Consider the following 127,759-nt stretch of genomic DNA (forward strand, 5'->3'; position numbering starts at 1 on the left):
CCATCCATCCATCCATCCATCCATCCATCTTCTATACGGCTTATCCTCTCTATACTATTCCTTCTCTCATTATATCCTGTGAAGGAGAGTGTGAAAGAGTGTGGATGTGCTTAATTAATGAAGTCGTTTGTATAGCATGTACAGCATTTCAGTCAAATACTGTATTTGTCGAACAGAGATGATAACATTTGCATGCGTAAAACTGTCCCTGTGAGGGTGCATTTCCAAGTTTTACATAAAAACTCACCTGTTGTTATCAATATATTGTAACATCCATCCATCCATTTTCTGCACCGCCTACACTCAATAGGGTCACGGGCGTGCTGGAGCCTATCCCAGCTATCGTTGGGCGAGAGGCGGGGTACACCCTGGTCGCCGGCCAATCGCAGGGCACAACAACCATTCGCACTCACATTCACACCTACAGGTAATTTAGAGTCTTCAATCAACCTACCACGCATGTTTTTGGGATGTGGGAGGAAACCGGAGTGACCGGAGAAAACCCACGCAGACACGAGGAGAACATGCAACCTCCACATAGACGCGGCCGGGATTTGGACCCCTGTTGAGGCGGATGTGCTAACCAGTCGCCCACCGTGCCGCCTATCATGTAGCACTCAAAATAAATAACATAATTTACTTGGTAAAAGGTTGTCACTGGAGAAACCGGAAAGCATTACATTTTGGTACAGATGCAATTAAAACTGTGGTTCAAGAAATTGATTCTCACTTTTTGCTGTTAAAGTCCACTTGCATCGGCGCCAAGTGATCACTGATCTGATGTGGGGGGGGGGGGGGGGGGGGGGTTAAGCTTCCTCTGTGGTAGTGGTTAGTAAAATTGTTAACCACATTACCAGGACTGGAGTATTTTATAGAAAATATTTTTTGCTGAATAAGTAAGCAGCTCTTTATCCTATGTTTGGTGTTTTGGTATTTTTTTTTTAGTCTGCATTTCTGTATCTTTATTTTCCCCGCTGGCTTGGTGAGTGATGGCCCCCTATTTCTCTCTGCACACACACACTGTCATCAATGTCGCTCCCTGATGACTGCTCCTGAAAAGTGTCCAATGCATACCCCATTAGTCCATCAATAGTAGTAGTACAATCATATTAGTGGGTGTACTTACACACAACTGTAGCCTGTAGATTTCATCTCTGAAAACAGACGCCAAGAAAACGCCTTTGTCCGTCTCTCTCCAACAGTAAAAAAAAAATGCAGCTGGACAACAATTTCTATCCTGCTTGTTTGTGAGATTGCCATAGCAACAGAAAATGGTGTGGATATTGCCTTAAATTGGGATATAATAAATGGAAAGGGTTCAAGGAAATACCGTAACTACAGAAATTTGAGGTAAAGGTACATGGGAGAATATGTTTAATTAGCTCAATAGGATCCTGGTTTAATTTGCTGATGTTAGCCATCCTTCTGCACCCGTGAATTTCCTTGTGAATACAGCTGTCTGTTCCCTAGAGAAAGCACCCACTGTTTATCTGCGTCTCAGAGGAGGAGGCCAGTTACTGTTGGCTTTCTACTAAGCACTGATGCATATAGAGCTCTGAGGAATTAATGCAACACAAGAACCAATTAGTAGAAGGCATAGGTTAATACTGACTCTCGCAAATGATGTAAATGGAAACTAATGTCCATGTCGATCTTTGAGTTAAATCATGCCCTTTAGAAGGGAATGACATAGTATTTAAGGCTAGAAATGGAAACCCCTCGTGGTGGTGTTACTGTGTCAAACCAAGCGCAGTAATAGCAGGCATGAATGATATGATGAAGGAAAGGTGTATTAAACAATGGATTGGTTGATTTTGTTTACAGGTGAGGCTGAGCTTGAACTAAAATCACAAGGCAGATTGCTGTTGTGTTAGGAGTCATGTTGCTGCAACAACTGTTAGGAGGAACAAGAACCTGTGGCTGAAGCTCTTCGTTAGGCATCTCATGTGCGAGTAAATCCTCAGTGATAGCAAGGTTTGATTTGTACGAGCTGACTTGCGGTAGGCTACTGAATATGTAACCAGCTTTGCGGGGAGTATACTGTAGTCACTAGTTTCTGGAAAGAACTTAGACTGGAATCGTTCATGGTAGGCCCGCTGCATACTGAACAATACTGCCAAATCTGACTGAACTGTCACGCAGTGTGCAGGGTTCGGCAACTAGTTTTAATGAGTTGCTAACTGTTGACCACTGGTTTTGCTGCGATTAAAAATTTTAATCATCGGTGAATGGCATCACAACTTCGCAGATGTAACAACAGAAAAATTGCACTTGAGCTTTCAAAACAAGAATCGCCTCGCCTAACCTAAAACACTTCTCTTTTTTTCAATTCTATTTTTTTGTACTCTATTATTATTGTTTGCATTGTAGTATTGTAAGTGGCATACAGAGAGAAAGGGCAAATAAAAATAAATAACAAAAAGATTTTATAAAATTATAATATAAAATAAATAACAAATACAAAAATTTCAATTTAACAGTCACAAAACAGGAGCAATGGTGCAGACTGATGAAAATATAATTTCTGTATCTTCATATACCCAAATCAGTCCACATGGAGAATAACTACAAAACATATCTCGCAACATGTCAAGCTACTAAAGTAGTCTACATAACACTGTAAGATCAGCAAATATCAGACAAAGACAAAATACTGTATCCAGCACAGGTTTAAATTACATTAAAAAGAAAAAATCTGAAAGACAATGAAAAACATTGTAAAAATACACATTCTTCTATTTTAGTTGAAGACTGATGAACTTACCTGCTGCATTTTTGTAGTGCTTAAACCTGATTGTCGTGTCTACAATTAAACAATCATGTGTTCCTGCACCTGATGTCTGTGTTTAACCAATTGGCTCATAGGTACATCCATCCATTTTCTGAGCCGCTTCTCCTCACTAGGGTCGCGGGCATGCTGGAGCCTATCCCAGCTATCATCGGGCAGGAGCTGGGGTACACCCTGAACTGGTTGCCAGCCAATCGCAGGGCACATACAAACAAACAACCATTCGCACTCACACACACACCTACGGGCAATTTTAGAGTTATCAATTAACCTACCACGCATGTTTTTGGGATGTGGGAGGCCCTCGTCCACAGGGCCACAGACAGATAAACGCACACACACAGGTTAAAAATAATAATGTAATGACCTAAGGACCTGAGGCTGGGTACAGAACATCCAGGTCAAGAAACACTAACTCTAGGAGCCATCTGCACCAGGACCAGATCACAGGCCATGGCCACAGGTCACCAGGGTGCGCGTGAAGGAGGACGCTAAAGGCACGCCCCCAGTAGGTATGTAGTATGTGCATTGTCCAAAACAACATCGGTTTGGCTAAGGACCCTCGAAAATGGCACCTACGAAGAGACACGCTTACGAAGCACAGTTTAAACTGCAAGCTATCAGTTACGTGGAGGAACATGGGAATCGAGCAGCCACGAGAGAATTCAAGATCAACGAATCCATGGTTTGCAAGTGGAGGAAGCAGGAAAACAAGCTTCGCTAAGTCAAGAAGGCGAAGCTGAGTTCCCGCGGAAACAAGGCGAGGTGGCCCGAGTTGGAAGACCAACTTGAGCAATGGACAGCCGGGAGAAGCGTCTCTACAGTCACCATTCGACTGAGTGCAATAACTCAGAGCTTGCCATCATTCCGGGAGGCTTGATGAAGGAACTCCAACCGCTGGACATCGGTGTAAAGAGGGCGTTCAAAGTGAAGTTGCGAGCGGCGTGGGAGTGATGGATGACAGATGGCGAACACAGCTTTACTAAGACTAGGAGGCAGCGCCGGGCGCTTTACGCCACAATTTGTGAAAGGCTTGTGGATGCTTGGGCTAGCGTGTCTGCTTGCACTGTTGTTCGAGCTTTCGTAAAAGCCGGCATCATTTCTGAGGAGCCGCACGGCAACGAGACTGACTCAGACAATGACGAGAGGGAACCTGGCGTGTTTGATGGAGAACTTGCCCAGCTGTTCATTTTGGATACAGAACATGAGGACTTTGATGGATTTGTGGATGAGGATTGATCAAAAAATAACGTGAGTACATTGTTAAATACTGCTCGCGCTGCCTTTTTAAAAACATTGTTTTAGCCTGCATGCATGCTACCGTATGTTTTAAGATAGCGTATGTTTTACCATACCTGCGCCCAATAATACAGTGCACCTTGTGTATGTGTTAAATACAGAAATAGACCCCGTAACTGAGACTGCGGCTTTTAATACGATGCGCCTTATGGTCGTGAAAATACGGTAGTTAAAAGCCAAACTAAAAAGGTGGGTCTTGAGTCTGCTCTTAAAAACAATAAAAAATCTCTTTATGTTGAGAAACCTGTTTTAAGAATTTCACTTTTGTTGCTGTGCTTTTATCATTATGTAACACAAGTGCATCAAAGTGCAAAATGCGTCTTAGGGGATGCAATTTGTGTCTAACTAAAGTTGCTTCAAGTTCTACCAACATGGTGACTAAAATTCAATAAACGGGTTCAAGGCACTGAGTGTTTTAGTTCAGGAAATAGTGTTTAGTGGTTTAGCAATTAAAAAAAATAATGTATGATGCACAAATAATTCCATTCTAATTGTACAATTCTCATGGAACAAGCTATCAGCATCCCAGCAAAATAAACTGTGATGCTGATAGCTTGTTCGATGAGAAGTCATCTACAAGACAAATGATGACGCAGGAAAGTTGATGGAGCGGTGATCTTTTGTTTACTGCACCGTGCAACTACACAATGGGCTGTGCTTTTGTGCTTTTCCGCTCCGAGCCGTCTTGGTAGGAGGTGTGTGAATGCTTTATTCTGACAATATCCGGGTATTTTTACCCCCAAGGTAATAGTTTTAGCAGACCATTTATTACATGACTGTGCTGTTAATGTGGGCTGTGGGGATGTTCCTCGGGACACGTCCTCTGATAAGACTTACGAAAGAGTTAGTTAATGATTTGGGTGCGAGTCGGGGCCAGTTCACCCATTGGCCGAGACTAGCACATGCTAAGGGTGGCGTGGCCTCATGGGCCAAAAACATTTGCCTTCAATATAGTTATATTAAAATGAATTATTACTATTAACTCTTAATTTCAAGTCAAAATTGTGTACTATAATGAAAGAAAAATGTGTACATTGAAATTAAAATAAACAATGAAATAAAAGAAGAGGAGTAAGGTGAACAAGTACTTTGAAAACAATGTTCCTGCCCACAGAATAAAAAGCTACATGTATGGAATGCAAACAAACAAAGCTACGAGTACTGAGTGGAACAAAGATGCGTTCTAAAGGTGCTGCAACTGAACACATTGTGCAGGACTGAATAATCTACACCAGTAAGACAATATAATAATAATAATATAAAACACAGGCAGAGCAGCACTTCCACACTGCGTCACCTGCGTTGAAATAACTCTTGAGTCCCTAGGTTAGTTGCAGTATATTTCTAAATGTAAGATGGCGGCAGCAGTTCCACTTTAAATGGTACATGAAAATAAAATTATTCCATGATTGAATATCCATTCATCGATCCATTTTCCGAGCCGCTTATCCTCACAAGGGTTGTGGGAGCGCTGCAGCCTATCCCAGCTATCTCCGGGCGAGAGGCGGGGTACACCCCGAAGTGGTCGCCAACCAATCGCAGGGCAAGTTATAGTCGCCAATCAACCTACCACGCATGTTTTTGGGATGTGGGAGGAAACCGGAGTACCCGGAGAAAACCCACAAAGGCACGGGGAAAACATGCAAACTCCACAGAGGAGGGGCCGGGATTTGAGCCCCGGTCCTCAGAACTGTGAGGCGGATGTGCTAACCAGTTGTCACCGTGCCGCCATGATTGACTAATACATTTTAAATAATGGATTTTTTTATATATATTTCATATGAAAGGGATAATAACATAAATACATTAGTTATTTAACATTAAACTAAAAAGTTAAAATAACAGTGACAGGCTCATTTGTTGTGGAGAAATGTGAAAAATTAGTAAATCTAAGGCTTGATGTTATAGAAATTACAAAAGTCTATATAATGTTTCTCTCATTACATAGTGTACATTTATTTACAACACATTATTTTTTGTAGATTCCTTCCCAAAATCCAAAATCTATTGCTTTGGGTCCATGATAACATGCTCCTATCGCTAGTATTGAAAAAGAGCTGCTGCGCAACAACAGCTTGTAATGAGTGTCTATGGGTAAAGATTTTATTTTGCGCCCAGTCACAAATCAGAAACAGTAATTCAAATAACTTTTCTCATTATTAACTATACTATTTATCCCGTTCATCTAAAAATAGACATTTCGTTGTTGTTTGTTTTTAATTACACTATTCCATGTTTTAACCCCCATTTACCATGAGTAATTATGGCACAAGAGAAAGTCACAAACAATTTGTCTGAGTTACTTCATCTTCAAATTCAATTAGCATAACCCAAAGCCTGTGAGCTTTTTCCCACACTATATTACTGCATTATGCATGACAATTACTGATTTGTGTAAATTAAATGTGAAGGCATTATGCTGTACTCTCAAGGCAAACTTGGTGTGGAAGTGTTTTTTTTTTCTCTTAAAAACAAACTGCAAAAATGAAAATGAAAGAAACAAGGTGAATATTTCAAAGATAATGCATTGTGCAGGGGTCACCAGCTTTTTTTAACCTGAATCTACTTCTTGGGTAGTGATTAATGCAAAGGGCAACAAATTTGATGCACTGTTTTGGTTTTTTTTAACTGCTCAAATTACCTTTGATTATATGTTAGTAGTAGTAATAATTACCGATATTCATCTATGTGAAGACACTGATCATGTTAATGTTTTCTCAAAATAACAGTCAATAAGAACTAGCCCAAAAACTAGCTTGCATCCTGACTACCGCCCAGGTGCCCTTGAGCAAGGAACCGAACCCCCGCCCTCATTTTGAAACCCACCTCAGGAGTACAGCCGCCATTTGTGTGCCTCATCTCTCTGATATCTCTCTTGCAAGACTGCATATATGTGGTCTGCATCTTTGTGTGATGTGCCACAAAAATGTATATATAGCAGAGTTCACATTGAATTTTCCAATGAGGGATCATAATTGCAATACATTGCATGCACTGTAATTATAAAAATATCTATCGATACGCGCAGACACACACACATAAATATACAGTATATATATCAAAAGAATGTTGTGCGATTATCTTTTTTCTTTAAACTGAGTTTACAACCTAAGGATGATATTATTTTCCATGCTCCTACAGCAAAAGATGGACAGTATTCTGTACCCAAAGGCCCTTACTGGTTTGCTGCATGCATGTTAATGCAGGAAACGCGCTAAAACTGCCTCTGGTGCTTTTAGCTGTGCTCCATTTGAACTTAATCAACATTGTTGGCATGTGACTTTTAAAAGACTTCCGAATGAGATGTCCTTGTTACCAAAGAGTGGAACAAGAAATGTAAAGCTGTTGACAGCAGGACCACTGACGGGTGAAAAGGGGGTAAGCTAATGCATCATGAAATAGGAAATTCTTTTTTTAAAAGTTATTTTATCTTTAACATCATTTTGAACAAGTACCATCTGTCTAACCTTTTCGAATTTATTCCTGACATGGATATACACTGACGATGAAGTCTAGAATGGAGGATTGCCAATGATTTGTAGTCAAATTTTTGTTTCATCCGTATTCGTTGGATGGTTTGTTGGCGAGAACCAGAAATCTGGCTCTATCTAGCTATAGTCATTGCTGGGTGTATTATGTTAGTGTTTTGAAATAATTAAGCAGTTAAAACCTGTTGTCGTTTTTTTTTTCCGCTAATGATGAAATAATTTCTTGAGAAAAGAGATTTTGTTTTGTTTTTTGATTTTCTTTATTTCCGGAGCAAAACAAATAAGCTTAACAGCTACAACTGGATCACGCAAGGGTCATCACTGAGTGACTTCGGTTGACAGGTCACAATTTACATAGTCCCAAATGAAGTCAACACACACACTTTTTGATGCTCTTGTGTAACCCTAACCCTCTTCAAAACTCTGGAAAAAAACGAAGAGAACACTGCAAAATTATCACTTTCTCTGATTTTGTTATGTATATGTTTAAGTAAGAATTTATTCTTTATTCTAATGACCATATACTGTATCTCCGAAATTCCGTACACAAATATTGACATTGAGAGCGTTCATTTGCAGAAAATAAAAAATGGTCACAATACCAAAAAAGAACAAGTGTTGTTTTGTTCTTGTTCCAAGTCAGTCACTAATATTGAAAGGGAAATTCAATACAATGAATACAACAATGAAGTAAGATGCTTTAAATACTAATAAAATAATATGGTTTCCTATAAGTGCCCTGCGATTTACTGACAACCAGTCCAGGGTTAACCCCCCACCCACCATCCCACAAAAAAAAAGGGTTATTACGGACATTTTTTTTACAGTGACACATCAGTAGATGAAGGAAATATTTCTTGGTATGTTGAATCATGCATTGATGTCCAATCATTGCATGACCTTTAGGGGTAAAAAAGTTAAACGTTTTCCTTCCAGCCAACCTGGGGAACACCTGCTGATGGACGAGACATGGGATAATTTTTTTCACCTTTGAGCCTCTCTGCATGTTTCCCAGCATGTGACACACCAAATGGCTGTTAAAAGGTTATACACCAAATAGGGTGTATAACATTATGGACTGTGTACCACCATAATGCTAGATATTTAGCTTATGGAAGCTTTCACTTGTGTGCCAATTTTCAACCTCTTCTTTCTCTCAAAAGAGGAACGGACTGAATGGATTATAGTTACCTTCCACTTCCTCCATCTAAATTGACAGCACGTGGTTATCAAACTCTTGAATTTTATGATATGTCTGGTGTATTCCCCGGTAGCCAGATCTGCGTGCATGTGTAATTAGTATCATACACTCCTTCAACACATACCTGTAGGTATTTTCTGTTGTTCACCCCTAGCCTTCCCAAGTGGTGTGCTGAGAATAAATAAAGTGCAGAGAAAAGACAGACTCTCAGGTGTCATGTTTCGATAGAAAACACCACCTCATTACAACCTCAGAGGTTTCATGCAGGGCTGACTCTACCACTTGTAAGTTTTATACACAAAATTCCCAATGTTACCAAACAGTAACCCTCTTGATAAGTGCTTGTAGTCTGTTTCCTAAATCCACCAAGGGTTAGTGTTAGGCGTATCGTATTAAAAATACGAGAACATACCTCAAGCAATCCTTGAATTAACATCTGCTCCTGAGCACTGGTGACGCCCACCACATGTTTTTCCTCATTTTCTTTTTTTCCAGCCACACAATACATTGGCGCGGCGCATTGTTGTTGTTGCCATGGTAACAAGGGTATCCGGTCACGTTGACCAGTGACACGTTTTCTGGTTCCTCTCCGGCAGTATTTGATTTGACAAGATAAAGCCCAGTGATCGTAAAAGAAGGGATGCGGTGGTATTGGAATACATGTCGTGTAGTGTTGCCACTGTCTGACCGAGATACGACAAGATTTTATGCCAGTAGTCTGACATAGTGCAATCGGGAAAGACCAAATTTGTCTTGTAGTCTGATCCAGGCATAAGTTGTTTCAATTTCACACTTCATGGGTGGGGAGGCACTCCAGAGAACCAACTATTTGTACACAAACATTCATCCATCCATCCATCCATTTTCTACACCGCTTATCCTCACTCGGGTCGCGGGCATGCTGGAGCCTATCCTAGCTATAGTCGGGCAAGAGGCAGGGTACACCCTGATCTGGTAAATCGCAGGGCACATATAAACAAACAACCATTCACACTCACATTCACACCTACGGACAATTTAGAATCTTCAATTAACCTACCATGCATGTTATTGGGATGTGGGAGGAAACCAGAATACCCGAAGAAAACCAACGCAGGCAAGGGGGGACCAGGCAAACTCCACACAGGTGATGCCGGATTTGAACCCGGGTCCTCATAACTGTGAGGCGGATGTGCTAACCAGTCGTCCGCTGTGCTGCCTATACAAATATTAAAAAGTGAATTTTCCATAATGTGGTCTCTTTCACACAGAACGCCAAGATGTTTAAAGTCTGCTGCTACATTGATTGAAGGCCACCATCATTTGCAATCTCAACCAGTTGATCTTCTTGGAGGGTTAAATTGATTCACCTGGCTGATTCAAAACCTGGTGGCTATAGATCCATTTATTCTACATCTCAGGGTCTTTGTGATTGGCTAGTAATGGCAATTGCAGTCAAGCTGGTCAAACTCTTTTGAAAGCTGCGACATGTACGAACCAACTGGGAGAATAAAGGCCCGAGCGCAATCTCTTCCATAATCTTTACAACTGTGTGAAAGCTCAGAAATCCATGTTTCTACGCTCTGCCACCATAATCCCAGTTCAGCTTTTAATGCAGAAACATTATCTGACAAGAATCATGCTCCAACACGAACACATTTATTAAAATGGTGGCACTCAATATTGGTTTCTGTTCTTCTTCATACATTTTTATCCTTCAGGAAATTGGACTTGCATGTAGGGTACTTGGTCTCAATGTAGTAAACAAAGTTTAAAGATTTCATGGCTCCATTAGCTAACTGCTCACGGCATAGCAAAGGTTGTGAATAACAAGGTCAAGGTTGAAGAGCATTTTCTTTTCAATGCAGTTTTCTTTTTGCTGCCATCCTGCGGTCCCTTTGGTGTCTCAATGTTTTTTTTCTCCCTTTCCAAAGGAGCTCCTTAACACATTCACTGCCATTGACGGCTTTAGAAGTCAAATGTCCATGTTAACTGGGAAGGTTGGCAGTGAATTAATGATTTATTTATTTTTTTGCTAGGGTTAACGTGTATAACAGATGCATGGAGGGGGAAAAAAAGGCTACTGAATCAGGTGTGTCTAGTGAAGCAAAGGCTGAAGTGTTTTTTGTTTTCTTTTCAAAATAACTGATAAATGGATGACTGTAAAATAAAATAACTGTCATTTTAAATTTTACTCAGTCTTTGTGACCTGTTATCAAGTAAACAATGGCCCAGTACTGGGGGCTTGGGCTCATGAAGTACTGTAAATAATATCTGATTAAATACTTACATCCACAAATCTTTTGACTCTATCTTGCTCACATCTTAATATGAAGAATAACATGCTTGGGCGATAGTAACAAAGAGATTTTTATTCCTGATTTAGGTACCACTGTGCCTCTGTGACTATACCAAGATAATATTGCAAGGTTTTGTCTCGCAGTAGATAGTGGACAGAAATGCTATTAAGCAATGGAGAAGAAAAAACGTGGTGGAATCAGTCTTACGTCACAACCACGTGCTGCTGATAATGGAACCGGCTCACTGGTGTTTACTGATTATGAAAATCATGGGGAAAAAAACACCTGTGCCCTTAGAACACAAACTTGTTTGTGCATAACCCATGTTAACCTTCACTTGCCCAAACTAAATGTTTTGTTACTTACTCCAGCTCTAGAAAAAGCCTTAAAACAGGTATTTTCTCCTACATAATCAATGCCCACTGAATGAGGTGCTAATTGGCATTATACATTATGACTGGTCAAGGTGACAACCGGTAGCAGAATAGAGCTGACTGCAAACTGCTGAAGGGTAAGAGCGAGAGTTTCTTTTTCTGTAATTAACTATGATGTTGTGGTTGAACTATAAAACTAATCAAATGGAAAACAATAGCATTGGTAACCTCCTGCAGCAGCACTGCTTCAACAGCCCCAGCACGTACATCAGGTCGAGCTTGAAGCAACACAAGAAGTTAGAACTTGAGATCTGCCAGAACCAGAGCATGGCAGAGATATATAAAAAGTCAAAAGTACTGTTACGCGGGAGTCCAAACAAGGTTGACCTTGTGCCTTAAAATAGTGGGAACTGAAGGCATGACATTTCGACTAAGTCTTCTATGATACTGCCAATGCCATGTCTAGAAATCGCCTTAGTAGATGCTTATTGTCAGCTACGACATTTTCTTTTGTGGTAGCACTTTTCCCAGATTTGAATTGACATTGGAGATGTGTTTTTATAATCCCAAAATATTGTGTTACTATTTCTTACCTACTGCAATCTAATTTTCCTTTAGTATAGCCACAACTTGAATAAACAATTCTGGATGGACTTCCACATGGAACAAACTAGAGAATTGAACGTACTAGATACATTTTGCGCATTGATTTCTTCATGTAACCCATTTCTACCCTCACATCTGTAACATGATTTCCAGTAGTGGTAATGATCTGGCCAGAATATCAGATTGTGAAATGCCATTAGCTTCTGAATGGGGTGCTGATTGGCTTTATTGCCAGTCAATATGGCTACCTACAGCAGAGTAAATGGGCTGAAACACTCAGGTGTCATTATCAGCCAAATTGATATGATCAGCACTCTTCAGCTGAGGTGACCCTTGGTGCCTTTTGCGTTTTGACAACAGTTTGCAATGAAGTGTCCAGTCTTCTGACCATAAACATTCTGTGACAAGGAGCAGTGATCCTCCCACCAGTTGTGCCATACCATGTACATGTGAAAGGGGCAGTATGTTGACATCATAAAGAGAAGTGCAGACTTTTGCAACTAGCACTAGTTGGTGGATCTGCAAATGGGATTTTTCCTGGGTTACTTTTTTTAAAACTTTAACCCTGCTATCCATAGGGACTCAGTGCTATCAAACAAATTGTGTTTGACAGCAAAGGGTCTTTTCAGCCAAGTGTATCCCCTCAAGTGAAGCTACCACCAGGAAGTGTTGCTACCCCATCATTCCAACTTCCATTTCATCCATCCATCCACCGCTTATCCTGGTTAGGGTCGCAGGGCGCCGGAGCCTATCCCAGTGGACTTCGGGCGAAAGGCAGACTGCACCCTGAACTGGTCGCCAGTCGCAGGGCACATATAGACACGGACAACCATTCGTATTTACATTCACACCATCACTGAGTGGGAACTGAACCCACCCTGCCCGCACCAAAGTCAGGCGAGAGTACCACTACACCATCAGTGACCATTCCAACTTTACAATTGGTTTTGTATAAGCCAGGAATGGGCAACTAGGAGATCACAAGGGCTACAAATGTTTTATCGGAACCCTGCAGGGCCAAAGAGCAAGTAACAGTGGCTGCAGTGATGATGATGATGCGGCTGCTGATGATGTTGATTATGATATGGTTCTATATTTACATTTGTCCAAACGCCAAATATTCAAATACTTATTGAGCCTCTAAAAATTTGGGTACACCACATATAATAAGTATATATAAGTAATTTCGTTTTTCAATCCTAAATTGTAAATGACATTTTTTGTTTAATTTCTTCAATCAGATCTTGGCTGTTTTATTTGAAGAAGAATCACCTTTATTGTCATGAACACACATGCATGCACATGAAATTTGTTCTCTGCATTTTACCCATCACAGTGAACACACACACACTTGTTAGTGGGACACACTGGAGTGGGAGGCAGCTCAAGCACCCAGGGAACAGTTTAGGATATCAGTGTCTTGCTCAAGGACACCACAGCGGTGAGTCCGGGGGATGTTGGCGGATGGTCCGGTTGGGGTCTTGAATATAGGTCCCCCACGGTGGCAGGCGATGATCTTAACCATTGGGCCATGGCCTATTTTGGTCATGTCAAGTCTTTCAAAGCAAGTGTTGGGCCAATTGACTTACAGATATACTCAACTGGTCAAACACAAATGCCTCCACAGACATCATCATTGGAGTGGTGTATAAAGGGAAGATCATTAAAATGTATAGTCCAAAATCCAAACACTTGTGGACCTTATTGTGTTCACCTGCAAGGAAGTGATATATGTTGATACCTTAGTTTTGTTGAAAATGATTGACTTGGCACAGCCCTCAAAATATTTCACCAGCCGCCACTACTAATCACCATTATCATCCCTTTTCACTCTAGGCCAAAGTTTTCAGAAAATAAGTTGTGAAAAGCCCGCTGTTCTCCTCACTATTTGACGCTAATGCCGAATCTTTTCTCCCCCCTTGGGATTTTATTTTTTTTTATTTATTTTTTATGTTTTTAACCTCACATTCAAGGCTCATGGGTTCGAATCTCAGCTCAGACCATTATGCATGCAAAGTCATGAAGAACATGACTTTGCATGTTCTTCCCATGCTTTTGTGAGTTTTCTCTGCACGCCTCATTTTCCTCCCACACTCCAAAAACACAGTCTAGAGTGTCTGCCCACCTATCAAGTGTGTCTTTTTTTTTTTCTTATTTGTTTTTTTTTTAAACAAGAAAATCTTTTGGCATCTGTCTATTTCATTTGGATAATTTGATTTGCATATACAGTCGCCCCTTGGTATATCGCAGTTGACTTTTTGCTGGGTCAGTGCATCGCAGATTTGTAGATAATACCGTGGATTATTCACTATATCGTGGGATTTTGCGGTGATAATTTTTCCATACAGATTGTTACATCAATAAGCGCAAGCCAGGAGGAAAGAGTGGAAAAAGAGAGAGAATGTCCAAAGTTCCATGAAGTTCATTCAAGCTCCAGTTCACAAGTAATAAAAGAAGCTAAATTGCAATCTGCCTGTTAAGAAGTAGAACTGTCTTAAATTACACAACTCTGTCTATAGTAAAGTATACATTGTTAGCTAATTTAATATAGCCTACACTGCTAGTTATTATAAATTGTAACCCATAACAGGTGGTTAGGATAGAGAGGATGGAGACAGCTGGTGGTGCTCTTGAATCTACTTTATTGAACAGACGGAAACAAAATACAATAAACTCAAACACATTCGTAGCCGACTTCCCAATAGCCTCAACTGATGGCATCATGCTACACGCAGTGGCAAAAGCTTTAGCCAGTTAACAGCCAGCCAACTGTACATCGTCATTCGCTCACTTCCACATCACTCAACAGGCCACACACATTCAACGTTACTAGATACAGATATTACATCCATCCATTTTCTGTACTGCTTTATCCTCACAAGGGTCGCAATGGACAAATATTCCTCTCTGTAAGACGTGCTACAGTAAATTCAAATTTATTAGTACTTACTGATCTCTGACCTTGAACAGGAAAAGCAGTGGGAAATGGATAAATGTTTAACAGTACTGAGTTCATGATATCAAAGTGAAGCATCTTGACAGGATTAGATTTGAGTTGTTCACTGAGATGTACTTATGACCTGAAGTAATTAAGCAGTGACTGTTTAACAAAATATTTGCAAGTTAAAAATGTGAAAGAAAAATATGCTGCTAAATAGCTGCATGCGTAGAAGAGAGTTTACCCACTGTAACACATTGTGTGTACACAAAATTATAGTAAATGATTTGTGTCATAAATGATTCCTTTCAATTTATACTCTTAAATAATGATTGTGGTTGCCTTTGTAATGTCAAAGGACACTTGCATTTCAGTGCAGCCTTTGTCACATTTGAGGTGACATTGACTTGATACAGTACATTGGCAGCAATAACTCAACTGTTATGACATTAATATAAGGTACTTTTATAATATTTGATAAATTTTGAGTTGATATGCTACACTGTGTAGACAGAGCACTGGCTCATGTTCACAGTGCATGGTGGTGACATCCCATACACAGAAACATGCTGCAAACAATGACTTTTTTTTAGAGTAAACAGATGACATGACAGATTTTCATGTAAATTTATTATGGGGTATTTTTATAGTATGATAGAATGTGGCTAAAAGGCAGCATATTATGAAAACGTGACCTTTTAAGTGCTTGTATAAAATTAATTATGTGTCTAGAGTACAGTGTTCTGCAGAGTTAATTGTTGTCTACGCGAGATATAATGATTGATAATTGTCTTTAAACAAAATGCACTCGCTTGTTTTCCACACTCTGGATTCTGCTACCCACTGGTTGTCAATCAAACTATAGCCAGGCTCACCATTAGCCCAGACGAATATGGCTGGCCCATGGTAGCACATAGAGGGTGAAATTTGATTGGACAAAAAAACCAAAATACAAAAAAAAAAAAAAACATCTCCACCACTGAAAGTAGTGCAGCAAAGAAACATGCTACAAAATAAAGAGAGCAGACTGTTGGTAATAAATTAATAGATTTTCTAGGAACACATATTGGAATTTAGGTAGCAAAAGTAAGTGCTTCTGATAGTGTTTAGGCAAGTAGAGAAGGCCTTGCTGGCTCTGACTGGCTCCCCACTGACTAAATGTGATATTAGTTCAGAGCGTTAAAGTATTTTTACGAAAGCCCACCCAGTTATTAGGTTTAGGGGGGCATTACTTTTTCACACAGGGCCGGACAACTGAAGAGTCAATAAATAATAATAAAATCACCATGTAAAAATTGCATTTTATGTTTACATAGGTTACCTTTGTCATATATTTACATTTGTTTGATGACTTTAAACATTAACTTGGGGAAACTATGAAAAAATACAAGAATTTGAAAAGGGGCCAACACTTTTTCACAGCACTGTAATTTGATTTAAGAGACATATTAAGTATGCATTTTGGCCACAATTTAAAACTTTCCTAGGTGTCTCACTAACATGTCTGTGACATGCTTTCATAAAAAGTACTCTAAAGCGCTGAACTAATATCACATTTACATGCCAATGCAGGTTGACTCTTTAAGAAGAATCTGAGTCACTTTGTAGATGAGCGTCACGTTGCCCTTAACGTTCATCTGGACATTGTTCCAATCCTGTGCGTCGCATGTAGTAATTGTTCCTCTTTCTGAGTGAGCACAGTTACATAAGTTTTCTTATTTCAGAAGACTAGAAGCCTTTCATATATTGTCATGCAAAGACTCCTATATTAAACCAAACATACTGTAATCAAAGTACTCATATCGAGCCCATGATGTGATGTTATGCTGGATAGCATTTAAAAAAGTAAAATAAAAGTAAGTCCTTAACACGAGGATTTAGTTGATGTTCGACCAAGCTTTGAGTTAACACAGAACTTTGGCAAAGAAATTATTAACTCTGTGGCATTTTTTTTTTTAGCCAAGGAACACAAAGCTGCTCAAAAAGTAATGAAGCCGGAGTGCATTGTCTTGTTGTGTCTGCCTGTTGTTGTGGTAAATCGAAGCTCTCCATCGCTCATTCGGAACAAATCCGATCCCTTGTTTGTTTCTGTCAACCACCATCAAAAACAACACTAACGTGTTGGCAGAATATGCACCCGGATACCTGAAAGCGTCTACAGTACTTCATGTTTGTATTTTGGGAATTTTCTTTCAGATGCAAACCTTTCTCCCTTCTACAACAAGACGGTTACTGCCTTCCAAATATCGTAACCAATTATCACAATCAAGGAAGCAATTTTAAATTAAAGTCAATGTCATTTTTCGGTAGGGGGTGTCGGCTATCCTACATTAAATATAAAAAGAAAAGACAAAATCTTGACAGTGAATTGTATTCCTCATTCGATTACCTTTTCTTTAACACACATCCTAATATTTACTATAATTTAATATGTAGAGAATGGATATATAATGTGCAGAGACTAGATTACAGGAAATGTTCGTGTACTTGTTGTTATTTGGGTTGCGGTTGAACCTGTCTCATCTGATTTTGGGCGGGCGGCGGGGGGGGAACACCCTGCACTGGCCTCCAGTCATTCACGGGACACGTACACATTCACGCTAACACTCTTCAATTAACATGCATGTTTTTGGTATGTGTTTTCCATGTGACTTTTTTCACTCCTGTACATCACTCAGTACCAGGAACAATGGGTAGATTATTTTCTTGACAAATCAGGTAAATTAGATAGTCTGGTATTCTTTTTTCCATTTCGATTTAACATCGGCTGCCAGCATTTCAGTAAGAAATTAGATCATGAGGTTGGCTAAATTTGAAAACTTGGAGGACATTTTCTCATTTTGTTGGGCTGGGATTTTCTGTTCATCGCAGGTCCAGCAATTGTATTGAAGCTTCTTTGCAAGTCATACATTTGTAGATATTCTTTTACGACATTGACCTCACAAGCCATTATTTTTGTCTGACAGTCAAGTCTCACAAAGTTTTTTGCTTTCTATTTTATTCGCCACCTTTCATGTGTCTGCACTATTCATTTATTTTAAATTATTTGTGAAATTAAATCAGTAACCTTGCAGCTTCTTTTGAGAATAACTGTAGAAAAAACAAAACAAATCAATGCACTGTCACATGGTAAGAACCTATTTTGAAAATTACAAGAAAAAGAAATGGATTAATACATTAACAAAATTATTTTCTGCATTTGTGGAGTCTGTTAACACATAGTAGCTCATCTCTCATACCTTCCTTATCTGTCAATCAATTTCTGTATATGGTATTGGTTATAGGCTTGATGAACTTTTTCTGAAATCAACATTTATTAAACTGATTAATCTGTTTGTTTATACATTTGTTCATGCATTTAGTAACTATAGATATGCAGTGAACTGATGTTTAGAGTGTTTTTTTGAATTGTGCATTCTAAGCTGGTGTGAATGATTAATTTGGCCTTTCTCTGTTTGCAAGTATCAGATAAAAATGGTGTTCTTCGCCTCACTTGGTGGTTGTTTAATATTGTCTGCGGAGCCATACAGACATATACTGTACAAGTATGTATGTCTGCAGCGCAATATTGAGACATACAACTACTGTATCTATGGTTTACTGTTTTCTGTACGTTGATGATTACATGCTCCAATACTTGTTACGATGTACACCATCCATCCAATGCAATGTTTAATATGTCAGGTAAAAGCAGGACCACAAATGAGATCACAGTGGTTGTTCAATGAGGAAAACAGAAAAGTCATGTGATGCAGTACATGTTCCTTGCTCAGCTACCCTTCAAACTGCCCAATTAAGTTACTTAATCACGTTTGAAACTGTTCTTCCATTTTTACCTGTTCCAAAAAGATAGAAAGTTTTCACCTTATTGCTAAGTGTCTAAGTTTATGGTCGTTATTTCCAACTGGCAGTTGTTCCTATTTTTCAGATCCAGTTAAGAGACTCCAAGCCAGTTGTGGTGGTCAACAGCGCCGCCTCTTGTGAGGCTGAGACAGGAGTGTGTGCAATCATTTGTTGCATGACTTTTTCAGACAACCTGTTTCTCGAAATGTGGCATGTCTGTCGTCCCTCCTGTACTGTCATCCACCCAATCACAGCAGAAGTGGCATAAACCTCAATGGGTTAACATTTCAACTTTTATTGTATATTGTTTTGTTTAATAACAAAGTAGTATTAAAATAAGTCAAATTTAAATGCATAAGTCTACATCTAAAGTAAAGTATAAATCTAAAAGGAGCTGAAGCCTAGTCCTGTGGATACTGCGGTGGTAGTGAAGCCCAAAGTAGGAGCCCCTTCAGCATGGAGACTTCTGTATGCAGTCAAGTATCTAAAAAGTCACCTAAATAAATTTTTCCAATGTGTTGCAGATATATCGCAGGTCATTTGTTTGTCAAGATTTGCACTTTACGTTACAGCGGAGACCTATCAACTCATCAACCCTTAACCCCAAGGCTGCCTATGCAAAATTTAACCTAAAGCATCTCACCAGACAAATCACTCATGGACTTTGTTTTTGGCAAAGTCCAAGCTGAAAGTATTTTGTCTTGACAAGATCCACCGCGGCGGCACGGTGGCCGACCGGTTAGAGCGTCAGCCTCACAGTTCTGAGGACCGGGGTTCAATCCCCGTCCCCACCTGTGTGGAGTTTGCATGTTCTCCCCGTGCCTGCGTGGGTTTTCTCCGGGCACTCCGGTTTCCTCCCACATCCCAAAAACATGCATTAATTGGAGACTCTAAATTGCCCGTAGGTGTGAATGTGAGTGCGAATGGTTGTTTGTTCGTATGTGCCCTGCGATTGGCTGGCAACCAGTTCAGGGTGTACCCCGCCTCCTGCCCGATGACAGCTGGGATAGGCTCCAGCACGCCCGCGACCCTCGTGAGGAGAAGCGGCTCAGAAAATGGATGGATGGATGGAAGATCCACCGCCACCCACCCCCAATGATGGTGTTAATTGTCATACAGATGAGACCCCATTCCCCAAAGCGCCAACAAATAGCTAACAGTTGTTTCCAACAGACTCTGCTTTTATGGTGACTGGTGACAAATTAAGAATTTACTTTGTCGCAATCACACCATATTGAAGAGGCAACACTATCTCAGAATTCCAACACCTGAATAGCATTCACTGGGGAAGGACCAGTGAGTGTTTCTAACCTAAGAGAAATTTGCCATGTCAGGGGGCAAACTTCAGCAGAGCACTTTGCTGAAACGATCATCTGAGGGATACGGCAAATAGCACTCCCGGAGAGGGTCAGGACATGGAAAGTGTTGTTTTAACAGACTAGGCCAATACGAACAAAGTCAAGCTGGGAAAATGTAGCACAGTCATCTGCCCAGATGCGTGATGGATGGGTGTGTCACCCGATGGACTACTGTATGACCCTCTTGAAAGACCAAAATTCAGCTCCGTTGAAGTTGAATGACTGAAAGTACCAAGTTATTTTGATTGCAAATACCTTGGGGTTGGTAATGACATTTATAAACTGAGGGAAAGCATTCTTTATTATTATTTATAAGTGCAGGGGCTGTTGCTGACTATGGGAATGGAGTGGTGGGATTTATCGATCTGTGCTCATGACACGTTTGTGCACCCCATTCGCAGAGACACTTCAATGTTATGATATGATATATGATAAATATTAAAGCATAAAACAATGATTTCAAGTTAGACAATACTTATTTTAATTGAACCTATGTCACTAATTATGAATTAATGACTTGCCCAGGCTTTAACTTATGGCCCATTTTCATGATTGTCTAATAGACAAGCTACTGCACAGAGTTGATTGATGCTGGCCTGTGAAATCTTGGGCTTCTTCACCCTTTGAATGAGGTGCTCAATATGAACTCTTAGCCTGACAATAGACTGTCTTCCTCATCTCTGGTTCAGTCAGGTGTGCTCTTTTTGGACAGAAAGGTACACAGCAGGAACGTGGATGTTGCAGGCGCACAGTCCTCCGCAAGAAAAGCTTTATGAACCATGATGGCCATTGGTGGTATTAGGAGAGACAGAATGAATGCCTGACTGCTTCAGAATTTCCCTACCACTATTGACACCCTGATAGAGCGATGACACAAATGTTACTACACCGTGAGGGGCCATTGTGGTATCTCTTTTTCCCCTCTCTGTCAATTTACTGTTTTAATCTTTTGGCCTTAATGTGAATGCATGTGCATGCTTTTAAAAAATGAATTTACAAGAATCCTGTATTGCAATATAATCAAGTAAATATCAGCTGAACCTCACCAAACATTAACTCAGGGAAGAGTGATACCATTAAAGAGATACGCAGACATTAAGGAACGTCACAGACATCAAAGAAAGTCTTGACATGACACCAGTAAAAACAAGTGACTCACAAATAGCCTGAAAATTAAGACATAGTTATGACACCATTAAAGACACAAATCTAGACAAGACTACATATATCATCAGCGCTCAAATCAGCCCATCCAGGATTGACCAACCAGAGAAAAGGCATTGTCAACAAGTCCGTGTTTTGCATATTGTGCTTCACTCTATTCTTTGAGCTGCTCAGGAATTTCTTCCTCTGCCTTTATATATATATATATATATGTGTGTGTGTATATATATACACACACACACACACACACAACCAGTTGAGGGTGTACCCCGCCTCCTGCCCGATGACAGCTAGGATAGGCTCCAGCACGCCCACGACCCTAGTGAGGAGAAGCGGCTCAGAAAATGGATGGATGGATGGATGGATATATATATATATATATACACACACACACACACACACACACACCACAAATGTTTGGACTCCCACCATTTTTCCCTGTTGGACTTTAACATTTTTCCAGCTCCAAAGAATTTGAGTCAATTTTGCTGGAACTCAAGAGTCTTAATGAAGGTGTTCGATGCGGAGGACTGAACGAGACCATGACTTCATCTGGCCCTGCCTGGGTCCTTGCCAGACCAATCTCAGCAATTTTCCCGACATCACCATACATGTCAGGCTTTTGAAAGTGCACTATGATTTATGTCAATAGGAGCAGAGGATCGTGAGTCTGACTGTGGAGTCAAGTGCAGTCCTAAATAATTTTGAGTGTCAGGGTAACTTTGGAAAGTATCCGGCAGATGAGCTTTATCTATCTCCTAATCCAACAAAATACCAGCTCCAAGTAAGGTGTAAAATAAGTTAGGCTAAGTGCTTATCAGTCCAGCTTACTGTTGATTGCTGTATCCTTTATCCGTAAGACGGATCTTTTTGTGTGATAAACATGAAAAATTTATATTTAGGCTGTAGATAGACTCTTGTGAAACAAAGTTTTATTTACCACACAAAATTGATGCCACAAAAGGTGTACACCTATTGCTACAAGACGTTAAAGCCTATTTCATCGTATAAAATATTGACAGGCATAATTACAAAAACAAAATGACAAATTGAATTTAAAATCTTGGATGAAGCATTCACAAAACAATTATAATATCATTCCATATCACTTTTGAGTATTAGTTTAGAAATAATGTGGGCTATATTTTCTTTTAATGATTTTTACAGAAGCGTATGGCATTCACAAAACTGTTTTTCTGAGTAATTTTTTGAGGGCTTTGTTTTTTTTAATATTTGTTTCTGTTCTTCTGACTATTTTTCTTATTTTTTCTGTCTAATTCCCCCCCCCCCCCCCCCCCCCCTGTTTTATGACTATGTTTTCCCCTGTTTTGCTGAGTAATTCTTTACCTGTTTTTCTGACAAATTTGTTTCCACCTGTTTTTCTGACAATTTTCTGAGTTATCGGGACACATCGAACTCACGCGAGAACCTGCGAACTACAAGTGACTCTTTGCGGACTCTGTAGTAAGCAACATGACCGGCTTATTTAGTTTGATCAAGTTTTATTTTGATATGGGTTTAAGACACTGGGAGATACTCCTGTCTTTGAATCACCTAGATGGTATTGTTATTAGTCATTAGAAAAACATTAGTCAGAAAAACAGAAAGAAATAGTCATAAAACGGGGGGGGGGGGAATTAGACAGAAAAACTGAGACAAATAATTAGTCAGAAAAACTGAAAAAAATACTCAGAAAAACTGAAAAATACATCCCAAAAAAACATAGCCCTCAAAAAAATTACTCAGAAAAACGGGAGATTTTTTTTTTTTTTTTATCCCAAGTGAATGCAATACGGTTCTCTAGATTTTAGACTGGTGGTGTGATGGATCTCAGATGCAGTCTGTGCTCCCGTCACACATACTGTATGACCCTGCTGCCTCCAAAAGAATGTTATATGGGCATAACTCACAAACCCGACTCATTTTTTGAAAATGTTACGTAAGAAGAGCAATAGGGCCTAGTAGGGGTTGGCGATATATATTGCCTTCGATATAATCGTGACGGCACGATTATATCGAAGGCAATTATATCGAAGGCAATATACTCGCTAACCTTCCTTGACCTCTGCACCTAACAAAAGAAATGCACATCCTGGACAAAAAACAGCCTGGACTTTATAACCCTTTACAGTTGAGTTGAACATACAACATAATGGCACACCCCCATGGCATTAGGAGCCTCCTCAACTTTGAAAAGTAAAAATTTGTGATGCTCTTTCAACCTCAAAAATAACCAATCTATGGAATATACCTATTTCACAACCCAAGCTTATCACACATTTAACGAGTGGGGTTATTTTTTTTATAGTTAGATGGTACCCAGTAGATTAATAACAAACAGTCAGTGGAAATTGTCATACCATGTTTTTTTGTTTTTGTTTTTTTTTATTATCTTTTGTGAATTGTTTTTAGCTTGAAAAGAATCAACCCTCATGTTTATATTCATGTTTTGTTAACACAAATTATGACCCCTTGCATGTGAGACAAAGGGAGAAAACCATCTAAATCTTGCTTATTATCATGATGAAGACTACTATTTCACAATAATGAACGTGATCATGCAGTGAAACCTCCAAATTCGAACGTCCCAGAAGTGAGAAGATTTGGCTCGAGTTCCGCTGCTGATGCTCATCAGCTTTTTGACTACCATCAAGGTGCCCCACCACTGTGACAGCTCTCCTTGCTTGCCCGGTTGTGTGAGGTGTGCAACAAAAAAAATACGGCAATGTGTAAACTGAATATCCTCTTGAGGGATAAAAAATGTATAACATTAATTTGTTTTTAAATTGGTGTGTTTTTATGAAAAACACTTATTTTCCATGAATATAAAATAATTAATGTGTTTTTGTGTGTCTCTGTCACATACACACACCCGACGATTGTTTTTCAGCAGCGTTAGGGTCATCGGTCCCGTTGTGTGCCCTGGGCAGCATCACACCATTGCACACCACTGCATGGCAGGCAAGGATCCGCACGTACATTGACAAATGTAATTGGCGGCTTGGTATTTCATCCACAAGTGAGAACAGCATGATTCTTGTATGTCTCATTAACAGAAATTATACATTTTACAAGAGGAAATGAAATATTTTCAACTGAATATTGAATTATCATGGATGTAAGAACCCTACAGATCGATGGATGTACTCTCGACATGGGAGCTCAGAGTCACGCTTTGTGGGGCTTGAGTCCCATGGCTCCCACATCACCCGCAGTATACAGTAATGTGATTTGAATTTTTGCCTGTCTATTCTCGCAAACTACACATTAATTTTATATACAGTGAGTACGGAAAGTATTCAGACACCCTTACATTTTTCACTCTTTGTTTTATTGCAGCCATTTCCTAAAATCATTTAAGTTCATTTTTTTTCCTCATTAATGTACACACAGCACCCCATCCATCCATTTTCTGAGCCGCTTCTCCTCACTAGGGTCGCGGGCGCTCTGGAGCCTATCCCAGCTGTCATCGGGCAGGAGGCGGGGTACACGCTGAACTGGTTGCCAGCCAATCGCAGGGCACATACAAACAAACAACCATTCGCACTCACATTCTCACCTACCACCGTGCCGCCCACAGCACCCCATATTAACAGGAAAAAAACGGAATTGTTGAAATTTTTGCTAATTTATTAAAAAAGAAAAACTGAAATATCACACCGCCATAAGCATTCAGACCCTTTGCTGTGACACTCATATTTAACTCGAGTGCTGTCCATTTCTTATGATCATCCTTAAGCCACACACCTGTCTATATAAGACCTTATTGCTCACAGTGCATGTCAGAGCAAATGAGAATCATGAGGTCAAAGTAACTGCCTGAAGAGCTCAGAGACAGAATTGTGGCACGGCACAGATCTGGCCAAGGTTACAAAAAAATTACTGCTGCACTTAAAGTAATAAATCTGGAAACATTTCAACAATTGCGTTTTTATTTTCTGTCAATACAGGGTGGTGTGTGTACATTAATGAGGGGGAAAAATGAACTTAAATGATTTTAGTAAATGGCTGCAATATAACAAAGAGTGAAAAATGTAAGGGGGTCTGAATACTTTCCGTACCCACTGTACACATGAAACGAGAATGGATAAGGTCATAGAAAGCATTCACAAAGAAAAAAAGCTTTGCTCCATTGTGGGCTTGTGGCTGAGAGTTGTATTAATGTATTAAGTATTAATGAGTTTCAGAGAATTGTGAAAAGAAATTATTTTGCGAAGATCTGAGGGCTTATTAAGTTTTAATGGGCACATTTGTGCATTAAAATGAAACAAGGAAAACAAGAGACATCATAAGATACAAATTACATATTCACAGTTATGGGGTGTTTGTGATACCATATTTATGCAAATGGGTGTCAGTAATGTCAACCATTAGAAACACTTTTAGATATACCAATATAACCTGAGGTAAGACCAAAGATAAAACAAAAACAATATGTTTTCCCCGATTTTTAAACTCGGTAATAAGGAAACTTTCTTTTACAATTCTATTTCATCTAGTCTGCAGTAAGACCTGTACTTTTTAAAATCACATTGCATGAATACAAAAACAGCGGCCTTATTGGAAAGTAAAAAATATTTTAATGATGTATCTGTCAGCCCTCGGGAATCACAACACCAAACAAAGACTGAACTTACTAAAGAACAAAAAGTAAAAAAGGAGTTGAGGTTTTATTTTAAAAGTTCATTTAGGCAAACATTCCATAATAAAAGAAAAAGGAACTCTTGTTTTAACTTTGCATTTTGCTGTGACAGTGCAAAAACACTGGTTCTTTTTCCAATGGACACACAGATTACAGTTTCCCCACAGCTAGGTTTAGCATGAGTATTACCATACCATGGTTGGGGAGTAAATAATTACAACATTTATGTAATCCATTACATTACTGGGAGAAAATGTGTAATTAAATTACAGTTGCTTTTAGAAATTTCCGTTACATTTGAAAAACAGCAGCAAAAGCTCAATTCTTTTCTCATCTCACCACCTTCTTCTAAAGCAACATTACATTATTCATGTTTTGTAATCAGTTTTTCTAAAGAAAACGTGTGGTTAATTCCAAGATAATTATGTGGTTTTGATCCACTTTTTGAGGAAACATCCAAGGGTCCTGTTGATGCATTCATTCCAAATTAAGAAAAGTAATTAAAATGTAATCAAATGTAATTACTGTAGTCATATCGAGAAAGTAACTGAAATTAGTTACAATACTATTACATTTTCAGCAGGGTCAATTATAATTGTAACCAACTACATTTCCAAAGCAATCTTCCAAACACTGACCATAAACTTGACTTCCGGCTATAATTTTACTAACATTTGTCTCAATCCATCCACAACACAGCTTCTGGAAACAAGGTTTACATTGCATATGGACGTCAACGTATTGTATGAAGTGTGTTACAAAAGTTCCAAGACTGGTGTCACAAAATATATACAGTATTTCAAACCCAAACTACATACTGAGTTTTCCCCCTTTGGTGTAGGCCAGACGATCAACCAGCACGTCTTCAAAGATATCCTGCGGCGTTTGATTTAAAAAGAGGCGATAGATGTGGCAGGACAACCTGTGGCTGCTTACAATGCCCTGAGCATCCAACAGTTTCTGATCGTGAAGAACATCGCTGTCCTAGAGCAACTTCCTTACTCACCCGATCTGGCTCTGTGTGACGGATTCTCTTTCCCAAGTTCCTTGAAGACACCCTTTTCTTCATGGTGATCTGTTTTGAAGAACACGCTGGTTAGCACATCTGCCTCACAGTTCTGAGGATTTGGATTCAAATCCGGCCTCACCTGTGTAGAGTTAGCATGTTCTCCCCTGGCCTGCATGGGTTTCCTCCGTGTACATCCCAAAAACATGCATGGGAGGTTATCTGAAGACTCTAACTTGCCCATAGGTGTGAATGTGAGTGTGAATGGTTGTTTGTTTACATGTGCCTTGCGACTGACTGGTGACCAGTTTAGGGTGTATCCCGCCTCTCGCCCTGAGTCTCCAACACGCCCGCGACCTGAGTGAGGATAAGCAGTTCGGAAAATAGATGGATGGACGTCTCGGTTACTTTTTTCTATTTAACAGCAGAAATCACATGTGAGGGAAAGTTCAGAGCAAATGCTTCTCTTGTATGTTGCTGCCATTCACCACCGTATCCTGTTCAAAGAGAGTGAGGTTAACCTGTGAGTGTGAAGTGTTTTCACCGAGAGCCTGTCTCACCTCTTCCCGAAAAGCCTCACAACACTGTAAAAATGGAGGGGGGGGGTCCTGTCCTTGAAAAGTGTGAGTCCATATATTATTTTATAATTTCACTACAATTACACAAATGTTTATGTCCGGTAATGTTGCGTGGATATACACACTGGAGCCTTCACTCCTGAGTTTCAAAAAGCCAGTAAAATTTGAAGTCTGAGCCACATTTTCAGGAAAAATATACCTTAGATATCATACCAATTTTTGAATTCAATTGTCATAATGCGTGGTATCAGCATAAGGGACAAGACCTCATCATGTCTCAAAGCAAGTCACGGTTTGCTTTATGCATAATGGAGGTAAAAGAGCTCTTTCTGTAGATAAAAAGCGCAATAGTCCAATTCCTTGCTGAAGGCATGGAAGAACTAAGTCATTGTGCTGTTAAATAATTGGTGTGTGACTCAGAGAGCAAAATGTTTCTTTCTAATGAAGGTGCATTAAGGCAAGTTTCTTTTGTGAAGCAAATGCATCGCATTAAAGAGTCTAACATACTAAGATCCCAAATAGTGGGTGATAAATTGTGTGTTCTCCCCTAAACTGATTACACGTGATGTTGGCAACATTACCGCCATATTTTAAAAGAGGGTTTCGCACTTTCAGTCACCAGGGAAAATTTGGGAGAGCACCACAAGCACAAAACGAAGTTTTAAGCAATGGAATTGGAAGTATTAGTGGAAGAAAAACAACATCCAGCCCCAAATAAGTATTTGATATTTAGCATTGAACTGGCCCCCGCAGCCACCATAAATCAAACCGAATCCATACTGTGTCTCAGGTGTTCTCACTAACACCTTCTTCATATAGAAACATAATAAAACGTGATTTGCAAGAGACAGTCAAAATCCCAAAACATTTAGTTTTAGTCCGTTGAATAAATGCTGGTCGGCGCGCGACCTAAAGTGAGGCTCCGAAATTGCATTGCTCAATAGACAATGTCACATTTTTTATTTGTGGCATTTAAAAAATGTTTACACAACCCAAAAAGATTAATTCTCCCTGTTACATCTTATTTTGCCTGCGCCTCCTCGTCATGGTTACGCACAGCAGTGCCATTTGCACTTGCCTTACAGACACACTATTTAAAGACATAAAAAAGTCACCACATTCTGTCTCAGTCTTGATAAATCACATTGCGTGTGCTAAATTAATCTTTTTGCATATACTCCTCCAAGAACGTGCAAACATTTCAGTGTCGGATAGCAATTTTGGCAGACACAATCCTGAGTGCGCCATGTTCATTAGAGCTTTGTGTGTTTTGTTTGCACCGATTTGTGTCACAGTTTGTCCATAACAAACACAATGTTCAAACCTAAGGGTGTGGCTGTGAATATTCTCATTCATCCAGGTCATTTGATTCTCAGGGTATTTAATCGATCGAAGTGGATTGTTCTGGTTGTCTTCCCCTCTTATCTGAAGAAGCCTGCTCAGTTGAAGGCCGAAACGACTTCTAAGACAACCAGAACAGTCCACTTCCAAGATCGATTCAGTCTTTATTTTTTTAAAACATATGACATAAGAAGAACCTTTGGTATGTATTAAAAATATTTCCATCCATCCATTTTCAACACCGCTTATCCTGGTTAGGGTCGCGGGGCGCTGGAGCCTATCCCAGCTGACTTCGGGCGAAAGGCGGACTACACCCTGAACTGGTCGCCAGTCAGTCGCAGGGCACATATAGACACGGACACCATATAGACACCATTCGCACTCACATTCACACCGTCACTGAGTGGGAACTGATCCCACGCTGCCCGCAACAAAGTCAGGCGAGTGCACCACTACACCATCAGTGACATTAAAAATATTTATCATAGCTAATATTTTTTAAATCATATTTAAAAAATGTCACAACCTGTCATTTTCTGCAACTGTCATTTTTCTAAATGATTTCTGTCTTTGGCAAAAACAGACTCATGCTGACTCCTCAACTCTTGGTTGTTGTTGTTTTCGCTGCAGTACACGAGATATTTCTAATCATAACGTGGCTGTCATATACTGCCCTGCAGTTCCATTATAGTAGCCTGGAGGGCTCTTTGCGTCTTCTCTTTCTCCCCCCTCCCCTCTCTGTTTTCAGCACCTGTCTCCAATCAGCCTCATCACCACTGGTATTTAAGCCTGCCTGTTCCAGGAAATCCTCGCCAAAGCCTTTCCTAGCGGTACCAAGGCCCACCGTACTCAAGTAAACCACTTAACTCCTCGTTCCCTTGTTAACTCTTGTGTCTACTCGTTCCCAGTGTTCCCCTGTGTTCCTGACCCACGGCATTCCTGCCAGCCGCGTGTTCTGTCCACTGCCTGCCACCTGTCCACGCCGCCGCCTGCCAACACATCCAGGACCACCTCCATAACCTTTGCTCAATAAACTGTTCACCCTTTTACATCTGCCTCGAGCTGCTCTTGGGTCCAGCTACTCCCCACACGTGACAGTGGCGTCACCAGACAATGCCTTGGGAGTTCTAAGAATAGCTTCTGATCTACAAGAAATAAGGCCAATGTCTATCCGATAGTAGTATTTTGCCAGAAGCAGATGATGGAATGTACTCTCAGTTGAAAGTCTGCGCACTCTGTAGCTCACCTCGGGCAATTCCTGAAAACAGAAACCAACCCCCCAGGAATGTGGTTTCAGAGTGCTTGCTGCATTTCCCCCATCCAGTTATACAGTATGTACTTCCAACCACTGCACCTTCAGAGCCATCGCATCACCACAGAAACTTGTTCCTGCCACGACAACCAGATAATTTTGACAGTGAAGACTCCTCGTCTAACTGTGTTGAGTTTGCTATTGGTGACCTACTCAGATTCATGGACAAGAAGAAGAGGAATCATCTTTATTGTCATGACGTACATGCATAGTCACAAAATTTGACCTCAGCTTTCAGCCTTTCACACTGAGTGAACAAAGTAACTGCACAGTTAGTGGCGCACTGGAGCAGGGGACTACTTTAGCGCCCGAGGAACAATTCAGGGTATCGATTTCTAGCTCAAGGACACCAGACCTGTGAGTCTAGGAGATATCGTGGGTGGATGCGGTACATTGCTGTATTCAAGCCCACCTCATTATTCCACTGGTTGATGACCTTAACTGGGTTACCCACGGTTGCAGACTGATCTAACTCACATGGCCACGACTGCCCCCAAACAACAAGGCTCATGTAATTCCCAGCATTTTGGAACCCAGCCATCAGCATATACACTAGTTATCACTGAGTATGAACATGAATATTGGATTTTAGATACCTTTTTTAGAAAAAAAAAAAAATTATAATAAATGCATAAATAAATAATGCAGATGAGGTTCCTTGCAGTAGATCTTTTGTGGGACCAGTTTGCTGTAGAAAAGTATGACGGATGTGGCTAAAGCATGAAAACAGAGGGAGTAATATTGTAGGCTATTTGAGGAATAGAATGACATAACATAGTCATTGCCAACATTTTCCTTGTTCTTGCCAAAACTTTCACAAATCTGTTCCTACAGCTTATGCATTGGTATGAAATAAATTATTATTTTTCTTTTCTGTTTTGTTTGTTTTTTTGGTCCAAGTTGTTCTTTATGTATTGAATGTGTGATCACATAACTGTTTAACGTGCAGTGAAGCTACGAGTTTTGAGATTGAATGAGATTGACCAATTCAAAACAATCAATACATTATACAGTATGCGTACTTATGTGTGCTTAGATCCCATTTAGAAGTCATTTACAGTGGTTTGGAAGTGCAAAACAATATAACAAATTGTGAAACACTTTTACAATTCAGAAAACAAATTAACAAAAGCCGAATCACATTTACATTTCAGAAAACACATTAACAAGAGCAGAAACAAAAGACGAAACAAATTTCAATTGAGAAAACTCGGAAAGGGAACGTCCCATTTCTGATTCAACATGATTGGCTCCTGCATCGTGGGAAGGGTAGGCTACGCAGATGTAACGAGATGTGCATCCCAAATATAATAAAAAGGACAAACATGTTTATTGTGATTAGTTTTAGGACTAGGGTTGGGGTTAAGGCATTTATATTAATTTATTATGGTTTCATCGATTAAAATGATACAAACATGACGGTGAGTGGCACACATTCTCTCAAGCTTCATGAACGCAATCGCAAATTTAATATGCTGAAAAATCGCTACTTTATTTGGGTGTCACTGATTAAAAGCTGCCGTGTGGACCGTCTAAAACACTTACTGTAAGAGTACAAAAATTCATAATTCATCAGAAATCACCACCAAAAATGCATATGGACATCTGTACTTATGGCCTCCTCGACCTCTCAAAATATCAGAACAATAGCCTAAATATTAGGAATTTTCTGGACGTAAAGCCTTTTTCTTTTTCTCTAGTGGGCATCTATGGAGAGGAAAACACTTAAACTTCCATAAAATCAAAAATAATAATAATCCATCCATCCATTTTCTGAGCCGCTTCTCCTCACTAGGGTCGCGGGAGTGCTGGAACCTATCCCAGCTATCATCGGGTAGGAAGCGGGGTACACCCTGAACTGGTTGCCAGCCAATCGCAGGGCACATACAAAACAAACAACCATTCGCACTCAAATTCACACCTACGGGCAATTTAGAGTCTCCAATTCATGCATGTTTTTGGGATGTGGGAGGAAACCGGAGTGCCCGGAGAAAACCCACGCAGGCACGGGGAGAACATGCAAACTCCACACAGGCGGGGCTGGGGATTGAACCCCAGTCCTCAGAACTGTGAGGCTGACGCTCTCACCAGTCGTCCACCGTGCCGCAATAATAGCAATAATATATCAAAAATATAAAGTCGATTGTTCTGATATTTCCAGAGGTGTAAGTGGTCATATATAGAGATGTCCATATAAATATTCGTGACGATTGATGATACTTTCCTGACATTAAGGGACGTTGAGATTTTGGCCGAGAGACCCTTGTTCTGTGTCCGCCGTTATGACAGCCATCCGTGCCCATCAAATATTTTTAATAACACAAAATCAAACACGTTTAAAGTCATCGTCCAAAACTATTTTATCATACTTTCAGGCCTGATAACCATAGGACCATGTACCCTACAGAAACACCTGTGTCATCCATTGGAACTCTTTTCAAACGTCTTAGAAACAAATGTCATGCAATCAATACAAAACTGGACTGACAAATCACATTTAATATATGCGGAAATGAATCTGGAAGCATTATATCATGTGGGATAACGTGACAGTCTTTTTTCCTCAAGAAGGCCTTTCAATGATCCATTTTTTTTTTTAAACAAACCTATTAAAATGTTCCACCAGCAATACTTTCTCTCGTTATTCTCTAAAAAAATAATAATAATAATAAACCCTCCAGACTTTAAATAAAGGCAAAATTACACCTCAGAATATGTGGTAGTTCAATGAGGAAATGTCCTCACCTTCTACACTTGGCGTGTCAGGCTGTGACAGGCTAACATGTCCAAAATGTTGGCGGGCCAAAATCTGGATGAAAAGGAATTTCATCATAAAACAAGCCTAAAATGACTACTGAGTCTATTTTGGTGGGAATTTGTAACTCCAGAATTATGGAATAAGTGGCAATGTTCACAGGATTAGATTAGTTATTCCTTTTTCCACTTCCCATTCTCAAACAATATCCAAATTCTGGTAAGGAGCATTCAATATTTACATGAAAAAGAAAAAAAATATTTTAAATGGAAGTATGAAACTGAGCACACAGAACTTTAGTGCAGTATCTCATTTGAGCCAATTTCTTTAAAAAAAAAAATAAAAAAAAACTGACAGGCTTTCTGTTGCCAAAGCACTTGAGTTTATTGAAAAGCAATGCCTTTAAAATCTTCCCTGTGGAGTCACAGAAGATTTTGAATGTGAGTCATACTCGACACAAAACAACCAACAAAAACAACAAAAGGTTTTACAGAGATTTTGTTCGACTAGAATGGTTCTGGCTCTGTATGATAATGGCCATGTACTAGCAAATGAAAAGTGGAATCTCAAACTAGGAACAGCCCAAAGGGTGTACAGTTTGGAAATGATCGAAAAAGGATGCAGTTTACTTGTTATTACAGTAGCATTACAATTACCGTATTTTCACGACCATAAGGCGCACCGTATTAAAAGTCGCAGTCTCAGTTACGGGGTCTATTTCTGTATTTAACACATACAAAAGGCGCACCGTATTATTGGGGGCAGGCATGGTAAAACATACGCTAGCTTAAAACATACGGTAGCATGCATGCACGCTAAAACAATGTTTTTAAAAAGGCAGCGGGAGCAAAACTGAGTTCGCTTGTACTTTATTGAAGTATTTAACAATGTACTCACGTTATTTTTTGATCAATCCTCATCCACAAATCCATCAAAGTCCTCATCTTGTGTATCCGAAATGAACAGCTGGGCAAGTTCTCCATCAAACACGCCAGGTTCCCTCTCGTCATTGTTGGAGTCAGTCTCGTTGCCGTACGGCTCCTCAGAAATTATGCCGGCTTTTACGAAAGCTCGAACAAGAGTGCAAGCAGACACGTTAGCCCAAGCATCCACAAACCATTCACAAATTGTGGCGTAACGCGCCCAGCGCTGCCTCCTCGTCTTAGTAAAGCTGTGTTCGCCATCTGTCATCCATCGCTCCCACGCCACTCGCAATTTCACTTTGAACGCCCTGTTTACACCGATGTCCAGCGGTTGGAGTTCCTTCGTCAAGCCGCCCGGAATGATGGCAAGCTCCGAGTTATTGCCCTCAGTCGAATGGTGACTGTAGAGACGCTTCTCCCGGCTGTTCTTTGCTCATTAATCCATTGCTCGAGTTGGTCTTCCAACTCGGGCCACCTCGTTTTGGTTCCACGGAAACTCAGCTTCGTGTTCTTGACTTGGCGAAACTCGTTTTCCTGCTCCCTCCACTTGCAAACCATGGATTCGTTGATCTTGAATTCTCTCGCAGCTGCTTGATTCCCATGTTCCTCTGCGTAACTGATAGCTTGCAGTTTAAAATGTGCTTCGTAACCATGTCTCTTCATAGGTGCCATTTTCGGGGGTCCTTAGCCACACCGATGCACATACCGGCGCTATATACCTACTGGGGGCATGCGTTTAGCGTCCTCTGTCACGCGCACCCTTCCCACTTTACGTCCGCATGCTGTCCTCAGTCACGTCCGCCTTTCCTCTATATAAGCAGCGTGTCGGCAGGAAATGCTCCCAGTCAGTCAAGCGGAGCGCTCATCAAAGTCACACAACAACATTTACAGATTTCGGAACTCGGTGCCCACATAAGGCGCGCCGCATCATAAGGCGCCCCGTCCATTTTGGAGAAAATGTAATACTTTTAAGTGCGGCTTATGGTCGTGAAAATACGGTAATATTAAAGTGTTGACTTCGACAATGCATGTACAGATGCTTTCCTTTCATACCATTCTTCCTTCAAGACGCAAAATTCTAATAATTGGTGGACTGCAGTTATTCCGTAATACAACAGGACTTTGTAAATATTTACTAAATTACCCTATATAGTTAAAGATAGTTTCTTCGGATAAAGAGAAATTATCTCTAGGTCTTACTGTAATATAACTGTCTGGGCTTCTTGCAGGTGTATTGTCTCTAAGTTCACCTGATTGGCCGATTGAAGATCCACTTCAGACATGACTAAACACGTGGAGGCTGTAACACCACGCACAGAACTATTGTTTTGAATGTTGAGTCGGTGAGCGACTGGTTAGGACATCTGGCTCAAAGTTCTGAGGACCGGGGTTGAAAACATGGCCCCACCGTGGCTGCGTGGCTATTCTCCGGGTCCTCTGGTTTCCGCCAGCAATCCCAAAAGATGCGTGGTAGGTTGATTGAAGACTCTAAATTACCCATAGGTGTGAATGCGAGTGCGAATGGTTGTTTGTTTGTATGTGCCCTACGATTGACTGACAACCAGTTCAGGGTGTACCGCACCTCTAGCCCAAAGATCGCTTGGATAGGCTACAGCACGCCCGCGACCCTAGTGAGGATAAGCGGTACAGAAAATGGATGGATGGAGTTTCATCACACAATAAGCCACAAATGCTGTCCAGTGATGTTATGACCCAATTGTGCTCAATGAATTCCAACTGTTTCTTGTTTTACATCCATCATAGAAATAATTCTGTTATGTAAGTTCCAAGGATGTGAAATGGTAATTAAATGGTTAATTCTCCCCCGACTCTATTAACTACATCATAATTGGTCATGTCTCAGTCATTTCCACAATATCATTGAATTAGTTTAGTGCCCACTTTTTATGAGTGGATTCAGATTTTATCCTTGTAACAATGCACCAAATGAACAATCTCGATGCGATGCCAAATGGTTTTTGGGCCTAATTCAATGAGCAGTTAAGTGTCATGTTTCATGTCCTTGAGGAAAGCCAAAGAAAGCGATCGTGTTGGCTGTAGGGGTGGCTGTCTGATGGAGGCTTTTAAACTGTCACTTGCACTTTGTGCAGCAATCAGGAACGTTTCTTTGAGGGTACGAACAAACTTTTTGAAGACATTTCACAGATTTCTGTTAACCACTTACAGCGTTACAATGCACATTTCATGGTCGGAGGTCAGAGTTCTGACTTAAAAGAACCAAGCCTGGCCCAAGTAATATTTGACATTTGAGTGATTTAGAAGAATCAACGTACAAATACACAAGCAAAGCATATTTAACCAGTTTTTATACTATTTCACTTAAACATATTTGTGTTAAGAAGTGACAAAACATAAAAAACGGATCTATATGTCCATTTATTACTAATATGAATGATTTGACTTCACAGTCAGGCGGCACGGTGGCCGACTGGTTAGAGCGTCAGCCTCACAGTTCTGAGGTGCGGGGTTCAATCCCCGTCCCCGCCTGTGTGGAGTTTGCATGTTCTCCCTGTGCCTGCGTGGGTTTTCTCCGGGCACTCCGGTTTCCTCCCACATCCCAAAAACATGCATTAATTGGAGACTCTAAATTGCCCGTAGGCATGACTGTGAGTGCAAATGGTTGTTAGTTTCTATGTGCCCTGCGATTGGCTGGCAACCAGTTCAGGGTGTACCCCGCCTCCTGCCCGATGACAGCTGGGATAGGCTCCAGCACGCCCGCGACCCTAGTGAGGAGAAGCGGCTCAGAAAATGGATGGATGGATGGACTTCACAGTCACGGTTTCGTGTTCAAATCAGTCCTGGGTGGAGCCTGCCTTTTTGTCCAAGGACAGCTGGGATATGCTCCAGCTCACCTGTGACCCTGAACATGATAAGTGAGAGAAAATGAATGGATGGATGCAGGATAAATGGTGGTGAAAAAAATGGACAAGCACACAATACAGCAATGTGAGCACAGGAGCGATTGGAACACTAATCAATGAACGTTTTCCTTCAATGAACGCAGCTCATCGTCAGTACTATGCAGGGAACACAAGAACATCCGAGTGGATGCTGGTAAGAAGCCATATTAGTTTTTATTTTAAAGACTGTTTCAACAGGGGTTGCTGTTTTTCTTAGCTCTGCTGGGCTCCACAGTAATGCCTATGTGTAATTAGTAGGATATTTTACAAAAACCTCACATATTTTGTGTTTACTTCCCAATAAAATAGAGCATGGCATAAGTGGGATTAAGACAAGGTTTTAATAGCGGATGTATTTGTGAAATGTATTGCAGAGCCAGACTTGCCACTTGCACAATGAAAGCCATGTTCCTAGTTAAAAACCCGGTCATAAGTCATACACATTACCAGCGGCTGATGTAAGTTTGTAAAGAAAGTCTTTATGGATAAAATAAATACATAAATAAATAAAAATTACAAAAGGTGTCCCAAGTGGAATGATAGATTTTTAATAACTTGCATTGTACTTGCACCACAGAAAAACAACCTTGCCTGTCAATTTGTGCTGCTTGTTTTGTCTCTTAAAAGCAACAACTATTCCAACTAATTCTGCGGAATCGAGCTGTATTGGGCTGCACTCCCACTGTGAGCTCTCAGAATTTGGAAACAAAAGACTCCCCAGCCTGATAGAAGAAATATGTTCGGCCCACCCAATCATCGCTCAAATGCCATAAAAGGTTAAATAAATTGAATTGCTGAGAATTAAAACAGATGACTGTGACATTACCTCACATCGTATTGTTGATACTGTGGGTGCCCGGTGCTGCAGTTCTAATACCATTAGTATGACTGGGCGCCTGTTCAAATGTAAGACAAGTATTTTATCAGTCATTGAAATCAGCTGCCCACTTACTGTCAAAAGTAGAGTTGAGCTGTATATCTATCCACCATCACAGTTTGCCTTGCTACTTGGCCACTGTGGGAATGTAAATGAGAAAAACATTGTCGCTGGAAAAAAAATCAAAATAAGCAAGTTTGAACAAAATTGTTTCGGGAGTGTGGAGCCTGAAAATTTGTCTCGTGTTTAATTTAGACATGAGAGAGTAAATCGCTACGAAAAATTAGGTATGTCAGTAAAAATTTTCAAAAGTACCTGTACATAAAAATTGACAATATTGTTGGATGAAGGAATGATACACAAATAAAATGAGGCCTAGTTTGTAAGAATGTGAATGGATTAAGGATGTTATGCCATTTTTTTAAATGTCACAAATCGACAAAAAATTTCTTGCCCAGAAATCAATCTAAATCACAAGGAAATTTGCGACCAAAACCTTGACTCTTTGGTAGAAAAAAGACCGTAGTTTAGTCTTATTAGTTAAAATGTTATTTTATAAAAGGTCATTTTCAGATTTTTCAATGGCGTCCGCTCGAGCCATCTCATGTTCAGGGTAAAACTGAAAGCAAGTGCAACATCAGCAATGTACAGGTACTGATTTTTATCAAGGTCTACTATTAAATTTACAGTAAGCAAAGTTAGTAACATTTGATAAATAAACTGTTAACAACTTGGCATTTTCGGATTCAGCGGTGCAAAATTGTCCTAAATCAGTTGAAAAACCGTAGACAATTTACCCCCCAAATTTTTTTTTTAATTATTGAATTATTATTGAATATTGCAGTTCCACCACCATGGAAATACTGTGCCCGATGTAGGCCTACAACTAAAAGAAAAATGTAAGAAAACACTCAGTCATTATAGGGGGAACTATACACATTATTTCTTGTTTAGTGCTTTGGACTCACAGTGTTTGGATTATAAACGACAGGCTAAAGTGTGCGGACTACAAATCCCTCAAGTACCACATGCGGTTTCCTCCTTTATAGACTTTTAATATGTGAACAGCAGAAAAGGAAAATACTCCGCAGGAGTGTAACATTGATTTGCAGTGAATGTCTCTGATGTGAATTTAAATTATTCAACCGCAATTCCAATGAAGTTGGACCTTATGTTAAACACAAATAAAAACAGTATACAATGATTTGCAAATCATGTCCAACCTATATTTAATTGAATACACTACAAAGACAAGATATTTAATGTTCAAAGTGATAAACTTGTTTTTAGCAAATAATCATTAGCTTAGAATTTTATGGCTGCAACACATTCCAAAAAAGCTGGGACAGGGTCATGTTTATTACTGTGTTACATTATCTTTTCTATTAACAACATTCAATAAACGTTTGGGAACTGAGGACACTAATTGTTGAAGCTTTGTAGGCGGAATTCTTTCCCATTCTTGCTTGATGTACAGCTTCAGTTGTTCAACAGTCCGGGGTCTCCGTTGTCGTATTTTACGCTTCATATAATATATATATTATATATATAATCGAGCTAGAAACCAGCTGACTAAAGAAATTAACATTGCAAAGAGGAACTATGCAGCAAAGTTGGAAAAACAGTTTAGCGCAAACAACTCTAAATCAGTCTGGCATGCATTCCAATCGCTGACTAATTACAAGCGACGATCCCCCCAAGCTGAGAACAATAGCACACTAGCCAACGACTTGAATACCTTCTACTGCAGATTTGAAAAGGACACTTTCACACCACACACCCACCCGGCCGCACCCGCGACCACAATCACACCTCTGACTTCTGCGTTAACCATCCATGAACAGAATGTGAGACGCATCTTCAAACAACAAAAGATTAACAAAGCGGCAGGCCCGGACCATGTGTCCCCATCCTGCCTCAAAGTCTGCGCGGACCAGCTCGCTCCAGTCTTCACTCAGATCTTCAATAGATCTCTGGAACTGTGCAAAGTTCCATCCTGTTTTAAACGCTCCACCATCATTCCAGTCCCCAAGAAACCTGCAATCTCGGGTCTGAATGACTACAGGCCTGTCGCTTTGACATCTGTGGTCATGAAGTCCTTTGAACATCTCGTGCTGGACTACCTCAAGATTGTCACAGGTCCCCTGCTGGACCCCCTGCAGTTTGCCTACCAAGCGAACAGGTCTGCGGATGATGCAGTCAACATGGGACTGCACTTCATCCTAGAACACCTCGAGAGTGCAGGGAACTACGCGAGGATCCTGTTCGTGGACTTCAGCTCAGCGTTCAACACCATCATCCCTGAACTCCTTTCATCCAAGCTTCTCCAGCTCAGCAGCTCACCTGCCATCTGCCAGTGGATTTAAAGCTTTCTGACGGGCAGGACACAGCAGGTCAGGCTGGGGGAGGCCACCTCATCCACACGCAGCATCAGCACTGGGGAGCCCCAAGGTTGTGTCCTCTCTCCGCTGCTCTTCTCTCTCTACACGAACGACTTCACCTCAGCGAACCCGACTGTCAAACTCCTGAAGTTTGCAGATGACACCACTTTCATCGGCCTCATCAAGGACGGTGACGAGTCTGCATATCGACAGGAAGCGGAGCGGCTGGAGCTGTGGTGCGGCCGACACAACCTGGAGCTGAACACGCTCAAGACTGTAGAGATGATCGTGGACTTCAGGAGGCATCCTTCGCCACAGCTGCCCCTCACGTTGTCCAGCTGCCTTGTGTCAACCGTCGAGACCTTCAAGTTCCTGGGAATTACAATCTCTCAGGACCTGAAGTGGGCGACCAACATCAACTCTGTCCTCAAAAAGGCCCAGCAGAGGATGTACTTCCTGAGGCTTCTGAGAAAGCACGGCCTGCCACCGGAGCTGCTGAGACAGTTCTACACAGCGGTCATCGAATCAGTCCTGTGTTCTTCCATTACAGTCTGGTTTGGTGCTGCTACAAAAAAGGACAAACTCCGACTGCAACGGACAATCAAAACTGCTGAAAGGATTGTCGGTACCCCACCATTGAGGACTTGCACACTGCCAGAACTAAGACAAAGGCGTGCAAAATCCTGTCGGACCCTCCGCACCCCGGTCACCAGCTCCTTCCCTCAGGTAGGTGCTACCTATCAATGCAAACTAGAACTAGTAGACATTCCAACAGCTTCTTCCCTCTTGCGATCAACTTCTTAAACACCTAACCTACAATTCCATTACAACATGGTGGCAATTTGACGAGTTCGTTGTCACATTTCTGTGGGTCCAATTATGTATAACTCGTGCACTCACTGTAGTTGTCTCGCCATGCTGCACTATTTGCATATACTGGCCCCTCATGCCAGAGTAGCATCTGCTCCATTTGCACACTGATTGAGGAGTATCTGTAACATTTGCACAACCAACATTGTCCCAGATTATCGCACTACTCGTCACTTTAAACCGCATACACTCCTTGAAGTCTCAGCGCCCTTTGCAGAATGGTCATTGCACCGGACTATTGCAATATTAATCATTCGAACTGTTCTAAGTGCTAGAGGACTCTGCATTTTTCTGCACAATTGTCAAAAAAGAAAATAATAAAATGTACCGGCATTACCAGATAACTAGCAACCCTTTACTGCTCAGTGACTTTTTTTTTTTTTGTCAATGTCTTTATGTCTCCAAAGTGTCCTGTAAATTGACTGTCTGTTGTCGTACTAGAGCGGCTCCAACTACCGGAGACAAATTCCTTGTGTGTTTTGGACATACTTGGCAAATAAAGATGATTCTGATTGTGATTCTGATAATGCGCCACACATTTTCAATGGGAGACAGGTCTGGACTGCAGGCAGGCCAGTCTAGTACCCGCACTCTTTTACTACAAAGCCACACTGCTGTAACGCATGCAGAATGTGGTTTGGCATTGTCTTGCTGAAATAAGCAGGGGTGTCCATGAAAAAGACGTTGCTTGGATGGCAGCATATGTTTCTCCAAAACCTGTATGTACCTTTCAGCATTAATGGTGCCTTCACAGATGTGTAAGTTACCCATGCCATTGTCACTAACACAGCCCCATACCATCACAGATGCTGGCTTTTGAACTTTGCGCCCATAACAGTCCGGATGGTTCGTTTCCTCTTTGGCCCAGAGGACACGGCGTCCAAAATTTCCCAAAACAATTTGAAATGTGGACTCGTCGGACCACAGAATACATTTCCACTTTGCATCAGTGCATCTTAGATGAGCTCGGGCCCAGAGAAGCCGGCACAGTTTCTGGGTGTTGTTGATAAATGGCTTTTGCTTTGCATAGTAGAGTTTCAAGTTGCACTTACGGATGTAGCGCCGAACTGTATTTACTGACATTGGTTTTCTGAAGTGTTCCTGAGCCCATGTGGTGATATCCTTTACGGATTGATGTCGGTTTATGATGCAGTGCCGCCTGAGGGATCCAAGGTCACGGGCATTCAATGTTGGTTTTCGGCTTTGCTGCCTACATGCAGTGATTTCTCCAGATTCTCTGAACCTTATGATGATATTATGGACTGTCGATGATGAAATCCCTAAATTCCTTGCAATTGTACGTTGAGGAACATTGTCCTTAAACTGTTCGACTATTTTCTCACGCACTTGTTCACAAAGAGGTGAACCTCACCCCATCTTTGCTTGTGAATGACTGAGCAATTCAGAGAAGCTCCTTTTATCATGGCACCCACCTGTTCCCAATTAGCCTGTTCACCTGTGGGTTGTTCCAAACAGGTGTTTGATGAGCATTCCTCAACTTTCTCAGTCTTTTTTTGCCACCTGTCCCAGCTTTTTTGGAACGTGTTGCAGCCATAAAATTCCAAGTTAATGATTATTTGCTAAAAACAATCAGGTTTATCAGTTTGAACATTAAATATCTTTTCTTTTTAGTGTATTCAATTAAATCTAGGTTGAACATGATTCGCAAATCATTGTACTGTTTTTTTTTTTTTTTTATGTTTAACACAACGTCCCAATTGAGGTTGCAGTACGGCTACCGAACAATGCTCTTTTATAATACGATATTCAGGCTTTAATTATTTGGTTGACTACTGCAATATATAAGATGTTTTTCCTATTGCTTAATGTGCCTTTTCCATGAAAAGTAACACAAATGCATCTTAGTGTCTTAAGAGTTCCTTTTATGTGGTTCTTTTACAATGGTCCTTTAAATGTCACTCAAGCATCACTCAAGCTGTTTTAACTGTTTATGCCACTAGAGGAAGCCTCGTTATGTAGTTGCAAAACACCAGAGGAATCTGTGATCTGAAGTGCAGGGATGTGGCAACCATTTTTCATTCCCACAATAGGGGACAGCAACATTGATGGTGTTATTTCTGAGGTATGTATGAATCTGTGAAAGTGTCAGAACAATTGCATGTATTTACCGTTATTACAGATGTATAAAGACAAGAGTGTCATGGGTTGAATGCATAGTTAGGCTCATTTATGCACTTGTATCTACTGAGTTTCAATGGGTTCTATCAAAAACGTTGTGACCAATTCCAGTCGTTATTACAGTTTATGATTTTTCCCATACAAGTTTACGAAATCTTGTTCAGATTACATTTGCATTGGACTGCCGTGAAATTTGTTTATTTACAGTGTCTCTTGATTGTCATTACTATTATGGCCTAGAATTTTAAATCATCAATAACTTTTTGAAAAAAGGACTTGAAGCATGGCTGTTTCAGCATGGAAGACACTCACACATACAAAATCAAGGCGAAATAAAAAATAAATAAACAAAATTTTAAATCCTGTATAGCATGTGTACACTCAGTGGTATTGCTCGGCCTATTTTAAAGGGTCTCCACAAAATAACCCCCCTCCCCACACACACACACACTAGACAATTGCGTTTTGGGGCTAATTCATTGTCCATCAGCACACTAATAACTGCATAATTGGTCTTGCATCAATGAACAGAGAAATGCTCTTCGGTAACAACATTGAAAGCAACTTCATGGATTTTGATAATTCACAGTAGTTTGAGAGCAAAATAGGAAGTTGACAGTACATTGCCAAAATTGTGTATCAAACCTTAAAGGTGTTTGGAAATCTCAATGGTAGAATCAGGTGGTCTGAGTGACCGATTCGGATTTTGTGCTGACACCCGTTTTTTCTGCTTATATCGAATTTCAAACCACCGATATCCAATATCACTGTGTTTACATTTACTTAACACCTGAATCACATTGCATGTGCTCATGTCCAAAATTCAGGTAAACAACTGCATGCGTGTCAACATCAGGTAGCAAGAACATGGAAGGAAACAATAATAAATTATGAAAATATTAAATGTTACCATGTGTTTAGTTGGCCTGGACTCACCAGGGATTAGGGTGGTTAAATGTATCAGTAATACTACACTGGCTGTGTCAGCAACTGTTTTTCCTATTTATATCAGACCACTGTGTGTTGTTTGGTTAATCACCCGTTTGTCTGTGTCATTATATTGTTGCAGTATGTCGGATCTCTCTGTTCATGGTGCAGACAAATAGCCAGACATCTGATTTAGATACGATTTTCATCCACATCTGGAAGAGGCCTGAATATTTTCTGAGGATATCCAATTCCACACGTTTTACCCCAGATCTGCCGCTTAGGAAGAAGGAACTGAAGTTGTGTCACTTGAACTATGGAGTGTGTAAATCCAGCCTTAAAGACCCACTTACTGCATAGCCAGAAACACAGGATGATGATTGATATCTTTTAGATAGTGGAATGATTTTATGTCAAAGTACACAAAGGACATGATGGATCAGGCAGCACAGTAAAATGTTTCGATATTTATAGACTGTTAGATTGTCTGACAACAAAACAAAACAAAACAGAGTCACAAACAAAAACTGTTGGGGAAAAAACACACCAGATGACTCTAGTAAAAAGTTCATGTTTGTCGCCTGGTGCTGTGACTAATTGAATGGCAACACCAACGAAGACATGCGGTGGCGTTTTTCAAAAAAGCACGGTGTCAGGTTCAGGCAATGCAGAGCAGTTGCTTTGATGCCCCTGAAGGAAGGAACTCTGACTGAAGTTTGTCAGTGCCTTAGTTGAAAACTTCATGCTGGGAGAGCCACAAAGTGCTGCAGTGTTCTCTCGGTTCAATGAAGGAAGAAGGCCTGTGGGTAGCAAGACACTTGCGATATTATCTTTCACTTAATGACATTTTACTTAACATAAAACATTGTTAACTGTATTTCATCCAGAAACCTCACTAATGAAAGTCGTTTACAGCGTAAGGGCTAGGTTTACATATTAAATCAGATGATTAAACAGTGAGTTAGGTCAAAAATGTGATACATCTTTGGTTAATGTATCATTATTAATTTGAAAAAGAAGTCTTTACAGTAGATTTTGTAAAAAAAAAAAAAAAACAACAACAAAAAAACTATCTAAACCGAAAAATACCTCACCATCGTGGTCTCTTGATTGTGAACAGATATCAGCCTCATCCCACTCATAGTTCTCATCAACAGAGGGCTTTCTGCTAGAAAGAGAGAACATAATCTTTTCAATCTCACCATACCCTTATGCAAGACAACAGAACCTATACTGAATAATTATTCTATTATTAGTCTATAATTAAAAGCCATTGGTTTTTTTCATACTATTTTTGTGTTATTTATTAGGTCTTACCTTTGACCTTTTTCAATTTGGTGACTGTACATATCCACTGTGCGTGCCTGGCCATCCTCCTGTACAGTTCCAGGGGACAAGGTGTTGTTGTTCATTGACGAATGACACAGAGACAAGCGTACATTTGTAGGCTCCATGCTCCCTCGGCCACTGCTTGCAAAACTACTGTAGCTGCTTCCACAATCAGGCACTCCTTTGTAGACTTCTGCCTCCAACTTCAGTGCATCTAACTTAATTTGTGGATTGCTATCATCAGGTAGTAAGATTCTGGATGAATCCCGAGTAGACCCCAAGTAATCTATTGGATTTTTAATGGCATCCTGGTATTCATCTGGCCATTTGGCAGCACTGGGAAAGACAGAAGTATCCCTTCTTAATTTCTGGTTGCCAATAACAATAGAATTCTGTACAGGACTTAGTGGATTGCTTCTGGAAGGGTACATACCAGGGGGTAAATGGTAGGTAGTTTGGCTAGCAGAAGAAACATTTGCAGAATATTTGGAGCTATTCCTGGTGGTTGAACTTTGGTTATCTGCGTGCAAAGAGTCTGGATGAAAGGTGAACGAATCAGAGTGTTTCTTTTGGTTTAAGGAGTCTACCCATGCATGAGGTGGCAGGAATTTTTTGTCTTTTTGTCTTATTTCAAGGCTCTGCCTTTTTTGCTTGGAGTCCCACGGTTTTGAACCTTGGCTCACAGCTCTACGCAGCTCCGGCTCTGAAGCGTTCTCTTGGTAGTGAAAGCTTGTGCTCCTCCTCATTTCTTCATAACGGCCTTTGCGAGGGCATCCTTCTTTTACACGAGAGGCAATTCTGTGGTGCAGCATGGGCTTTTTTGCAGGCTGTGTGACACATATTTCAAACACTGGCTCATCCACACTCATCTCAATAGCCACATTTTGCTTTTCGGGCTTGGGGACCTCTTCCTCCACATCTTTGCAGCCTGGCTCTGCAACAAGAGTCAAACTGGATCTTTCACCATGTATTTGGCAATGAAAAGATGGATTGTTTTGTCTTGATGCCTCAGAATAAGATACATTTGTTTCCTTTTCGAAGAATGTGGATTGCAGTACATCATCATAGCCCTGTGGTGTTTCCTGTACCCTTTCATGTCCCATTGTTGGGTAGAGATGTGGGGGAGTTAATCTGTCATTGGAAAAATGGTCTGCTCCCTCAGATTCGAGGGGGATCTCTCCGGTTAAGGATAGAGTAGGATGTTGGTTACCAGTATTTATAGAAAAGGAATTTGGAGGAGTGGAAGGACTGAAACAGGTGCTGTCTCTGATCATCGTGGGAAAATCATTCCAGTGGATAGAAGATGACAAGTAAGGACTTGGCGACAGACTGTACCTCTGTTGCTGTCTGCATGGCAAGGTGTGCCTCTTATATTCCTGAATAAGTTCAGAACCACCATTCTCTCTTTTCTCAGGTTCTGGCTTCTCTCTTCTTATTTCTTCTTTAGAGTATCTGTACATTCTGTATTTCTGGAGTTCCTTTGCCAGCTCTTCCCTCTCCTTAGCCAATTTCAGGCAGTAACTCAGGTTTCCCCTCTCTCGCTCATGTTCCATTTGGAGAACTAGAGTGCTGGCTGTTGTTGAAGACTGACCTAGGCCTGACCGTATATGTGGTAGTACTGGAAATGTGGGAGATATTGCTCTATTGTGATGAGAAATATTGGATAAACTGTTAGCGCACATACTGAAGTCAGGAAAGCTATCATAATTTCTCTTATGATGGAAGCTATCTTGATCAAGATGCTGGGTGATGTCAGAGGTTTGCCTTGATGTATCTGATTCACATGGTTTGCAGGGTGGAAGATCCACAGAAAGAACAAACGGTGGATGTTTACTGTCTTGATGGTCTGAGCATAATGACGTAGACTTTTGGACTGTAAAAGGATGATTATATTTTGTACTGTGCTTGCTTTGAACATTCAGAGTGTCATATGGCGGTATTACAAAGCGTCCATCTGGACCTCTGGTGATCAACTCCACAGAAGGAGAAACAGGGTATGATTTTAGACACTGGAATTGATTTAGCCTTCTTTTGTGGTTAAAGAGGAGCTGCTGCTTGTGTTGTCGATTCACACTGTTGAAGGAAGAACAAACTGTCTTCGAGGAGGATGAGGAGATGGTAGAGGAAGTGGTAGGATAAAGGGCACTGGCTGGAAGTAAGCTTTTCTTCAATACACCGTCTGTACTGCCGGAGCCTGAAATCTTTCTGTGAGTTAGAGCAGGACTGAGGGATGGAACGAAGAAAATAGTTAGAAAAATCAGAGGTGTCAGATGCAGAGAAAATAACAGAGGGTGACAGAGAATGAGTCAAACACGGAAAAAGACCAGAGTGACGAGAATATAAAAACAGAATTCACTGACACTGTGAACATATTTTCAGTGAAAAAGCAGAAGGGATGGTTTGGCATGCATATTGAGGATATGGTCAAGGTACTTACATTGATGGGGAGCACTTATAGCTGGCAGGATGGGGTCCTGGAAGCGAGGGAAAGTTGCAAAATTGTATCTAACTTATTACACGGTACAAGAAATAAACTCAAATCATCCTAAGATTATACAAATTGTTACCTACTACTACTATGTTTACTAAATACTAAATAGGCTATTATTACTTTTTTATCAAGAAATGCGGCATGGTATAAAGACCCATCATGGTATTGGCATAAATCCATTGTAATGAGGTATGATTTATGAAATTGAAAGTGGTTTCAATATTTTGTGGCATGAACAATGATAATCATGATGCACTTCATGAATGAGTGAGGAGAAGATGGCTCACCATTCTGCTTCATTTGGCTTTGTAGCTTCTTCCTGTGACTGATAAGGCAGGCAGACCCCAACAGTAAGACCAGCGCCAAACACATAAAACCAACTCCACCAAGAATCCCTGCCAATAACAATTCAGGAGACTCTAGCAGTCTGGATGAAGAAGGATGCATCTTCATTCCTGTCACAACATATTAATTAGAAAATGGGCATCAAAGTGAGCTAATTGATAGCAGTCTCCAAAAACCTCGTTAAGCATTTGGCAAATCAACCTTGCTATGTTTTTAACTGCTATGATAGTGGTTGATCAAAATGTGATCAGAAAAATCCATGTGCTTTGAAGGATCATCCTGTATATATATGTCAATGCTGTAGTACCTGGTGCTTTAAGTTAAACATGTATGATTCTATACATGCAAAGATAAGTGGAATATATATACAATTTCATGTGTGTATATATATATATATATATATATATATATATATATATATATATATATATATATATATATATATAAAATATCAGCCCCAGTGTGTGTGGTGTCTTCTGATTTACTGTGTCTCTAATCAACAATGTGTGTCCTTGAGGATCGTTATCGGCAAATCTTGAACTTGTATTGTTCTCAATAATTTGCTCAGCATGAGTTAATCTGATGAGCTGCTGTGTTAAATATAAATTAAGAGTTATGGTTCTGATGAAATGGATAAAACTAGTGGGAATGTGTCAATCCCTCCAGTTTATATCTCTAGATCGTACATATTGAAACAGTTATGTCACATTAACACCAAGATTTGGAACAAAATACAACACAAATAGTAGCAACAATTATTTCAATAAGCAATAAGGATCACAATTTCTACCGTTTGATATTCTAATGTGCAACATTCCCTGGAGCCCTGCTCAAAATTTCTGAGAAAGAGGGACATGAATAGAAATTGAAGTTGATGGAGTGGATTAAAACACGAGGTGGGATGAGAATGTGAGGGGCAAGGTTGCTTGAACACCTACCCATGGTGGAGACATTGAGTGATGGACTGGGCTCACTCAGCAGCTCACCGTGTCGAGTTAGCAGCCTCAGCTCATATACACAGTCCTGAGACCAACACACACCCACCCACACACGCGCGCACACACACACACACACACACACAAACACGCACGGGATGAAACCTCACTTTGTCAACACAGTATTGTGCTTGCAATGCTAATGAAGTTGATTTGAATTTGACTAGGGCTATAGAAGAGCGCAATAGAAGGCGGCACAGAGAGCAAAAGCCAGTGCACAAGGATTTATAGAAGACAGAGAGCAAAAGCCAGTGCACAAGGATTGATAGAAGACTGAATAGTGATGGATTTATATTTTAGTAAAACTATGACGACCATCTACCAGTGGCGTACATTTAGGGTCTTCGAGACTTTCTCTACTGGCCTAAACATTATCAGAACCACTGACGTACATTTACAGCCTACATGAAATGCTATTAATGTATTTCCAATTATTTCATTATCTTCATTCTATAATGTGTGTCTTGGCTCCCCAGTCAGTGTGTATATTTTTTTGTCTAATCAGAATTACCATGTCAATGTATTCAGCCCAGGGCCTTTAGAATCCCAAGTGTTGGCTTAGGACACATATAGACCAAAGCCATGGCAGTTTTTTGTTTTTTTTAACCAATTAAATTCACCACTGTCGAGAAGGGTGACATCTGCATTTTTCTGTCTGTGTTTTTTTCCCTCTGATTGGTTGATCAAAGCTAGTAGCACAACTGTCCGACATTAATAAAAATTCATTTTCAAGGCAGACTTTTCAAGAAAAAGTGGACATTGTGAGGATAGGTTGGTGAACACTGTTGCTGGTTGGCTTGGCTGATTGGACCAAACAAAAAAAACAAAAAACAACCTTCAAATAAAAATTAAAAACCTTAAATGACTGGAGGCTGCTCAGCCAACACACACACAGTTTAATTTGATCCGTGTCCATGCTCTTTACTCAAAATACTCATCTCAAATCATCTTTCCCCATTGAAATGAAAGGAAATACAATTAATCTGTTCCAGCCTCCCTGTCTCTTCCCCAGAAAAAAATCCATCCATCCATTTTTCCGTACTGCTTATCCTCACTAGGGTCGCGGGTGTGCTGGAGCCTATGCCAGCTGACTCTGGGTGAGAGGTGGGGTACACCCTGAACTTGTTACCAGCCAATCGCAGCAGAAAGACTTTTTTTTTTTTTTTTTTTTAAATGTAAAGCATTCAACAGTTTGTGCCTCATGATTTAATGTTTCATCCATCAGTGTGCTGCGCCTTCTGGTGTGCCCAATTTGGCCACCGGGAGGCACTACTGTATTATACAGTCATGTAGACAAACGAAGAAGAATAGACATCCTGTGCTGCTGTTCTTTGACTCAGTAAGTTGCTGTAATATTAGTCAATTTTTGTTGAGGATGAAGAATATATTACTGTGAGTAATGTTATATTATCTGTCTATGTGCTGTTCCACCGTATCCGGTCAAATATCCGTTTCTTAAGGGTTGAAAAACCGCGATTGTCGATGCTACGTGTTAGCATGACAACGACGTTTTCAATTCATTTGTTTGTTGTATGTTAGTATTAAGCTGGACCTTGAAGCAAAGTTATGTCATTGTTTTACATACACAACGTGTAATCCTCTTTATTTTATGCTTAGTTTGACCATAAACCTCCAGTGGGAGTGGCATGAAACAGCTTGAAACATGTCATTTTTGATGAAACGTTTACCATTTGTTAAAAGTGCCACTTATGGTGAAATGGGGTGAATTGAGTTTACTGTCACCATAAAGTGCTCGTATCCCAAGTTTGTGATCGCAAGTCAAAGCAAGAATTTGGCCGAATGACGGGTCATACCTTGATAAACACATAAGTCGGGCCACTCGTATCTCAAGGTACCACTGTGGTACATTTTTGTATATTATTTTGGGATGTGATAGTGGTAGTATTAAGAGGTGGATTGGGTCACTTAAGTCCCCGCTGAAGGCCCAAGTCCGAAATGCACTGCCAGCCATGTCGTATACAATATAGATCATTTTACACTTGCGACTATGAGAGTCCCGGAATGCATATGTCAAGGAAACAATGAGTCCCAGCCCTGGAACAATGAGTTGCGACTTGCTTGCCAAATACTTAAGACTTGACTTTAGAGTTGGTAGCCAAGAGACTTGATTTGACTACTACATGACTGAACAAGTCATCTCATTTACAGTTGGGAATCTGCATTTGAATTATTATAGTTTGCCTTGTTTTATGAAGAAATAAATGTTTAGGAGGGGGTCATTCGCGCCAACCTGGCAATACAGTCTGCATTGTTGCGCACTAGCCAGTGTGAAGTAACCACCTGAATGAACAATGATGAACGGAGCTCCAAAGATAATAAAATTTTGATTATGTTGCCAATGAAGTCTGCAAAAAGAGGATGGCAACCTGCATGGTTTGCAACAATGACGTCGAACTTCATTCGTCACACAACATAAAGAGTTTGAAAAAATATTTTCTGTTGCTGTGTATGAGAAGGGAATAATTAGTGTGTCAAGCTAAGGCTTTATTAATTAGGAACCTCTACAGTCTTTTGCCAGTTCCAGCTATAATAGACACATTCATCAAATAAGATTGTACTATAACTCGAAACAGGGTATGCAGAAAAATAGCTTGAGAGACAGACAGACAGACAGACAGAAAGGGTAACAACTTAACTCAATAGCTTTGTTACCTTTTGGAGACCTGGAATAATTATTTCAGTAGTGTTGGCACTAATATTGTCATCCAAATTGATCCACTTCCCTTGCTTGACGCGGGACTGAAGAACCAACCCTGTTATGGTGAGGGGCTGCGCTTGTGGAAGGGACCACTGAAGAACAACACCTGCTGAACCCAAATTAGCTGACAGCAAGGAAGGGGGCTTTGGCTGACCTCTGCTTGGTGTAGGATCTGGTATAAGGAATGTGACAAAAAAAAAGTTGCAATTAATTAGCCAGATGCACGAAGGTGGTAAATCTTAATCACAGTGCAGGGAATTGTAGCCCTCCTGTGAAATGTAGAATGGTTAAGGGGACATAGGGCCAATTTTTATCCCGCTGGAGCCTTCCAATCAAAAGCTTAAAAAGAGTAACAGAAAAAAAGAGTTTTTATCAAAATACTGTAAGAGTTTCCAGCTCAGGAATATTAAATTGATAATGATGAAAACTGGATGATGATCGCTCATGCAGTTGCTCAGACTTATTACTAGACTTTACACCGATCTGTTCGGCTTGATTGGTATCAGCCGATAATTAGCATTTTATGCTGATGGGATTAATGTCGTAATTCGCCGATCATTGATCGCAAACTGACTCGAAAACTGCAACCACTATAATATACATGCACTATTGCCAAATCAATGCTGACAATTTAAGAATAGAGTGTCTTGTTTTAATATCACTCAGTATTAGGCCACGTCCACAGGGAAACACACACAATCGATTTCTTTTTTCATTTTAAATCAATTTCCCGTAAACACGGAATGATTTCAAGAAATGTGTGTGTCCATACAGACACTGATACACTGTAGTATAAAGTTGTGCTAAAAAATATTGGCACCCCTGGCGTCACATAGAAATACAGCAATAAAAACATTGCTTAGCACTGACAAGAAAACTGACTAGATGGTGCTGTTTTTCTTTGACGGGCAGAATAATTGATCATTAATCATTAAGAATTCATAGTTACATGGAAGTCATTGTTGATTAATCACGTATTAAAGCAAAAAAATGGAGTGCAATACTTAGTTGCATCCAACAGATGCGCTGTTGATTCGATTCGAGCGCGACTATGGTCTAAAGAAGAATATCATGCTATCAACCACACAGACCCGCGCTATGTATGGTACAACTTCCCCGGACAGTGTTATTCTGCTCAACGTCATATACATTCATCTAAAAGATAATATTTTGCTATAATACTTTCATTTGAAAGTTGTGTTTTTTTGTTATTAGTGTGCCCTATGACATCGCTATTGGAAGAGGAATTAGAATTGAAGCACATCCCTCAATTCATCCATTTTCCTTGCTACTTATTCTCACCAGGGTCGCGGGCGTGCTGGAGCCTATCCCAGCTAACTCTGGGCGAGAAGTGAGGTACATCCTGAACAGGCCGTCAGCCAATCACTGGGCAAATTTAACCACATCAAACACTAAGAGAAACACATGTGGTAAGTGCCCTACCAGTATTTACATTTGACATTTGCCACTAGTTTGAAATGTCACTGCAATCCTTTTCAGTCACGTTCCTATCGTTACTAAGCACAAATAAAAAAGTGAGATGATGATGATGTTACCCGATTTTTTTTATCACATACATGCATTCGCCGTTTTGATCTCATAATAGGCCATTTACGTGAATCGTATTGATCTGATGAGTTTTTCCTGTAGGTGGGGGTTGCCGTCGCTGTCGTCATAGGCTCTTTCGTACTCCTTGAACGTTGGCAGCTAGCTGTAACGGTACTTTTACTCCTTTACAATGATCTAAATGTCGCTCGCTACTTTTATATATAAATTATTGCTCATTAATCAACTATTTCGTGCACGAGATTACGACTTCGACTTCCGCATTGGGCACTGTTTGCAGCAATCTAATTTAAGCGCTAGTGAGGTTTAAGTCTAGTTCACCAATCAAACGACAAAAGAGAGTTACATGACCTCACACAACGTCTCCTATTGGGCTTCCCGTATATAGGTATTGACACTAGATAACCCCGGCGGCACGGTGGGCGACTGGTTAGAGCGTCAGCCTCACAGTTCTGAGGACCCGGGTTCAATGCCTGGCCCCGCCTGTGTGGAGTTTGCATGTTCTCCCCGTGCCTGCGTGGGTTTTCTCCGGGCACTCCGGTTTCCTCCCACATCCCAAAAACATGCATGAATTGGAGACTCTAAATTGCCCGTAGGCATGACTGTGAGTGCGAATGGGTGTTTGTTCCTATGTGCCCTGCGATTGTCTGGCAACCAGTTCAGGGTGTACCCCGCCTCCTGCCCGATGACAGCTGGGATAGGCTCCAGCACGCACGCGACCCTAGTGAGGAGAAGCGGCTCGGAAAATGGACAAGATAACCCAGCTCGGCTGATTGTCATGCCTAAATGGCCACCATTTTGGGAAGGTCGTCATTACCATGTAGGCAACGGCGTGCTACTCTTGTTTACATTTAGATGAACAAAAACAACAGCTTTCATGTATTGTAGTATTTGTATGGCACTGTCTGCACAAACGGGGATATTTCAGCTCACTTATAAAACAAAACACCGTGCAGTAAATTGCATACATTTTTAATTTAAAAATTATTATTTTTTTGTTTGTGCTATTTACTCAGTACTTCAGTAATTATTTCAATGTATATTTTACTCTTACTCAAGTATTTTTTTGGAGGACTACTTTTTACTTTTACTGGAATCACATTATTGTCAAGTAACAGTACTCTTACTTGAGTACAATGTTTGGCTACTCTACCCACCTCTGAAGTGGACTCTATTGCTACGCTTACGTTTAAGCAACATTTTTGCTCATCAGATCAGCCAGTGTCGTATTTGTTGCACTGGTCAGTTGTATTTTCGCATTGAGGTGCTGCGGGTCGTGGCCCTGGTTGTGGTCCCAGCGGAACTGCAAGCATACGTAAAATCGGCGACAAGAGCTGATCCGCTAGTACATCTCGTATTAATTAGGAAACGTGCCTACAATTATCTAGTTTACGAATGTTAATGTTAAATATATTAAGCGACGGAGCGATGTTAGGGATTATGTCACTACACAGAATTAACTAACTTCAAATTCAGAAAAAGGGAAATAAAAACAGAAAAATATTGTAGTTAATATTTTCGTGGAGGATGCATATGGGATTAGCCTTTGTAAAAGTGAAAAATGAAGTGAAACAGTCAATTCCTTTCCAGAAGGACAGTGCTTAAAGAGGAGGATGCTATTCATGTGGCACAGCTTGCAGCAGGCATCACGTGCAGGTGGAGATGGGGCTGGCTCAAGTTGGAGGCCAAAACAAAAAAGCAAAGAAATGAGGCAAATTGTATTTTAATCTTAAATTTGTACATCAACATGTACTTGGGGCGGTGTAAATAAATATTTTTCTGCGTTAAGAAAAATTGTTGATTTTACCTTATTGCACTCTTCAGAGTCTTACAGATTGCTTAATTTATGTTAAAATAAAAAATAAATTATCTGCGGGGGCCCGGGGGATCCCCCTACAATGTTGGGGTTTTTTGTCACCATTTTCATGCCTTTGGTTTTTGCATGTTTGCTCTCAAGATGCAGTCAGATATAAAACTGTTGTTGGAATTCTACTACAGAAAGATAAGAGAATAAACAAGGAGGATACTGACCTAAGGTCCTCGCTGTGGTAATTTCGCTAAAAGGTCCTGTACCAACTTTGTTGTGAGAAAGGAGACTGAACTGATACTCAGTAGCAGGAGACAGGCCTGTCACCAACAAGGTGGTGCCGGAGATAGAGGGTACAGGCACAGAGAACCAGTCTTGCTTCCCTTCATTATCATGTGGTGAAATCTTTTTTACCCTGCAGAAGGAACAAGACCGAGAGGCGAGATGTGAAAACAAAAGACGGGAGGGGAATCTGCTTTTATGAAACATGACAGAAAAGTGGGTTTCATTAATCATTCATATTCATCACCAGCTTGAAATTTTGTTTCAAAGACAGCACTGATGTATCCCTACTAATGCACAGTGAGCGTGCCACTCCAATTAGAGGAATTGTCGTTATCTCCAGCAGAGCAGAGGTCCTGCGTATCTATTTTATCCATAGCAAATTTCTTGACTCCAGAGGCAAAAGCAGGAGATGAAGAAAAAAAGGATTCACCTCTCCACAACTGAAAGAACGTTTGAACATTATAAATTTGAGTCGTAAAAAAAAGGTTTGACGGCCCTGGCTAGAAGTGTCATCTTACATTAAAGAGGTCAAAATATTCATTTATTAATGTGGCGGATTTAATTGTAAGGTCCTGGTTTAAGTGAGAAAACAAAGGATGAATTGCCATTAATTGCCCACAGAGCTCCCACAACTACACAATCATTAATTTTTTATTTCTCTGACATTTACATTATAGTTACATTACAGTCTCACTTAAAATAATAAGTTTTATGTCTGCATCACAGCTCTATTTTAGGCACAGGTCTTATCTTCATAATGCAAATGTAGTACAAGACGATTACAGTCATATGTTTTAATTGACAATGACATACATATATCCATCGATCAATTTTCTATATGGCTTATCCTCATTAGGTCGTGGACACCCTAGGCTGGGCAACAGTCAATCCCCTAAGATCATTTCAACTCACTCTGACGTTTCATATCATATCATATCATATCTTATCAATTTCATATCACCATAGATACAGTGCTGTGAAAGTATTTGCCCCCTTCTCAAATTCTTATTTATTTTGCAGTTTCCACACTTTAATGTTTAAGATCAAATTAAAGAACTGTAAATATTAGACAAAAGATAACCCAAGTAAATATAAAATGCTGGTTTTAAATGGTGATTTTATTTATTTAAAAAAACAAAAAAGTATTCAAAGCTACCTGGTCCTGTGTAAAAAAGTAACTGTCCCCTAAACCTAATAACTGGTTGGGCCCACCTCAGCAGCAACAACTGAAATCAAGTGTTTTCCATAACTGGCAATGAGTCTTTCACACCTCTGTGAAGATACAGTATTTTAGCCCACTCTGCCTTGCACTGGAGGGAGGGTTGTTGAGAATGAAGGTCGTGCCACGCCATTTCCATCAAATTCAGAAGTTGACTTGCTGATGTGGTTTGCATCATTGTCCTGCTACAGAAGCCAAGTGCTCTTCAGCTTGACGTCACAAACTGATAGCCGTAAATTCTCCTTCAGGATTTTCTGGTAAAGAGCAGAATTCATGGTTCCATCAATCACAGCAAGTCATCCAGGTCCTGAAGGAGTAAAATCGGCCGCAGACAATCACAATACCACCACCATGTTTGACTTGTGGTATGATGTTCTTTTTCTAAAATGCTATGTTACATTCACACCAGATGTAACGAGACACACACCTTCCAAGAAGTTCTTCTTTCGTCTTGTCATTCCATAGAATATTCTCCCAAAAGTCTTGGGAGTCATTCAGGTTTTTTTTGTTTTTTTTTTGCAAAAGTAAGATAAGCCTTTATATTCTTTTTGGCCAGCAGTAGTTTTTGTCTTGGAATTCTGCCATGGGTGCAATTTTTTCCCAGTACCTTTCCTATTGTTGAGTCATGAACACTGACCTTAATTGAGGCAAGGGAGGCCTGCAGTTGTCCTTTGTGACCTTTGGGGCAATTTCTGTAGACCGGCCACTCGTGGGAAGGTTTACAACTGTTCAATGCTTTCTCAATTTGTGGATAATGGCTCTCACCATGGTTTGCTGGAGTCCTAAAGCTTTAGAAATGGCTTTGTAATCCTTTCTGGAATCTTCTTCTTTTCCTTTCGGCTTGTCCCGTTAGGGGTCGCCACAGCGCGTCATCCTTTTCCATGAGAGCCTATCTCCTGCATCCTCCTCTCGAACACCAACTGCCATCATGTCTTCCCTCACGACATCCATCAACCTTCTCTTTGGTCTTCCTCTAGCTCTCTTGCCTGGCAGCTCCATCCTCATCATCCTTCTACCAATATACTCACTCTCTCTCCTCTGGACGTGTCCAAACCATTGAAGTCTGCTCTCTCTAACTTTGTCTCCAAAACATCGAACCTTGGCTGTCCCTCTGATGAGCTCATTTCTAATTTTATCCAACCTGGTCACTCCGAGAGCGAACCTCAACATCTTCATTTCCGCCACCTCCAGCTCTGCTTCCTGTTTTCTCTTCAGTGCCACTGTCTCTAATCCATACATCATGGCTGGCCTCACCACTGTTTTATAAACTTTGCCCTTCATCCTAGCAGAGACTCTTCTGTCACATAACACACCTGACACCTTCCTCCACCCGTTCCAACCTGCTTGGACCCGTTTCTTCACTTCCTGACCACACTCACCATTGCTCTGGACGGTTGACCCCAAGTATTTAAAGTCCTCTACCCTTGCCATCTCTTCTCCCTGTAGCCTCATTCTTCCCCCACCACCCCTCTCATTCATGCACATATATTCTGTTTTACTTCGGCTAATCTTCATTCCTCTTCTTTCCAGTGCATGCCTCCATCTTTCTGGAATAATAGATGTAAATTACTTTATTTCTCATCTGTTCTTGAATTTCTTTGGATCTTGAAATTTTGTTGCAACTTTTTGAGATCTTTTGGTCATGCTAATTTTGTCAGACAGGCTCAAATGTATGTGAATTCTTGATTGAACAGGTCTGGAGGTAATCAGGCTTGGGTGTGGTCAGTGAATATAAGCTCAGCTTCGCCCCTAAAAATGTGATTAGCCGCAGTTAATTTATAATTTAACAAGAGGAGCAATTGTTCTTCACACAGGGCCAAGTAGCTTTTAATAGTTTTTTTACCCTTAACAAATAAAACCCCAATTTAAAAACTGCATGTTATGTTTACTTAGTTGATATTTGTCTGATATTTACATTTCTGTGATGATAGTAAACATTAAAAGTGGTGAAACTATGAAAAAATTAAAATAAATAAGAGTTTGCGAAGGGGGCAAATACTTTCACGGCACTGTACATAACAGACTGCAAGCCAAACTGATCAGCTTTGCTTATCTATGCATTTCTAAACCAGTATAAAAGTGCTGATTCATGTGATCATATATATACAGTATCGTTGTCTTTTGTCAGTAACCTCTTAATGTTGCTGTAGTATGACCACTGAATTATAAAGCTGAGCTCTGCAGTGACATATATTATTGTAGCTGCCATTAAGTTATAACAGATAAATGAATTCCTCATCCTAAAGATCAATGGAGTAATACCAGTGCTGTAAATGGCTGCCATAGTTACAGCCCGAGCAGAAAGTGGGAGGCTTTACACCTACCATACTGAAAATGTCTGAGCTGAACCTCCATCAAACCCTGCCTCCCAGGATATATTGGCCTGCTTCACTCCTGGAGAGATGGACAGGGATGTAGCTACATGGGGGCTGGTTCCTGTAATGGCAAGAACAGAGAGTTCATGTAAATTATACAGAAAAAGCCCATCTCAGACTGGACCATGTTTACCAACTGGAGTCAGAGTGAAGGCGCAGGCATTCGGCTTGAGCGTTGCTTTCATAGCCATGGTCCTTCTAAAAAAAAGTCATTGTACCTAATATAGTGGAACCTATAAGTCAAAAGCCCCTGAGGTTGGTCAAGAAAAATATGACTCCAAGTCTCACAAAACTTCAGTTTAAATTGCCATCATGCATACAGCATACCATGCAGCATTCGCTGCGTACCTGAAAAGAGCTCAGTTCAGTGATCATCAAATAACTGCATGCATTTTTTTTTGCTGCTCTTTTTTGTTGTTTTTTGATTTTTTATCTAACATATTCCAAAATAAAGACCAGTCTAAACAGTCGTGTTAAATGAAGAACATGGAAAATAACCAGAATTTACCTGAACTCAAAGTAGTAAAAAAGAAAAGAAAGCCTGCTTTAACATACTACATACTGAATCTTTATTTAATGTTAAAGTAGTACTTTGTTTTATAGTGACAACTTCCTCTTCCCCTTGCATGACAATGAAAACAAAGCTTTGTTGAATAGCTACAAAAGCGCTATACAAAACCATTACCTAACATTTTACACAATGGTTAACTTATTTGTTCTTAGTAACATAGCCTGTGCAGTTATTGATTTTGTAATGGCAACAGTTTGACCGTGAAACAAATTTCTTTAGAAATCCAAACAAGTCAGAGATACATTGTCTTTTTTTTCAACTCTGTATGTTTTGGGCCCGGAAAAGACAGGAGTAGGTGGTTTAAAAAAATCCAATGTACTGCTGCAACCACTTCACCATGAAAGTGTATTACTGAGGTTGTCGTCGGAACTGATACTGAACTTGATTCCATTATGTTGGAAGGTACCATATACCATGTACATGATAAGAAACAGCAGCATTATTTATTAAAAAAAAAAAAAAAAGAACGGCTGCTATTTGCACTCACCCAAGACAAAGATTTGAGTGAAGGCTTTTACAAGGGCTACACGATTAGAAACACTGCACTCCCACATCCCATGATGGTCCTTAGCGAGGGGCCGCAGCAACAGCGACCCATTGGGTGTGACAGAATAAGATATGCGACGACCCAGGTCAACCTTCAAAAAAGAGATTAAAGAATGAAAGACCAATGCAATACAAATCTTAATAACCAACAAATGCTGTTATGTTATCGTTTTACCAACCCCATTTGATCAAGCGAAAGAGAAAGTCTAATACAAAAAACCAGTACATTTATAGATTTGAAATAAATCTGTCTTGTTTTAACTGTAATTATGGTTTCACTATTAACAGAATTGGAGTGGCCTGCTCAGAGCCCTGACATTAACACCTTTTGGATGAACTAGCGCACAGATTGTGAGTGAGTCATTTGTTTCCTCTAAACCTACTTATGTTCTTCTGAATAAACGGACAAAAATTCCTGCAGATTCAGTTGAGCAGTTCTGATTCACGAAGAAAAGCACAAAATGTTAGGAAAAGCCAAACAGGACTCTTCCCTTCGTTAGAGTGGGTGGGGCCATTCCATTGTAACTCAAACAGCATGAGAAACCTCACAATAATTTGCACCCTTCCTACAAGAGTGATAAAATTCTTTGTGTAATTATTGTGTAACTAAATAGCTTATCAGCGATCTTATTTTACTATGAGCAGCAGACTAGATTGGTCATGAGGTTATAAGTGAATGCTATCATTCAAACTCATTTTCCTCATATAATAAATTATTAATGCGTCACTCTGTTACGATGGCTATTTAATCTCGTCTCCATAGCATGTATTAATTGGTGCAAGGGAGATTCAGGGGAAAGTGGAACGTTGGGTTTCTTGTAATGTGCTGAGTGCTATTATGGCAAACTGAGTTTTTAATTCTTTGAATACAAATATTTGGGTTTCTGGAGTGCCTGGAGTCTTTTCTGATCTTCCTATTTCTGAAAATATATCTGTGAGTGAGACATTTCTGCCCCATTGTTACATAACATTCAAATTTACATAATAACTCTTCCCTTACCGTTTTCCTATTTTGATAGATGACTGTCACATACCTTTTATTAAGACATCTGGGAATTGTTTCAAATTGTGGAAAAGCAGTATAATATCTCTGCTTTAAAGAGTGTCTACTCCCTCTTCAGTTTCATTTTACCTTGGTCCAGCTGACTTTAACTGTAGCGTCATCATTGCCTTGACACAGGATGACCAAGGTTCTCCCAACCTTATGTTTGTACTGCTTCTCTGGAGTGATGCTGAAGGATGGGGGATCCTGTGAATTGTCAGAGCAATACAGCTGAATCAAGGCACTTGCACCAATGCCAACAACGGATATGAAGACAAGATTAATGCCTCATTGGACAAGATTATTTTAATAACAGAAGGATTAGCCACACAATTAACTCCCTAATAGTGCAGCTATTGTTGTGATTCAGCGCTGACTTCCATTAATACCAGAGGGCACCAACGTCGAAGTGAAAAGGTCAATAAAATGTTGTTTTTGATTCGCTGTGACTGATGCCATTTAGGCTGATTACAGTAGTGGTCAACAACACCATTTTTTGTTAAAATAAGGGTACACATTCATTTGTGATTGTACTGTTAAGAACCTTCTGTTATTTTATCCCACATTTCAAAACCATGTATAGAGTACTGAAAATCTATCACCTTTGAATGATAATTTGTGGTTATTTTTTGCCCACAGCAGCATGTGAAAATAACCTAGTTGAACATTATTAAGGCTATCCAATTTTAAAGTCTAACTGTATACAGCACTATGATCACGCTAATTTTTTAAGGTGGTCACAGTCAACGGTTAAAAGAGCATAATTCATCACCCGGGAAACAGATGCTGAAACATTCAAGTGCAGTCACAATGAGCAACGATAGTAACACAGTACATTACAACTCACTTGTGTGCACACTAACCTGCAAAATAACCTTGGTTGCTCCAGATTGTCCCATACTGCCATAGCTGTTGAATGGGGTGCAGGTGTACTCTCCTTCCACGTCATCATTGACTGTGGCCATCAGCAAATTGCCCTCAGGGCTTAAGGTCCACCCTGGATACTGTAAGAAAAGCCAAAAACATTGAAAAGAACCACTAACTACCAGACATTCCAGCAGTTGCCAGCTTTTCAGTAACTGTAGTGGTATCATTCCACAAGCACTTGACAAGTAAATGTTTCAATTGATGTTTTCTTTAGGGGAACACATTGAAAGAATTACGATTACTTGGCTAACCACATCTTCTAGAAGTAGACTATGGCAAAGGACCATCTCTGTTGTACAGTCATAGATTCAAAAAAATAGTGTAAATACAATTTACACTCCCAGTTGGGTAATAGATTTAATCTCCACAACTACATTGGTAGAGTGTATTAAATCCCTTAACATTAGCTTTATATTGTTATGATGGCTTAATACTGTCATTTGAATTAGTTCATCGGTTTTGTTGTCAAATTAGCTAATGGCTTTGTGGCTCTGGACAAAAACCTAATTTATGAAGAGCTTCATTCCTAACTATTTTTACTAAAGGCACTTACCGGCACATTAAATACAAGGACTTCAATTACCCTTTAACTGTGTAGTTGACTTTTGTTAAGTTTGTATTGACGTCAGTGTGCTATTACTGTATACCCATCAGAATGAGTCTTTGACAGTGTGTTACTGTGAATATGTGCGCTTGTGACAGCAGTGTTAGAAGTGAGATAATTGGCAACAGTGTGGCTCCCCATGCCTTTGTTCCTCGCTGCAGGAAATATATCACATTTCCTGTGGCATGTCTTGTCCATTGGCATGTCTTTTTGTACAAACGCTGGGCCTGATTTACAAAAGGTATGTGCATGCAAAAACATCTCCAAACTTGATAGGGCACCCAAACAGATGTGGAAACTGATCTTTTAACCAGGATTGCATCTGTCAAACGCACTAAATTGCTGCGCAGTTCATTTTGCGCATTTGGATAATGGAAGGCGGCACGCTGGGCGACTGGTTAGAGCGTCAGCCTCACAGTTCTGAGGACCCGGGTTCAATCCCCGGCCCCGCCTGTGTGGAGTTTGCATCTTATCCCCGTGCCTGTGTGGGTTTTCTCCGGGCACTGCGGTTTCCTCCCACATCCCAAAAACATGCATTAATTGGAGACTCTAAATTGCCCGTAGGTGTGAATGTGAGTGCGGATGGTTGTTTGTTTCTATGTGCCCTGCGATTGGCTAGCAACCAGTTCAGGGTGTACCCCGCCTCCTGCCCGATGACAGCTGGGATAGGCTCCAGCGCGCCCACGACCCTAGTGAGGAGAAGCGGCTCAGAAAATGGATGGATGGATAATGGAGCATATACAAATAGTTTAATTTAGCACCCACAATTTGATTTATCAAACCTGAGATGCATTGCTGTGGCTGATTTTGTGTCTTTCGTGCATCTGAAAGGCAGGTGCAAACAAGCATGCAAAGCGGTACCAGCGTAGCACAGGCAAAATGAGAGGAGATGCGGAGAACTTCTCCGCGTGTGAAAATATTTTTGAAATGCCAAAAAAATTATCGAGGCATATCGTCTACTCAGCAATGCAGATTTGGAGCATCTGAGTTGCTGGATTACATGCAGACTTTTTTTTCATTCCGATTGAAATCATTCCGATTGAAGAGCTCAGGTAAACTGTTTACATGGGACATGATCTATTCCAATCTGGTGTTTACATGTGCCACAACATTTACTCAGAACAGCCGTTTTAGACGTGACATCTATGTAAACATCATGCAGGCGGCATGGGTTCAACTCCCACTCAGTGACAGTATGAATGTGAGTGTGATTGGTTGTCCATGTCTAAATGTGCCCTGGGACTGACAGTTGACCAGTGTAGAAAGCCTTTCGCCCGAAGTCAGCCGGGATAGACTCCAGCACCGTGACCCTGAACAGGATAAGCGGTGTTGAGAATACAGTAGGTGTGGTGGAGGTCAGTCGTCTATTTAGCACAGTAGTTGTCATTGTTTTTACATTTTTTATGAAAGCAACAGCTTGACACTAATGCGCTCCTTCAACATTTCGGTCTATCCGGCTTTGCAGTCACAAATCATCATGCCATATGACCTATGACAAAACACCTTTCAACTCTGCATTTGCTTGTATCCAGGTCATTTCAGTGAACCGTGACAATTGGTGCTTGCCACTCCAAGAGCAGCTTTCCGGGTGTGCTGTCCCATAACTTTAAACTTCATTGTGCTTACCAGGGCTCTACACTAACTTTTGCAGTAGTACAAATGGTGCAACCAACTGAAAAAGTTGCACATGATTTTGGTTGCACCATTTTTTTGAGGTACAGCATGACCATGGCATACCATAGTTTAGATTGAGAGGGACTCGAGATATGATATTTGCATATATTACTGTGAATAAGAAGTTTGTCTGCAACAAGCAGTAGAAGGCAAAACAGGTCAATCAAAATTAAAAAACAAAACCAAAAAACAAGGGCTTTACTTATGTTTGATCATTTGTTCCACTACAGGGGCCAGCAGCCAGCTCTTACAGTGAGGGCTCCTAATCCTCTTCCCTTGAGAAAACCACTTAATTTTGACCATTACCATAATTAACATACATTTAAAAATGATTCCATAAGTGTACCACCACCATATAAAAGTATTATTGATTATTCACTCTATTTTGCAAATTATCTATGAGCAAAACAAACCAATTTACCTATTTGAAATCAAACGCGCATGTGTCTTCAATCAGCATTCATCACTACCTGCATATAAGCCTGTCAGTTCCGGGAAGCTGTCACCTGAGTGACTGTGGTACATCGGCCGACTCTCATACCTCCAGGTTTTTGCTGTATATAAGTAACTACCCGACGACTCGCATCTGTCCTCACCCGATTGTGTTCTTCTTTGTCTCCAGTGCTCCTCTCATGCCCTCCCAAGCTACCCCACCTGCTCACGTCCCCGCTTCCTGCTCGCTCTATGTCCTGACGGGCCACCGTCTCGCCTTGGATATCCTTACCCTGAGCCAACCCTCAATAAACCCTTCTAAACCTACTCCCTCCGCTTCAGTCTGCTTTTGGGTCCAGTCGAAGCTGATACGATTAGCATCGTTACAGTTGGCCATCATTTAAAAGAAAAATAAACAGGCTTTCCAACAATATAAAATGTATTGGCAAGTTTCATGGTTACAGAGCAATATATATCACATATTTCAGAATTTTCAAATTTAGTATTGGAAATTAGTTTGGAATACGCACGGCTGATGCCTCCACAGAATGTGAAATCAAATTTAAAAACTTACATATGACAGGAGCATACATTCAATTACACAATAAGGGTCAGAAATCCTGTGAAAACAGAGTTTTCATGGCTAAATCTGTTCTTTCTTACCAAGGACAGGTCAAGTGGCTCGCCATTCTTAGTCCAATCAACACGGAGCAGAGGAGGCTGAGCTACTGAGGAGCAGTTAACCATGCCGTCCATGCCTGTGGGAAGATAGGTTTCCCGAGGCATTTGAAGAGCCTGGGCTGGATCTGAGAAAGGAAAAGCATTTAAATGGCTTTCAGGTTTTTTAAATAACCACAGCAGACTATTTCATCCACACAGGAAGTCACACATGCTGGTGAGACTGCATTGTGACTTCTGATTAATTTGTTGAACAGATTGTTTAGTGATACTCAAATTTTACAAGTGCTTTTACAGTTAAATATGCATGTATTTTTCCTTTCCTTTGGCTTTTTTTTTTACATTATGAAAAAAGACAAGTCTTAGCAAGGCATGTTTTGAGAAAAAAAAATTATCAACCTCATTCACTAATAAATGCATCGAAATGTTCTCACTCTGTGCACAAGCACAGCGTGGACGCTTCAGCGTAGATGCAAAATCACGGATTCATGACGTGCATACCAGCCAATTTTCGTCACACCACTGTGAGTATGTTAATAATATGAATGAATGAATAATCATATCTCAAATTTTTGCTTGCAAGTCAAACCAAAGTCTCAGGTCACTTGTAAGTCGAGGTACCACTGTATTTAACTAACAGCAAACTTCCCTGGTGTACAATTTTGGATAGTGATTTGAGGGGTATCTTTTTGGGAGAAGAGTCAATCATTCAACAATACTAGGTATTAAAAAACAAACATTTTCATGTTGTATAAGCCACAGGTACAAACCATACACAAAGACTTACGCATCACTGTGAGGATGGCAGAAGCAGTGGGTGGTGTCAGCAGGCCATTAGTCGGTGCACAGGTGTAGTTCCCAGAATCCTCTGGGATGAGACTTGAAATGAGGAGAGTTCCATCAACCATGATCTTCACGCGTAACTTTAGCGACCTTCAAAGAAAAACACATTTCAATTTGCATAGAACAAGCTATTGCAGCTTCAGAATCACAATGAGAAACAATGCAGCTTTTGTGTGCTCGCCAAGGCACTTTAACATTGTGGGAGGTTTTTTTCCTAGTTGTTTTTGTTTTTCTTATTGCACACTTGTCCCCAATGTGCACATGGGCGTTAAGGAAAATGAACTGAAGTTTGAATGCTTTGTTCTAGTGCAGCCTGCATAAGGCAATAGTTCCATACACAACAAACTGACTCATTTAATGATTTAATGTCCTACCTGTCTTGCTTTGATATGGATGTTAACTCATGATGGAATGGTACCGTTAGCTTACCCTTTTTTTCATACAAGCAATGAATCAAATGACTAATGTGAAGTGGTTACTCCTCGCTATGAACACACAAGAAATTTACTGCCGGCTCTGTGGCTGTAAGCAGCTTTTTAGCCTCATTTCACTACAAAATGAATGCATGAGTCAGTCTCGGAGCTCACATCAAAATGGTATCTAGATGCAGACATCTGTTTCCACAATATAATCTCTGATAAACTCCCTGTGCACAGACCGCTCCAGCACAGCAACACAGAATAATGTGATGAAAGAAAATTGGAACTTTTACATAGCTATGCGGCGACATATTTCCAAATGAACAGAAAGAGGTAATACAAAAGAGGTGATACAAAATAGGTTCTCGTCAATTGAGTAAAACACTGTTACAAATAAATCTATGCATTTCTTTAGACTGCAAGTTTACAAGGCATCAATTGAGTGCATATTAATGGTTACATTAAAAAAAATATCAGCAGGATATTAACTTCAAAACTGGATGCAAAGCACGAATTGACAACTCACTCCTTTTCAAGTTTTTTTTCCATTCAACATAAACAACATCATCACCACTTATTGTATAAAAGGTATCACAAATTAGAAACAAAAACATACAATAAATTCAGAAATGTGTGTGTGTGTGTGTGTGTGTGTGTGTGTGTGTGTGTTGTCTGGTAGATTATTGCTCAGTCGTATCAATATTTCTGGTCCAAAAAAATGTAAAGCCTGTTTATTTCACTTTTAAATGATGCTCTATTCCTAAGGAACATGCATTTGCGGGAAGAGCAGCACACCTGATTATGTTCGTTGCACTGAGGTGATATGATATGTGACAAATCGTCACCGCCTATGTGCTAAACCAGTGGTGTCAAACTCAAATTCACAGTGGGCCAAAATTTAAAATTGGGACAACGTCGCGGGCCAAACTCAATATTTAATGAAAAATCACTGCGATCTGCATGTTTCCCTTCTCTGCAGAAATGTTGAAGTTTATCATATGACAACAAACTCATAAAATGTTGCTTCTACACTCAAGCTGGAATAAACAAAATTTAATATTATAAACACGAGAAATCCAATTTGCAATAAAAGACATCAGTGGTATTTGTTTGTTGTTTTGTATTTATATAGATAACAGGAATTATTCTGTCTCTCCATCTTCTATTTATCTATCTCCAACTACCTTTCTTTTATATGCACATCTTTTTTCAAAGGCCAACAAAACAACCCAAAAAAATAAGAATGTCCTTCAATAAAAGTCCAAACTTCAAACTATTAACAGTCCCTGCCTATGAGTTGATAAAGGGCATTAAAAAAAAATAAAAAATTCAATTACGTTATATTCTTTGTTACAGCCACGTTACTCCGCACACGACAAACAGGTCTGTCTCTTACTTTAGTGAACAGACAATCTGCCTCCCACCTGTCTTGGAAGTTAACCGTTTTCCATCTTTCGTTTGTCCATTTTTGGGAAGGGGAAGTGTACATTTGCTCGAGGGGACTGGTAGCATAGTTGCTAACGACTGCAACAGAAAGGGAAGGGGCGCTCGCCGGTCAAGACTGATGGGCCAACACACGAGCAAAGCCTTCTGGGATTTGTAATTTTAGTGGCGCATGTGCTATATACTGGCGGGCCAGCTCTAATCCAAATTTGATATGGTCTTGCAGGCCAAATATAATTACATCGTGGGCCAAATTTGGCCCCCGGGCCTGAGTTTGACATATATGTGCTAAACTGATCAATCTGCTCTCATTCTTGACTCTTGTTTTTTATTCTTTGGTGAAGTGGATGATTGAAGTCTCAGTAAAAAGGAAGTAAGGATTTACCTCTCTGCATTTAGATATGATTCAATTAAGGCAAGTGTTGTTTTCCTACATAGCGTTCTCGTGTCTTCTCTTCAGTGCGCCACTACAACCCAACTTCTGTTGCTGGAATCTTAACTCCTCACTGAACATAATGTTCTTCCACATGTTTAGGTTCAGGTGTTCATCAGGCAGCACTACAACTGTCACACTCAGTTGTGCTGCTCATCCCACAGATCCATGTTCTCTACATATGGGGCATCATTTGAAAGGGAAATTAACAGACTTATCAACAATAGAAGATTATACAGCGGTGCCTTGAGATACGAGTGACCAGACCAACAATTGTTTCTATACAAGAGCCATCATTGAGCCAAAAAAAAAAAAGGAGTGTGTATGGTGACATTTAACTCAACCCAACTCACTTTGGCAGATAGTGAAGAATTCTTAAAAAAATAAAATAATGTTTAATGCATTAATGCAACCAGTTGAAGGTTACTGTCAAACTAAACATAAAACAAAGAAAATTACATGTGTATTTAAAACAACCACATAACGTATTCTAAGGAACGTGTGCCAGCTTAATGCTAACAAACCATGCAAAACTCCATAGTTGTGAAACAGTTATTCATGTGTGTCTCTGTCTGGATTATACTGCCCCCAAGTGGCCAATGCAAACACACCAGAAGGAGCAACACAATGCCCATTGAATTGAAGCAAAAAATGTGGGGAAAAATAGTTTATTCTTTACATTTTATTTAAGTATGTCATTACTGTATTTTTTATTTTATTTTATAAAAGACAATGTTAGAGTGATATTTTTCTTGTAAAAAACATTTATTTATTATTATTTATTATATTATTTAATCTTTTTGGGGGGAAGATGGAAATTATTTATTTATGTGAGATATGAGTGTTTTGAGTTGCGTGCTTGTTCATAGAACAAATTAAATTGCTATCTCAAAGCACCACTGTATAAATATTACCAAACACATTTAGAGAAATAACTATAAGGGTGTGCATTCAGTTCCCACATGCAGAATTATATACAATTTCCTCTTCAAAAGATCCCACTTTGCTACAAAAATCAGGTCGGTCCTTTACTAAAGTAATGCAAAAAAAAAAAAACAACAACATCTGCGCTACAGACTCTCTCCTAGCCATCACTTTGTAATACGTGTTGGGTGGGTGATGTGGTGGTAATCATGCAGAACCCCAAGGATCTTTTTCGTGGCACTTATTTGGGCTATTGTAAAAAGCTGCCCTACATGAAATTTGGTCCTCTGTAATTTCAAGCCAATTTCATTTTCTGTTTTTTATGTGACACGAGCCAAACATTTATTTTTTTGTATTTTGTGTTGTATGAGAGCCTTTGGTGGGAGTGCCTACTTGTCATCGTCATTAGTAGAGCGTGCACTTATCCACAACAAGCTGACACACACACACAATGGAACACAAAAACTCAAGTGTCTGTTGACACACATACACACACACCCCCCCACACACGCTAACGCACAAACACACACACACACACACACACACACACTTGAGTTAGGAGGAATATATGATCCATAGAATATACAATGTATTTCCCAAAGGGCCTTACTTTGTTCTGCAACATTATTCTGAAGTATTTTTATTTCTACTCTTTTCTATTGTCGCAAAGGTATATAGTTTTTAATACTACAAACAAGAAAAAGAGTAAAACGTGAACCTTCACACTCAAGAATGAAATAGTACTTACTCTACGTGGTAGACATTTTCTCCTCCTTTCAGCCACACGTATGTCATGTTTGAGGGGTCAGCCACAGCTTGGCAGTGAAGAAGTGCATTCTGGGATACATTGAGAGAGGTGCTTTTGGGAGACACAATGATGACAGGGGGACCTGGAAAAAGACAAAAACACCACATGCTGTACCATATATTCACTTAAGAAATTTGTCACAGTTTGTATTGTTTATTGTTTTCCACACCGAGTCATGCATAGCATCCATTTTGTGGCTATTCATATTGTACTGATAAATCAGGACTTATCAGCATAAAAAAATATTATGAAGCTAGAATTAAAGCTCCGAATTATACCCTTGAAAATGTCATATGAATGCTGAGCAATGTTGCCAAATAGCCATCCTTCCACCCATTTTCCATACCGCTTATCCTCACTAGGGTCGCGGGCGTGCTGGAGCCTATCCCAGCTTTCTTCGGGCGAGAGGCGGGGTTACACCCTGACTGGTCGCCAGCCCATCCCACAGCACATATAAACAAACAACCATTTGCACTCACAATGTTGCCAAATATAAATGAAATAATAAATAATAATAATAATAATAAATAAATAATAAATTAAAGACTACAGTACTTAATACATCACAAGAAAGCATAGCAATCCCCAGAGAGCATGAAAATAGAGTGGCTGTGAATCCATTGAGTGATGGCACTGTATAAACCAGATAAAGGGAGTGGAAGAATTATATTAGTGTAATATGATTTCTAGGATAGACAACATTAATGTAAAGATTAGATCAGGTATTATATAATGCTCCAAACTTAAATGCAAAGGGAAATGTATAGGTAACACAACAAGCAAAATAAAACGAGAATTGTCAACACAGAAAACAGTAGGACTGCAACTAACGATAATTTTAATAATCGTTAATCTGTCGATTATTTTTTCCTGATGAATCGGATTAAAACAAATATTTCCACCCCTTTATTAAAAATTGACATTATTTCAAATTGACAGTTCAGAAAATGCACAAACATAAATTAATGATGATTCAGTTACTGTTTTTGGTCCGTAACATCGATCATTGTTTTCCAAAGTAAAGGCAGATGTTTGCAAATGTCTTATTTTCATTAAACAAAGATAATCACTTTTCTTTCATAAAGGCCTACAGCAAACTGATCATCTTTACTGTTGACAGTCCGAAATTCTGATTTGGAAAATTTTAAGTTAAACAATGCTTCTAAATGATGAATCAGTGATAAATATAGTTATTTTTAATTTGATAATCAATTAGTTGTCGATTAATCAATTAATTGTTGCACCTCTAGAAAACAGTACAATATCCAATAGTCTCGTCTTGTATGAATAAGCATGTTGAGTATTAATATAAATAATCATAGTAATAATAAATCATTTTGTGGAATTAATTGAATATCCCACAAGAAAGAGATTCCCAGTATTCACACACAGGTGCATCCCAATATATAATCTCGAGCTCAATAAAAGAATATCATAGAGTTCATTTACTGTAATTTACAACCCCAATTCCAATGAAGTTGGGACGTTGTGTTAAACAAATAAAAACAGAATACAATGATTTGTAAATCATGTTCAAACTATATTTAATTAGATACACTACAAAGACAAGATGTTTAATGTTCAAACTGGTAAACTTTATTGTGTTTAGCAAATAATTATTAACTTTTGGGGTTGTACAATATACTGTAACACAGTTACAATACATCATAGTATTTGAATGTTGTCCCACCCTGTATGCTTGCAGGCCCCTCACTAATACCCATAAAATCCCATTTGAACATTTCCTCTCAAAGGATGAAAAAATAATTATTTGAGGAAGTTTGAATTTTCAAAACATTTTATGTAGTGGAGTGCTGGTGTAATCAATTTTAAAGGGTTCTACACTGTGTTTTCATCAATATCCAATACACTGTAAAATCTGATGGTGAAAATCTCCTCTAACTGTGTTATTGCAAATATGAAACATTACATGAACCGTTTGGCGGGAAGTCAGGATTTAGCAAAGCATCTTGAGGGGCTGCAACAGGATGCAACACAGAAGCACAGAGCCACCACAGCACTTGATGAGCCAAATGGGCCTTCCAATGTTCTCAGCTAATTTTCTGGACATGGTAGCAAGTAGCAGATGGAGAATGGAGGCTGCAGTGACTCAGCCTGACCACCTATAGAAGACAGCGTATAAGTGCTAAACAATTCAATAAGCTCTTAATTTGGTATTTCCTCTTGCCAGCAAAATATGTTTTCCATCCATCCATTTTCTTCCACCTATCGTGTTCAGAGTGACTGTTGAATTTATGCCAGCTGACTAGGCCAGGTACACCATGGTCAATCACAGGGCACATATAGAAAACCAATTATTTTCATTTTAAAATGTATGCTCCTTGAAATGAACTTTAATAATTCGATTTTTAATTATAAAGTATTCACATTACTACTTGAGATGCATTATTTGCCTTGAGGGTGTTGATGGAAAAGTACAGTGACGGTCAGAAGGAGCTACATTGTGTCTTTGTAGATCTAGAGAAAGCCGATGACAGAGTAACTAGAGAGGAAATGTGGTGCTGCATGCGGAAGTCTGGAGTGGCAGATAAGTATGTTAGAATAATACAGGACATGTATGAGGGCAGCAGAACAGTGGTGAGGTGTGCTGTAGGTGTGAGAGAGGAATTTATGGCGGAGGAGGAACTGCATCAGGGATGAGCCCTGAGCCCTTTCCCGTTTGCAGTAGTGATGGATAGGCTGACAGATGAGATTAGACTGGAATCCCCCTGGACCAAGATGTTCGCAGATGACATTGTGATCTCGAGTGAAAGCAGGGAGCAGGTGGAGGACCAGTAAGAAATGTGGAGGCATGCACTGGAAGGGAGAGGAATGAAGATTAGCTGAAGTAAAACAGAATATATGTGCATGAATGAGAGGGGCGGAGGGGGAAGAGTGAGGCTACAGCGAGAATAGAAAGCAAGGGTGGAGGACTTTAAATACTTGGAGTCAACAGTCCAGAGGAATGGTAAGTGTGGTAAGGAAGTGAAGAAACGAGTCCAAGCAGGTTGGAACGGGTGGAGGAAGGTATCAGGTGTGTTCTGTGACAGAAGGCTCTCTGCTAGGATGAAGGGCAAAGGTTATAAAACAGTGGTGAGGCCAGCCATGATGTACGGATTAGAGACAGTGGCACTGAAGAGACAACAGGAAGCTGAGCTGGCGTAAATGAAGATGTTGAGGTTCTCTCTAGGAGTGACGAGGTTGGATAGGATTAGAAATGAGCTCATCAGAGGGACAACCAAGGTTAGATGTTTTGGAGACAAAGTAATAGAGAGAGCAGACTTCGATGGTTTGGACACGTCCAGAGGAGCGATAGTGAATATATTGGTAGAAGGATGATGAGGATGGAGCTGCCAGGCAAGAGACCAAGAGGAACACCAAAGACAAGGTTGACGGATGTAGTGATGGTGTTAGATGAGAAGGATGCAGGAGATAGGCTTACATGGAAAAGGATGACATGCTGTAGCGACCCCTAACGGGACAAGCCGAAAGGAAAAGAAGATTTACATTGCTACTTGTTAAATGTGGTCAATTTTTGCTCTTATTCTCAGCATGGCCATTTTAAGAGTTTGTTTTTTTTAAAGATAAAGTAATGACACCAAGTCACTGATGACAGCTTGTCTAATTTTATTATATCAATGCAGGGTGCTACTAACACATTCACTGCCATTGACGGCTTCAGAAGTCAAATATCCAAGGCTAGCAGTGATTAAATATTGTTCAGCTTGAGAGGCCTTTGCTCCTCTATGATGATGCAAGAGAGGGAAACTTAAAATTGCTTTGACTCACAGCTACTCCAGAACAGACATGGAGACATCCCAAAGGGACTGGCGCGAAAACATAAGACAGACAGACAGACAGGCGACAGACAGACAGACTGATAGACAGGCTGTTACTGACCTTTTATCTTTACTTTTGTCTCGAGAGTCGCGTTTCCTTCAGAGTTGGAAGCGTGACAGGTATACTGTCCTGCTGACTGCACGCTCAATGCTGTCAGAGATAACGCTTCATCCTGATAAACATGATATGACAGACACATCGAGGTATATCATACCAGCACATTCAAGAGAATGAGTGAATGGTTAGCATGCACAATACTGTACTTAAACTGGAAACATAAACTACGTATAAGAGAAAATCCTCATATACTAGCAGGAGGTTTGACAGTTTTAAACAAGAAAAGATATTAATCAAGGATGTGTGGCTAAAATAGGAAACAAATAATAAAGAGCATTGTAAATGTTTTTTGTAGGTATCATCAGCTGCCACAATCATTTTGCAATGATTCGATGATGCTTACTAATACGTGTAAATTGGTAAAAAAATAAAATAAAGTCAAATATTTTAATCAAATCTCCCAAGCACCAAAAACGTTAAACAATATGCTTGATAATTTAAGCTAACTACATTTATGTATTTATTGCAGCCCTTTTAAGGACCAATATGAATATGTTCTTTTTATAATCTAATCTGTCCACACATACCCGATTATTCCCTATTTGAATCACACTACCATCCTTCAGCCAGGTGATGGTTGGAAGAGGATTGCCGATGGCAGCACAGACAAGAGAGAGGTGAGCTCCAACCACACCCTCCAGGACAGGAGGCGGGGTTTGAGTGAAGATAGGGGCCGCTAGAGAACAAAACATTAGCAATTTTAAGATTATATTAAAAAAATATATAAATCATATTTTTTGCATGTATAAATACAATAAATCCACAATATGGTGAATGGACTGCACTTATACAGTGCTTTATCTACACTATCACAGTGCCCAAAGAGCTTTACAAAGCCTCACATCTACCCATTCACACACACATTCATACACCAATGGGCAACTGTTGCCATGCAAGACGCTGCCAGGTCCACTGGGAGCAAATTAGGAGTCAGTGTCTTGCTCAAGGACGGCGGCCGACTGGTTAGAGCGTCTGCCTCACAGTTCTGAGGACCCGGGTTCAATCCCCGGCCCCGCCTGTGTGGAGTTTGCATGTTCTCCCCGTGCCTGCGTGGGTTTTCTCCGGGCACTCCGGTTTCCTCCCACATCCCAAAAACATGCATGGTAGGTTAATTGACAACTCTAAATTGCTCATAGGTGTGTATGTGAATGGTTGTTTGTTTGTATGTGCCCTGCGATTGGCTGGCAACCAGTTCAGGGTGTACCCCGCCTCATGCCCGATGATAGCTGGGATAGGCTCCAGCACGCCCGCGACCCTAGTGAGGAGAAGCGGTCCAGAAAATGGATGGATGTCTTGCCCAAGGACACTTTCAGATGCAGACAGTTGGAGCCGGGATTCGAACCAGCTATCCTTCCTTCACTGGACAACCTGCTCTATCTACTGAGCCAGAGCTGTCCCAATTAACAAAAATAACAATAACAAAAATAAAATTGAAATTAAAAAAAAACTGGGAGCCATCCTTCAGACCTTGGTATCTCTTACACTTTTGACATTCCTTTTTCCGGATGTGTGTGCGTGTATGTGTGTGTTTGTGTCAGTTTGCAGCTGATACAATTTGAAAAGTACATGTGATTTATCCTTAAAAATTTAATTCTTCTCGACCATTTTCTCATTTCTTTACAGTTTGCTATTATCTGCACCCAAGAGCTCTCCAGGCCCCTATTAGACAGTTTAGTTGCACATGACATTATTCTTTTCACCATTGTCTCCTTCCAGAGCTCTCTTGCATTCTGTCAGGGCAATGACAATCATACTTGTCGTGAAGTGCAAACAATAGGATGTAAAGGGCATACCTAGAGGGCATGTCATCACTCTCATCTCTTACCTGTCTCTCACAAACTTCACATCTGTGGAACTGTGTAGCGCATTTGTGTATAAAGCAACCTCAAATAAGGATAAAGAACAGGGCAAAGGGGTAAATGTATGTTTCATTTTTCTAAATATAACACATTTGTTTTTATTTCCCGAACAAGACGCTATAGCTTTCCCCCATTTTAACTTATTTGGTTTACATATTTATAAGGAGTTTCATAAAAAAACAAAAAAAAATCAGTCCACTTTAAAGAAAATTATAGCTAGAACGTTGTTCACCAACGACAATTAGTGTAACTGCGCAAGACAAGAGAAGAGAGCTTTTTTTTGGCTGTTTACCTCTAAAAGTCTCTAATCACATCGAAAATGTCCGTCTTATATAAATCTCTGCATTTAAAAACCAAATGTTTAGTATCCAGGGGGGAAAAAAAAGAGTTGATGAGCTGTATTGCTGCACTATATGTTTCTGAAAATAAACTAATCTGTCTAAATCCACAAGATCTTCGTGAAAGCTTGGATGACATTTCAGACTTAGTAATAATAATTGTTTTTTAAATCCCCAACTAATGATATAATTTGAGTGACAACTGCTATTTGCAGCCAGTTGTTAAAAAAAAAAAAAAAAAAAACATCCTCACCAATTACAGAAAGCATAATCCAGGTGCCGTTTCGAAGCTCCTCTCTGGGTTTATCTAATGAAAGGATCCGACACTCATACGGGCCCTGGTCATTCAGCTGCAGGCTCTCCAGTTTCAGAGTGGTGATGTCCACCAGAGACACCCTCCCTGCAGAGACACGAGTGCAAGTAAATAGCAGAAAGCAGCGGACAGCATGCAACATTGATGTTGCTGAGATTTGTCAAACCATCAGTGTAATGTTTGTTTGTGGTGAAACACTATTTTGTTTAGGCTTTACACGATCAGGATTTTTGGGGCCGATCACCAATCAGCAAAAAACATATAACCGATCCGATCACAAGATGACGTAATGTGTCCATTTACATGACTTGTTCATTTATTGAATATACTTGTGTACTGTATGACTTGTTCTTTTATTGTATATACTTGTGTACTGTATGACTTGTTCTTTTATTGTATATACTTGTGTAATGTTTACTGAGTACTGTATCCATCCATTATCCATCCATGTTCTGTATCGCTTATCCTCACTAGGGTCACGGGCGTGCTGGAGCCCATCCCAGCTCAAAATTATTCTCTAGCATTTTAGACAAAAGTGAAAACATCAATGACCTCTAGGGGGCATTCAAGGATTGGCCACTGACATACATTTAGGGCAAATCAATATTACATGACAGAAATAATAGTTGCTAACTTACTGTAATTAAATTACTTTATTTTGCAATTAAATTACTTTAATAAATACTGTTAATGACATGCTTACTCTAACCTTCTCACTGTCCCGGCTATATGGACGGGTGTTGTCCAGAGTTTGCGTCCGTTTGGCTATTCCTTTATTGCCTCCCCACCCGCCCATGCTGCGTTACTTGAACGCGGCATGTTCCGCCTTGTGTACATTCTTCAAGTGCCCGATCAAATTTGTTGTGTTGAAGCATTTAGATGACGTTCCCCACGACGTACTTCAGTTGTTCACAGACTGCAAATAACTTACGTGTTGTTTGTCTGAGACGCCGCAAAATAGTCCCACACCGACGACGTGTTTTTTCACCGACAAGATTGAAAAAAACTTTCTTGGCCGTCAGATAGTTACAGTACTGCGCCACAAGACACGTGACAAGGCTAAAAATAAACAAATACACACACGCACGTGAAAAACCCGAGCAAACACATGCGCATGCACACTCAGATATCTGATCTGACGGTTGCCAGGTAATGGCTCCCTTGGCAGGTTAGTTCAAAGCGTCAAGGTGTACTCATTTATTTCTAACTCTGTCTGATGTGACAGGGCAATGCACTAGGTGAAACTGTCCATATAAACAATACATAACGAACACTGACCTCTCTAAACCCTCTCTAAAAAAAAAATCAAGCACAAAGCTGTGTGGAGGTCACTAACATATCAGTGTGTGGTAAATAACACAAGGTTCAAAGTTCTAGGGACTGTGCACAAAGATTTGGTCCTGACAGATGGAGAAAAGCAGGAAGTTAGGTATGTTATTAGCGATAACACACCCTATTTACTTTTCCATGTTGCCAAAGGGAACTAAATCCACAGGGAATAGAAGGGACGGGTAAAATACACTTTCATCACAGACAGGATTTCAAAATCCAACCTTCGACACATGGCAGTTGACAATCTTCATGTTAACTAGCTCCGTGTGATAAATAGGTCACCATGACACCACAGCGGAGGCAACAAATGCGACTGGGAGTTGTCGGATAAAAGGGAAAGAAAGTAGTGTGGTGTTGCCCTCAGAACATAACTAACCTACAGTAATGCCACCATTTGAAAAATGCATGATTATTAGTACTGTCGGGTAACACAGAAACACTGTATATATACGAACAACTATAGAATTTACTATAATTCTAGACTGTATAGCACACCGTAAAAACAAACTAAACTGACTAACATTAACTTCTGGCTATACTGACAATTGCATTACAATGAATGATGTTAAAATGTTACTTCCTGTGCAGTAAATAAAAGGTTCGTGACAGGGACAGTTTGGACTGTGGAATCAACTATCCATCCATCCATCTAGTTTCTGTACCGCTTATCCTCACTAGGGTCACGGGCGTGCTGGAGCCTATCCCAGCTACTGTATCTTCGGGCGAGAGGCGGGGTGTACCGCGAACTGGTCGCCAGCCAAACACAGGGCACATACAGTATAAAGAAACAAATATTCACACTCACATTCACACCTACGGGCAATTTAGAGTTTTCACATTCACACCTACGGGCAATTTAGAGTCTTCAATCAACCTACCACGCATGTTTTTGGGATGTGGGAGGAAACCGGAGTACCTTGATTTGTGCACTGATGCACAGACATGCTGGAACACGAAGAAGCCATCTCTAAACTGTTACCACAAAGTTGGAAATGACCAAAATATAAGCCCCTGGGCTCCAGTGAAAGGAACTCTGAATGCTTCAGAACACAAAAATATTTTGGACAGGACCTTATGGATTAAGAATGGGATATCACTTCAATTCATATGTGAGTCAGACCGGGGAGCGAATACTTTTGGCAATATTGTGGAGATTATAACAATAGCATCTCTGTCATTGCCATAGTGACCCTACTTCATTGGTATATACTGTGTATTGATGGACCAGCTGCTAGCACTACTATGGCCATTTAAACAATGTGTAGAATAAGCAAATGTACTGTATATCTGCTTTACATTCAATTCCATAATTTATTTAAAGACCTGCTGCCAAACCCCTTGCAATAGTTGTTATTCTAATGTGCCCACTATATTAAGGTGATATCTGTAAGTTATGCTTGTTTCCTCAAAATTAAAGTTCATACTACTTATACAGTATCTACCATGTTTTTGACTAACACATTGAGATTGTTTCCACTCCAATAACACATTTCTTGGGTTTTGCCTGCTAAAAAGTAAAATGAAGCTTCCATAGTCTGAAATAACGAAGTTAGTAATTTCGTTCTGGGACAGAACAACCAAAGCCAATTGACATCCAAATATTTCCTGAAAATGTAACAAACTGACACTTTTTCTCCACATTTTATGACAATAAAGAACATTTAAAGTCTTGAACAAACAAAATATATCAATTTCAGCCCAGCCCTCTCAAAGCGCACTGAAGCAAACTCACGCATCCTCCTCCATCTAACATCCCCTTGTCTGTACATCCCCCTTCTGCTCATTGGATCCATTATTTTAGCTGACTGTTTCAAAACAATGTCTTCCATCAGGTGAATTCTTGCAGGCGCAGATGAACCCCCACACTGCCTAAAGCATTTATTTCCCAAACCTTTTCCAACCGAAGGTTTCTTTCTTGAATACTTGGTCAGGTTACCCTAAAACAGAACTATTCAAGTGTTAAATTCGTACCTAAAAAAATTACAATTAACAGATCAATTGACCATTTATTTTACTGATCAAAGAATGCTCAACAACTGCAACTCATGATATTTCAATCAAACAAAATAAGGTAGACATTTTTACAATTGTTCAGCTTTGGCAGAGGTCTGCGAAACAGAGTGATATTCTTGTTATACTTGTAAAGTAGCATTTAGATTTCATCTAAAGTCTGAATTATTGATACACATGGACAGGGTTTGGTTAGACACAAAGGAAGTCTAAGTCTGCTTGTTGCCTGTCAAAACTCTACTACATGATCATTTGGCATTTGAATCAACCGATCGACCAAAAGATCCAATGAGGGCTGAAACAAACATGAGTAATCCCAGCGCATACATTCACGTGTGTCCATGTCAGAGTGGAAGCATATTAGCCATGTTAGCTGTGCACAAAATGTTAACATCTGCACACAGTCTGTTCTTGTTGATTGCGATGGGATTTAAGCAAGAAGAGCGCACTAAAAGCACAGATATACAGCTGTATTTATTTTTCATGGAGTATGGGTGCAGAGGGACTCGGTCCTGTTCACAGTTGACACTAATCCTCTGTGTTTTTAACAGCTCTATTAAAACATACATTCAAAATCTTTTGGGATTTTGTGGGCAATGAGGTACAAATCCATTGATTCTTACACAGTGGGAAGTTTACACATTATCTAACACAAAGATTAATAATGGACAATAATCCGCTATTATAAACTGCCCATTTATTTATTTATTAGTAGGTGACAGAAAAACAAGAGAGGCTGACAACAAGGAAACAACAGTTGAAATGTGGGTCCTGAAGCCAAACCATCACGACACCTGAGTACATGACCTGAGCAGGTGAAATCCATACCTGTTGTTCTTTAAAGCTCTAGTTTCCCATGATGCACCTGTTACTTCCACAGCCAAGTAGCTATGTGAAACAGCAGATTACAAAGCACCCCTTTCAAACCTTTTGTATGGCTACAGGAGTCATTTTTGTTTCTCACAGGAGCAGAGGGAGATAGGTTTACGTTTTTTTTTTTTCTTTACTGGATGATTTACGGCTAGTGCAGCTGTGGACAAACATTGCCAAGTAAATTACAAAACAAAGGTTAGAGAAATTTAGGGGGTCCTGAATAACAGCATGTTTCCCAGCTTTATCTGACACTGTAACATTCATTGTTATAAAACGTGACCTCAGAGCACATTGATGGATCATCCTCAGAGAGCGCCACAAAAGAGTGACTGTCCTTTATGGGCCTTGGCTGGACTTAAATTCAGCTTCGCTCCCACAAACAGCAATTCATCAGTCAAAGTTCATGGTGACTTTATTGCTATGTAAATGGCCGTGTCATATTTCCTGGTCAGGTAAAGCAAAGGAGCGGCATCTCATGCACTCGGATGAGAAAGGAGCTGATACTTTGACAAACAAACACAAAAATGTCCTGATGGTTGCTCTCTACTTGGTGTGGCGATTACCTATGAGTTTATTTTGTTTTCATTAAAAGTCATGCTAATGTAACTTGAAATACAGATAATTCTGAATACAGTATTTATTTTTATTTTTTTACTTGAGGAGTTTATTCCATTTAAAGCAGCCTTTACAATACTACACCATCGTTGTTAAAAGCAGGGTCATTTTGATTCATTCCTACATTCCCTCAGGGGAATCTCAACATGACATTTAAATGTGCCACCGAACGCTTTCTCTGCATTTCCTCAAAACTGTTAACAGACATGGTGACTATACTAACGTCACTAAGATGGAAAACATTATTACCATATGTGTTGAGTAAAAGTAACGCAATAAAGCAACAATCTTGGGAAAACCACAAAGACCCTTAGGAAGATGGAGGAGTATATTACATTTAAAACATCCTTTACAATACTCCACCATCGTTGTTAAAAGCATGTCATTTTGATGCATTCCTACATTCCCTCAGGGGAATCTCAATATGACATTTAAATGTGCCACCGAACGCTTTCTCTTCATTTCCTCAAAGCTGTTGACAGACAGAGTGACTATACTCAAGTCACTAAGATGGAAAACATTATTACCATACGTGTTGAGGAAAAGTATCAACTGTGTTATGTGACAGAAGAGTCTCTGCTAGGATGAAGGGCAAAGTTTATAAAACAGTGGTGAGGCCAGCCATGATGTACGGATTAGAGACAGTGGCACTGAAGAGACAACAGGAAGCAGAGCTGGAGGTGGCGGAAATGAAGATGTTGAGGTTCGCTCTAGGAGTGACCAGGTTGGATGAAATTAGAAATGAGCTCATCAGAGGGACAGCCAAGGTTTGATGTTTTGGAGACAAAGTAATAGAGAGAGCAGACTTCGATGGTTTGGACACGTCCAGAGAGCGATAGTGAGTATATTGGTAGAAGGATGATGAGGATGGAGCTGCCAGGCAAGAGAGCTAGAGGAAGACCAAAGAGAAGGTTGATGGATGTCGTGAGGGAAGACATGAGGGCAGTTGGTGTTCGAGAGGAGGATGCAGGAGATAGGTTTACATGGAAAAGGATGACGCACTGTGGCGACCCCTAAAGGGACAAGCCGAAAGGAAAAGAAGAAGTTGAGCAAAACTAACGCAATAAAGCAACAATCTCAGGAAAAAACCACAAAGACCCTTATGAAGTTCCAAAATTTATGATAGATTCCAAATATAAGGACTAGTATCACGTCGATTAATCATTCAATTGTTTTTTTTTGTTTTGTTTTTTTGCACCCCATTGAATGTAACGAAAAATGCCACTAGAGCAACAATTGATTACTAGAAAATCTGTTCTGAAGGCAGTGAAAAGTAAAAGATGAATTTGAATATTGAATTTGACTTCCAGTTCATGTTTTCCATTACGTGAATAAATATTAATTTAATAAAGTAGTACTTTAATCATTTCTATGTAATTTAGCTATGTTACATTACTCTAGTCAACAAGAAATGTATTGTCTAAGATTTGTTTAGCTGATTTAGGACAATTTAGATGTGCTGGATCTAAATATCACATTGGTTTTGCTCAATCAGGTCAACTTTTCAAACGATGTCCAGTTTTTGTTTACATGTAAAGGTATTTTTGCTTTACAGGGTCAAATAAATGGAGGTTATACCCTGAATTATGAACAATGATGACATAACATTACATTTACAGGTATTTACTTTTCATCAATGTCTACTATTCAATGTACAGTAAGTGAAGTTTGTAACATTTGATTAATAAACTGTGAACAACTTGGCATAAAAGCCTGACCTGAACAAGATGTCATTTTCGGATTCAGCGATGCAAAATTATCCAAAATTTGTTGAAAAAATATTAATTAATATTTGTAACATCTCCTCAGCTCTTCAAATGCATCATGGCAGTGAATGGGCCATGTCGTAATGTAGGAGAGAGTCAATATCAAAGTTGCCTTAGAGACTTTTCCATTTCACCCCACAAAAAGTTAGGATTTTCCATTAGCCTTCACTATTCACTGTATTAAGTACAAACGTTGTAGATGATATGCTGTCAGAAATGCAAATTGGTTAAGCTCGTGCTTTAAAAAAAAAAAAAAAAAATTAACTGTAAGAAGCCAATGTACATGAAAACAGCAAAATACGTAAGCTTGCTGACATGGTGGACAATGACAAGGTGGACATTTTTGGATAATGTTAGCATTTAAATAGCAAATGAAGACCTTCACCTAGCAAAATGATTCAGTTAACAAGCTGAGTATGTACTCTTTAACAAATATATTTTAAAATTCTGAAAGATTTTATGTCAATTGCTATTTCACCATGACAGAGTGGATATGTTAAGCTTGACAACATCCAACTACACATATACTGTAACATGATGACAATTACAAAACGTGTAAATAGTTACTCTGCAAATATTTACTCTGCAACAAGCCATTGTTTCAGCCTTTGTAATGACAGGGTGGACAGCAATTTCAGGGACACATGCAGAGGGAAATGACCGTTCTACCACCTGAGGCATGCCACCCTCCAGTGCTGGTGCAATGCATGAGAGAGATCCATGGGGGGTGAGGGGGGGGGGGGGGGGGGGGGGGGGGGGGAGTTTGGTCTTTTTTACCAATTTCACTTTAACTAAAACCTTTCCATGACTCTCCTGCAAGAACCCAAAAAGGTATAAGGTAGAATTTCAATTCAGGAGAGAACTACTCTGACAAAAGGCATATCTGCAACGCCCAGTCATGCTCTTCTTTTGTCCATTCATTGCTGGTGAATATAAAGGATAACCAGAGCAACACAAAAGTATTCTCAGTGCATTGATAATCGTTTTCCCAGAAGACGTTCTTTGTTTTCAAGGCTATGGGCACAAAAGATGATGATTCAACAAAAGTAAGATCCTTATAAAAGTGGCTCTCAAAGAGGCTCGTTTTAAAATGCCAGAAAGGTGTGGTTGTTTGCTTTGTCTAAGAACTATATTTTCTTATGCATAACACTCTTTCCACGGAAAACACAGGAACTGAATTCAACAAAGTGAGCTTTTCACATTGTTGTATTCAACTTCTGTATGTTTTTTTTTTTTTTTTTTTTTTGAGGATTGCTAAAATTTGCTGTCCAATTCATTCTAGACTGAGCAATCTAATTAAAACTCCCCCTAATTGACACAAATAAGATCAGCTATGTTCCAGTGATCAACTGAGTGAAACCACACACATAATGGTACGATAGTGCTTCTCTACCCATTCTTTTTCTACAAAATGTAGCTGCACTTCGAAGATATTTAGCAAAGCAAATCAATGTGAGTATAGAAGAGTTTAGCAGCAGCGTGCATGTTTGCTCACCCTCATATTGTGGATGGACACGAGGCGTATAGGATCCAAATTTGATCAACACAGGGATGTTGAGCCCTTGTCGCCCCCATTCAACCACGTGCAGTGACCCAGATGACACATCAGCTGAGTCAGATGGACGAACACTGCAAGTCAACTCTGCCACACCGCTGACCTTTCCACGCACCTCTGGCATTCTCCCATCAATAGTCCCTGTCGGGTTATGAGAAGTAAAAAGTTATGTTCTCAATTTTCATGTGACATGAGATTTTTTAAATAAAAATACACTCAATGGCGGGCAAATATCACAGAAAATATACAATAAATGTAGAGTTGCATGCAAATATACTTACAAAAGTGGCAAAAAAGAGCCACCACTAACGGAGTCTGCAAGTAAGATCTTCTTGACCCCATAGCTGTCGTTCAAACAACCCGAAGCATGCTCAATCTGTTGGTAAAGGCACACAATTGTCATACCCACATTAATAACTTGGCCGCAGACACACAAACAACCATCTGTGAAAATGCTACAGCTTGAAGTTCTATTTCTGTCATCATTTTACAGACATGGGAGAAAGGAGCGGTTTGATTTTTATATAGCTTTCAGTGATTGGAATTCATCCCATATCATTACACAAATGGGTATAGTTGCTTCTGCAGCCAGAAAACACCCTGGCCCTTATATCCGTCCGTGAAAGTAAATGTCATAATGTCGTGTAAATCTTCCAAGAGTCATGTGCATAATGACATCTTAGTGTTTTATTTAGAGCGCATCAAGGAAGGCATTTGGCTCATGCAGCACTCAAGGACGAAGATAAGCTGAGCTAGTGGCAGCCGATACTAAAGCATCAACGCATCAGTTCACACTGCCACTCCCAGTGTTCAATTGAGACTTCTTCTTAGATTTGTGTGTGTGTGTGTGTGTCTGTGTGCGTGTGTGTGTGTATGTGTGTAAGTGCGCTTGCCTGTGTGTGTGCGTGCGTGCACCTCAGGAGTCACCAACCTTTTTGAAACTAAGATCTACTTCTTGGGTACTGGTTAATGCGAAGGACTACCAATTATCTTTAACTGTTATTATTAATAACTAATGATATTCATGTATGTGAAGACACTTTCTCACAGTTTTCAAAAAAAGGAAACAGATAAATATCAATATGCAACACTTTATTTCTACAACTCTCTCACTTCTAAAACAATACTAGGAAACCACAATGTCCCACCACTGGAGAACTATTATTAGAACCGGCCCACAGGCTACTCGTGATTCTTGAGGCCTGATTCACGAAATGCACGGGTGCAGTCAGTGAATCAGAATCATCTTTATGATGTATGTCCAAAAAACACACAAGGAATTTGTCTCCGGTAATTGGAGCCGCTCAAGTACGACAACAGACAGTCAATTGACAAAGAACACTTTTGAGACATAAAGACATTGACAAAAAAACAAAACAGTCACTGAGCAATAAAGGGTTGCTAGTTATCTGGTAATGCCGGTACAGTTTTTTTTGTTTTTGACAATTGTGCAAAAAGCTGTCCGGCATTGTGAAAGGGTGAAAGGGGAATGGGACAATAGCCTCTTAAATTATTCACACAATTTCCTTTATTATTTATTATTATCAACTTCTTCCATGACAATCACACCATGTTTTAGCTAATACAGTACAATATGCAGAATGTGGCGCCTCAAAACGTCCAATGTTCAAATCGCTTAGTGTACGGCGTTCAGTCGCCAGTTATAATTTTTTCCGCGATGCTCCATTTCAATGGCATTCAGTCACGACAATCGGTGTGTGCCTTAGAGCCTTTAGTTCCCTACATGAATGTTACATATTCACAGTTCTCTATTTCCATGTTTGTGGAGACAGCTTGGCCCTTTTCTTTTCCAGCATGACTGTGTCACAGACCACAAAGCAGGCTCTATAAAAGGTGTGGGTTGGATGGCTCAACCCCATCCAGCTATGGGACGAACTACAACAAAGTTTGTGAGGCCCTCTATTCTTCTAACATCAGTGACCTCTGACCCTGCCAATTCCAGGTAGCCTTCCCAGGAGAGTGGAGGCTGTTAGCTTTGATATATAATAGAATCTAAAAGGTTACCTACTCAATATTATTTCCCCACTCCTGGTAGGTGTAATGATCAGGTGTTGTTGCCTAAAGTTTCAAAACTAATTACAAAATGCCCTATTCACACAACATGAGTGAGGATGAAAGACATTTCCGAGAAAGATCCTTTGTATTTCCGGCATCGTATCAAGGGCAGAGATAGATCGGGGAGAGGAAAATTATACAAGAGCTTACACAGCATCCTTCTAACCCACCTCTACTTGTAAGCAAAGGCTTCCAGCCACGAAGCTATTGTCACAGCTCTTTGTCAATGAAAGTCACATTGAGGGAGTGCATGGCCCACACAAAGGATAATAACTGAGATCAAGAGACATTCTCCCCTGACAAGTGGGAGTCCCCTAGTGTTGACACTCATTCTGACACTATTGTCTTTCAACGACTAGTAGACAAAATACCTTTTCACAAAGTTTAATATAGTCCAATCCCTGCTTGAACAAAAGTGTATTGACTTAATGCCGCCAATGTCATCCGACTGCAATGGTTCCATGCCATAACAGATATACTGTCAGCTGGGTTTAAGACGCCAAGAAAATAAGGGCACCATGAGAGATCGTGTATGCGATGCCCCTGGCCGATGTTTAAACAAGTTGATGCTGATTTTGTTTTTGAACAGCTGAGTTAGCAGATTTATCTAGGCTGGATAACAAGTTGTAGTAGATTCCCCAAACAGTATTCTGTGGCGGTTGTCAAGCTGTGGGCCAGATGGACTTTATTGCCTTGGTGACATCAAGATGGAAGTTCCGGTGCAAGACACGGACTGGTGACCGATGTCCAAGTGGAGGTTAATCACTGTAGGCGGCTCAACTGTGGCCTGGACAGTTGCAAACTGAGTCACAGATGCTCAGATGCAGAGTATTGGAGGAGTGCTATCCACACATACGATCTGGTAATCCATCCATCCATCCATTTTCTACCATTTATCCGAGGTCGGGTCGCAGGGGCAGTAGCTTTAGTAGGAACGCCCAGACTTCCCTCTCCCCAGCCACTTCATCCAGCTCTTCCGGGGGGATCCCGAGCCGTTCAAAACAGGCTAAGTTCCAGAGGTGTTGGGGTGTAATTGTTGATCCTTGTGGTATTTTGATTTCATAAACCTAATATTAAGACACCTGGGAACTCTTTTAAATTCATCTACAACGAAGGAACTGCTTCAAAAGGTGCGGAAAGTGAAAAATACCATGAAAATGGGTACCAACCGTCTGAGCTTTCTTGAATAAATAAAAAAAAGAAAGAAAGAAAGGTTGCAGCGTCAATGTTTGTTTTGACTGTCAGAGCTACTCTTGTCTTCATAACCCAAAGAAATAGCAAAATGTTCTTCCAAAGTGCAGGGAGAACAAAAAGAAATACCCAGATGAGAAAATACCAAACGACAGCCGCTGACATATGACTGCCTGCTTGTCATTTCCCATGACATCATCAATTATACGACTGCCTGCAAAGTCTCAACAAGGACAGTGACAGTGGAACACTCATATCAATGAAGAATTTTTCCCAGATGGGTCATTTACAGAAGAAACCTCAACGAAATCAACTATGGTAAAATTGTTTTAAAGATGGGAATTGATTAATTATATATTCACTTTTTATAGGTAAAAATAATTCAAAATCGCCCCCAAAAAGGTCAGACGAACTACTGGAACAGATGGTGTTCAACTACCAAGGTTTCACTGTTATTTAAATTAATAACATATTCATTTCTGTACAATAACATATACTTAATTGATTGAGTGTTAGTCTGTTGTATCAATTAAAGGTGCCATATTTTACCAAACCAAATTTTTTTAGTATTTGCGATGTAATAGTTGGCTCTATGGTTAATTGGTTAATATGAATTAAAATCGTCCACGCATTCCTGAGTTCGACACCATTTTCTGCCGAGAGGCCTGAAATCAGGTCATTCAAATTTCTTGAGCTTACTATATATATGTCACTTGCGAAGATCTCCGCCTACCTCTCAGCTCCTGAGCCAACGCTTTTTACATAACAAACACGTGTACTCTCAGAAGTGGGTCTTCTACACGGAGGTAACCAATCAGAGGAAAATGGTCAATCTTGGCCAAAAATTGACAAAGCGGATACAAAATTGGGTCAAACAGAAGTAGCTGTCAGAGGGACCTTTTCTGGACACTCGTATCACAAAACCAAGGTGATTTTTAAAATGAAATTGACACTTTTATAGTAAGTCCATGTTAGGCTAAATTCACACGGCAGGGCATTTTTTTGTTAAATCCAATCTTTTTAGACGATCACATGAAAACAAATTCGACTTCTACTTTGGATGGAACGCGTCGGTGACATCACATGCATGCGCACAAAATAGGACATCACATTGTGCGTGCGCACAACCACGAGTCACCATGTTGACAGAAGTAAATACTGCACCTCACATATGTTTCCTCATGACACATTTGTGGAGATTTCAAGGATTTTGTGCAACCGGAGCCAACATTTTCTTAAATTCGAAAGCATCTTCTTTTCGCCACTGACTGCTTGCTGCCCTTTCACCCGTCATTCCCATTTTGTGGCGTGTCTGTTTTACCCAACAATTGTGACGTTTGTAGCCGTGATCACATACAGGTCGGATGCGTGTCCTGTGAGCGTCCATACTCCACTCGCGTCGGATACATATCCAATTTATATCCACATATGAAAGAGGCCTGGGTTGGATATGAAAAAATTGGAGTTGTACTGATCACATTGAGCTGAAAAAAAAAAAAAAATCAGACACATGTCACACTGGGGTAAAAAATCTGAATTGACCTGTATTGTGAACAGCCTTAGAGAGTCACTCTACGGAGGTCTAAATAGCAAAAATATCAGAACTTTAAATGATTACTGTATTGTTAATTTTGTTATTTTAGGACTGCATGTCTGAAGATAAAAAAGTCCATCGCAGGGCACATATATATATATCTAGATACATATAGCTGCAGCCCTAGAGGTAACCACTCGTTCACCATGCCAAATAGAATTTGTTATGTATATGAAAAAAAAGCAGAAGAAAATAAGTTTCATTCTGGTCTGAAACTGCAAAAAATTACACCACATTGAATGCATCACTTGGAGGCGAATTAGGTTTTCCAGTATAGTCTCTTGACACATGGCTGATGTTAAAATAAGATAAGGCTAAAGCCGAGATTTGAACGACTGGGAGGCAAACATGCGAACCACTAAACTACTATGCAGGCCATGCAAACAGCAATGTCAAATTTTGGTAGGAATATGACAGACACAAGACCGTAACACTGTATTTTCAATACAATGGACTTTCCACTGGTTATTGCCTACTGCAACTTTTGCCTACTGCCAACAATCTGTTGCCAGCTAAGACTTCCCATTTAGGCAAGGTCGCAATGTAAGTAACCTGTGTGGGTGACGTAGTCTCGCCGATTATGATGTGGGACGAGAGTTCATCAGTGTGTGAGAAGTACAAGTACAGAAGCACAACATGAATGAAAACGATAAATGAAGAAGCCATCCACAGGCCTTCTACTGGGAAGAAGGTAAATCACATCCAAGAACAGCAGTCTCCCTTCTACAGTACAGATCAAACCTGGAAAATCCCGGTGATAACAGCAAAATAACTGTATAAAAACTAAGATAAGCTGATTGTGGAAATTAACACAGCACAGTGATACGGCTATGTTATTTACCGTACCACTGACCAGTGACCTGAACTAAAACCAAGTAGTGCTGAAGCAGCACACCGGACTATAAAAAGGTAAACAACAATGAAAAGTTCTCCGTTTGAAGTTTAGGTGTCAAAATATATTGTTACATTTTGCCATAAAACAAACGCATCCAATAAATTGTGTTGAAGGTTTTTTTCCCCAGAGTAAAAGACTCTCCACCTCATAACCCTCATCTGTGATACTGTAACTCATTTAACTAATATGTTAAGGCTAATTTGACTGATAGAATACTTTTTTAAACCTCTATAGAATCAGTTGATAACAAGCCTAGGAAGAACAGACTTTACAAAACTTTCTGACACAGCCAATATGCAAAGCAAAGATGTTTAATTTGTGAGCACAATGTTGATGGACACTTTTATTCCACTCTGCAAGATATAGCGGAAATGAAAGAGTTCGCTTTTTGCAGCAGAAGTGAAAAAGTTGTCAGCAGAGGTGCTCCCTCAGACAACAAGAGCAAGTGGGGGAGGGTGGATAAGTCATAAATCTTTTGGAAAATAATAACTCAGTTTGTGTCAAATATGAATTAGGCAGTCAAAGTTAGATTAATGATGTGTGGCATATTTTCTTGATTGCAGCCTGCCAAGGAGTCAGTGTGAGAAATACATCACAATGTTGTTGCAAACTTTCTGGAATATTTTCCTTTCTGCCTCTGAATGTTAGCATGCACCACATCATGATGCACACAGTAAAGCGATGGCAACATGTACAGCACCAATATAATGAAATGCATCAAATCTAGTTGTACATATAGGATGCATACAAACAGCATTGAGTGCAGTTAAGTGGGATTTTGAAGTCCAGTGGACCCCCACATATTTGCAGTTCGGCATCCTTGTATTCACCAATTCACACTTTTTTCCACAATTTCTTTTCCCATTTTTTGCCCCAATTTTTACATTTTCTTTTCATTCATATTTTTGTTTTTATTTTTTATTTTTTATTTTTTTTTGGGGGGGGGGGGGGGGCAAACCCCAAAAATGCTTATTGGCAGTTTATTCCCACTTATTCAAGAATTTGGGGGGGGTTAACTTTTTTTTTTTCTTTTTCTTTTTTTCCTCAATGCAATTATAGTGGGGGTAAATTATCTATGGATTTTTGCGAGTCGCGGTACGGCCTGGTCCCAATCTACAACGAATAGCCTCACATAATTTTCAGTGCATGTCCAACATAAGCCAAGTCCCCCTGTTAAGTCAGAATTCTCTACTACTTTACTCGGGATGCACCGATACCAATACCAGTATCTACAGTATAGACGACACCACAGTCATCGGCCTCATTAAAGACGGTGACGAGTCTGCGTATCGACAGGAAGTGGAATGGCTGGAGCTGTGGTGCGGCCGACACAACCTGGAGCTGAACACGCTCAACACTATAGAGATGATCATGGACTTCAGGAGGCATCCTTTGCCTCAGCTACCCTTCACGCTGTCCAACTGCCCTGTGTCAACTGTCAAGACCTTCAAGTTCCTAGGAATTAGTCTCTCAGGACCTGAAGTGGGAGACCAATACCAACTCCATTCTCAAAAAGGCACAGCAGAGGATGTACTTCCTGTGGCTTCTGAGGAAGCACGGCCTGCCACAGGAGCTGTTCAGGCAGTTTTACACAGCAGTCATTGAATCAGTCCTGTGTTCATCCATCACAGTCTGGTTTGGTGCTCCCACAATAAAGGACAAACTCCGACTACAATAGACTGCTGAAAATTTTGTCTGTTCCCCCTACCCATCCTTGAGGACTTGCACACTGCCAGAACTAGGACAAGAGCATGCAAAATCCTCTTGGACCCTCCACATCCTGCTCACCACCTCTTCCAGCTCCTTCACTCAGGTAGCCGCTATTGAACAATGCAAACTAGTACTAGCAGACATTCCAACAGCTTGTTTCCTCTTACCATTAACTTCTTAAACAGTTAACATACAATTCGATTGGAACATGCTGCCAATTTTATCTTGAGATTGTAGTCGCATCTCTGTCAGGCCAATTATACATTATTCGTGCACTCACTGTAGAAGTCTCGCCACTCTACATCTATTGTTGACCAATACTGGCAGCACATATGCTTGAGAAGTATCTCCACCATTTGCACAATTGACAATGGTCACTTCACCAGACTATTGTTGTATTAGCCATTTCAAACTGCTCTAAATTGCTAGAGGACTCGGCATCATTTGTACAATTGTCACAAAAAAAAAATAATGTATCGGCATTACCACATTACTGGTAACCTTTTATTGCTCAGTGACTGTACATAACTTCAGTTTTACATAGTGCCCATTAGTGTTTAAACTGAGACACCATATAATATAACTTTATTTATAGAGCCCTTTAAAGAACAGCCATCGCTGTAAGTGTTGTACATAATAAAGATCAAACATAAAACACAATAAATAAAATATTATTTCCTTTACTAAAATTACTTTTTTGTTTTTTTTGTTTGTCCTGTTCAGCTGTTAGGTCAAGCAGAATGGAGGATCTGTATCCCTTTTATGCCGGAACAGTTTTAATGTGTCACAGTGGAGTTTTTAAGCTGCCACTGTGGTTTCGTTTAGTATTATAATGGATGTTTATTTAGAATCAGAGTCGATCAGTCGAACAGAACAAAGTTTCTAGAGGGGAGAGAGAAATGAAGACAAAAGAAAAAGCACTAATTGTAAACAGGATTAGAAAAGTAAATCATTACATATATACAAACATTTGATATGAGTGTTGTATGAGGCTGTAGTGCTACACCCTGTGAGGGAAGGAAAGGACAAGATAGAACAGGAGAAGAAGCATGCAGGACAAGGGTCGTGAAAATTACTTATCAAGCACTTTAAAGCACAACCACAGCTGTAACAAAGTGCTGTACATATTAAAGATCAAGCATGAAACACAATAAATAAAATATGATATGCTCTACTCAAGTTACAGTACGAATGTCAAGTTAGGAATGAAAATTACTGACTGAAACCATTGGTAAAATGTTGTCTGGGGCTTCACGCCCCTGGTAGGGTCACCCATGGCAAAAAGGTCCTACGTGAAGGACCAGACAAAGCATGGCTCCAAAAACCCCTATGATGAACAAAATATATGGATCTAGGTTTCCCTTGCCCGGACGCGGGTCACCGGGGCCCCCCTCTGGAGCCAGGCCTGGAGGTGGGGCTCAAAGGCGAGCGCCTGGTGGCCGGGCATGCACCCAGGGTAGCCTCCCTCCGTCTTCGGGTGGGCGGACGGGTCCTGACTGTTATTTGTGCCTATGCACCAAACAGCAGTTCAGAGTACCCACCGTTTTTGAGTCCTTAGAGGGTGTGCTGGAGAGCGCTCCCGCTGGGGACTACATCGTTCTGCTGGGGGACTTCAATGCTCACGTGGGCAATGACAGTGAGACCTGGAAGGGCGTGATTGGGAGGAACGCCCCCGCACCCGATCAGAACCCGAGTGGTGTTCTGTTATTGGAATTCTGTGCTCACCACGGATTGTCCATAACGAACACCATGCTCAAGCATAAGGGTGTCCACATGTGCACTTGGCACCAGGACACCCCAGGTCGCCGTTCGATGATCGACTTTGTGGTCGTGTCATCGGACATGCGGCCGCATGTCTTGGACACTCGGGTGAAGAGAGGGGCGGAGCTGTCAACTGATCACCACCTGGTGGTGAGTTGGCTCCGATGGTGGGGGAAGATGCCGGGCCGACGTGGCAGGCCCAAACGTATTGTGAGGGTCTGCTGGGAACGTCTGGTGGAATCCCCTGTCAGAAGGAGTTTCAAGTCCCACCTCCGGCAGAACTTCACCCAGGTCCTGGGGGAGGCGGGGGATATTGAGTCCGAGTGGACCATGTTCCACGCCTCTATTGCCGAGGCGGCCGACCGGAGCTGTGGCCATAAGGTAGTCGGTGCCTGTCGTGGCGGCAATCCCCGAACCCGTTGGTGGACACCAGCGGCGAGGGATGCAGTCAAGCTGAAGAAGGAGTCCTATCAGGCCTTTTTGGACTGTGGGACTCCTCAAGCAACTGATGGGTACCGGCTGGCCTAGCGGAATGCGGCTTTGGTGGTCGCTGAGGCAAAACCCGAGCGTGGGAGGAGTGGGAGGCCATGGAGAACGACTTCCGGACGGCTTCGATAAAATTCTGGTCCACCATCCAGCGTCTCAGGATGGGGAAGCAGTGCACCATCAACACTGTGTACAGTGGGGCTGGGGCGCTGCTGACCTCGACTCCGGACGTTGTGAATCGGTGGGGAGAATACTTCAAAGACCTCTTCAATTCCACCAACAAGCCTTCCCATGAGGTATCTGAGGCAGGCTCTCCTATCTCTGGGGCAAGGTCCCGGGGGTGGATGAGATTCGCCCGGAGTTCCTCAAGGCTCTGGATGTTGTAGGGCTGTCCTGGTTGACACGCCTCTGCAACATCGCATGGACATCAGGGACAGTGGCTGTGGATTGGCAGACTGGTGTGGTGGTCCCCCTTTTTAAGAAGGAGGACCGGAGGGTGTGTCAATCAATATTCAATAATCAATACTTGACTCCGCCAAGGCTGCCCTTTGTCACCGATTTGTCACCATAACTTTTATGGACAGAATTTCTAGGCGCAGCCGAGATGTAGAGGGGGTCCAGTTTGGTGGCCTCAGTATTGCATCTCTGCTTTTTGCAGATGATGTGGTTCTGTTGGCTTCATCAGGTCGTGATCTCCAACTCTCACTGGAGCGGTTCGCAGCCGAGTGTGAAGCGGCTGGGATGAGAATCAGCACCTCTAAATCTGAGACCATGGTCTTTAGTCGGAAAAGGGTGGAGTGCCCTCTCCAGGTCGGGGATGAGATCCTTCCCCAAGTGGAGGAGTTCAAATATCTTGGGGTCTTGGAAGAATGGAATGGGAGATGGACAGGCGGATCGGTGCAGTGTCTGCAGTGAGGCGGACTTTCTATCAGTCTGTTGTGGTGAAGAAGGAGCTAAACCGAAAGGTGAAGCTCTTAATTTACCGGTTGATCTACGTTCCTACCCTCACCTATGGTCATGAGCTGTGGGTCGTGACCGAAAGAACAAGATCCCGGATACAAGCGGCCGAAATGAGTTTCCTCCGCAGGGTGTCCGGGCTCTCCTTTAGAGATAAGGTGAGAAGCTCGGCCATCCGGGAGGGGCTCAGAGTAGAGCCGCTGCTCCTCCGCATTGAGAGGAGCCAGATGAGGTGGCTCGGGCATCTGTTTAGGATGCCTCCTGGACGCCTCCTTGGTGAGGTGTTCCGGGCACGTCCCACCGGGAGGAGACCCCGGGCACGACTACGTCTCTCGGCCTACCTGGGAACGCCTCGGGATCCCCTCGGAAGCGCTAGAGGAAGTGGCTGGGGAGAGGGAAGTCTGGGTTTGCCTGCTGAGGCTGCTGCCCCCGCGACCCGACCTCGGATAACCGGAAGACAATGGATGAATGGATGTGCCAAGAGCTGTTTCATATTGGCCCCTCTCACATAGTGAAATCGGGTAACTAAAACGTTAGAATGAATTCCACACCGCTGTAAACTACAACCTAGGACTGCATGATATTGGAAAAAAATGACATTACGATTTTCTTTCAACCTGCAATATACAGTATATTGCGATGTGAAATAATACAGGATCAGTGTTGGAAAAGTTCATTTTCTATGCGAACTAGTTCAGTTTATAGTTGATAATTCAAAATTTTGAACTAAGTTCACCGCTCCAAAAACGAACTAGTTCACAGTTCTTTTTTTTTCCCCAATATGTTGCTGGTGGGCTATTACCCTCAAAATAAGGGCATTTCATTTCCCTATTGTTGACATCCATTCAGTCCATAATAGTAGCAGCTGCAGCTTTTGCCCTACAATCTCAGAAATCTGAGGAAAAACTTGTTGCTTGAATGCTGTTTTTTAAATGAGGAATTAAACAAAAGTAGGACTTTTGCCCTTATGTGCAAACAAAAACATGTAGTTGGGCTGTGTGAGGCTACAGGGAGAAGCGATAGCAAGGGTGGAGGACTTCAAATACTTGGGGTCAACCATCCAGATCATTAGTGAGTGTGGTCAGGAAGTGAAGAAACGGGTCCAAGCAGGTTGGAACGGGTAGAGGAAGGTGTCAGGTGTGTTATGTGACAGAAGAGTCTCTGCTAGGATGAAGGGCAAAGTTTATAAAACAGTGGTGAGGCCAGCCATGATGTACGAATTAGAGACAGTGGCACTGAAGAGACAAGAGGAAGCAGAGCTGGAGGTGGCGGAAATGAAGATGTTGAGGTTCGCTCTAGGAGTGACCAGGTTGAATGAAATTAGAAATGAGCTCATCAGAGGGACAGCCAAGGTTCGATGTTTTGGAGACAAACTTAGAGAGAGCAGACTTCGATGGTTTGGACACGTCCAGAGGAGAAATAGTGAGTATATTGGTAGAAGGATGGAGGATGAGGATGGAGCTGCCAGGCAAGAGAGCTAGAGGAAGACCAAAGAGAAGGTTGATGGATGTCATGAGGGAAGCCATGAGGGCAGTTGGTGTTCGAGAGGAGGATGCAGGAGATAGGCTTACATGGAAAAGGATGATGCGCTGTGGCGACCCCTAAAGGGACAAGCCGAAAGGAAAAGAAGAAGATGATTGTACAAATGTATCTAATATGTGGCCATTTTTTAATTTTATTTTAATAAAGTGATCATGTTGATAATAATCAGGTTCTCCTCCTCACAAACCGATAGACTTCTTGTATGTATAGTATTCTTGAATATAAAACAAAAAGATCTTTAGTCGTGTTTTTATTTCATGGCTGGCCCCAAGTCTGAAAGGCTGAGAAACAATTACACAGGCTGTCAACAGCTGCAGCATGTCTTCCAACATACTCCCATGCTTCAGCACAACGTTCAAACACTTTTTCACAGTCAAAGTCAATAGGAAGGGTGAAAATCCACTGTAAAGTGCGTTTATCGCTGTCTGACTTGACATCCTGATGTTTCTATCCCCCTCCTTTCACCTTTGTACAAGCTTTCTGAAGTTTATTCATGAATGCATAAATAGATCCAAATGGAGACTGTCTGTTACAATGTTTAAGCAGCAGGGACTTCCCCTATTTGGCACATAATGATCAGCTGATTATCTTGTCCGTTCCTCGATAACTCATCAAAATTAAGTTGATTAGATGAAAATCAAGCAAGCCTGCACAATATCTGACATCTGAAGTGGGGGCCAACAATGCAAATCAATCGAAATGTTGTTTACTGTATGTTGCTACTGGAAGACAATGTTTATGGCAGAATAATTATGTAATTAAGAGAAACAGGGGTTTCATAATGTCTTCTGTGGAGGGAAAGAAAAGGGAAAATTATGGCAAAGACAGCAAGAAGACAGATGTGAGGAAAACGCATTATGTACCAACAAAATTATCTGAATGAAAACTCAAACTGACAAAGGTGAAACACATGGCATGGTAACATAGCTTAGATAGTCCCTTGATATTTGCTTAGATAGTCCCTTGATATTTGCTAAAATAAGCTCTTACGTCCATGCTGACTAACACATGCATAAACATAAGCTTGGTCACAGCACAACAAAACATTTAAAAGTATCATAAATGGGAAGGTGATTCGTGAAAGAAAGCCACCTATATCATGCTGATTTATTAACTGGCACAAATAGAGATGGTGACAGACAAGCTGTAGCAAAGTCCCAGTGTTGATGTTTTAATCTACATAAGGAGAGAAATTGAGGACCAGCTGATTGATTACAGTTCTGTAACGCATCTATCAGCAGTTCCGCCCACTCTAACTGGAAAAGTAACAATAAAGGGGATCCCACGTTTGTTTTTTGATTAAATTCCATTTCCTCTACCATGAATTATTCCACTTTCTTTTCTTGTTTGCATCAAAACGTACTGAATGTCCTTTAATAATGTCCTAAGTATGGATTTAAACAGTGACTATACTGTATCCTAGAGGAAACATGAATCACTATCTGTTTGTTCATTGACTTTGCACTTTTTCAAGGCTGCTTCTGACAGCGGGTTCAACTAGAAATTAACCCCTCAGTAAAGTCAAAGTAGGGAAACAAAAAAACACTGTGTGATGGCACTAAAATAGAATGAGTTGTGTGTTTGGTAAAAGGATGCATGCATCCATCCTCTATACTACTTTTACTGCTCAGGGATACAGGGAAGCTGGAACCTATTCCAGTTGACTAAAGGTGAGAGGTGGAGTGCATCCAGGACAGATCTTCAATTAGTCACAGTACAGATTAAGAAAGAGCGCCAACTACTCACACTAACAATCATACCTACAGGAAATTAAAGCCCCATTTCCAACAAGTGTTAAGGTTTGGTTCAGTTTGGTAGAGTATGCCTTTCTTTGCCTTTCCACTGTCAAATGTCCCAAAATATCCAATCCACCTATCGCTTTTTCTCAGCATTCTCTGTAGTGTAGTGGTATCAGCCAATCAGCAGAAGAGCCTTCAACGGTTTTAGGATCAATACCGCAGGTCTGGATGTTGTTGTTTTTTTCATGGGGTCAGTGAATCTTTTCTTTGGAGTTCCATGAGGTCGATAGTCATCACAAAGCTCTGAGTACAGAACAATCTTAGTCAGGCATACCTAAAACATGGTCAAACCATCGAAGTTGGCGTTGATGTAGAATGGCTTCGATGCTTGACAGTCCACATTTGCAAACAATCTCAATGTGGGGAACACGATCGCTCCAAGAGATCTTTTTTTGGAGGCAACAGATGTGAAAAGTCTCCTACAAACTGTTCGGTAAACAGCTATTTTAGTGTGACGGTATGTCGAGTGGCTGAAGAAAATATGTTCTTTGAGGCGCCCAAAAGCAGCTGCAGCGAGACAAATACAATTTTGCACATCTGAGTCAATGGTACCAGAATATGAAATTATACTACCAAGATATTTAAACTGATTGACATCTTTCGGAGGCCTGTCATCAATTTGAACCAGAACAGGAGGGTCACTACTCTGGAAAATTCTCAAAATTTCTGTTTTACTCTCCTTCACCAACATCCTGGCTCGTGTGTAGCTGATGACAGCGTGGATTGTAAAAGGAGTGCTTGTCACAAGAGACCAGCGCTGCATCATCAGCAAATTGTTGTAGTTCATACACAGAGTGGGAGCTGGTGCGGGTTTTGGCTTTGAGGTGACGTAGGTTCAGAAGTCCTCCATCGAAGCGGGTACGAAGGTGCACTCCATCCTGAGGATCCATATTGTGCCAAGTAAGGAGTGATACAAGCAACAATGTAGGTCTTGAACAGGATGGGAGCAATGACACCCCCCTGTTTAATGTCAACATTGACATCAAAAGGCTGAGAGAGAGAGCTCTGGCTTACAACACATGCTTTCATGGAATTATGCCTTCATGGAATCATCACGGAAACATGGCCTTGCTGCTGATCTATCTCAACGGAGACACCTGGTACAAGTCCAGATAAACAAATTTGAAGAGGAGCGAATTCAAGCTATCTGGATCGATGAGTTCCACATCAGCCTCTATCCTACACAAAATCATCCACTTGCCCTTCCTGTGGACTTCCTTTCTGTAAATCAGTTATTGAACTCACATCTATGGAGCAATGAGTGAGGAGGACGTCGTCGTACCAACAGACAATCTTAGTTGGTAGCAGCCAGAGATGGGTAGTTATAAACTTAATTTACTCCATTGCATTTACTTAAGTGACCTTTTGGATAAATTGTACTCGCCAGAGTAGTCTTAATGTAACATTTTATTGTTACTTGAGTATTTATGTTAAGAAGAAACACTACTTTTGCTTGCATTGCGCTTGTATGAAGAGATCCACCAGTATCAGCATCTTTATAATTAAACTTTAAAGGAATATAGATAGATAGCCAGAAAACTCCTGAAGTTAACTATCCCAAACATTACAACAAACAAATGGGCAGTATATTTTTACTTTTGCAGTGCTGACATTTGGATCATTTGTGCGCATGCCTGGTACGCGTACCAACTTGAATCCAGAAATGTAGTATGAATGGAACCAGGTGCGCATCCAAATTTCATGTGCAATGTGCGGCATGCAATGTGGAAAGTGTGATTTGGCCTTAAGGTGGAGCTGGGCTCGCTGCAAGATTAGTCAATAAGGGACTTGTCACTGCCTTCTTAGAAATGAAATGGAGAACAATCGTTTAAAAAAAAGTGGATTACGATGGGGAGACGATTCAAAGATTACAGATAATGTCAGGACACAGCTCCTCCATACAGTGTCCCATGTATCTTCTTAGTTCAATTCAGTGTCAATTTAGACAATGTCCTGTGGCAATAATGTCACATTATTCTAGTAACTGACACCGCTTTCACCACCCCTCCTTCACTCCCTGTGGAAACACAAGCCAGCTAAAGTTTACCCCTCTGAACTGAAATTTAATTGTTTGTGGATAGATGGCCCAAGTGTTGTCCTCACTTAACCTAATATACTTGTTTTATACAGTAACTGTGTGAGAAATCCAGAGGGAGCAAGAACATGCAAGATCTAAGTTAACACATATTCCAACCCCAAGCGTTTTGATGTAAAGCTACAGTGCGAGCCCTCTTCAACTGTGCTGCTTTAGTCAAACGATGAGATATGACAAAAATGTCCAAGGTGCAGAACTCTATCTTGATACTTGAGTAATAGTCCTTCGTTAGTGGGATCCGCCCATCTATCAATTCATCATTCAATGTTCTGTACCTCTTATCCTGTGTAGGGTCATGGCACCACATGGAACAATGATTTTAATAGAATCTGCAATTAACACGTGCAAGCAAAAATCAGGAATTATGTGATTTTTCCACTATAATATTATAATATAATTGAAAATGTGCAACAGTAAAGTATGCATTCATACTGGATATTATTACGAAATAAGTCTTATCTTTTGGCTCACAAAACAAAGGTGACATAAGAAGCTTGTGTCGAATTCCTTCCATGTCTAAAAATCAATGTTTAAAAAGTTGTTCAATCTAGATAGATACAATAACCACTAAATGGAATTGGTGGTGAAAGACAATCCAATGTGTAGTTTGTAGAAAACGGAAGGACATTCTGGGGTTCATATTTCAAGGTCACATCTATCGATCGGTCCAACATGCCTTACATGCTACCAGTCATCCATTCATCAATCCACTTTCACTTATCCTCACTAGGCTTTCTGTTGAGCTGGAGCCTATCCTGTTTACCATTTCGGTAAGAGGTGGGGTACACCCTGAACTGGTCACCTGCCAATCGTATGGTACACAAGACAAGACAAACAACCATTCACACTCACATTCACACCTATGGACCATCTTAAGTCTTCAGGGAACCTAAAATACAGCTCTGAGGTATGGGGTTGTAATCTCGGCTCCGGCCTTCCTGTAGAGAGTTTGTATAATCCCTCCATGTTTGCGTGGGTTTACTCTGAGCACTTCGTCTTCCTTCCACAATTCAAAACCATGCTTAAAGGGTCGGCGACTGGTTAGAGCGTCAGCCTCACAGTTCTGAGGACCCGGGTTCAATCCCCGGCCCCGCCTGTGTGGAGTTTGCATGTTCTCCCCGTGCCTGCGTGGGTTTTCTCCGGGCACTCCGGTTTCCTCCCACATCCCAAAAACATGCATTCATTGGAGACTCTAAATTGCCCGTAGGCATGACTGTGAGTGTGAATGGTTGTTTGTTTCTATGTGCCCTGCGATTGGCTGGCAACCAGTTCAGGGTGTACCCCGCCTCCTGCCTGATGACAGCTGGGATAGGCACGCCCGCGACCCTAGTGAGGAGAAGCGGCTCAGATAATGGATGGATGGATGGATGGATGCTTAAAGGGTCAACTGAAGAAAATTTATTGAGTGATTGATTTGCTTGCTTTACTGACACGTCTCCTCTCTCCTCCCCACCTCTTCTCTTTCTCAGAGCGTGGGCTAGGTGGCAATGAGCCAATTTAGGATGCTGCTATGAGGAATCAGCATAAACCCGTTTTTTACGATCATTAGGCTTTATCTTGTCAAGTCAAATACGACCGGATACACTCGTTACCATGGCGACGACAACAAGAGCGGAGCGCGCCGACTTTATATTATAAGGACAAAATGGGGAAAAAAAATGTGTTGGTGGGCACCCATGCTCAGGACAGGAGAGGATGTTCGTTTAAGGCTTGCTTGAGGTATGTTCCAGCACTTTTAAAACGATACGGCTCGCAAGCAGGCAACAAAACGTTATCTAGCCTAGCAAGCTAGTGGTACCGCGAACGGTTGGACGTAAACATGCCGCCGTTCTGTCGAATCATGCTCTAAAGTTTCGGTGTGTGTGAAGTACTTTAATTAAAAATAATTTAATTACACTAAGTTAGCACCCATTATTTCTGTCATGTAATATTGGTTTGACCTGACTGATTAGAACACACGATGTGACTAGAGCAGTGATTTCCAACCTTTATAGAGCCAAGGAACATATTTTACAATTGAAAAATGGATACATTAATTACTGTATGTACTTCCTGCCATCTAATAGAAGACCATTTATCATTTGTTCTGTGTGTCGCTATGCCTCACTGGCATAAATAGATGAACAAATATACATTATTTATTGTAAATATAATTTTTGTAGCAATTAAGTACACAAGTATATACAGTAAATGAACAAGTCATTTAAATAGACACATTCCTCCATCTTGTGATCGGATTGGTTATCGTTTTTTTTCAACTCGCTGATCGGTCCCAAAAATCCTGATCATGTAAAGCCTAGTTTTTAGTCCAACGGTGATTCAGTTCAAACATTTCCAAATAAAGTAAATTATAAAAACATATTTACATGCTAATAAACACACCATGGCTTTGAAAAGAGTAATAAATTGGTAAAAACAACATTCAGTCAAGTGTATTTAAAAAACTTTTTTTTTTTTATATTTTGCTCGATGTGCATGATGCAAGTACCTACTGAATCAAAGTATTTGTATTTGCGGGAGATCTTATAAATACTGCACTCTAAGACACTACACATAATTAGATGTGAATATAACTTAACATGTGTTGAATGAAATTTGTAGGAACTTTAATTACACGGTTTTGTGGGCATGAACAAAAGAGACTTCAGTCCCTCTACTGCCACTTGAAAGAAATGTAAGCATCGATACCAATATAAAACAATGTTTTCCATGTCAAATAAGTCAAATAAAAAATGCCGCCTCACACTGTTCTTATTTTGAACCACCACTGATCACTGAAGTATATTCCAAATAAAAACCACCAAAAGACATGGCGCTTACAAGGTCTCTCAAGATTAGAAGATACTTCACCTGTAACATAAGGCATTGTCTCTATCTTTACTTTGACAGCTCTTTTGGAGCTCCTCAAAAACCAAAGCAAAAATAAACAAACATAGGGACTCACATAAAAGATCAAATTAGTCTAAATGTTTGTTGGAAAATGACACAAAGAGGAGAAAATTTGCACCCACAATACATTCATTAAATGCATGAGACATTCAGAGAATTAAGAACAATGAGGCTATCCATAGAGAATCCTAATCCTTCTTCTGGTTTCACCTTGTTCATGTACTTTTAAGAAAGCTTTTCCAGCACCATGCAGCAGTGTTTAAATATATCCACTGTAATTGTAGTCTGTAAATTTAACATACAAATACGCATCCCAAAATTTGTACAGGCTATAAAATACTGTATTTTGTATATCGTTCGTCTTTACGTATCAAAAGTAAAGCTAGGATACTGTTGGCCTACGTTATAAGCAAGCGACCGTACGCTTAAATGAATGTTGTCCAATAGTCAAGCACTTTTCAAACTTTAACAACACAACACTGAATCCAAGAGAAGAAAGAAACTCTTTACAAAAGCAGATATTCAGAGTGAGGTGAGTCGGTATTTAAACGCATTGTACCTGTAGCTTGATAACTGGTGGCCTCCATGGTAGTTTTTTTTTTTTTGTAAACGTCTCTCTCGTTCAGTTCAGTCCAACTGGAAGTGAGTCAACAGGAGCATCGGTCTTCGGTTCTGTGTTGCTCTGAGCAACAAGCTGAAACGTGATATCTGTGGCGAACAAGAGCAGCTAACAGGTGTCTGTTTCACATCCAGGTGACAGTGAAGTATCCACAGTAAACTGCTGTTGTGTCCTTCCTTCCTTCCTCCTCCCGCCATGCACGCCGCCCTTTTGCTTGTATTCAAAAGTCCTAGGCCACCATATTTGCATTCAAAGCACGACTTTAATATCCAAACCAGACGCATACATTTAACTTGCAGACGGGTAATTACAGTATTGTTTTGTTTTTGTTTTCCCCGTCCTAAATCCCCCTGGATGCTGTCCAGTATAGTGGCTACCACACGAGGGTGTCCTTGCCCTTGCACTGCTGGTCCAACCGGGAAGGGTCACACGCGCTATGCACAAAAGTGTTGGTACTATACACAGAAAGTCAATGGTGGTCTTGCGTTGTACAAATGAAAAGGAAGGGGGGGGGAAAAACACAAATATAAACTTAAGGGAGCCTTATTGTAATAATAAGATATATGAGCTGTGGAGGAAGACGGCTGTGCATCATCTTCAGTGGCAGGAAATGCTTTAAAATATTTGAGTGCTCATGATACTGCAGACAAATACAATTTAAGTTTGATACGAGACGTGCATGGATTGAGAATGTAAATTCACGTTGTTACGTGTTATTAATTCAACTCTCAATACAGGGATAGGATCAATAGATAGTAAAACAGAGGCCCATATAAATGCACATTGAGTACTTTTACTGTTAGCTACAAGAACTTCCACTCTTCTGGGAATCCTTCCTAAAAGATTTTAGTGTGTATGTGGAAATTTTTGTCAAATCACCAAGATGAACTTTAAGGAGGTCATAAATTATAAGCCACAAAGACAAAGGAGCATACAAGTGCAATTTTTTTGTGGCTAATTTGTAAAAATATTGTGTGTTGCTCATTTGTATTATTGATTATTAAAATAAGAGCTTTATTGTATTTTAGTTAACAGTGGCTCCTTTGTATCCATCCATTCTAAATTCCGCTTATTCGGTTGAGGGTCGCGGGTTGCTGGAACATATCGCAGCTGACTTCGGGCAAAAGGCGTACTACAGCCTGAACTGGTAGCCAGTCAGTTGCAGGGCACATATAGACACACACAAACCATTCGCACTTACACTGTCACTGAGTGGGAATTGAACCAACTCTGTCTGGACCGAAGTCAGGCGAATGTACCACTACACCATCAATAATAACTCAGCTCCTTTTTAGTGCTTTTTAAATTATAAAACTGTACCAGTGCATCCTTTTTCTACATTGCGCGTGTCCACCTGCCATACGTGTCATTGTAATTATTTTGAAGGAATCTTACTAATGTGAATTCACAATTTTTCACCACTTGAAAAAAATAATAAGTGTTTTGATTTATTCAAACAGCTTGGCACAACAATTTATTCAGTATACAAAGTCAAATACACATCTAAATATATTCCCCAATCTATTAACGTAAACAATATAAAACTTCATAAATATGCTGTAATTTGATTCAACATTATATTTTTTATTGTGCTGGAAATGCAGTGGAACCTCAACTTAACTAATAGGGGGGAGGTTCGTCCATTAAAGTCATTTATCTGTTAATTTGACACTTTTTGTTCGTGGCCTAAAAACACCTTGTACAGTAAATTTTTTTTGTAAATAAATACTATACTATATAGACATCGAACTTCACTGCAAAACCTTGGAGTTTTTCCTTGCCTTGTATGTCACTTAGTTTTTATTTTTCACCGTCATTTTCCTCACATACTCTGGCCACAGAAACTAGCAACTCCAACTTCTAAATAAGTTCCAATTTGTCACCAATACTAAGGTTATTGTGCTTCCTTTTCTCACCTCCATTACAATTGGATGCTATCATGAATGGCTTAACAGAAACAATACTGTATACTGTACCAAAATCAGTATAAAAAGTTGCACTGAAGTACTACAACAGCAGCTATTCCCAGAACTACCAGGCTCTGTCTGCTCATTGCGCTAGTAAACAACCGCAGTCAATTCTGGCACTAAAGAACTTTGCTCGCTACGCGCGGGCGTTTTGAGCTCCAGACGGATACTACTATTTCTGCAGGTTTTATCTGTTAAATCCAAAGACCGTTAATTTGATGTTTTACTGTAATTTGGAACTAGAACCACTCATCCGTAAGGACTTTCATTTGGAACTTCTGAATCAGTTTGAGCCCTGCTTTTGCAAAAAATAAACAGTAACTACATATTGGAAAGATTCTCCTCTTCTTTGTGACTACTGTCGAAGTGCACTTAAGCAAGGCATCGACGCCCCTCACACCACCTCCCATGTTAGCTTAGGAGTGCAACACTTAACTCTCACATCTCAGCATGTGTGGTCTGGTTCTGTGTGTGATGTGGAACAAAAACATGCAGCCCAGTGTAAACTGAATTTCATAATTATATCATAAATGCATTATAAATAAATGCATGTATGTATTGCCTTTAAAACAGAATCAGAATCAGAATCAGAATCATCTTTATTTGCCAAGTATGTCCAAAACACACAAGGAATTTGTCTCCGGTAGTTGGAGCCGCTCTAGTACAACAGACAGTCAATTTACAGAACACTTTGGAGACATAAAGACATTGACAAAAAACAACAACAAACAACAATTGTGCAAAAAGATGCAGAGTCCTCAGTTCGAATGGCTAATGACGCAATAGTCCGGTGCAATGACCATTGTGCAAAGGGCACTGAGACTTCAAGGAGTGTATGCGGTTTAAAGTGACGAGTACTGCGATAATCTGGGACAATGGTTGTGCAAATGTTACAGATACTCCTCAATTAGTGTGCAAATGAAGCAGATACTACTCTGGCATGAGTGGCCACTATATGCAAATAGTGCAGCACGGCGAGACAACTACAGTGAGTGCACGAGTAATACATAATACAGAATACAGAAATGTGACAACGAACTCAAGTCAAAAAATTGCCAGCTTGTTGTAATGGAATTGTAAGTTAGCTGTTCAAGAAGTTGATTGCAAGAGGGAAGAAGCTGTTGGAATGTCTACTAGTTCTAGTTTGCATTGATCGGTAGCGCCTACCTGAGGGAAGGAGCTGGAAGAGCTGGTGACCGGGGTGGGGAGGGTCCGAGAGGATTTTGCACGCCCTTGTCTTAGTTCTGGCAGCGTGCAAGTCCTCAAGGGTGGGTAGGGGGGGTACCGACAATCCTTTCAGCAGTTTTGATTGTCCGTTGCAGTCGGAGTTTGTCCTTTTTTGTAGCAGCACCAAACCAGACTGTGATGGAAGAACACAGGACTGATTCGATGACCGCTGTGTAGAACTGTCTCAGCAGCTCCGGTGGCAGGCCATGCTTTCTCAGAAGCCGCAGGAAGTACATCCTCTGCTGGGCCTTTTTGAGGACGGAGTTGATGTTGGTCGTCCACTTCAGGTCCTGGGAGATTGTAATTCCCAGGAACTTGAAGGTCTCGACGGTTGACACAAGGCAGCTGGACAGCGTGAGGGGCAGCTGTGGCGAAGGATGCCTCCTGAAGTCCACGATCATCTCTACAGTCTTGAGCGTGTTCAGCTCCAGGTTGTGTCGGCCGCACCACAGCTCCAGCCGCTCCGCTTCCTGTCGATATGCAGACTCGTCACCGTCCTTGATGAGGCCGATGACAGTGGTGTCATCTGCAAACTTCAGGAGTTTGACAGTCGGGTTCGCTGAGGTGCAGTCGTTCGTGTAGAGAGAGAAGAGCAGCGGAGAGAGGACACAACCTTGGGGCGCCCCAGTGCTGATGCTGCGTGTGGATGAGGTGGCCTCCCCCAGCCTGACCTGCTGTGTCCTGCCCGTCAGAAAGCTGTAGATCCACTGGCAGATGGCAGGTGAGACGCTGAGCTGGAGAAGCTTGGATGAAAGGAGTTCAGGGATGATGGTGTTGAACGCTGAGCTGAAGTCCACGAACAGGATCCTCGCGTAGGTCCCTGCACTGTCGAGGTGTTCTAGGATGAAGTGCAGTCCCATGTTGACTGCATCATCCGCAGATCTGTTCGCTTGGTAGGCAAACTGCAGGGGGTCCAGCAGGGGACCTGTGACACTCTTGAGGTGGTCCAGCACGAGACGTTCAAAGGACTTCATGACCACAGATGTCAAAGCGACAGGCCTGTAGTCATTCAGACCCGAGATTGCAGGTTTCTTGGGGACTGGGATGATGGTGGAGCGTTTGAAGCAGGATGGAACTTCGCACATTTCCAGTGATCTGTTGAAGATCTGAGTGAAGACTGGCGCGAGCTGGTCCGCGCAGACTTTGAGGCAGGATGGAGACACGTGGTCCGGGCCTGCCGCTTTGTTAATCTTTTGTTGTTTGAAGATGCGTCTCACATCCTGTTCATGGATGGTTAACGCAGAGGTCAGAGGTGTGATTGTGGTCGCGGGTGGGGCCGGGTTGGTGTGTGGTGTGAAACTGTCCTTTTCAAATCTGCAGTAGAAGGTATTCAAGTCGTTGGCTAGTGTGCTATTGTTCTCAGCTTGGGGGGATCGTCGCTTGTAATTAGTCAGCGACTGGAATGCATGCCAGACTGATTTAGAGTCGTTTGCGCTAAACTGTTTTTCCAACTTTGCTGTATAGATCCTCTTTGCAATGTTAATTTCTTTGGTCAGCTGGTTTCTAGCTCGATTATACAGGGCCCTGTCCCCGCTCTGATATGCGTCCTCCTTAGCTTGGCGAAGCTGCTTAAGTTTAGCAGTGAACCACGTCTTATTGTTGTTGAATGTGCGAAATGATTTTGTTGGAACACAGACCTCTTCACAGAAACTGATATAGGATGTGACAGTGTCCGTATATTCATCCAGGCTGCCAGCTGAATTTTCAAAGACACTCCAGTCTGTGCAGTCTAAGCAGCTTTGAAGTTCCATCTTGGCTTCATTTGTCCACTTTTTGACTGTTTTCACTGTAGGCTTCGCACATTTAAGTTCTTGCCTGTACGTCGGTATTAAGTGAATTAAGCAGTGATCAGACGAGCCCAAGGCTGCACGAGGTATAGCACGGTATGCGTTTTTTACCGTGGTGTAGCAGTGGTCTAAAGTATTATTTTCCCTGGTAGGACAGTCGATGTGCTGCTTGTATTTAGGGAGTTCGTGGTTGAGTTTAGCTTTGTTAAACAGGACACTGAAAACAGCGATGCAACCTCGATTCTCAGTAACAACACAGCAGTACAGTAACAGAAAGAAACTGTCGGATTTTGAGTCCATTTAACATGTTTTCAGTATTCATTCTGGGTCTTGGTCTTTCTAGAGGTCATACTATAGAACAGCACAATATTGCTGTTGTGATGCAGGCAAGAAGCTGCTCCTCTTTTTGTTCACTGTCAGTAGGGTTTTCCAAGCTTGTGGAGCAAATCAGACAGAACCATAAAGATTATCTTAAATCTGGTATAGTCCACCAAGGGATAAACATGGAGTGCCATTTCTGAACAGCGTAATACATTTGTCTTATTTGTTATACATTACATGCTTGGAGAAAGAAGACAGCAGGTGGTTCTTTATGGATATATGTTTGGCAAAGGGAGCGTGGATGCTCAGATGGCTGACGCCCCAGTCAGTCACCGAAATCTGGGATGTCATCATAGGAATAACCTCGGTATCCCTTGGCGGCGTAATAGGCGATTCTCAAATGGTAAAATCCAGGAAGGAAAACAAGAAGCCCAATAATGATGACAGGGATGATGCGATCTGGGTGCTGAGTATATGCAAAGAAAACAAAGAAGAAGAAATGTAATTACGTCTTGCATGCTAATTATATTACATATTTATATTTCCCATTTCCACAATTTCTGCTGAAAGGATGCTAATAAAGGTTATCTTATCTTACATTAAAAATAGTTATTAATAATATTAATATAATTTTATAATTTATCATTTTAACCTGCCCCTGCGCTGAAGTGACTGATCCAGTGATGTACTAATTAATTTCTGGTTCAGACGCGGCGTCTTGTTTTGGACATGTATTATTTTATATTTATATCTCAAAACACGTAATGATTATTTTGTTGTTTAAAGTTGGTTACTCTCCACAAAAAGGCGGTTCCAGCCAGACCTATGTGACTAGTGTATTGTTTCACCAAATCACTTATTTCGATGTTTTGCGACTGCATGACACAATAGCTTAGCAATTAGCATGGTTTTGACATCATCGTCACCAAGCCACTCCTTGTCCTCCCTTCGTGACACTTTTGTAAGAAGCATGCTAAGAAGTGTAGCTTATTCGCTACCATGGAGGCGACGATGACTTACAATGCGTTGACACCGAACGCAAAGAGAACTTTCGCCTCTGCGGGTTGGCAGCCAGAGGGCATAATAAAATAGCATGTACCAAGCAGCTGCTAAATGTGGACGTGCCAGTAATGCCAAACGCTGGATTGTTTTGTTTTTTTTCCCAATATCCGTAACAATCAGTGTTACATGTAACGAGTCAATGTTCAGTGATTTGTATAACAAAATACAGACGTTCTGTAACATTTGCCAGCTCCGCCTATCCCAGCTAACTAAGAGACAGGGTACACTCTGGAGTGGTTACCATTCAATGACAGGGCACATATAGACAAACATCCATTCACACTCATAATGGGCAATTTAGAGTTTCTCATTAACCTAACATGCATGATTTTGGAATGTGGGACCAAGTCGGAGTACTCAGAGGAAATCGTGCAAGCATGGAGAGAACATAACTCGACAACAGTAAGACCGGACTTGCCCAGAACCTGTCGGCTGTAACCAGGGACATAGCATCTTTTCTTTCGACACCCCTGGTTGTAAGGCAGACATGCCTAACCACTACCGATTTGGTTTTGGTTTAATGTCGATCAACTGTCAGTACACACGTAAAACGACAAAGCACATAAAGTTGAGTGTTTTTGTTCACCTCAAGATGCAGTCCTGAGCACTGTGCAATTTACCCTTGACTACTATATTACCTAAATATGTTCAGTTTGGGCAGCACGGTGGGGGTGACTGGTTAGCACATCTGCCTCACAGCTCTGAGGACCGGGATTCAAATCCTGGCCTCACCTGTGGGGAGTTTGCATGTTCTCCCCCTGCCTTTGTGGGTTTTCTCCGGGTACTCCGGTTTCCTCCCACATCCCAAAAACATGCGTGATAGGTTGATTGGAGACTCTAAATTGCCTGTAGGTGTGAATGTGAGTGCGAATGGTTGTTTGTTTATATGTGCCCTGCGATTGGCCGGCGACCGGTTCAGGGTGTACCCCGCCTCCCGTCCGAAGATAGCTGGGATAGGCTCCAGCACGCCCGCAACCCTAGTGAGGATAAGTTGTACAGAGAATGGATGGATGGATGTTCAGTTTGACTTTCAGGGGTTTTGATATTTCATTTTTAGTGTCATTAATCAATACACTCTTTCACAGTTAATCTAATTACATTACCCTCTCTTTGCCCTGAACTGCCCTCAAAATCTCTTTTCAGCAAAATTGACTCTTTTTGCACACTCAAACTGTGAACATTATTTCTCCAATAATACATTGTCTAAACTAAAAGATGTTCATGGGCTAGCCTCAATGTCAGAGTATTTTTTCTGCAAACACAAGCTGCAGTCTGGAAAACATTAGCCTCCTACTGATAATTACAAATTTTATACATTCATACTGTTATCTCCCAGATGGAGATGTGAACTTCAGAAGTAGAAGGCACAGCGGGGGATCCACGGGGGTTGGCACCCCGGGTTACAAAATATCAGACTCATATTTTAACATACACTAAACTGTGGTAGCCTTGAAAGAAACATGGATGAAAACTGGCAGCAGGACAATAAAACGCAGAGGTAACTCATTCATTACATCTATTTTTAAGGCAGGATTAACTGTAGTGGCAGTGTTTTAATTACCACTTTGGTTGAATTCTTGGATCAGGACCTGGTAATTAACACTAAAATTAAAAATATGGATTATACAAAAACAGAGACACTTATTTAGACACATATAGAGACTTTAATTAATAGCATCCAGTGTACTGTATGTAGACACTTTTGGACTGAGACAGAAAACTACAGTGTAAAGGAACCAATATATCCTGCACTGCATTGTAACTGGAACCCTCTAACTATGACCTTAGCACTGGACTAATGTGACACCTCATGGGAGCATGGAGCGCTATTTACAGGGGATAGGGACAGAGCCTGACTGCTAATAGCCAATTTCTGCGAATAATTCATGGTCCCCTATAAGTGATTATAATTTGCCTATATTAATAGTTTAAACCAATTATTTACCAGAAAAGTACAGTCCAATTCCTAAACACTTTCATATGTGAAGCTTTTGTGCTAACACAAATCATTTCCTCCACCTTGTCTACGGCTCCAGTTCCAGCTAAAAAAAAAAAACTGCCACAAACATGATGCTAACGCCACCATGTTTCACTGTAGCTAAGGTCATGATTATTTTGGTGATGAGCTGAGATGTTGTGTTTGCACCAAACATACCTTTGGGAACTATGGCCAAAAAGTTCAATGCTGGTTTCATTATGAACAGTTCAAAATAACAGTCAGTGTTAGCACAAAAGCTTTTAGGCTTCTCCTAGAAAGCAAAAAGAAAATGTCGGGAAAAGCTTACTAGAACATCTGAAACATATTTGGGGTTAATTAGAGGCACTTTAAATGTTAATTAATAAAGTTTGAATGTGACTGGTTGCTCACGAAAATATTTTTGTATTATTAAACTTCAGTTTATGGGCGATATTAATGGTAGGGAAAGTATTTAAATTAATTATCTTGGTTTCATTATTTTATTAATTTTTTTTTCAAAAATGGCATTTGAACTGGGGTATGTAAATGTTTATTTTTGTATTTATTATTATTATTTATTTTTTTAAATCATACTACGACCCTAAATTGCCCGTAGGTGTGAATGTGAGTGTGAATGGTTGTTTGTTTGTATGTGCCCTGCGATTGGCTGGCAACCAGTTCAGGGTGTACCCCGCCTCCTGCCCGATGTTAGCTGGGATAGGCTCCACCACGCCCGCAACCCTAGTGAGGAGAAGCGGCTCGGAAGATGGATGGAAGGATGGATCATACTTACTGTAGACCAATGATTCCCAACCAGGGTGCCATAAGAGATCATAAGGGGTGCTGCTGGAAATTATCCAATTTCACTTAATTTGTCTGAAAATTATTTATTAATTACATATACGTATATATCTTTTTTCTTATCTTTTTTAGTAATGTATTGTGACAGTCAGAACAACTAAATTATCTTCCATTACATGGAATAATGTACAATAAACCTGTGTCTCCACCTGTTGCCATTCATACAACAGAGTGAGTAGTGACTTCCTGTGAGTACATAACCTCTGTCTTCAATTAAACAGACCCAGTTTCACACTAAGTAAGTAAATTTGTGAGTAAATTAAGATGAGATCATCATTATTTCAGTATTCATACTTTTGTGTCATTTTTGTTTGGCTCCAAAAATTATCCGTGATTAAGTGATTTCGCAAATGCCGAACCACAAATGTGCGAGTGTCCAATGTAATAGTAATAAATATATTTATCCTTTGCAAGAGCAGTATATCAAACAAAGGATGGGTATTCCTGTGTCTGTCAACATTATTCTAATTAATTAAGATTCATGTGTTTTGAAAATTATTCTTAATTGGTAGAAATCTTTTAAGAACGTCCACAATAAACAGAAATGGCAGAACAGTATGAAAAGACAGTGGGACCTAATCTCTTAATGTCTTCACATTAAAAATCTCAAACCAAAAGTAAGTGCAGCATACTAATTTGTGTTGAGAAATATGTGTATACTGACACACACTGCAATGTGAACCTAACTCCAGCAGCTAAAACTCGAAGGTATATGTATGAGTACGTATACGTACTGTATACGGTATTGGAATATTTACAACAGACCTAATTAGTTTCTCCCTGCACCAGTAGAGGAAAAAAAATGCTTAGCATTAACATTACATGCTGCTATTTTCAACAGAACATCTACGACACTTTAACCTCCTGTTTTGATTTATTTTGCAACCTGTTCAGGCAGCAAACTATCTTTTTCCAGTTACGAAAGTGAAAACCATTCTGACTTCATTGCGGCAAAACACATCTTGATACAAATGTTGGCTCTATTTTGTCTGTTAAGACTGTACCAACTCAATCTGGCTATTTCTCTGAAATATAGACCCTGAAATTAGATGTGCCTATATCTTTAAACCTAGCATACCCGATTGGCTGAAGTAGTCTCTACTGTAATAATTTAACATTTGAAGAAACTACCATGAAATCAATATGTGGTGTACATTCCATTTTAATACAGATATGCCACCAACAAAGTGTTGTCAGTTTTTTATATTTTTGTTGTTAGGGGAGGGGAAGTCACTTTCAAGCTGCTGCAGTGAAACATTTGTTTTGTCTGTTGTTTCATTTAACTCACCTCCACGTCAATGGTACCTGACAGAAAAAGGGCCCCAAAGGTGATGAGTAAGGAGCCAATCAAAAAGAGGAAAATTGCCAGAGCAATTGCCTTATAGGGGACCTTTGGAGGACTTTTCTTAAACTGTAAAGAAACAAATTCCATGTGTATCACGCACGTGTATTTTCACAAGAGGTTTAACATCACACCATCATCACAATCTATTTTCTATACAAAATAAAAAGACAGATTATACACTCCGCTGTTTGCCCATCAATCACAAAGTGATCATGGCCTGGTGCATTAATCCATAACGTCCTCCCATCAATTTATTAAACCACTTGTCTTCCTTAGGGACTCGTCTCGAGTGAGTGAACCCTGAATTCGACAGCGGTCAATCGCAAGACACATAGATAAAAACAACCCTTCACATTCATAACCACGGGCAATTTGGAGTTTTCAATTAACCTTACATGAGTGTTTTTGCGACTGCTGAACATTGTAGCAATGTTGCAGTTGTGATCCACAATGTTTTGTGCTTTGTAAAAGACACAGAATTAATTGTAATAGGATACTGATTGTAGTTATTAGGGAAAGTAAATAATCAGGTGTTAAAGACAAAGAAGATAAGCATTTCATAGCTATAATTTTTGCCACTGGGGATTGCAATTTCCTGTGTGCTGAGAAATTACTGAAATAGCTGCACACAAAGGTTGATACAACACAGCATATAATTGAAATTCCCAGACAGCGTGCAAATATGCCCCGAGGAGGTGTAAGTAATACAGGTATGGAACCACTGCAGCTTAAATGGATGCTTTGTAGGAGTCATGATCATCTAGAGCTGCCATGACATCATTATTGCATTATTGTTCAGTCATTGATCACTCCTATTTTTCTGAGGGGGAAAATACAGTACGAAAGGCAAAGAAGAGGAAGACAATATGGGTAGAGATTTGTTTAAAAATTATTTACACAAATATATCTGATTTACACGTATTTTTCAGATCCACAACTATTATCCGTGATTGACACGTATTTGTCATATCCACAAATATATCCGTGATTTACACGTGTCTTTCAGATCCACAAATATATCCGTGATTTACACGTGTTTTTTAATATTGCGTGTGCATTTATCATGACTTATCATTTGTAAATATTAAATTCTGCTTGTGAATTGTTGAAGGTTCGTTTGTGGATCAGCAGTCATGCGCATTTATTAAACATAATGCAGTTTTCAAGATATTCAGACACACAAATTGATAATATTCAAACGTCTGGGAAGGCCCGTCACTCCATCCGCTAGGCGGCAGTTTTGCTGTCTCCGTTGATGACTTGACTGCAAGTCATTTTTATGGGAATCCAACAATCTATGGTCCGACCCTGCTGAAATCCCAAGTTAATCGACCATGGCTGAAAAAGGTGGACAACCGGCAGCCACGTTATTCGTAAGTAAAATAAAAAGAAATCGCCATCCTCATCTGTCAGCAAGATACAAAAACCACCTTATTATTACAGTGCTTAAATAACAAGAGTGGCTCGCTCTCAATCATCTATTTCATAGTCTATAGTCTCAACGGAGACAGTAACACTGCTGCCTAGCGGATAGAGGGACGGACGGGCCTTCCCACATGTGTGAATATTCTCAACCTATGTGTGTGTGTGAATATCTTGAAAACTGCGTTACGTTTGTCTCAAAAATAAATGCACGTGCCCACTGATCCACAAACGCACCAACAATTCACAAGCAGAACTGAATATTTACAAATGATAAGTCATGATAAATGCACACACAACATTTAAAAAACATGTCAATCGCGGATATATCTGTGGATCTGAAAAAATAAATTGTGTAAATCGCGGACATATTTGTATAAATAATTTTCAGACAAATCTCTCTTTTAGACTATTTGGGGAATTTTGGGCTCTCTGCCAAGTGGTTTTAGATTACAGACTTTGGTGAAGTCTTGACAGTGAGTGTTCAATTTGAACACTGTCTGGTTTAAAATGCTGGATTTTAGATTACGGACTGAAAGACCACATGTTTTCGCGGATGACATAAAAGTTCAGATGATGATGTAAGACTACTAATGGAACAAATAAAAATAGTAAACTGAAAGGGTGCAAGACACATTTATACGTCATAATTGATGAGAGTGTTAACTGGAGGCCACATATAAACCATGTTAAAGCTGAAGTACAAAGAAACATTGCCATGTACTACACAAAGACACTCTCCACTCCACACTTTCTACTGTTCTACCATATTTACAATATTGGGCTGAGGTTTGGGGAAACAACTATGCGGCCATTCATAAAGTCAATATCTTGAACACATAAATCAACTCTGTTTCAAAATTCACAGATATTTTGTCTAATCAAACAGCACAAATAATAAACAATACTAAAAACAAACAAACATCAGTTATGATTACAAAGAACTATACTGTCTTAAAATCTTTTAATTTCAACCTCATCTATTTTAAATTATACCTTTATTTGTCTTCAATCATCACCTGACCAGTGCATTTACCAGGGCCTTCAAAAGGGACATATTAAAAGTATTAAATGCAATGGATTTTCAAATGTATTGATTTGTACAGATCCCTAACAGACATGTTTTGCTAGTTGAAGTTGGATGTAAAACGTTTTGCCAACCAACCAACCAGAGGACAGAAAAATTCTGATGTCAGCGCTCTGGCCCTGTGAGGACTAATTTGAAATCTGATTTGTTAAAGGAACAGTCCCATTGCTAAGTCACAATGGCCAACATTACTGATTCTGAAGGCCCTGGAAAGATGAGATTGACACGGCAGGACAGAGAGCCTGAGATCTGATTGGATTAAAAAAAAAAAAAAAAACATCCACATGTACTAGAAGCTAGAGAATAGACTTTTTTTGGGGGGGGGGAATAATACAATTTCATGGAACAAATAATACAATTTAGGTTGTGAATGTAGGTCAGTGCTTCTGATAATATTTAGGCCAGCAGTGAGGGCTTTGCTGGCCCTGGCCACTACCATTTTGGGGGTCAACACAACTGTAAAATGTTACAACATGCATACGCAATATGGAATAAAATTTGTAAATCTTTATGTCTTTTTGTATAGCATGTTTGAAATAAATGCTCATTAAATCTTTAAATCATTCAATTAAAATGTGAAACTAGTACCTGTAATTCAATGTACCCGTCATCATCTCCAGCGAGATGGGAGTATTTGACCTTGTTGAAGACCCCAACATCTAGCATGTTACTTCTGCTCACTTGCATTGTGGCGAAGAAACTATATTGACATAAACAGGGAAGTAACATCTTTACTTCTTTTGATTTATCCCAGAACATATTATTTATCACGTGGACTGCGAGGTTTTGATTGTACTATATTTCGTTTTTGTTATGACCTGTGGAGTGTGGATTATAAATTTGATACTGCCAGTGGTCATTTTTACAGTAAAATAAAAATTAATTACAAAACAAAATGTAAAAAAATAAAATAAAAAAATAAAAATTAATTATTCTGGCGAAGAACCTAATCATTTCTGTAGCACTGTCTTTCTGTAGCAAATTTCTTATCCATTTGATACACCATAGAGAAAAGTGGTGTTAAGAAGCCTGCCAGTATATGAAAAGGCTTCAGGCTTCAAAATGGTGAAAAACTGAGACATTCTCTCAGTTCTAAGAGGTTGTGGATGAGGGGTCAGTTATGTACAGGTTTGTGTGTGCATGTGTTGCTATACTAGAATATTTCCATCTCTTGACTCATTACACAGAAAAAAAATTCTGCTCTCTTTAGTTGTAACACGTCAGTATATTAAGTGACAGAGGCCAACAAAATATGTAGCAAGATACGAAGTTGTGCATGCAGATATACAGTAATTGTTTCTATCTGACATTCTAACCTTTTCCTGATTTGCATGGCACAAAGTGAATGCACCATAGAACATGAATCATTACACGTTTCTTAAGTTTTTGACCTTTTCAGAAAAAGCAATAGACTTTAGAAAAGCAGTCAATGATAGTGTAGGGGATCACTTGCCTCACTTCCGTGCAGGTAACGGGGTGCAGTTTTCACTCAGTGATGGTGTGGCTGTGATTGCTAATAGTTATCCGTCTCTATTTTGATTGACAGGCGACCATTGCAGGATGGAGTCTGCCGTTCTCCTCTAGTCAGCAGGGATAGGCTTCAGCTCTCCACGACCTAGAACCGGATAAGCGGGATAAAACACAGATTGACTTTGGAACAGTGGTAGTCAAACCAGGGTCTGGGGAGCCTCAGGGTTCCACAAGCAATAACTTGCGGGTCTGCAAAATAACTTGCAATAACTCATGGCGTATCGGTTTTTGAAAAAGTGCATACTGACACATAGAGACCTATGAGGACGAAGAGGGTAAAACAGGTTAAACCAATTACTCCTCCATACCTTTGCTTCGGGACAATTAGCTCCGATACGATTATGATCTATCAAATGAATCTTTTCTCATGAGGAGTTCTACATGTGAGAGAAGGCTCCTACCTCGTTTTGTGGATAAATTACAGTTTTTGCAAAGTATAAATGGGCGTTTCTTGGCCAATGTTCAGCATGAATGACTTCGCGATTGCCTTCCGCCAACCTTCTTTCTTGTCATTCTGAGCACAATGTGAAAATGTCTCCACTAATGTTGTCTGTTTCGTTGGGGGAATTAAAGTTGCGAGTAGCTAAAAGGCTCTGAAAAGTTGCGAAATACAGCAATCAAAATCGCGAAGTTGGCAATACTAACAGTGCTTTTGTAAATCATCTCCTCTTTGTTCACAGCCCCGTTTTAGTGGAAGTAGTACACATCAGCTAGCGACGAAGAATAAATATTCAATGTCATTCCATTGAAGCTCTTTTGTATTGAAGAGGTTGAATATTTAGGTTGAAAAAAATAATAATTCCCGTGGCATTTAGGGGTACTTATGGTAATCTTTCCCTTGTTAGGAGTCCCTGGACCCAAAAAGTTAGAGAAAACCCAGTTTAGAAAACTAACTAGGAAAAATACTGACTCGTCCTGTGTCAAGTTACTGAGAGGGCAAGAAACATTCCCTATTTTTCTTTTCCATTCCCTCACTTCTGCCTCAATAATTACGTCCACGTCTTTTTTTTTCCTATATGCGTGACGGTTTAAGCCATTATGCGGAATACACTGAATTTACATTCATAAGCAATACTTGCTGATTCTATCTATCGGCGTTCAGCTAGGAAGTCATCTTAGTAAATATCTCATACTTTACGATGCGTGATACTACTGCTGTCGTCGGCAAATATAAGTTGCTGCTGTGAAAGTTCATAAATAACTTTTTATTTGCCAAGAGTTGAATAAATTGGCTTCCTCCTTCGTTAGATTGTACACCCCGTTTTTCTTTCATACCTTCAGCCGAGGTAGACGAGCCATAAATTCCGTTAATACACTGACTGTGCTGCTTTGACAGCACCGTGTTGTGACCCATGAGATTTCGTCGTCCACTTCCTCATTTGGCTCAAAATGCGCATGCGCAACAGACCTGTTGAGGACTGCGTCCAGAGCAGGTATATGGGCTGGAATATGTGCCACCAGGAATTGAATTTGAATTTAGGAACTGCATTTGAATTTGTATTATCTGAAGTCCAATAAACTTGAAAGTGAATGTGAGAATTTCTTTATCCCCAGTGAAAATTCTAATTTGATATTTTCACATTCAGTTTGATAATTTCAGATTCAGTTCGACAAATTCAGTTTCAAATTAGCTGTGACAGACATCCGGGAACTGTAAGGAATATCAATCGATCGGCGATACACAGCAAATTTTATTTGATTTTAGCAAATGGCAATATAACAAAGAGTGGAAATTTGAGTGGGGGTCTGAATACACTGTACCCACTGTATACAAAAAACATACCAAAAACATGCGTGGTAGGTTGATTGAACTGTAGCTGTGAATGTGAGTGCGAATGGTTGTTTGTTTGTATGTGCCCTGCGATTGGCTGGCAACCAGTTCAGGGTGTACCCCGCCTCCTGCCCGTTGATAGCTGGGATAGGCTCCAGCACGCCCGCGACCCCACTGAGGATAAGCAGCTCAGAAAATGGATGGAAGAATAAGTGCATTGAACCTTTATAAGAAAACGAGGGTAGTGATCAAAATATTTGCACCTTCAAAGCCAATCGTCAACGGGGGGGCTTAGTTTATTGCCCCTTCAAAACTGATCGACAGTACGTTTTCAGTTATTCTATTAAAATGCTATGGTATGACCTACTTTTGCTCACTTTATTTCTGATGTGACATTAAACAGACCTGTCAAAAATAAGAATTTGCATCGGATAGTGCTGCAGTTAGTAATCAGGTATTCTCCTGACAATTCTATCGGAATAATCAATGATAAGGATAAAACTATATTTTTACTTGGTTAAAGAGCAATTATTTCACTTACTAATGAAAGACCTATTAGTTTCCTCTTTTAGATAAACAACAGAATTTTTCTTAAATTCATGTTGTACATATAACAGGAAACTGCATTTTCTGAGACAATTTGTAACACAAATATAAATAGGCCTTTCTTGTGAGTATCAAAAATATAAGGCAATTTTAAAAAAAGAAGGCACAATTTTGTTGTAGCAGAGTTGAAACACTAGGGGGCACGATGTAGAAATATTACAGCAAAAAGAGGCAAAGAAGAAAAGGACACGAAGAAGAATCAAGATCATTTTGAATAAATGCTAGCTGCGTGCTGATCGATCGGTAAATAAAGTGAATAAAAAGAAATATGACACTGATTCTTGAGAACAGTATCCACTGTAACAAACAGGGAGCCCCCATGTAACTATTTGTGTGATCGCTCACAAAGCTGATTACTGATAGTAATCGCCTGACTCTGGTGCGGGCAGCGTCGGTTCAGTTCCCCCTCAATGACATTGTAAACGTGAGTGCGAATGGTTGTCCGTGTCTATATGTGCCCTGCGACCACTTGAGGTTGTGGTCGCAGGGCCTTTCGCCCGAGGTTAGCTGGGATAGGCTCCAGCGACCCTGAACAGGATGAGTGGTATTGAGAATGGATGGATGCATGGCTAACAAAGCTAGTTGCTAATTCTAACGAAAACCAGCAGCCCTGACGTCGAGCTGTGCAATTCCCACAATGCAGTGTGTTTGTTTTGTTTTGCAGTAATTAACATCTCTGGATCAGCACTCTCTGAACCCATCCATCTATCCATTTTCTGAGCCGCTTCTCCTCACTAAGGTCGCGGGCGTGCTGGAGCCTATCCCAGCTGTCATCGGGCAGGAGGCGGGGTACACCCTGAACTGGTTGCCAGCCAATCGCAGGGCACATACAAACAAACAACCATTCGCACTCACAGTCATGCCTACGGGCAATTTAGAGTCTCCAATTCATGCATGTTTTTGGGATGTGGGAGGAAACCGGGGTGCCCGGAGAACACCCACGCAGGCACGGGGAGAACATACAAACTCCACACAGGCGGGAACCCAGGTCCTGAGAACTGTGAGGCTGACGCTCTAACCAGTCGGCCACCGTGGCGCCACTCTCTGAACCATTAAAAATAAATAAATACTGTGATTGGAAAGTAAATTATTGCCATGACAATCACAACACATCATACATAAATGAATAACTAAAATACGCAGCTGTTTCTGGTAAAAAAACAAATGTAGAAAACCCCAATACTTGCAGCTATGAGAAATTATTCAAGTTTGGTAACTAAGCCAGGCGTATAATTGCACGCTTTGGGCACTCTGTTTTGTCCTTGTCCTTGCCTAACTGATGATTTATTGGTTTTGTTTTCGGGGGTGAGTTTAATGAAACAAAAGTAATCATTTCAAATGTAATTTGCCCATATGTATGTACATTCCATAATTAAGAACTGAAACTTTTGATGTTATGCATCTGACCAATATGTCTATCAAATGTATTAGACTGTGGTTTAAGGAGGCTATCCCCCATCAATACATTCCAATTCATTGTCTATTCTCTGTGCCACCAGAAAGACAATTATTTGTAGTGTTGTGCTCAAAACCACACTATCCGGGACTAAGACTTTCCCGGCGGCATGGTGGCCGACTGGTTAAAGCGTCAGCACAGTTCTGAGGCCCTGGGTTCAATCCCCGGCCCCGCCTGTGTGGAGTTTGCATGTTCTCCCTGTGCCTGTGTGGGTTTTCTCCAGGCACTCCGGTTTCCTCCCACATCCCAACAACATGGGAAATTTGACAGCCAAAAACATGGTGTCTGCAACTCTTTCAAAGCACAGCATGCAAACATCTCAAATATTTTTTCAACTAAATTCCTGCAAAAAATAAGTCCTATGTATTTAGAAATGAAATGCAAGTGTAAAGCTAGCAATGCTGTTAACGGTACAAATAGTGAAAAAAAAATAGCCGATTTATTTGATTTGTACGGCATAAGCTAAAGCCAAAGTATAATACTGTTACATAAAGCCAATTTAAGGTCCAATTAAAACCATATTCATTTAAGAAAGACAAAATTATATTCACTAGTGTTACTTACAGTTAACCTTAGCTTACTTCTTTTAATTTTTTCTTTAAAGATGCTGGCCAAAGTCTGACGCCCCAGTCGTTTAAATGATCTGAAGACAGCAGAATTTCCACACTTCAAAGTGTTTTTTGTTTTGTTTTGTTTTTTAGCATGTTGTTTTACATATGAAGTTTTTGCCGTTAAGGAAGCCAAATTAATTACCGCAGGGTTGCTTACTCACAACACCGCCGAGGTTGCAATCATTATGTGGGTGGTGGGGGGATGGTAACACATCAATTAAAGGTATTTGTTGTTTTAACAAGTGCTTCTCCTTATTATTATCATATTAATAACGTTAAAGAATAGCAGATCACTACTGGTCTCGCTGGAAAATCCCGGGTCCAGTCAGTCAGAGACCGAGACAAGACCAGGACTTTTTGGAATTGAGTCCGAGATAAGACCTATGAAATGGGGTCTTGAGACAAAGACCGGTCTCGAGTGTTACAAGTCACAACACTACTTATCTGACACACTTAAATGCTTTCCTTTACCTTTTAAATAAAGTTATAAACACATAAGACTGCTATTAAAAGGCAAGGTAGATCCACTACAGAACTCTTTCTACACTACAATGGGTGTTCTTTTTTAGGTGTGTACATTAAGAGGACATGTTTCTGGATCTCTACAATTAGTTCAAACTTAAACTATTTATTGCACAAACACATCCTTCCAGCTTTTGAGGGACCTTAAATGGACTGCAGCAAAGGACATGCAGAGGTGAGTAATAATTCTCTCTTGGCACAAACAGCCAGTTTCACATATATTTTAGCCTGTGCTGGCATAAGTACAACTGCAATTTGTCCGCTGACCATTTGAAAGGTGACTTACAGAAACAGCCTGAGAGAGGCTTCAGCTGACCAAGCTGAACCTTCGCTGCTTAAGTAAAGTCCATCCTTCCATTATATACTGTACAGGGTGCTGGAGCCTGGGTGGGAGGTGGGGTATATCATAGAAGGACAGCCATAGAGCAGCAGCTAGACACTTATCTGCAATTTTATGTCCCATGAATCTCCAAGTGGCCTTACTGGCAGGGTTTATTAATGAGATTTGAGTACATTTATACATACAAATGCAAAGGAAAGAAAATATTTTTTTTGTTTCTGCTGGAACTTGAAAACTGGTGAATAAATTTACCCACCCCCCCAAAAAAAAAATCAAAAATAAAAATAAAGCTAAAGTAGCTGAAAATCATTGAAATATGTTTTCACTTACAATGGTTTATATTACAATTAAACATATATGAGAATAAATTTATAATGAATAGTGAATTTGTTCTGCATGTTTTCATAGATTTGTCTGCGCGCGTGTGTGTGTGTGTGTGTGTGTGTCTATGTGTGTGTGTCCAAACTAAGGGAGTTAGAAGGTCTTTTTATTGTTTAGTTGTTGTTAAAGAGCTCAGTTTATCTCCAAATGTTAAGCCTCATTTTCTCATTAAACTAACATGGCGTTCATCCTCCCAACTTAACATTTGAGCAGCAAACCCGTTAAACAATTAGGAAGCTTAATCTGACAAGTGTAAGCTTTTACCTAACCATGAATAATTTTACATTTAAGCAACTGAAGTTGATAAGCGCAAAATGCTATTCACTTTGCCAAATGTATTTTGGGAGTCCTGTGTGCTAGGATTTCCACCGCAGAGGAACTGTTTTCCCAAATGTTAATCAGTGCAATGTCTCAAGTTAGCAAATGCAAGAGAACGTGTTATATGTTGATGCCGTAAGCACAATGCAGTATTGAAAGCCATTGAAGCATTTATTCAATATCTTGATATGAAACTTAAGGTCCATGTACTAGTACGCCCTTTGTCCTAACTAATAAGACAATTCAGCACATGAGTAAGACAACTACATGTTGCACGCTACTAGTAAGGAGTTTGAGCATTTATTTGATATCCTTGATATCCAGTTTAAGGTCCCTGTATTAGGATGAACCTCAGTTCATTTGAAGCTCTAAAGCGAAAACACCTGTACATGTAAACAAACACATGTGGACATAGTTGACCTGATTGAGAAAAAACAATGTGACATTTGGATCCAGCACATCAAAATTGTCCTAAATCAGCCGAAAAAATCTTCGACAGTAAATTTAACTGGCTTTTAAAGTGAAGTATTTTACTTTATTTGTTATTTCAGAAAATCTGGTTAAATTAGATGGTAGTAGGTGCAAACAAAATAGCTGACAGTGACAGCATTTGTGTGAGACTAAAAGAACATTAGGGGCTTTCCCACCGCAGGAACTTTTGCAGGAACTTCCCTAGCTACCCTGGTAGCTTGAGTTCACCCTGTGTCACCACCCGAAAAAACTACCACAGAACGGGAGGTTCCCCTTGGATTATTTTGTTCCTTCCGAGAGCTACCAGGAACCCTTTGGGGGGGGGCTGTGCCAACTCGGTTCTGCTAAGGGGCGGAGGTCCGAGACCAAGTGGATGTGTGCATCTTCCTCGGCCGGGGCTGAGAGGCGTGAGGTTTCCAAACACCGACCTTTACGTTTTCCTCCTGAGCCGCACTTGGTGGAGAAGGAGCAGGCTGGACAAACTCTGTGCTCACCAAGATTACGTCGCCAACGAGCCGCTGCAGCGGACTAGATGGCAAAAGCCGCCGCCGGGAGGTCCCCCACTGATCCCGTGGCGGCGGCGAGATCCGCGATTCACACAGCAGAGTAAAAACAAAGCAAAATAGAAGCAAATACACATTCAAACTGTACAATGTGTTATAGTAACAAGTTAAATATTACATCATAGCACATTGTAAATAAAAGTCCATAAAATGCAAGTGAGCGGATATTCTCTAAAGCTGGAGAACTTGCATGAACATGAAGAAGAATATAATCGCCTGAATGCCAAGACTTTGGAAAAACTTGTCTTTTTGAATAAATAAATATATAAATAAATGTAGAAGCCTGCAGATGACAATAGATGTGATTTATTGTTCTCCAGTTTGTAGTAGAACTGTGTAAGGATTCAGGCTCATGTTCCTATTGCATTTTCCAGGGGATAAATCAGAGCTATAGCTTCTGTTGCACAATCTATTTAGGTATGTCATCTCAGTAAAATAGAATAGAATAAATATATTCTAATTTATTGAAATTCACCTGTATATAATAAAACTGTCTGCAACCAACGTGGCATTGGAAATGAGAATCAGTTCTCAATTGCCTCACCTGGAACAAGGGTTACAACTTTAGATTAGGATATAAAATAAGACAATGAAAGCTAGAAATACTAGACATTTTTTGATCCAATAGGTGTTAGTAATGAGCAACATCAGCCACGTTTGCTTAAGCTACCCTGAACTAATTAGTGCGGTGGAAACACAAACCACAGGAACCTTCTGCTACCAGGAACTCAAAGTTCCTGGGCTGGTTGGTGGAAAAGCTCCTATAAACAATTATTTAGTTACAGATCAACACCGTCATCCCACTCTTACATTATATAGCATTTGATTCATTCTGCTGGTAACTGTTCACATGACAGCATGCCAGCTAGGTCCTAATAAGCTCACAATGATTTGTTTTTTTCTGTAAAAATTTCCTAGGCGCGTCTTTTTTTCCATTTCCCCGTTTTTATTTACAAATTGTATAAAATTAAACTTTTTCAGATGAATTAATATTTATGTTTCAAAATATTGATGGCTGGATGATGGAGAGCTAAGACAGGAGTTCAAATATCCATCCATCCATCCATTTTCAACACCGCTTATCCTGGTTAGGGTCGCCGGGCACTGGAGCCTATCCCAGCTGACTTTGGGCAAAAGGCGGTCTACACCCTGAACTGGTCACCAGTCAGTCGCAGGTCACAAGTTCAAATATTAGTATTCAAAGTATTCACAAAATTCAATTTCTATTTGTGTGTTTTACATGTTATGCACTGCATTTCAAATAAAAGTCCCCCCAAAAAGTCCAAGTTCCATTTTTAACTCTCACCATAGAAGGCTGGTTACTCCAGAGAAAAATCCATGCTGTTAATGTGCATGTAGAGGTGCTGCTGTATTAAAATGAGTTGTTTTCACGCAGATATTAGGGGTATAATATGTTTATTTTATATTTCTAATCCT

At 40.4% G+C, this 127,759-nt stretch overlaps 2 protein-coding genes across 12 annotated transcripts; both read right to left on the reverse strand.

Annotated features, from left to right (window-relative positions):
• Positions 1 to 33,459: 33,459 nt before the first annotated feature.
• LOC133490256 (protein turtle homolog A-like) lies at positions 33,460 to 105,649 on the reverse strand. 10 transcript variants are annotated; one of them, XM_061800105.1, is made up of 21 exons: positions 104,658 to 105,420; positions 85,385 to 85,479; positions 85,044 to 85,244; positions 76,893 to 77,039; positions 74,970 to 75,118; positions 74,386 to 74,497; positions 70,426 to 70,567; positions 66,403 to 66,548; positions 65,601 to 65,743; positions 62,164 to 62,304; positions 61,391 to 61,507; positions 60,200 to 60,350; positions 59,091 to 59,202; positions 55,487 to 55,677; positions 51,844 to 52,061; positions 49,114 to 49,198; positions 48,118 to 48,285; positions 47,777 to 47,813; positions 45,328 to 47,562; positions 45,105 to 45,175; positions 44,463 to 44,810 (listed from the first exon to the last, which is right to left on the reverse strand). In XM_061800105.1, exons 2-21 carry the CDS (start codon positions 85,443 to 85,445, stop codon positions 44,647 to 44,649), a joined length of 4,791 nt encoding a protein of 1,596 aa, XP_061656089.1. In that variant the 5' UTR covers positions 85,446 to 85,479; positions 104,658 to 105,420; the 3' UTR covers positions 44,463 to 44,646. The 10 variants fall into 10 exon arrangements, 9 of the variants coding, with proteins under 9 accessions (XP_061656096.1, XP_061656097.1, XP_061656093.1 ...); XM_061800106.1 differs by having other exon boundaries at positions 45,105 to 45,178; positions 48,118 to 48,225; positions 104,658 to 105,419; XM_061800104.1 differs by having other exon boundaries at positions 45,105 to 45,178; positions 104,658 to 105,419.
• Positions 105,650 to 110,164: 4,515 nt separating this feature from the next.
• On the reverse strand, positions 110,165 to 120,810 carry LOC133465158 (transmembrane protein 230-like). 2 transcript variants are annotated; one of them, XM_061747648.1, is made up of 6 exons: positions 120,559 to 120,810; positions 119,207 to 119,368; positions 118,342 to 118,453; positions 115,188 to 115,310; positions 113,237 to 113,330; positions 110,352 to 110,485 (listed from the first exon to the last, which is right to left on the reverse strand). In XM_061747648.1, exons 3-6 carry the CDS (start codon positions 118,438 to 118,440, stop codon positions 110,370 to 110,372), a joined length of 432 nt encoding a protein of 143 aa, XP_061603632.1. In that variant the 5' UTR covers positions 118,441 to 118,453; positions 119,207 to 119,368; positions 120,559 to 120,810; the 3' UTR covers positions 110,352 to 110,369. The 2 variants fall into 2 exon arrangements, with proteins under 2 accessions (XP_061603633.1, XP_061603632.1); XM_061747649.1 differs by lacking the exon at positions 113,237 to 113,330 and having other exon boundaries at positions 110,165 to 110,485; positions 120,559 to 120,793.
• Between the last annotated feature and the right edge of the window lie 6,949 nt (positions 120,811 to 127,759).

This window comes from Phyllopteryx taeniolatus, chromosome 15 (assembly GCF_024500385.1).
Source record: "Phyllopteryx taeniolatus isolate TA_2022b chromosome 15, UOR_Ptae_1.2, whole genome shotgun sequence".
Classification (NCBI taxonomy): domain Eukaryota; kingdom Metazoa; phylum Chordata; class Actinopteri; order Syngnathiformes; family Syngnathidae; genus Phyllopteryx; species Phyllopteryx taeniolatus.

Bases quoted from the DNA above. Each gene is read 5' to 3' on its own strand.
- LOC133490256 (XM_061800104.1), bottom strand. From the start codon at position 85,445: ATGGGGTCAAGAAGATCTTACTTGCAGACTCCGTTAGTGGTGGCTCTT. The intron at 66,549-70,425 runs GTAAGTACTATT...TTTTCTTTGAAG, and splicing joins GAAAATGTCTACCACGTAGA to GTCGCTAAAGTTACGCGTGA. The intron at 44,811-45,104 runs GTGAGGTATTTT...TGCTACCCACAG, and splicing joins ACAATCAAGAGACCACGATG to GCCTTCTTCCTTCATTGAAC.
- LOC133465158 (XM_061747648.1), bottom strand. From the start codon at position 118,440: ATGCAAGTGAGCAGAAGTAACATGCTAGATGTTGGGGTCTTCAACAAG. The intron at 115,311-118,341 runs GTACTAGTTTCA...GTTTCTTTACAG, and splicing joins ACGGGTACATTGAATTACAG to TTTAAGAAAAGTCCTCCAAA. The intron at 110,486-113,236 runs GTATGTTTGGTG...GCATATACTCAG, and splicing joins TTTGGCCATAGTTCCCAAAG to CACCCAGATCGCATCATCCC.